The following is a 144,179-nucleotide window of genomic DNA, read 5'->3' as shown; positions in this document are numbered from 1 at the left end:
TATGGTTTTCATGAAAAACAAAACTCTTTATTAATTCAAACGAATTCATGAAATAACTACAATTAATTTATCAGTTTAGTTTTTCAAAAGTTTACATCCAAAATTGCAATGTAATCACCTCCGCTGCAACACAAAAGATTACTTCCTCCGTTCTCCGCAACTGATATTCTTTCATCTTACAAAAGGTTTTTTCAATTATCTTCCCATCACCAGTTCAGATTTCGACATGGGCTCCAAATGCACTCCTTTAAGTATTTTTATTTCGTAAATTACTTTTATTTTATAATTTTGTTATTTTATAACAACATTTTGGTAATTTATACTCTTTTGTTTAGTGACGGAAATATGTAGGGATCTACAATCCGGCTTGCTTTAGGGATCTCTAAGAACAAAATGTAACGAACGGGGAGGAGAGACTTTTTATGGAAAATACCATTTATGCTTAATTAATTTATTTTTAATTGTTTCTTTCCAAAAGTAGTTTCTTCTTTATTTTCAGATTCTTGTTCCTTTTCGTTTCGGACTTTTTTTCAAATTCCAAGAAGCGAGATTTGATTGATTTCATTCTATGTCAGATTTAGAACAGACAAGGGAACTTTTAAAATAGCAATGTGTGCAGTACGATTCTATTTTTAGCTCGATGGTTGGGACTTCATATAATACCAATTGTTTAGAAGTTTTAGTTGTTTGATATGCAGGAAATGTAAGACAACATCACGACGACAGTTCTAACAACTTTGGTCTGTTCCAGAAACTGGAAGAATCTACTTATTTTTACTACGATAACAATTTTTCCTTTATGTTATCGGAAAAAATAGTAAAAATTAGTAGATTTTTGCAGTACTGGAACATACCAAAATGAAAATTAACAGGTGTGTAAATAAAAACACAAACATCATCTCTATTGGATCGATGGAATGGGTACAAATGCTGATGAAAAGATCGGATCTTTCACGACTTCCTTTGCATTGGTTCAAATCCTAATGAAAAGATCGGATCTTCCACGACTTCCTTTGAACCAATGCAAAAGATGACATGAAATCACGTCATCGCAAAGAACCCCTTCCGTCAAATTTTGCTGGGTTCTTTTACTATCTGATGGATTTGAAAACGCAAAATAAACCAATTTGGTGGCATTAAAAATATATTTTTTTCATTGAAAGAAGAAGCTCCTCCTTGAAATTCAATCATTAATTTTAACTTTAAGTTAAGCGGAACGTTCTAAATCTGTTCGGTAAATCCGAAATATAACAATTAATTATTTTTTATTTTAAAACATTAAAATCAAAATTTTGTATAAAGAAAAATTTATCAAAAGGCTTTTGATCCGTGAAATTTTTTAACCGAAACGACCATATAAACACTTTGCTGTACCCTCAGCCTTTAGGCTAGAAAGGGTATATACACTTTGATACGACCAAAAATGTGCCTTATCAAAATAACGGTTTTAGACCCCAAGTATGTTTAGACGAAATTCGTTTCGGACAATTTAGTGTCGATTTAGCCATGTCCGTCCGTCTGTCGAACGGATCAACCGATTCCAACCAAATTTTGGGTATGGTAATATTTTGTCCAAGCTTAGTAACTCGTTCCGTTACCTGCCCCACAAAAGTTAAAAATTTTCCTGTAAAATGATGTGAACGATAACTCTCGAAGAGAGCAATTGATTTGGTCCAAACTTCGCACTTCGTATTATTCCTTCCAGATATACATCGGATTCGAATATGGACTATGTCGGTCCACTCCTTTCGGTACCCCCACATAGAATTCGGGTAAAGTGAAGTTTAAGAGCTCCTCTCGCATCGTTCTGAAATTTTGTTCATTAGATTGTCCTTGCGGCTCCCTTTATGACGGTATAATTTTTTTCTTGCTCAAGTTCATACTTCCTGAGATAGTGACTTGAAAGCTCCAAGAAACCCCGACGGCACCAACCGAAATGGCAAATCCGCAAGATAATTATCGCAGGGAGTTTCTGATTGGTGTAGACTTTGCACATCGTATTATTTCTTCCAGTCATGTATCAGGTAGGTACCTCCCACACAAAATTCGAAAAAAGTGAAGTTAAAGAGCTCCTCTCTCATCACTTTGATTCTTTTTTCTGTAGGTTGTTTTAGCGGCCTCATTTACAACGGTACAATTTTGTTTTCGGGAGTAAATCAATACTTCCTGAGTATTGATCCCAAACCCTGCCGGCACATACCCAGCAAAATTTGAAGGAAGGAGTTCTATGCGATGACGTGATTTCATGGCATCTTTTGTATTGATTTAAACGAAGTCGTGAAAGATCTGATGTTTTCATTAGCATTTCAACCAAGGAAGTCGTGAAAGATCTGATCTTTTCATCACCATTTGAACCACCATTTGATCGAGGCAATAGAGATGAATTTTGTGTTTTTATTTATGTATACACATTTTTCTAAATATATAAGATTAATTGTTTACAATAGGCTTGATATTGTCGGAGACTCAAAATCACAACCAACGTTGTTAAAACTCTCGTCGTAATGATAATGTCATTGCAAAGTGTTGGTGAAAATGACATGTCAAAGCATTGGTGTAAATGACATGCTTTGGATCCAATGAATAGCACGTTCAAAAATCCAAAAATGAACGTTCATGTAAAATTCATCGATGAAGATGCTAAAAAGATGACATGCCAGATCACTTGCACACATGATTCAATGGCATCTTTGGCATCGAATATTTTGCTGGGATACTATAATGGATATGATAACTCTAAAGCTTTTTCAAAAATGTCTTCCAAACTTAGTTTAGTGTAATTTATTGTTTCGAGTTCTTTATAAAGCAGTTTGATTATTAAAAATGTTTGGTATATGTCAATGATTTGTTTACTTAATTTAACATAATTTGTTTATGTACGTGAAATTGCCCAAAAACAAGTAAAAAAGTATTAGTCGGCTTTGCGGACAGAGATATACCCTCAGCCTTTGTGGATTGAAATAATTTGTTCCAAAAAAAAAAAAAAACTTATGTATTTAGGGGGATTGAAGCTCAAAAATTATCGGTGATATCGATATATAGGGCTTTTTTTTATCACACTAGCCTACGAAAAACTTAATATTGCTATAAACAGGGTCACTAGGAAAACCTTCGGTAAAAATGTCCAAAGGATCCTCGAACCACAAAAAATGTTGAACATTTTTGTGGGTGGTACCATAAGGATTGGACAGATATAGCCCAAATTTGAAAATAAACTATGTTTCGTCAATATTTAGAGATTCAAAGTTTGGACCAAATCGGATGCTCCGTCTATGACATATCGCGCGTTCTTATTTAGCGAACATTTTGAACTTTTGTGAGGGAGGTACCGGTATGAGTGGATCTATAAGCACCACCTTCGAATTTCATCTAATATTCGAAGAAATATTACGATATCCAAAGTGTGGACGAACGCAGTATTCGATTCGAGCTCTCCAGGCACTACATAGGGGGTTTTTTACAACTTTCGGACTGTTTTCTCAAGAAGTATGGACTTACCCCTGAAAAAAACTTTTACTGCCTTAATTGAGGCAGCAAATGCAAGTTATTTGAACAAAATTCAAAGTGATTCTGGTAGATATTTTAGGACGTGTAAAGTATGGACCAAATCGGTCACTCTCATCAGGAGTTATCGTGCGCACAATTTTTCTGAAAATTTTTGAATTTTTGTGGGGGAGGTACCTGGAGGAGTGGACCGATATGACTTATCTTCAAATTTAAACTAAGTTTGTATAAAATATTACGAAGACCAAATTATGTACCGAATTGGCAGATCCGTTCGAGAGTTATCTTGCGTTCCAACCACTACATACGGTGCCATAGGGCTTTTTTGTACCTGTCAGGCTATTTTCTCAGGAAGTATGGACTTGCCCTTGATGAAACGTACACCGTTATAAGGGGGGCAGTGAATACAAGTTGCTACAACAAAAATCAAAGCGATTCGCGAACAGGCCCTAAACTGAACTTTTTCGAAATTTTGTGTGGACCGATTGAGTTCATATTGGAACCTCATCTAAGTCTTGTAGAAATTCCACTATGTGCATAGTATGGACCAAATCGGTTACTTCCTTCAAGAGTTATCGTGCGCACAAATTTTCAGAACATTTCCGAACTTTTGTGGGGGAGGTACCGGAAGGAGTGGACCCATTTTCGAACTTAAACTAAGTTTGGACAAAATATTACGAAAGCCAAACTTTGGACCGAATCGGTTAATCCGTTCGAGAGTTATCGTGCGCTCCAGCCAGCCAGACAGACGGACGGACATGGCTAAATCAACTCCAAATTGTCTGAAAGACATTTTGTCCAAACATACTTGGGGTCTAAAACCATTATTTCGATGAGGCACATTTTGCCGTATGAAAGTGTATATACCCTCGTTATCATAACTGCTGATGGTATAAAGATCGATTATCATAATAATTCTCGCTAATGTATTTTTAATAACACTATGCAACACTGAAAATGCAAACAACTTCTAGTATGAATTTTTTGAATGTACATATTTAGACTATAAAAACCCTAGTAGGGTTTTGTTCTGTCAGATCCAGTTCGGATTTTATGGTCTCATCTAAACCGGGCTAAATCTACACTTTTTTGCCTTTATCAGGCCTTTATCTCAGAAACGAATAGGAATTTGGCCTTGCTGTCTTTAGCAATATTGTAGCCCTAAACTAGTAGAACTTATCTCTTGAAAAAAACACATAAGAAAAACTCCATCTAGGGCATCAAAATCCATAAAATATAGAACATTTTACATAATAGCTGAAATTCTGGTCAGTATCGGCTAAACTATTGGGAGTTGAACCAAGTAACCTTTTGCAAAAATCTTTCAAATAAAGTTCTCAACAATTCTTTAGAACATTCTGAAACTCTAAAATGCTTACTTTATGTTGTTTCAGCGGTATTTTGCATCATATCTTTTACAACACGTATTTCAAACACAGTTCACACCAACAGTTTATTCTCGCATTTCGGATTTCACTACATTATTGACATTTTTATTAAATCGTCGTTGAAAAATGTACTGAAAACAACGGCATAGAGGCATTTTACAACAATGACATGTTCTGAAGAGTTGTGTATTACATTCCAGGGAATATTTTTCCAAAAGGAAATATTCAGAAAAACTTAACGGTTTTGGAGATACCGTGCGAAATCTATAAAAATTGCGGAATTCTTGCATATTTTTTGAAATTTGAGGCAATAAATGTAGTTTTTCGAGTTCAGTATTTCTCCAAATATTTTATTCTTGTTCTTATCTACAAATTAGCTTCAGAGGTCAGAAGAAGATTCGTATTGGTTTCAGAGATATAGCCCCGAATTTCTTTAAAAACTCAATATTTAACCATGTTTAGATGGGGCCATAATATCCAAGCTGGATCTGACACAACAAAACACAACTAGGGTTTCTTGTCGTTGGGGTCTGTACTTTCAAAAAATCCTCATTTCGAATTGTTTGCACAAGATCACCTTAAAAATGTTGCACAGTGTAATTGTTCCACAAACATCCTAGACGGGACAAGGGAGAATTCTATATAAAGTAACTTAACTTATTGTATATAGGGTCCAATGTCACGGTGAGCCTTAACTAATTTTAAATGGAATGTGCTTACACCTCGGAAGTTTTTGCTGATTCTGAAACTACAATGCTCATAGATGAGAAATATCATGAAACAAAAAAAAAAAAAAAAAATCGCCGGAGGGATTTTAAAATAAATCGCGATTTAAGTTCGCATTTTTAGGGGTTCTTTAGGTTTTCACGATTTTGCTTGGAAACCGCGAGTTCTATGTAAATAGCACTAAAGCAAATGTTGTAGCAGAGAAAATTTTCCACAAGATTGACCTTTAGGATATTTTCGTAGGTTTTACCGTTTTTGAGGTATAGAGGTATAGAATGGTCTGCATGTATCGCCTCCTTATAACAATGGCATCACTGCAATTTTTTAAATTAAACGTATATGTCTTGAAAATGGTATAACCTAGGAAAAAAATAAATCATCCAATCTTGTAGAGAATTTTCACAGCTTCAACATTTTCTTTAGTCCCATTTTGATACGACTTGCGGTTTCCAAGCAAAATCGTGAAGACTTGAGATAAAAGCCTAAAATTTTGAATTGAACCTCTGTATCTCAAAAATGGTAAAACCTACGAAAAAACCTAAAGGACAGTCTTGTAGAGAATTTTCACAGCTACAACTTTTTCTTTAGACTCATTTCGATACGACTTGCGGTTTCCAAGCAAAATCGTGAAAACCAAATTGTGAATTTTGATCGCGATTTTTTTAAAAATCCCTCCGGCGATTTTGTCTTTTTTTTATTTTTCTCATCTATGAACATTGCTGTTTCAGAATCCGCAAAAACATCCCATGTGTAAGCCGTTTACATTAAAAATTAGTTACTGTACTTAGTTACTAGTACACTGTGCATGATATTGTTTTATAAGGGGGCGATACAGTCAGTGCATTGTCCCAATTTGAACTTCCATATCTTAAAAACGGTAAAATATACGAAAGTATCATAAAGGCCAATCTTGTGGAGAATTTTCTCTGCTACAACATTTGCTTTAGTGCCATTTACATTGAACTCGCGGTTTCCAAGCAAAATCGTGAAAACCTAAAGAACCCCTAAAAATGTGAACTTAAATCGCGATTTATTTTAAAATCCCTCCGGCGATTTTTTTTGTTTCATGATATTTCTCATCTATGAGCATTGTAGTTTCAGAATCAGCAAAAACTTCCGAGGTGTAAGCACCTACCATTTAAAATTAGTTAAGGCTCACCGTGATGTGCTTTAGAAGCGACAATATTTTACATCTTTGTCGTACAAATAACATTTCCTTGTTCACTAAATGTTGACGAAACATGTGACAACAAGTAAGAAAAGCGTTAAGTTCGGTCGGGCCGAACTTTTTATACCCTCCACCCCAAATTTCAGCCATTTCGGTGGATTAATGTGGCCACAACCTTCAAAATACCGAAATTCGGAAGGTACCGTTCTATGGGGGCTATATGATGGCGTGGACCTATACCTTCAAATTTCTGGGGGAAAGTTTTATACGCCTAAAGAAGACTAAATACCAAATTTCAGATATATCGGTGTGATAATGAGGCTAAAACGTTCAAAATATCGAAAATCGGGAGATATTGTATTATGGTGGCTATATCAACACGTGGACCTATATAAACATTTTATGGTAGAAATGTTTCTTAGCCTCTGGAAACACAAAATACAAAGTTACAACCGATTCTTTGGTCAAATGGGTCTAATACATTCAAAATATATTAAAATGACGCGTACTTTATAAGGGGTCTTATGTGGGGACTATACCAAAACGTGGACCTATATAACCCAACTTTGGTAGGAAAGTTTTCTGGCCTCTGAAGACACAAAATACCAAATTACAACCAATTCTGTGGTCAAATGGGTCTAATACATTCAAAATATATTAAAATGACGCGTACTTTATATGGGGCCTTATATGGGGGCTATACCAAAACGTGGACCTATATAACCCAACTTTGGTAGGAATATTTTTTGGCCTCTGGAGACACAAAGTACCAAATTACAACCAATTCGGTGGTAAAATGGGCCAAATATCTTAAAAATTCCTTAAAACGACGACGCGTCACGCGTCATTTTGTATGGGGGCTATACGAAAGCGTGGACCTACATATCCCGCTTTCAATACCAAAAGTCCTACGTAAATATAACATATTTTCCCAAAATTTCATCAACCTACGTCAATCCGTTCGGACGCTAGAGTGATTTCCACAGACGGACAGACGGACAGACGGACGGACATGGCTATATCGATGTAGAATTGCACGCTGATCAAGAATATATATACTTTGTGGGGTCTACAATGATTATTTCGAGTAGTTACAAACGTAGTGACAAACTTAATATACCCCCATCCTATGGTGGAGGGTATAAAAAAATCCTACCAAACATCTGACAAAAAATCCTACCAAAAACTCAAAAACATCATCTGGCAACCCCCTTTCTCTGCGTAGTATTCTGTACTTGTACACAATTTTAGCCCATACTTTCGTTGAAAAAAAGAAGAGCAAAAAATAAAACGAAATACGACACCAACCAACCAACCATCATCATTGTTCTCATTCGTTTATGTGGAATTCATTCGTGTTGTGCATTGTATTCTTTTTAGTAGTTCAAGTGCAAATTTTTGTTAAAACGGGTTTTACCCTCTATTAATTAATTAAAAGAATTTTATGCACCATTCAATACCAAACAGCAGCGTATAACGCCCACAGCCAATAGTTGTTTCTTATTACCAAAATTTTCTGCTAGCAACAACTAAATACTATGTAAGCCAACAAAAAAAAACAATATCATCGATAGGTATAAAAAAAGGAGTAAAATTTTCCACAAGTCCATTAGAATTTGTATTTGTAAAATGTGTTTTCATATACAACAATTGCATATGCATAAAATAATTTATATGTCTCTATACATATGTCTGTAAATGTTATACAGTATATGTGATTGTGTTCGTGAGTGTGTGTGTTTGTTTGTGTTATAAGGTCATTTCATATTTCTCGATATAGTTTGAACTTTTTTTCCCTTATGATTCATCTGGTGACAGTTACTAGCGTCATTATTCTGGCTATCATCAATTGAATAAAGTTTAGTTTTTTTTGCTTTTGTTCTTCCTTGTCTGTGATGTTGTCCAAAAATCTGTATAACAGAGTAGGATACTGTGATGTGCCAAGAAATAAAAAATACTACCTACCAAAAATATCCTCGAATTTTAGACTGTTTTAAGAGTAGTTTTCTATTTCGGACATTCATTTTAAATACAAATACCGGTGGCGATGGATCCAAAAACCGAAGAACATACGGAACATACGGAGGAAGAAAAGTTAGTTTTAAAATATTGTAATTTTATAATATAGTGGTGTATATTATAAAGTGTATAAAATATGAAATTATTCAAAGGAACTGTTCCCTAAGATTTTCATGAATATGGTGTAAAATCCAAATAAAAATATGCAAATCATTGCATGAAAACATACAGTGGATGTTATTCAAAGTGATGCAAGCTGATATAATATAGAAAACGTTAATAACGTTTTTAACTATTAATTAATCCTTGGACAAATTATACAAAAACTTTATAAAAAAATAAAAAATAACCTTTAGCAGTTTAACACTCCAACGTCCGTTAATACATATTATATTTTGTTATTGGTTAAATGTTTCGAAGGGATTGTTTGCCATCAAATTATATTATAGTTAAATGTGATTAAAAGGAGGTCCAGCCTTTCAATAACTTTTAATGGGGAATTTATGCCTTCAAAATCTATAAATGTGTTTCCTATTCCGTGTAAAATCCAACCTAAAATAATAGATATCTTGTAAAATGGCAAAAGAGACTATAATCGGACGGGCTAACATATGATAACCTACACCATTTTCCGCGGATGAAAATGCATTTTATGAAAAAATATGTTCCAGCAAAAATGACGTGCAAGTGCATTGGGAAAATTCTTAATCCCCAACAAGCAAAAACGGCGCACAGTGGCTCAGAAATCGATTTTCCTGACCAAAACTCCTATTTTTTGTTGTCACCGATTGTTAATTTCTATATGGGATTCGATAGTAAACATATTGAAACTAAGGAAAGCAAAAAATTAGATCAAAATATTGGGAGGTGTGGGCGTGGCGCACAATGTCGCGAGTTCATAATAACTCTGGCCAAAAATAGAAGGAGTTGTCGTAGGTGCATCAATTTTGGTACACGTACCTATTATTGACTTACAATCTTCAGGACAAAAATTTGGGTTGGTCGGTCCACGTTTTGATATAGCCCCCATAGAACCGTACCTCCTGATTTTCGGTATTTTGAATGTTTTAGACACAATGACCAACCGAAAGTATTCGGCAGAGATATCAAACATTCCAACAGAGAATTGTGGGCTTAGGTCCACGTTTTGATATAGCCCCCATACAACGGTACCTCCCGATTACTGGTATTTTGAAGATTTTAGCCTCATTATTACACCGAAATTGCTGAAATTTGGTATTTAGTTTTCGTAGGTGGCATTAAATAGTTAGAACTCGAAAACACTCATATTTTGATGCAAAACATAAAAAAACTCAATTTTTTTACTTTGACCTTGATTTGCTCCGCAACCGCTAGACCGAATTTGGTGGCTTTTAATGTATCGGTTTGATGTGTGAAAGTGTTATCTGTCGAACGAAAAAAGAATTATGAAAATATCTCTAGCCGTTCAAAAGTTACAGAGTTTTGACCAGGAAAAACAATTCTGAACCACATTGCTGCTATAAGATCGGACAGGCCAAACTTGTTATACCCTCCACCATGAGTTCGAGAGGGGGGCTATATCAAAACGTTGATCTATACCTACAAATTTCTGGCGGAAAGTTTTTATACCCTCAGCCTTTAGGCTAAAGAGGGTATTTACACTTTGATACGACCAAAAATGTGCCTCATCGAAATAATGGTTTTAGACCCCAAGTATGTTTGTACGATATCCGTTTCAGACAATTTTGAGTAGATCTAACAATGTCCGTCCGTCTGTCTGTCTGGCTGGTGCGCACGATAACTCTCGAACGGATCAATCGATTCGGTTCAAATTTTGGGTATCAAAATATTTTGTGCAGATTCGATTTAAGTTCGAAGATGGGCCATACAGGTCCACTCCTTCAGGTACCTCCCCCACAAATGTTCAAAAATTGTCGCAAAACTTGTGCGCGCCATAACTCTTGTAGGGAATAACCGATTTGGTCCATACTTTGCACATCGTGTAATTTCTACCAAACTTAGGTTCTAATATGGACTCAATCGGTCCACTCCTTCGGGTACCTCCCACACAAAATGTCAGAAAAGTTCAGTTTAGGACCTGGTCTCGAATCGCTTTGATTTTGTTTACGCAAGTTGTATTCGCTGTCCTCTATACGACGCTGTAAGTTTCATTAAGGGCAAGTCCATACTTCCTGAGAAAATAGCCTGAAAGTTACAAAAAACCCTATGACATCGTGTGTAGTGGTTGGAGCGCAAGATAACTCTCGAACGGATCTGCCGATTCGGTCCAAAATTTGGCTTTCGTAATATTTTGTACAAACTTAGTTCAAGTTCACAAATGGATTATATAGGTCCACTCCTTCCGGTACCTCCCCCACAAAAGTTCGAAATGTTCGGATAATTTGAGCGTACGATAACTCTTGAAGGGAGTAACCGACTTGGTCCATACTTTGCACATTATGAAATTTCTACCTGACTTAGATAAGGTTCCAATATGGACTCAATCGGTAAACTCCTTCGAGTACCTCCCACACAAAATTTCGGAAAAGTTCAGTTTAGGACCTGCTCTCGAATCGCCTTGGTTTTTGTTGTAACATCTTGTATTCACTGTCCCCTATATGAAGGTACAAGTTTCCTAAGGGGCAAGTCCATCCTTCCTGAAAAAATAGCCTGAAAGTTGAAAAACAAACCCTATGACACCATGTTTATGGATGGAAGCGCAAGACAATTCTCGAATGGAAATGCCGATTCCAGCCAAAATTTGCCCTTCGTAATATTGTTTCCAAACATAGTTTAAGTTCGTAGATAAGCCATATCGGTCCTCTCCTTCAGGTACCTACCCCACAAAAGTTCAAAAATATTCGGAAAAATTGTGCGAACGATAACTTTTGATGGGAGTGACCGATTTGGTCCATACTTTACACATTCTCATAATATCTACCAGATATAGATCAGGTTCGAATATGGACTATATTTGTCCACTCCATCCCGTACCTCCCACACAAAATTTTGGATAAGTTCACTTTAAGACCTGCTATTGAATTTTTGTTGAAGCAACTTGCATTCGCTGCCTCAATTACTTCTTAAGCAAACATCCCGAAGGGTATAAAAACCCCCTATGGCACCATATGTAGTGTCTGGAGATCCACTTCCATAATGGTCAATGTAGATCCATTCCTTTTAGTATCTCCTCCGCAAAACTTTTGATCTCTAATCCTAATGAACATTTTTGTTGGTTCAAATTCCCAACATTTTTAAAAACTCCTAAATACATACGTTTTTTGGAAAAAAAAAATTGTTTCAATATATACAGGCTGAGGGTATACTTGTTACTTGTTAAACTCAAAGAAGGTACGCTTCTATGGGGGATATAGGAAACGCGGACCAAAACTGATAATTGTCTTCTGGAATATTGTATAACCTCATGGAAGACTAAATAACAAAATTCAGTCTTTCGGTGGGATATTGACGTCACAACCTTCAAAATACCGAAAATCGGGAGATACCATTCCATGGGGGCTATATGAAGGCGTGGACCTATACTGACGAATTTCAGTCAGAAAGGCTTTTACCTCCAACCAAGATTTAATACCAAATTTCAGCCATTTCGGGGGGATATTGACGTCACAACCTTCAACATTCCGAAAATCGGGAGATACAATTCCATGGGAGCTATATGAAGGCGTGGACCTATACCGACAAAACTCTAAGAGAACGTTTTATACCCCCAACGAAGACTAAGTACCACATTTCAGTCATTTCGGTTTGATAATGAGGCTGAAACCTTCAAAATACCGAAAATCGGGTAGTACTGTTCTATGGAGGCTATACTAAGGCGTGGACGTGTACGGCAAGTGTCTGGGGGAAAATTTTATACCCCCAACAAAGACTAAATACCAAATTTCAGCCATTTCTGAGGATTATTGAGGCCACAATCTTCAAAATACCGAAAATCGGGTGGTACCGTTCTGTGGGGACTATATGAAGACCTATACCGACAAATTTCATGTGGAACGTTTAATACCCCAAATGAAAACCAAATACCAAATTTCAGCCATTTCGGTGGAATATTGAAGCAACAACCTCCAAAATACCGAAAAGAGGGAGGTACCGTTCTATGGGGGCTATATTAAGGCGTGGATCTATACCGAAAAATTTCATGTGGAACATTTAATACCCCCAACAAAGACTAAATACCGAATTTCAGTCATTTCTGTGGATTATTGAGGTTCTATGGGGGTATACTAACGCGTGGACATGTAGCGACAACTTTCTGGGCCACTACCTACAATGCACCGGAAATCAGGAGGTACGTTCTATCTGTATGCTGTGTCTTGATTTCAACAGACGAACGGACATGGTTATGTCGACTTAGAATTTTACCTTGATCAAGAATATATTATTGTGGATGGTATAAAAGGGATAAGACATCCGCATACATACATAGGTCATCACATACTAATTTATTATAGGTGTGTGTAATTGAGATGAAAGGACATCTGTAGTAGGATTCTCTAACGCATTGTTTTGGTTACCGACAAAAATCGGTAAAATTGAAATGATTATAATTTCGGTAATTAGCGAAAATTGTCGTTAAGTTAGCAACTAAAATAAAGTTGTCGCTAAGGCCTACCGATAGCAACAGTGTTGTCAACTTTTATTTCAACTTTTCATTCATAGTTTTTCGTTTTCATGTTACCGATTTTCGCCGGTAACTCAAAAAATGAGATACAGAATCGCACTACTGTTGGCGTAAACTTCACTTGGATAAATTCTATTTTACACCCTAAGACTTTAGCCTAACCAGGTTATACATTAGGCCGGGGCGATTTGTATGGAAGGAAAAAATGTTAACGGGCGCCTGGAGTTTCTGATTCCAGGGATCATAGTGAACAAAAAAGTCTACTAGACCATATGTCTACGGTGAAAATCGAGCCGCCGGATTTTGGGCTGAAGGTTTTTTTCAGGATTTTTTTTGGATATTTTTGCATATACCAGCCAAACCATTGAGATTTTCGATTCAACACGAAGCAATAGGCTGAACTAAGAGAAGTTTCCAGTCCTCTCTTTATGTTGCTTTTCGTTTCCAATTTATACTTACTTACTTAGCTGGCCCATTACAGAACATTTGTTCCATAAGCCGAACGAAGAAAAGATCTCCAACTCTCGATCTCGTCGATATTCATCGTCAACGCAGATTGGTACATAGATCTTTCGAAGAAATTTTTTCTCAAACACACCAAGCACTGCCTTGTCTGCTTGCGTAAGTACCCAGGCTTCTGAACCATACATCCGCACGGGTAGTATCAGTGTTTTGTATATCGTTGTTTTTTTGACGAGATGTGGCTTTATTTATAAACTGCTTACTCAGCCCGAAGTAGCATCTGTTGGCCAACTCTATTCTTCTTCGTATTTCACAACTGATGCTGTTGGTTGTGTTTACGGCGGTGCCGAGGTAGACGAAGTCCCTTACTACCTCAAAATTATAGGAACCAACGTCAACAGTTGGCCCGATCTCTATGGACGCATTGCGCGACGACGCCATTAACTTTGTCTTCTCGCCGTTTACCGCCAGACACACTTTAGAAGATTCCCTTTCGACTTTTTCAAAGGTATCAGTTACTTCCTTTACCGATCGACCTATGATGTCAATGTCATCGGCATAAGCAAGTAACATATTGTATTGTATTGTTTGTATATATTGTGTCACTTCTTTCACCTTCGCATCTCGTATAACCTTTTCCAGCTGAATGTTGAAAAGATCACACGAGAGGCCATAACCTTGTCTGAAACCTCTTTTGGTACCAAACCCTTCGGAGAAGTTCTTTGCAATTTTAACTGACGATCGAGTATCAGTTAATGTCATTCTACAAAGCCGGATGAGCTTTGCAGGAATACCAAATTCAAACATGACTTGGAATACCTTTGAACGTAGGGGGCTGTCGAAGGCTGCTTTGTAATCAACAAAAAGGTGGTAAGTGTCGATCTGCATCTCTTGGGTCTTCTCTAGGATTTGCCGCAGGGTAACTATCTGGCCAATGGTGGACTTTCCAGGTCTAAAGCCGCATCGTTATGGTCCAATTATTTAATTGACCATAGGCTTCAGTCGTTCGCATAATACCCCTGGCACTATCTTGTAGGCAATAGGGGAAGACGTATGCCCCTAAAGTTAGAGCATACAGTCTTATATCCTTTCTTGTGGTCGGGATACTCAGGTTTCAATCGTCGCGTACTCGTTCTTCCTGCCAGATGGTGCTAACTAGCTGATGCATACACCTTATCATAGTGAACAGCTTGGCTGGTAAGCCATCGGCTCATGCTGCCTTATTATTCTTTAGCCGGTTTATTGCTGTCTTTACCTCATCTTGGCTGGGCATACATTCAATACCAAGAGTTTGCAAAAATACTATTTCCATATCCTAAGCACACTATTTGTATCAGTTACCAAATTACATTGCTGGTCTCTACAGGAGGATGTACCTGTACCAAAGCCATCAGTTTGATGTTTTACTCTTTGGTAGAATTTTAAGACTTCATTCTGTCGATTTGTTCACACTCCTGCTTTTCCATCTCTCTCTCTTTTTCCTGCGGAAAAGACGTTTCTCCTCGCTCCTTTTCTCCAGCTACTTTTCAGTGAGCTAAGCGATGCTACTGATTGTAGAGTAGCGCTATATGCCGCGTTTTTCTCTTCGGTAACAGCACGGTTGGAACATGAGCGTAGATAAAGCTAATGTTGAAGAATTTTGCTTTTATCCGTATTGTAACAAATCTTTTATTCAATGGAGTGAAGCTGGAGACCAGATGTTTCAGCTTCCGACTAACTACAAATCCGCAGCCAAACTCATAAAATATTTGGAAAAAAGTGTCAAATATTTCTTTGCCACTATGTGACCAGGGACTCGATTCTGTTTCTATGATAATATGAAATGAAAACTTTTACAAAGGAGAAAGCTGTCAAATGATTATAAAGGAAAAAAATTATAAAGGAAATATTTTTCATTTCAAATGTTCATACAACAAGAATCCAGCCCCAGAAAGTATTATTCAAAGTCAAAAAAGAGAACAGCTGATTTTAGGAAAACAAAAATATATGTCGGCAAACATTTGACCAATGCGCATTCGAAATTAGCGTAATTTGAACACAAAATAAATAAAGGATCAACTACACTGTGCAACATTTTTAAGGTGATCTTGCGCAAACAATTCGAACTGAGGATTTTTTGAAAGTACAGACCCAAACGACAAGAAACCCTAGTTGGGTTATGTTGTGTCAGATCCAGCACGGATTTTATGGCCCCATCTAAACATGGTTAAATATTGAGTTTTTAAAGATATTCGGGGCTATATCTCTGAAACCAATGCGAATCTTCTTCTGACCTCTGAAGCAAATTTGTAGATAAAGACAAGAATTAAATATTTGGAGAAATAGTGAACTTAAAAAACTACATTTATTGCCTTAAATTTCAAAATATATGCAAAAATGCCACAATTGTTATACATTTAGCACCGTATCTCCAAAACCGTTAATTTTTTCTGAATATTTTCTTTTGAAAAAATATTCCGTGGAATGCAATACACAACTGTTCAGAACATGCCATTGTTGCAAAATGCATCTATCCCGTTGTTTTCAGTACATTTTTCAACGACGATTTAAGAAAAATGTCAATAATGTAGTGAAATCCGAAATGCGAGAATAAACTGTTGGTGTGAACTGTCTTTGAAATACGTGTTGTAAAAGATATGATGCAAAATACCGCTGAAACAATACGAAGTAAGCATTTTAGAGATTCAGAATGTTCTAAAGAATTGTTCAGAACTTTATTTAAAAGATTTTTGCAAAAGGTTACTTGGTTCAACTCCCAATAGTTTAGCCGATACTGACCAGAATTTCAGCAATTATGTGAAATTTTCTATATTTTAAAGATTTTGATGACCTAGATGGAGTTCTTCTTATGTCGTTTTTTCAAAAGATAAATTCTACTAGTTTAGGGCTACAATATTCCTAAAGACAGCAAGGCCAAATTCCTCTTCGTTTCTGAGATAAAGGCCCGATAAATGCAAAAAAGTGTAGATTAAGCCTGGTTTAGATGAGGCCATAAAATCCGAAATGGGTCTGACAGGACAAACCCCTACTAGGGTTTTTGTAGTCTAAATAAGTACTTTCAAAAAATGCATAGTAGAAGTTGTTTGCATTTTCAGTGTTGCATAGTGCTATTTGCCTAATGTCATCTTACATTTATCTGCACAAAATTAGATGTGCAAATAAAAGCGTATGCTCTTAGGGCATACGGAGAAGAAAACGAAACGTTACACTTTGTCCAGCTTTTGCAAATAACAGATTCCAGTTTAGGGAGCGACTCTATACTAGGTGCTAATCGGTTAATTGTAAAGTAGCTCAATCCATTAAGATATTTTTTTAAGGGCAAAGAATTCCTAAAATAAAAACTATACAGAATTTCCTTCTTCAAAGTTTCTTAGAAAACCTTATATTTATTCATATTCCAATTTAGTGATGTGCACACATTATTTACGCTGCACCGTTATAATTAATATTGAGTTGAGTATATAAGTTAAAGTGAACATAATAAAGCTAGCTTCAAAAGTACCACACTCTATCATTTGTATAATACCAATCGCCGACATACCTATACGAAGTAATGGTTTTCTAACAATTAGAGAATGTATTGCAAAAAAAGAAAGAAACATTGAAAAACTCTTAAACTAAAATAATTTATACACATTTATTTTCTTTTATTTTAAACAGTATTTTTTGTTAAATAAAAACACAAAAACAATGGGCAAGAAAGATAAGAAAAAGGAAGAGTAAGTTGTAACAAATAACATATGTTTACAATCAATACCCAACTAAAGTGGGTGGGTGCTTTGAGAAGTTTGTGTCCATTTGTAGAAAGGCTAAATAAAACAAAAAACATTCTCACTAAAAAAGAAAACAAAAACTAATATCATATCTATTTCACTGTGTAAACTGCGTATAATAAATGTATTGCAATATTAAATTCTATTTGCAACGTATTAATTTGTTATATTAATTAAATTGTGTTTTATTTATTTAGGGCGGACCCAGCACCAGCAGCCGATGCCCCTCCAGCTGATGCCCCACCAGCCGGTGAGGGAGGAGATGGCGAGATTGTTGGAGGACCACGCAATCCTCAACAGATTGCGGCACAAAAACGATTACAACAAACCCAGGCACAAGTCGATGAGGTTGGTATTTGTTTTGATAGAACTTTTAAAAGGATTTCAATTGAAATTTCTGACAAAGCAACATATTTTCGCTCATAATACCCCAGACAGACGGCAGCGTTAATTTACATTAACTGCCTTAATTCCAATTAATTCGTGAATTATGCACATTCTTAATGCACAAAATTAAAGTGAATTTAAACTGAATTTAGGTATTTCAATATGGCAACACTGTAGAAGAGAGCCCATATTCATGTAAGGGAGAGCGCATATTTATGCTCTGAGACACATGGAAAACAACAAATTGCAAGGCGAACAGCAAAAAACAGCTGCTTAATTGCAATCAGCTGTTTCGTAAATGCAGAAACTGTCGTCTGTCACGGTAAAATTAAATGCAGTTCTTAATCAACGCTCTTAGGGAGAATAAAGCATCAGGCCCTGACGAAATTCCATCAGAGGTATTGAAATTGATAGATGGTAATAATATATACATAACTAGTTGTCAAAACTCTTCAGCCATGTATATGATACTGGAAAATACCCCTTAGACTGACTTAAATCAAGGTTCATTACAATACCAAAAAAGAACAATGCCAAAAGATGCGAAGAATTTAGACTAATAAGCATTATGAGTCATGCATTAAAAATATTTCTACGCGTAATACATAGACGTACATATATGTATACTCCAAGTGCGAACTGTCAATGGGAGCCACTTAGTTCTGTTTTAAAGCTGGGTACACATTGTCAGTTTTGAATGACATATTTGTTGGTGCTTTCTAGTGTGGCCGTTCATTTTTGTCATTCCTCATGCAACCGCAAAATGTTTTGTGGTTGCTGGACGGTTTGACAGTTATCGATAATTGCAAAAAATCGTCATTCAAAACTGACAATGTGTACTGTACTTAAGGAAGGAATGGGTACAAGGGAAGCTCTACTAAGCATTCAGATATTAGTACAATAATGCCGCGATGTACATAAAGATGTCTATATTTGTTTCATTGACTATGAAAAGGCTTCTGATACGGTCCTTCATGATAAGCTAATTCATATCCTTACAACGATTGGAATAGACGATAAAGAAATACGAATACCAAATGGCATATGTTGACGTTGATGGTGAATTGACTGGAAAATTTTCAATTTCAAGAGGTGTCCGACAAGTCTGCATTCTCTCTCCGCTACTTTTCAATATATACTCCCAGGTGATATTTATGGAAGCCATCGAAGCGGAGAAAATCGGTATAAACATATACGGAACACTTATTAATAACATAAGATATGCAGACTATACTACGCTATTGGTTGGTATCATATCTGGTCTCCAGAAATTAATCAACAAACTTACATATCGTCGCCTGAAATGCCCAAAGACGTAACCCTCAACGTAACCCTTTGAGGGTTACGACTTTGGGCATTTCAGGTGACGATATGTAAGTGAAATTTATGGTCTTAAAATCAACACTATGAAGACTACATACATGGTAATAAGTCGGAACAACTTACCCAGCAACTTCTCTTTAAGCTTCACCAGCTTCACCCCAGTGAATGAAAGACTTGCTGCAATTCGAATAAAAGCTACATTCTTCAACATCAGCTTTATTTGCGCTCATGCTCCCACTGAAGAAAAGGACGAACAGACCAAAGATATATTTTACGAGCGCTTAGAAGAAACATATGACCGTTGCCCTCCCCTTGACATTAAAATCATGCTAGGCGATTTTAATGCCAAAATTTGAAAGGAGAATATCTTTGGCCCAACAGTCGGGAAATTCAGTCTCCACAGTGAAACATCTGACAATGGTATGAGGCTGATAGACTTTGCAGCTGCAAAAACATGGTATTTAGCAGTACCAGATTTAATAATCTCGATATTAGCTTTGTTCCTTTACTTTTTTAATGGTAAAAGTTGTAAAAGAGAAAAGTGTCAAAATTGCTGTCTCATGAAAATTTTTACCAGAAAAGTAAAGGAACGGAAAATGGTAGATCTGGTGGCAATGTCAAAAAGAAACATAAAAAATCAATTTTCGTCTTTTATTTCACAGTTTTTAATTTAGTTTTGTCAGCGTTCGACTTTTACATCTGTTTTTCGTTAATTTTTTTCTTTATTGTGAAATAATCTTCAAACAAAAGTCGAAAAATCAGCCTTTGGTAGAAGAGAAAGGCATATGTTCTCTGTCTCCTCTCTCACTCTCTTAAAAATTGCTGCCAGTTTTACCACTTTTTGGTTGCAGGTTAAAAATGGTAACAAATGGTAAAAATGGTAACCTCAGGTAAGTAAAGGAACACAGCTATTCATAAGGGCACCTGGCTGTCTCCAGATCAGAAAACAAGAAATCAAATTGATCATGTTGTGATAGATGGAAGACATTCATTGAGCGTGTTGGATGTACGATAGTTCCGAGGCGCATACATTGATTCGGACCATTACCTTGTTGCAGCAAAGGTACGTACCCGTCTAAACGTTGCAAATAAAGCACGAACAGACAACGCGGGAGTTGGACATCGATAGGCTGCAAACACAACAGATAGCCACAGCATATTCCACTCAACTAGCCCAATTGCTTAACGCGAGCACTCCTTGTCCCGATAACATAACAACACAATGGCAAAATATTGCCCACTCCATGCAAAATGCCGCAAAATCCATACTTGGATTCCAGAGACCTCCACAAAGGAATTCAAGGTATGACCAGGAGTGTCGTGCTGCTACCGAAATGAATAATGCGGCATATAGAGCTACTTTACAATCAGTAGTAACACGTAGCGCACGAGAGAGATATCGGGAGAAAAGGAGAAAGAGAAACGTCTTTTCCGAAAGAAAAAGAGAGAAATGGAAAAGCGGGAGTGTGAAAAAATCGAGATGTACAGGAGCCAGAATGAAGTCCGAAAATTCTACCAAAGAGTGAAACATCAAACAGATGGCTTTCGTACAGGCACATCCTCCTGTAGAGACCAGCAAGGTAATCTGGTAACAGATACAGATAGCGTGCTCAGGATATGGAAGGAACATTTCTCTAATCTGCTGGTATCCAATAGTAGCGAAGACGATGATAACACAGATCCAACCCCAGAATATGGTATAGAATCTATACCGAACGGCCAAGATGAGGTAAAAACAGCAATCAACCGGCTGAAGAATAATAAAGCAGCAGGAGACGATGGCTTACCAGCCGAGCTGTTTAAAACCGGAGGCGACACACTGATAAGGTGTATACATCAGCTAGTAAGCACCATCTGGCAGGAAGAACGCGTACCCGACGATTGGAACCTGAGCATCCTATGTCCCGTCCACAAGAAAGAAGATAAGACTGTATGCTCCAACTATAGGGGACATAAGTCTTCTCCCTATTGCCTATAAGATAGTGTCAGGGATATTGTGCGAACGACTAAAGCCAATGGTCAATGAAATAATTGGACCATACCAACGCGGCTTTAGACCTGGCAAGTCCACCATTGACCAGATATTTACCCTGTGGCAAATCCTAGAGAAGACCCAAGAGATGCAGATCGACACATATCACCTTTTTGTCGATTATAAAGCAGCATTCGACAGTCCCCTCCGATCAAAGGTATTCCATGCAATGTCTGAATTTGGTATCCTCGCAAAGCTCATCCGGCTTTGTAAGATGACTTTAACTGATACTAGCTGTGTTCCTTTACTTACCTGAGGTTACCATTTTTATCATTTGTTACCATTTTTAACCTGCAAAGCGTTCCTTAACCCCGAAAAGTGGCAAAACTGGAAGCAATTTTTAAGAGAGTGAGAGGGGAGAGAGAGCGAAAATGGCTTTCTCTTCTACCACAGGCTACCAGCAAAATTTCTGCAGGTAGAAAATGGCAGAACTGATTTTTCGACTTTTGTTTGACGAAAAACCGAAGAAAAAGTCGAACACTAACAAAACTCAATTAAAAACTGTGAAATAAAAGACGAAAATTGATTTTTTTATGTTTTTTTCTGACATTGCTGCCGGATCTACCATTTTTCCGTTCCTTTACTTTTCTGGTCAACATTTTCATGAGAGAGCAATTTTGAACAATTTTGACACTTTTCTCTTTTACCACTCTTACCATTAAAAAAGTAAAGGAACAAAGCTACTAGGTCATCAGTTAAAATTGGAAAGAACCTCTCCGAAGAACTTTGTACCAAAAGAGGTTTCAGACAAGGCGACAGCCTTTCGTGTGACCTATTCAACATTTTGCTGGAAAAGGTAATACGAGATGCAAATGTCAAAAGAAATGGCACAATTTACACCAATAGTCACATGTTACTTGCTTATGCTGATGACATAGACATCATGGGACGATCAGTAAAGGAAGTAACTGATACCTTTAGGAAGGTCGAAACAGAATCTGCGAAAGTGGGTCTGGCGGTAAACGGCGAAAATACCAAATTGATGGTGTCGACGCGCAAAGCGTCCATAGAGCTCGGACCAACTGTGTGGAAGTTGGTACCTACAATTTTGAGGTAGTTAAAGACTTCGTCTACCTCGACACTGCCATAAACACAATAAACAACATCAGTTGTGAAAAAAGAAGAAGAATTGTATGGGCCAACAGATGCTACTATGGTTTAAGTAAGCAATTTAAAAACAAAGCCACATCTCGTCAAACAAAAATAACACTATACAAAACGCTGATACTACCCGTGCTAATGTATGGCTCCGAAGCATGGGTACTTGCGCAAGCAGATAAGGCAGTGCTTGGTGTGTTTGAGAGGAAAATTCCTCGAAAGATCTACGGGCCTATTTGCGTTGATGGTGAATATCGACGTCGTATGAACCACGAACTATACAAAGACATGAATATAGGTTAACGTATCGAGATGCAACGATTGCGAATGAGCGATGATGAATCCGCTAAAAAGGCGTATGAATACATGCCTCATGGCGGTGCACGCAGAATCGGCAGGCCTAAGCTTCGATGGAGCATACAAGTGGATGAAGAAATGAAAAGGCGCGGTATTCCAAAAACTCAAGCGAAAAACAGAGAGCAATGGAGATCTTTTCTTAGTTCGGTTTATGGAACAAATGTTCCGTAATGGGCCAACTAAGTAAGTAAGTATAGAGATGGCAAGAGACGCCTTTTATAAATACTCAAAAATTCTAACCAGCCACCATATTGGTATCCAAACAAAACACAGATTTATCAAATGTTACATTTGGTCTGTTCTTGTGTATGGTGCAGAAACTTGGATTTTAAAAACAAGCGACCAGAAAAAACTCGAATCCTTCGAGGTATGGGTATACTGAAAAATACGATGGATAGACCGAATGAAAAATGACGAAGTTCTGAGGAAAATGAATGCGAATAGAGAGATAATAAGAACTATTAAAACCTGAAAAGTTTCAAATACCGAAAAGTGTCATATCTCGGAATAATAAATACAAAATACTGCAAAATGTTATTAGAGGAGAGATTGAAGGAAGACGAACAAGAGACATCTCCTGACTGAAAAATATCCAAAACTGGACTGGTATCCAAGATGAAAGAAGCCTTCTAAATGCTGCCAGAAATAGAGATCTTCAACTTATATGACATTTTCTATAATATACATAAGCTCACTCATTATTTAAATTTGTAACAAATATTGTATAATCGCATATATCCGAAAATCGGATGTGCAAATAAAGAAGAAAAATGCAAATGAATGCTGCCGTCTGTCTAGGGTATAAGAACCATGTACTTAAATTCCTATTAAAATATTCACATAAATATTTCTTTTACCCCTTTTAAGGTTGTTGATATTATGCGAACAAATGTTGAAAAGGTACTCGAAAGAGATCAAAAACTTTCGGAATTGGATGATCGTGCCGATGCCCTGCAACAGGGTGCATCACAGTTTGAACAACAGGCTGGTAAATTAAAACGAAAGTTCTGGTTGCAAAATTTAAAGGTAAAACGAAATTTGTGTTTCTGCTTTTTTTTTCAAAATGATTCAATTTATAACAAATAATTCCAACAATTACAGATGATGATTATAATGGGTGTTATTGGTCTCGTAATTGTGGGCATTATTGCAAGTAAGTATCATTTATATGAAATCTTTTTTAAGGAAATATTGAAGAGAGTGGATAAAAGGGATACATTTATATATGTATGTGCATATTTTCAAACGGCATATATTCATTGGTTATAAAATGTACATAAATATCCGAACCTGACAATTTTTCACTAATGTAAAAATCACAAAATCACCACCTATGCCTTACATTATTATTATTTTATTTTGATTTGTTTTTTTTTTTGTATTTTGTTTATTTTTTAGGTAATTTTATGTAGATAGTCATATTTATTGCATTTCCGTTTAAATTCATCGAGCATGGTATCAATCGGCTAGACTTAACGGTTACATTGATTTATTTCCGTAAAACGATTATGGAACACACCACCATAAAAATATAACCAAAAATTATTGTTATCATTTAACAGGTTCAGTATAATTTTTATTTGGTTTCTTCGTAAATTTTTTATATTTGTTTTTTGATTAATTTTGTCTGTGAAATTTAACTGGTAATATTTCTTCCTTCGAATTAATTTAAATATCACTGTGCAACAAACTGGAGCTCAAAGTCTGGGGGGTGGAAAATTCCTATTGGAGATGAAAGCCCTTGGTTAGTATATACAGAACCCCGAAGGACAGATTCGCCGTGAGTCGAACTTTCGCGATATGGCGTGATGAAGTTTTTGCTAGAGACCCTGTAAGCCATCAGAAATTAGCGTTATATCTTTGTTCACTGTTGCTTCAGCTTATTTTTGAGATGACATTTCTTCAGTCAAATCGAATGAGGATTATTTTCGTAGAGCACTTCGACTTTCTAACTCGCTTCCTTCAATGTCCTTTTCGTCCTTTATTTTAAGAGCCGCTATAAAAGTACCACAAGATGACGTTTTTCAGCTTCGAAATGTTCTGCAAAAATGTCGGCCAAAAAATTTTAAGTACGGCTCTCATTGACAACAAATCGATTTTGTCGAGTTTTCGTGGTCGTTTTGTGCATTTACACTGTTTTTGTTCAGAGAAAGACTATATTTTGTTTTTTGTATATTCGTCACAGAACATACAAAAACACAAAACACAGTTTTTTTCTGAGCAAACAGGAGTAAATGCACAAAACGCTACAAAATTGATTTGTTGTCAATGAGAGCCGTACCTAAAATTTTCTGGCCAACATTTTTGCAGAACATTTCGAAGCTGAAAAACTTCATCTTGTGGTACTTTTATAGCGGCTCTTAAAATAAAGGGCGAAAAGGACATTGAAGGAAGCGAGTTAGAAAGTCGAAGTGCTCTACGAAAATAATCCTCATTCGATTTGACTGAAGAAATGTCATCTCAAAAATAAGCTGAAGCAACAGTGAACAAAGATATAACGCTAATTTCTGATGGCTTACAGGGTCTCTAGCAAAAACTTCATCACGCCATATCGCGAAAGTTCGACTCACGGCGAATCTGTCCTTCGGGGTTCTGTATATACTCACCAAGGGCTTTGATCTCCAATTGGAATTTTCCACCCCCCAAAATTTCGGTTCACAGTGTATTATATCCACATAACGAGAACTCATAACCTGAGATAAAACAAAATAATTATTCGGATATTATGATATTTCATCGGCAGATTCATCCTCTTGGATGAAGAAAACTAGCGAAGGGTCAAATTGGTTAGGTTAGGTTGAAAAGACAGGTGATGCAAAATCACCACATGTCCGTGTGGACATACTCTCTAATGAGATTGTATAATTAGATTATAAGAATTTATTAGCCAAATTCCTGATTATTTTGTTGACGTTAGTCTAGGATTTCTGTCCTATTGACTTACTTACTTAGCTGGCCCATTACAGAACAATTGTTCCATATACCGAACTAAGAAATTCTCTCTTTTTTCGCGTCGCTTTCTGGACTACGGCGCCTTTATTATTTCTTCATCCACTTGTATGCTCCATCGAAGCTTAGGCCTGCCGATTCTGCGTGCACCGTCATGTGGCATGTATTCATACGCCTTTTTAGCGGGTTCATCATCGCTCATTCTTGTGATATGGCCTAGTCAACGCAATCGCTGCATTTCGATACGTTTAACTATATTCATGTCGTTGTATAGCAGATACAGCTGGTGGTTCATACGACGTCGATATTCACCGTCAACGCAAATCGGCCCGTATATCCTTCGAAGAATTTTCCTCTCAAACACACCAAGCACTGCCTTACCTGCTTGTGCAAGTACCCATGCTTCAGAACCATACATCAGCACGGGTAGTATCAGTGTTTTGTAAAGCGTTATTTTTGTTTGACGAGATGTGGCATTGTTTTTAAACTGCTTACTTAAGCCAAAGTAGCATCTGTTAGCCAATACAATTCTTCTTTTTATTTCACAACTGATGTCGTTAGTTGTGTTTACGGCGGTGCCGATGTAGACGAAGTCTATTACTACCTCAAAATTATAGGAACCAACGTCAACAGTTGGTCCGAGCTCTATGGATGCATTCCGCGTCGACACCATCAACTTAGTCTTCCCACCGTTTACCGCCAGACCCACTTTAGCAGATTCTCCTTCGACCTTCATAAAGGCATCTGATACTTCTTTTACTGATCGTCCCATGAAGTCTATATCATCAGCATAAGCAAGTAACATGTGGCTTTTGATGTAGATTGTGCCACTTCTTTTGACGTTTGCCTCTCGAATAACCATTTCCAGCAGGATGTTGAAGAGATCACACGAAAGGCTGTCTCCTTGCCTGAAACCTATTTTGGTACAAAACTCTTCGGAGAGGTTCTTTCCTATTTTAAATGAAGATCTTGTGCCAGTTAGAGTCTTTTTACAAAACCGAATGAGCTTTACGGGGATACCAAATTCAGACATTGCATGGAATACCTTTGCTCGGAGGGGACTGTCGAATGCTGCTTCATAATCGACAAAAAGGTGATATGTGTCGATCTGCATCTCGTGGGTCTTCTCCAGGATTTGCCGCAGGGTAAATATCTGGTCAATGGTGGACTTTCCAGGTCTAAAGCCGCATTGGTATGGTCCAATTTTCTCGTTGACTATAGGCTTTAGTCGTTCGCATAATATCCCTGACACGATCTTGTAGACAATGCCCCTATAGTTAGAGCATACAGTCTTATCTCCGTTCTTGTGGACGGGACATAGGATGCTCAGGTTCCAATCGTCGGGTACGCGTTCTTCCTGCTAGATGGTGCTAACTAACTGATGCATACACCTTATCAGCGCGTCGCCTTCGGTTTTAAACAGCTCGGCTGGTAAGCCATCGGCTCCTGCTTTTTTATTATTAATCAGTTGGTTGATTGCTGTTTTTACCTCATCTTGGCCGGGCGGTATACATTGTATACCATCTTCTGGGATTGGATCTGTGGTATCATCGTCTTCGCTACTTGGATAGCAGCAGATTGGAGAAAAAAACCCCTATGGCATCAAATGTAGTCGCTAGAGAGCACAATAACTCTCGAACTGATCAACCGATTTGGTCCAAAATTTGGGCTTTGTCATACGATGACCCACTGAAATGTCTAGTGGGCGCGGTGTCTATTGAAAAGATATCAAAATGAGATTCACTTCCATAACGAACTATGTCGGTCCATTCCTTTAAGTACCTTCTCCGCAACACATTTCAACTTTAATTCAAATCCACATTTTTATCGGCAAGTTCAAATGTCCAAAAAGGGACACAAATTTCTGTAAAGATCCTAAATACATTCGATCAGCCCGTAGATGAAAGTTTGAATTCACATAGGCTGAAGGTATATCTCTTACTTTTACTTTTTAGTTGCTTCCCTTCTCTTCACTACTCCAGAGGGATATATGTGCATTTTTTGCCCATGCCTTTAGCTCTAGACGCGACGCTTTTAAGGTCTTGGCGTTATTTAGACTCACTGTAGGTTGCTCCCTGGCTTGTTTTGCCAAGGAGTTTGCTATTTCATTACCCCTAATCCCTACATGCACTGATACCCATATAATGTTTACTGTGCCATGTTGGGAGTAGTTGTTTATAGACTTAATACATTCCAAGACAGTTCTAGATTTCACTGTCATGGTTGTTATAGCTGCAATGGTTGCTTTGCTGTCCGTAAGGATGTTTGCTGTGATAGGATTTGTGTGAGTGTCAAACCAGTTGAAATACTGTGTTATCGCCCGGATTTCCACCTGAAGAATCGTATTATATCGTATATTAAAACTTCACACAATGCTACTTCACTGGTTTCAGGTATACCGTCTGATACTGGTTTTGGTTAATAGATTCACCCGTTGTGACCTTTAGTATGTTTTGGTGGTCTTTACCGATCCACTCGCTCATCGACTTTAGCCTTGTACCTGCCATGACTGTCTCATACCTTACTGAATTTCTATTGGGTGTACAAACAAAATTGTTTCTAAAGTCCTTGTTGATTTGGTCCTCATTGCCCCGCTAATACTTAGACAACATGTTCTTTGGACTTTTTGCAATATGTTCACACTGCATTTTGTATGCTGTCCACCATACCTCAGCCGCATATGTTAGAATTGGTCTAATTACGCTTCTGTATAGCCACTGTGTCATCCTAGGATTAAAACCCCATTTTGAGCCTATTGCCCTTCTACATGTTGACCAACACCTTTGGACCTTGTTGGCCCTTTCTTGAATGTGGTCATTCCATTTATGTTTCCTATCCAGAATTACTCCCAGGTATTTAACTGTACGGGAAATATTTATTGTCTTATTTAGGAAAAGTGGTTCCTCGAAGTCTCCCACTTTCGTTTTCCTAGTGAATAGACATAGTTCCGTTTTGTTCCGGGTTAACGTTCAGACCTTTCGCTCCGGCCCAGTTGTATGTAATTTTGGGAGCCGTTTCTGCTCTCCTACAAAGTATGTTAGGATTCTTTCCCCTTAGAAGTGTTATAACGTCATCTGCGTAGTAGACTGGGTCAAATTCTTCTTCGGTTAAGGTCCTTAAGAGACTATTTATGGTAGTAAGCCACAAAAGAGGTGATAGTATCCTTCCCTGTGGCGTTCCTTGTCCGACTGTGTCTCTTATTTTGACGTCATATAGCCCGCAGCTTATCCCTCTATTCCTTAGCATGTGGTTTTTCCAGTTCCTTAGGGTCCTGTCTACATGAAACTCGCCTAAAGAGTGGATCAGCGTCTTGGTGCTGACGTTTTACTCTTTATCGTGGTGTCGACCGTCCGTTCCTTTGTCTTGAGTTAGAATGAAATTTATCGGGCGACAAGATTTTGGTATTGCGTAGCTTGCCTTGTCACGTCAAATAAGGAAAAAACTCAACATCAGTTATATCTGCAACCATGCCTCGGCTGAATTGAAGCAGCTAAAAAATAGGTTTAAACAGGGACTCTCGCAGGGTAGCTTTCACGGGCCATCAATGAGCAACACCTACACATTTGACCGAACTTGTTGCGGAGCAGTGAAAATAAAAGAAAAGAAAACCCAAAAAAAGGCAGTAATTTCTTTTTATAATAAAATTGGCGGTTTTATTATTATATTAGTCGAAGAACTAATATAGATTACCTTGTATTTACAATGGTGTTGCTTGGATGTTGTTGATGGACGAAGATCCATGGTTAAGAGGTAATCGGTTTTGAGGTAATCTGAATCGCCGTTGACGATGTCCTGAAAAATTTCCTCAAAATTTAGCAATTTTGGAACAATTTTCGCCGCAGCACGTTTCATGCCTAAAACATCCGTAAAAATTGATTGACATGAGTCGAAGGATATGCCAATTTCATCAGCAACCTCTCTGATCGTGATTCGACGATTATCTAAAATGGCCACTTTCTTAACCATGGGAAAGCTAATTGACAAGGATTCAGGGAATTCACTAACCAACACTTTAGAGAACTGATGTTCGGGTAGCAGAGAGGAATTTCGAAGACATCATCACTGCTGCACCGCTCGCCATATTCCAGGTAATCGAATACCTGAAATAAGACCTAGTTACCCAGCAGTGGCGGCGGCATTAGCGTGATGAGTGTCATGAACAATGACCCCAGAGTCAGAGAACTGACAGTAGAAGTCAATAGCGGAAAAAGTGGCTGAAGTGCTACAAAATTGTAACCGGTTGTAGTAAATTGTGGACAACGGTTAAGGCGCTATAGAACCCTAGTAGGAGGAATGATCGGACATATGTCATGTTTAACGGCATGGCTATGACAGATCCGAAGAGGTGCGCGGACTATTTTTGACCACAATTTATCGAACACCCCGATTGCGACCGGGCGAAGAGAAGTGTTTTACGTCGTTTGCGATCTCTTCCAGCCGAGGAGGAACCACCACAATTTACGATGGGTAATGTTGCAGATGTTGGACATGACGGAATTTCAATGGAGATGCTAAAACAGCTGGGTGACCCGGGAGTCAGAGAACTGACAGTGGAAGTCAATAGGATAGTCGGTGAACACAAGCGGCTGGCTACGGTTATAGTAAATTGTGGACAACGGTTAAGGCGCTATCGAATCCTAGTAGGAGAGATGATCGGACATCTGTCATGTGGCTATGACAGATCTGAAGAGGTGCGCGGGCTATATTTGCCGATAGCCACCCTAATATACACTTTCATACGGGCAAAATATGCTTCATCGAAATAACAGTTTTAGATCCCAAGTAAGTTTGGACGAAATCCGTTTCAGACAATTTGGCGTTAATTTAGCCATGTCCGTATGTCTGGCTGGCTGGCTAGAGCCCACGATAACTCTCGAACGAAACTGCCGATTCGGTCCAATATTTGGTTTTCGTAATATTTTGTCTAAACTTAGTTTAAGTTCGAAGATGGATTATATCGGTCCACTCATACAAAGTGAAATTTTTACCAGACTTAAATAAAGTTCCAATAAGGGCTCAATCGGTGCATTCCTTCGGGTATCTCCCACACAAAATTTCGGAAAAGTTCAATTTAGAAGCTGCTCTCTAATCGCTTTAATTTTTGTTTTAACAACTTGTATTCACTGTCCCCCATAAGAGGGTGTATGTTTCAACAGGGGCAAGTCGATACTTCCGGAGAAAATAGCCTGAAAGGTGAAAAAAACCTATGACATCGTGTGTAGTGGTTGGAGCGCAAGACAACACTCGAACGGATCTGCCGATCCGGTCCAAAATTTGGCCATCGTAATATTTAATCCAAAGTTAGTTTTAGTTCGAAGATAAGCCATATCAGTCCACTCCGTCAGGTACCTCCCCCACAAAAGTTCAAAAATGTTCGGAAAAATTGTTCGCACAATAACTCTTCAAGGGAGTGACCGATTTGGTCCATACTTTACATATACTAAATATCTGCCACCGAGCAAAAATTCCGATCCGTTAGTCATTACGTAAACCATTACAAAATAATGTAAACAAGCTTCTTTTCGCCTTACAAGTAATCTGAAAAGTAATGGGTTACTTCTTAAAAAAATTAAAAGGTAAACCTACTTACTTTACTCCTCACTAAGTAATGAGGACGGTGGTACAGTTTGTGTGTCCGTCTATAAATCCTAGGGTTGTGTGTTTAACGCTCACTGTCGGCACGCGAGTTTTTGTTAATTAAAAAAATAACAGTTCGTGGTGCACATGTGCACTGCACATTTAAGTTCTTAAGCAACCCTTAATATTCGTGTGCGGGGCACAGTGTTTAGTGTCTTTGGCTAGAAATCAGAGGGTTCGTGCGTTCAATATGGGCCGACAGCGAATTAAAGTAAACAAAGTAAGAAGTGTGATGAAATTAAAAACAAATTCTCTACATCAACTATTCTAAAAATATAATTTTTTTCACCTTACTTTTCAACTTCTAGTGGCCACAGAATAACTAGTTATTCTAGTGGTCATACAATAACTAGAAACTGAGTGCGACATGCCCTTGTAGAAATAAGGGGGTGTTTGAGTAGTTACGGCTGCTAAAAATCTCTTAGAAAACCCATGATTTTGGGAGGACTTTTTTTGCTGGGCAGATATAGATAGTCGAATATGGACTATTTTTGTCTACACCTTCGGGTACCTCCCACACAAAATTTCGAATAAGACCTGCTCTCGAATCACTTTGATTTCTGTGGAAGCAACTTGAAGCATTCACTGCCTCAATTACGACGGTAAAAGTTTTTTCAGGGGCAACACCGTACTTTTTGAGAAAACAGCCCGAAAGGTGTATAACACCCCTATGTATGTATATTAGGCCGGGGCGATTTGTGTGGAAGGAAAAAAGTGTTATCGGGCGCCTGGAGTTTCTGATTCTTGGGATTGTACTGAGCAAAAAAGTCAACTAGACCATATGTCTACGGTGAAAATCGAGCCCCCGGATTTTGACTTGAAGTTTTTTTTCAAGGATTTTTGGATATTTTGGCATATAACAACCAAACCACTGAGATTTTCGATCCAACACAAAGACAACAATTGTAGCCAAGACAATAATAAAGAACTCTCTAGTACATCGCAAAAGCATTGGAACGCTCCTTCAGGTAGTTATGGCCTCGAGAAGGTGCACATTTTTCGGAAAATATCGATAAACGACACTGTGCTACAAAATGGAACTCAAAGTCAGTGGGTGGAAAGTTTCTTTTGGAGATGAAAGCCCTTGGTGAGTGTACTGAGAACCCAAAAGGAAATTTTCACCTTAGGTCAAGTTTCCGAGATATTGCGTGATTAATGGTTTAATTTTGGCCCTTAATTTTTGATCAAATAGCTTTATATCTCTCTAAAGCGTTATTGTAGCTTCATTTTGACATTAAATGTCTTCAGTCAAATCGAATGGTGAATCTTTTTGTAGAATATTTCATCCCTCTAACTCAATTCCTTTCATGTCCTTTTCGTCCTTTATTTTTTGAACCATAGTAAAAGTACCAAAAGGCGAGATTTTACACCATCCAAATATTCTACAAAAATGTTGTTCAGAAGATTTTAGGTACGGTTCTCATTGATGACCAATCGATATTTCCCCGTTTTCATGGTTCTTTTTGACATTTTACCGGTTTTTGTTCAGAAAACTACGTTTTGTTTTTATGTATATTCATTATTGGTCTGTGGTGCTTCTGAAATACTTACCATAAATAGCTCTTGTAATGACGAACACGTTAATAACAAATTTTATTGGAGAACAGATCCGGTTATCTAAATTTTTGAACCGGATATTGTGATATTAAAACCGATTTTGGAACCGGTTTTAAGTAACTGATTAACCGAATATGTATATCATTAGAAAGCTAATAAAATGTACTCTAATGTATATTGCGGCTGCAGAGCACAATAATTCTCGAACTGATCAACCGATTTGATCCAAAATTTGGCCTTCATCAAATTTGGTACAAACTAAATTTCCGTTGAAGATGAGCAATACAAGTCCACAACTTAAGGTACTTCCCCTCAATATTTAAAAAATATCACTAAAATGATATGCACGATATCTCTTGAACGGGGCAACCAATTTGGTCCAAGCTGTGGATATTCTAGTATTTTGTCCAAATTTAGTGAAAATTCTAAAATGGCCCATATATGTCCTCTCCTTAGGGTACCTCTTCCACAAAAGTTCAACATTTGTGTCTAGGTGTAGTTTAGGGTATGTTCGAAAATCCTTTGGAAATGTATGACGATGCTGTTCGTTGTGGTCTTGTTTACAGCCATATTATGTTTTCGCAGACAAGTCCATGCTTCCTGATATACTGTTCCAAAAGTTATACGGTGACTAGACAGCGGAATCCTATGCAAATGCATAGATGGTTAGGATGGTCGTAGAGAAAATCTGATTAGACAGAAACTCGTTTTATCACAAAATAAAACGAATTAGGTCCAGAAATTTTTGCATATCGTGCATATCGTGCATATTTTTACATATTTTTACACATCTGCACAAAATGAGCATATGCACAAATATATTCAAGGATTTGTTGTATAAATATCCCATCGAATGGCTGAAATTTGGTATTAAGTCTTCGTTAGGGGTATGCAACTTTACAACTGAAATCTGTCCGTATAGGTCCATGTCTTCATATAGCCCCTATAGAACGGTACCTACCGATATTCGGTATTTTGAAAGTTGTAGCCTCAATATCCCACCAAAATGACTGAAAATTGGTATTTAGTCTTCGTTGGGGGTATAAAACATTCCACCTGAAATTTGTCGGCATAGGTCTACGTCTTCATATAGCCCCCATAGAACGGTACCTCCCGATTTTCGGTATTTTCAAGGTTGTGGCCTCAATATCCCACCGAAATGACTGAAATTTGGCATTTTGTCTTCATTGTGGGTATAAAACTTTCCACCTGAAATTTGTCGGTATAGGTCCACGTCTTCATATAGCCCCCATAGAATGGTACCTCCCGATTTTCGGTATTTTGAAGGTTGTAGCCTCAATACCACACCGAAATTACTGAAATTTGGCATTTTGTCTTCGTTGTGGGTATAAAACTTTCCACCTGAAATTTGTCGGTATAGGTCCACGTCTCATAGAACGGTACCTCCCGATCTCGGTATTTTGAAGGTTGTGGCCTCAATATCCCACCGAAATGACTGAAATTTGGCATTTTGTCTTCATTGTGGGTATAAAACTTTCCACCTGCAATTTGTCTGTATAGGTCCACGTCATCATATAGCCCCCATAGAATGGTACCTCCGGATTTCTGGTATTTTGCAGGTTGTGCCCTCAATATCCCTCCGAAATGGCTGAAATTTAGTGTTAAGTCTTCCTTGGGGGTAAAATGTTTTCACCTAAAATTTTTCGGTTTAGGTTCAGGTTCATAGAACGATACCTCCCGATTTTCGGTATTTTTGTGCCTATTATTGAAATATTTTTTGAATAAGAAAATATGAAAAATGCATAAATTTTGCATATGCAGAAAATTATGCATTTAGCAAAATTTTGCATATGTCATATGTTTCGATTGCAATGTAATCAGAAGCCGAAATATGCCCAGTCCCAAAATTTGACATGAATCGGAACAAAAATAGGGGTTGCATAAAATTCCGCTGTCTAACGATGACCTACTAAAATGACTAGTGGGGGCGATATCTATCGAAAATATATGACTCCCAAAATAAGATCCACTTCCATAATGGACTATGTCGGTCCATTCCATTATGTACCTCCTGCGCAACACTTTTAAACTTCAATCCTAATCCATATTTTTGTCGGCAAGCTCAAATGTCCAAAAAGGCCATAAAATTCTGAAAGTACCCTAAATATATTCGATCTGTCCGTAGATGAAAGTTGCAATTCACATAGGCTGAGTGTATACCTCTGTCAACAAAGCCAACTGAATTTTTATTTTACCTGTTCTCTATATGAACCTTATGCTGAAAAAATTAGAATTATCGCAGGTATAGACATATTTTTGTCGTGCCTTCCTATACAAGTGGGACCACTGTGCATTGTACCCAACTTAGATAATGTACTTTTTATAACCTCCCCCATGAAGTATTCTGAGCTGAAATTGAAATCGAACGGCACCCTTACATATTGTTTTTAACCACTGGGAATGTAGTTGGTAACATTAACCAGTTAAATCTCATTACTTGTTATTATATTATGTTTTTGTTTTTATGTATTACTCGTATGTAATTTTTATAGCCTGCGATTATGATTTTCCCCTAGGATAAACTGTTATTATTTATCTTCATAAAACATATAATTTTTTTACGAGGCATACATACAACACTTTTCTCATCTATTCGTTTTCTCAGATTAAAATCGAATAATATTGATATGAGTATTATGGTGCGTATAATGTACACATAGATTAATATTACACATACGTACCTAGTTCTACATTCATTTTTTTAATGGATTTCAGTAGATTTGATTCGAGACGCATTTGTGAAATAACAATTTATATCAAAAAAAGCTTATTTATGTTCAATCGTTTAAAATTATATTGAGAAATGTTCATTATTGTGAAAAAAGCTAGAGATACCATGTGTGGAACGAAATTGATTCAAAAATTTATTTTAAAATTGGATATACACAATGTTATTTATATTTTTTAAATGAATTTTACAGAGAAAGATGAGGAGCGTTAAATTATATCTACAAAAAATATATATTTAATAAGCAATCTTAAATATATAAATTCATAAATAATACAATAACTATAAGGTAACATAACTTATGAAAAAAAAAAAATAATAAATTTAAAGGTAGAGCTAAAGTAATAATATGTTCTAAGTAACAAAAGACAGTTCAATATGCTAATATGGTAATTAGCAATTGCAAGGACAATATTGGAAAACTAGATTTTTTAAATTTGTTTGTTTTTTTTAATTATTTATTTTTTATTTGTATTATTCTATTATTTTATCATTCAATAAGCGCTGCTTCCAAAATCCTTTACATAAATTTTAATGCACTATTTTCACACAATATTTGCACAATCCATTTTTGTTTAGACTCACTTTTTGGTGGCTCGTCATCGGCACCACCCCCACCACCAGCGGTGCCACAATATAATGAGCAATATGCACAACAATATTCAAAACATCACAACGGACAGTTTGAACATGGCGGTGCTGTTGCAATGGATTCAAATTCAATGCAACAACATCATCATGCTCGGTTCCAAGGAGATGAGCAAATGCCATCTGAGCCAGTTGGCGAAGCACCAGAAACTTTACAACAACAACATCAGTTGTCATCGGCAAATGAAAACGAAGAAATGCCATCGACACAAACCATTAACACTCACTCCACCCACACTGATACAAACCCTTCAGCACAAAATTAAAAGAAAAAGCAAAATGTTAAATTAAATTCAAAATTGTAAGCAAGCTGGTATTTAGAATTTCTTTTTCCTTTTCTTAAATGAGCTTTTAATATTTGGCTTTATTGGCGAAAAATAATAATACATACATATGCTTTAATTGTATTTTGTACATAATTTTAGTTTTGTTTACTTAATTTGTTATTGTTTTTATATTTAGTATTTATATACATATGTATCTGTGTGTATGTCAAAACTATCAGGCCTCAGTTACATATCTAGGGTTATGAATTTTACAGAATTTACGTTTGGTTTAAAATTTGTCGCTGTAAAATAAAGTATTGATATGAAATTACACATCACTCAAATTAAACATAGTTATGACAGTTTTAATATTAGCTACGAAAAAGTCGTACTTCCTGCAATTCGCACCATGAGGTCATAGGAACAATCTACACCACATGAGTGCTCTCTTAAAATGAACCATCAGTAGGTTCGCATTGAACAGAAAATAAAATAATATAATACATAATAATAATAATAATAATAATTATAATTATAATTCAATATATTATTTTTTTACTTTATTATATACATATGATAAAAATTATAAAAATAAAAAATGATAATATAATATATAAAATAAAATATATAAAATATTAAATATAAAATAAAATATATTAAATATTAAATATTAAATATTAAATATTAAATATTAAATATTAAATATTAAATATTAAATATTAAATATTAAATATTAAATATTAAATATTAAATATTAAATATTAAATATTAAATATTAAATATTAAATATTAAATATTAAATATTAAATATTAAATATTAAATATTAAATATTAAATATTAAATATTAAATATTAAATATTAAATATTAAATATTAAATATTAAATATTAAATATTAAATATTAAATATTAAATATTAAATATTAAATATTAAATATTAAATATTAAATATTAAATATTAAATATTAAATATTAAATATTAAATATTAAATATTAAATATTAAATATTAAATATTAAATATTAAATATTAAATATTAAATATTAAATATTAAATATTAAATATTAAATATTAAATATTAAATATTAAATATTAAATATTAAATATTAAATATTAAATATTAAATATTAAATATTAAATATTAAATATTAAATATTAAATATTAAATATTAAATATTAAATATTAAATATTAAATATTAAATATTAAATATTAAATATTAAATATTAAATATTAAATATTAAATATTAAATATTAAATATTAAATATTAAATATTAAATATTAAATATTAAATATTAAATATTAAATATTAAATATTAAATATTAAATATTAAATATTAAATATTAAATATTAAATATTAAATATTAAATATTAAATATTAAATATTAAATATTAAATATTAAATATTAAATATTAAATATTAAATATTAAATATTAAATATTAAATATTAAATATTAAATATTAAATATTAAATATTAAATATTAAATATTAAATATTAAATATTAAATATTAAATATTAAATATTAAATATTAAATATTAAATATTAAATATTAAATATTAAATATTAAATATTAAATATTAAATATTAAATATTAAATATTAAATATTAAATATTAAATATTAAATATTAAATATTAAATATTAAATATTAAATATTAAATATTAAATATTAAATATTAAATATTAAATATTAAATATTAAATATTAAATATTAAATATTAAATATTAAATATTAAATATTAAATATTAAATATTAAATATTAAATATTAAATATTAAATATTAAATATTAAATATTAAATATTAAATATTAAATATTAAATATTAAATATTAAATATTAAATATTAAATATTAAATATTAAATATTAAATATTAAATATTAAATATTAAATATTAAATATTAAATATTAAATATTAAATATTAAATATTAAATATTAAATATTAAATATTAAATATTAAATATTAAATATTAAATATTAAATATTAAATATTAAATATTAAATATTAAATATTAAATATTAAATATTAAATATTAAATATTAAATATTAAATATTAAATATTAAATATTAAATATTAAATATTAAATATTAAATATTAAATATTAAATATTAAATATTAAATATTAAATATTAAATATTAAATATTAAATATTAAATATTAAATATTAAATATTAAATATTAAATATTAAATATTAAATATTAAATATTAAATATTAAATATTAAATATTAAATATTAAATATTAAATATTAAATATTAAATATTAAATATTAAATATTAAATATTAAATATTAAATATTAAATATTAAATATTAAATATTAAATATTAAATATTAAATATTAAATATTAAATATTAAATATTAAATATTAAATATTAAATATTAAATATTAAATATTAAATATTAAATATTAAATATTAAATATTAAATATTAAATATTAAATATTAAATATTAAATATTAAATATTAAATATTAAATATTAAATATTAAATATTAAATATTAAATATTAAATATTAAATATTAAATATTAAATATTAAATATTAAATATTAAATATTAAATATTAAATATTAAATATTAAATATTAAATATTAAATATTAAATATTAAATATTAAATATTAAATATTAAATATTAAATATTAAATATTAAATATTAAATATTAAATATTAAATATTAAATATTAAATATTAAATATTAAATATTAAATATTAAATATTAAATATTAAATATTAAATATTAAATATTAAATATTAAATATTAAATATTAAATATTAAATATTAAATATTAAATATTAAATATTAAATATTAAATATTAAATATTAAATATTAAATATTAAATATTAAATATTAAATATTAAATATTAAATATTAAATATTAAATATTAAATATTAAATATTAAATATTAAATATTAAATATTAAATATTAAATATTAAATATTAAATATTAAATATTAAATATTAAATATTAAATATTAAATATTAAATATTAAATATTAAATATTAAATATTAAATATTAAATATTAAATATTAAATATTAAATATTAAATATTAAATATTAAATATTAAATATTAAATATTAAATATTAAATATTAAATATTAAATATTAAATATTAAATATTAAATATTAAATATTAAATATTAAATATTAAATATTAAATATTAAATATTAAATATTAAATATTAAATATTAAATATTAAATATTAAATATTAAATATTAAATATTAAATATTAAATATTAAATATTAAATATTAAATATTAAATATTAAATATTAAATATTAAATATTAAATATTAAATATTAAATATTAAATATTAAATATTAAATATTAAATATTAAATATTAAATATTAAATATTAAATATTAAATATTAAATATTAAATATTAAATATTAAATATTAAATATTAAATATTAAATATTAAATATTAAATATTAAATATTAAATATTAAATATTAAATATTAAATATTAAATATTAAATATTAAATATTAAATATTAAATATTAAATATTAAATATTAAATATTAAATATTAAATATTAAATATTAAATATTAAATATTAAATATTAAATATTAAATATTAAATATTAAATATTAAATATTAAATATTAAATATTAAATATTAAATATTAAATATTAAATATTAAATATTAAATATTAAATATTAAATATTAAATATTAAATATTAAATATTAAATATTAAATATTAAATATTAAATATTAAATATTAAATATTAAATATTAAATATTAAATATTAAATATTAAATATTAAATATTAAATATTAAATATTAAATATTAAATATTAAATATTAAATATTAAATATTAAATATTAATATTAAAACGCGAGGATTCTTGAATTGAAGTTTATTGATAAATTAATTGAAAAATGTGTATTACAAAATTATGTGTGTATCGTGCAAAGGAAAAAGTATACAATGACAAATTTTTCTTTCTACAACATATTCATACAAAAACCAAAGCCTTCTTTGTTTCATATAAGTAGTGGATTGCTTCGTTTCCACAACACCTCCCCTCGAAGTAAATACACTACTGTTGATATTGCTGGTTCATCAAACCCAAATTAGTTGAACAAAAGTTGTGTTTATTTCTATTGAGTCCTTTGGTCAGCACATCAGCAGGCATATCTTCAGTTGATAGATATTCAAGGGATATTCAAAATTCTGCTATGCTATTCATGCTATTCAAAATTCCTTTCAGATAAATTGCTTCTTTAGTTGCTTCAGCTATTGCAATATATTCTGCTTCGGTACTGGAGAGTGAAACCGTTCTTTGTTTATGAGCTTCCCAACTTATCGCTCCTCCAGCCAATATAAATGCATAACCAGAATACCAACGATGATCTGAAATGTTTCCACCCCAATCAGCATCAACAACGCCAAATAAATTTTCATTGGTTTTCTTAAACAGTAAACCGTAATCAAGCGTTCCTTTCAAATATCTCAGAATTCTTTTTACTGCTTTCCAGTGTTCTTCAGTATAGTTGGAATTAAACTGGCTCATGAAATTGACAGCATATGCAATATCGGGACGCGTTGTGACTGCTAAGTACATTAATGCACCTATTAATTTTTGATATGGATATCTGGACATTGCTTCTTCATATTTTTCAGATGGTACTGCTAGCTTACAATTTGCTTCAATAGGTGTTGAGGAGGGTTTACAATCTTTCATTCCAAAACGGTCAAGTACAAATTCAGCGTACTTACGTTGAGATAAAAATACTTCATGTGCTTCGAGATTTTGTTCAAAGTGTATACCCAGACACTGCTTAACTTCACCAATATCCTTCATATCAAACGATTTCGATAGTGACATCTTAATGGAGTTTATCCATTCTGGTTCGTTTGATGCCAACAATAAGTCGTCAACATATATAGATATCAACAAAAGCTTATTGCCTTCCCTCTTCGAGAATAAACATGGATCTTGAGCAGTTGGTTTCAGGCCTAATTCCTTTAATTTCTCGGTTAGTTTGTAGTACCACATAAGACCAGATTGACGTAAACCATATAAAGCTTTATTGAGTTTGCACACAGGGGTTTTCTTCATTCTCAAATCCTTTAGCCATTTACTAGCAGTATCTTTGACCTCTTTGCTGTATTTCCCGTTCTTTTTGGTCGATTGTCCTAATTTGATGCTCGCAAGTATTGACTCTAATTCATCTGGAACTTGCATAAAAACATTTTCATCTAAATCGCCATTTAGATACGCCGTCACAACATCCATTTGATGTATCACCAGATCGAATTCTGCAGCCAAAGCTGACAAAAGTCTAATCGACGATGATCTCGCAACAGGAGAATATGTTTCGTGAAAATCTTCACCAGGTCTCTGTGCATATCCTTTTGCTACTAATCGAGCTTTCTTCTTCCCATTTTCTTTGGTTCGGAACACCATTCGACTACCCACAGTAGCCCTTTCAGGAGGCTTTTCAACTATTTCCCAAGTATTATTTTTAATTTGGGACAAATATTCATCCTCTATAGCTTTCTTCCATTCTTTTGCATCTTGACTTTTCAAAGCTTCATCTATTGTCTTCGGATCATTTATAGTAGATAAGTATGCGTACTCACATTCTTCGAAGTTTTCCTCTTCGGTATTTTCAGATTGATCGCTGCTAACATCTTGAACTGTATAGAATATTTTTCTGGGTCTTCCCCGGTTTCCAAGTCTTTCAAGTTTCGGACGCCCTCTACCTCTTTTTTGAGTTGTCTCATTTTCTGAATGTTCAACCAAATTTTCAACTAACGTTTCATTTTCAGCATCACTATTTGATATACCTTCATTTAATGTTTCCGCTTCTCGCTCAGGTGACTTATCTTGACATTCAATCTCTATTTCATTGTGTATTTCGGATTCATAAAAGTCGTCGTAGGATTTTTCAAATCCACTTTCGTTAATAAATTTTACGTCTCTACTTATTAAGATTTCTCTTTTCCGTGGACACCACATACGGTAAGCTTTCGATTCAGAACAATAGCCCACAAAAACACACAATTCTGATCTGGACTCAAATTTAGATTTAGGCTTCTTGTTTAAAACGTAACCTTTGGAACCAAATACTTGCATATGTACCACAGAAGGTTTCATATTTGTCCACGTTTTGTATGGTATCTCATCCGTTGCTGACGTTACACATCGATTTCGAATATAACACGCTGTATTTATAGCTTCAGCCCAAAAAGATGGTGGCGAACCGACATGTTTCATCATACATCTTGCCATTTCTACAAGTGTTCTATTTTTACGTTCTGCCATACCATTTTGCTGTGGCGTATATGGAGTAGTTAGCCGACGTTTTATGCCACTTTTCTCTAAATATTTGTCGAATTCACGATTACAGTATTCTTTTCCGTTGTCCGATTGAAGGTTTTTTATTTTGCGACCTGTCAAGTTTTCAGCATATGTTTTATATTTCTGAAAAGCTGAGAATACTTCCGACTTGTGTTTTAAAAAGTATACTTCACACCACCGAGATTTTTCATCAATAAAAGTTACGAAGTATCTTGCACCGCCATTTGATTGGCATCTCATTGGCCCACATACGTCACTGTGAACTATTTCAAGTAAATCTTTGCATGTATTGTGTTCTTTCTTTGGAAATTTTCCCCGAGTTTGTTTTTCACTGATGCACACCTCGCATGTTGAAAGTTTGGAATCGTTTTTAAATTTTAAACCGTAAACTTTGTCACTATTTGCCATTTTCTTCAAATCTTTTTCATTTAAGTGACCCATTTTAAAATGCCATGCATCAATTTCATTTTTAGGTTCTGCAATATTTACAGAATTTTCAAGTTTTTCAATGTAATATAGGTTACCGATTCTTTTAGCAGTTAAAATCACCTTTTTGTTTGTATCAATTATAACTGCGTCGTTCTTACGAAATTTTACTTCATAACCGTTATCCGTTATTTTCGACACTGACAGTAAATTTGTTCTTAGATCCGGCACATAAAGAACGTCTTTTAGTTCCAAATTTGTCTCACAACCCCGTTTATTCACTGAGACATCCACTTTTCCGATTCCATTAATTTTTGTACAATTATTGTTTGCCAAGTTTAATGTCTGATCCAATGGCGACATATTTCTAAAATTTTCTTTACTGGCACTCATATGTGACGTACAACCACTATCTAAACACCATTTAGATTTAACATCGGGACACAAATAAACTGTTTCTTTTGTCATTAATGACACATTCGACTTTTTATATTCTTCCACTTTTTGTGTACTATGAAAATGTTTACTGTTTTTAGATCTACAATTCCTCGCGAAATGTCCGATTTTACCGCATTTAAAACAACCACTGTTTTGTTTATTTTTCATTTGTTTTTCTTTTGGTTGATGTTTTTTAGCATATAGCGCATTTGTTGTGTCACTATTTTCTTTAGATTTTCTTGATTCAGATTCTTCCAAAATTTTAACACGCAAAATTTCCGGTTTTGGTAGTTCATCGCGGGTTTCTAAAGCACACCGAAAAGTTTCGAACGAATCTGGGAGACTATACAACAGTAAAATCGCTAATAGCTCATCACCGATTTGAACACCGATTTCTTTTAGTTTTGCCACGGCATCGAAAAAATCATTTAAATGTTCACGGACTTTATCACTTTCACGCATTCGCGATAAAGCAACTCTTTTTAATAGTGTAGCCTTCCGCGCAGGCCCTTTCGATTGATACGTAGATTCCAATCTCAGCCAAATATTCCTTGCACTTTCACATTCTGCAATCAAACCCAATTCTGAGGGACTCATAGCCAACATTATGTCGGCCGCTGCCTTTTGGTCTTGCTTTTTCCAAGCTGCTGCTGCATTTGCATCCGTCGGACATACATCAGTTCCGTCGACATATGCCCACAAATCATTTTTCACCAAAATAGCACGCATTTGCAGTTTCCATGTGTCATAGTTCTCCGCGTTTAGCGGTTCAATACGTACCACACCAGCCATTTTTCAATTGGACACAAAATTTTCCGTTTTGCCTTCAAATTCTTAATTTTTCCTATCAAAAATTATCGCCGCTTATTGACTATTTGTTAATTCGCGGTTATTTTGCCTCTTCTGGGCCCATAACCTATTAAAACGCGAGGATTCTTGAATTGAAGTTTATTGATAAATTAATTGAAAAATGTGTATTACAAAATTATGTGTGTATCGTGCAAAGGAAAAAGTATACAATGACAAATTTTTCTTTCTACAACATATTCATACAAAAACCAAAGCCTTCTTTGTTTCATATAAGTAGTGGATTGCTTCGTTTCCACAACAATTAAATATTAAATATTAAATATTAAATATTAAATATTAAATATTAAATATTAAATATTAAATATTAAATATTAAATATTAAATATTAAATATTAAATATTAAATATTAAATATTAAATATTAAATATTAAATATTAAATATTAAATATTAAATATTAAATATTAAATATTAAATATTAAATATTAAATATTAAATATTAAATATTAAATATTAAATATTAAATATTAAATATTAAATATTAAATATTAAATATTAAATATTAAATATTAAATATTAAATATTAAATATTAAATATTAAATATTAAATATTAAATATTAAATATTAAATATTAAATATTAAATATTAAATATTAAATATTAAATATTAAATATTAAATATTAAATATTAAATATTAAATATTAAATATTAAATATTAAATATTAAATATTAAATATTAAATATTAAATATTAAATATTAAATATTAAATATTAAATATTAAATATTAAATATTAAATATTAAATATTAAATATTAAATATTAAATATTAAATATTAAATATTAAATATTAAATATTAAATATTAAATATTAAATATTAAATATTAAATATTAAATATTAAATATTAAATATTAAATATTAAATATTAAATATTAAATATTAAATATTAAATATTAAATATTAAATATTAAATATTAAATATTAAATATTAAATATTAAATATTAAATATTAAATATTAAATATTAAATATTAAATATTAAATATTAAATATTAAATATTAAATATTAAATATTAAATATTAAATATTAAATATTAAATATTAAATATTAAATATTAAATATTAAATATTAAATATTAAATATTAAATATTAAATATTAAATATTAAATATTAAATATTAAATATTAAATATTAAATATTAAATATTAAATATTAAATATTAAATATTAAATATTAAATATTAAATATTAAATATTAAATATTAAATATTAAATATTAAATATTAAATATTAAATATTAAATATTAAATATTAAATATTAAATATTAAATATTAAATATTAAATATTAAATATTAAATATTAAATATTAAATATTAAATATTAAATATTAAATATTAAATATTAAATATTAAATATTAAATATTAAATATTAAATATTAAATATTAAATATTAAATATTAAATATTAAATATTAAATATTAAATATTAAATATTAAATATTAAATATTAAATATTAAATATTAAATATTAAATATTAAATATTAAATATTAAATATTAAATATTAAATATTAAATATTAAATATTAAATATTAAATATTAAATATTAAATATTAAATATTAAATATTAAATATTAAATATTAAATATTAAATATTAAATATTAAATATTAAATATTAAATATTAAATATTAAATATTAAATATTAAATATTAAATATTAAATATTAAATATTAAATATTAAATATTAAATATTAAATATTAAATATTAAATATTAAATATTAAATATTAAATATTAAATATTAAATATTAAATATTAAATATTAAATATTAAATATTAAATATTAAATATTAAATATTAAATATTAAATATTAAATATTAAATATTAAATATTAAATATTAAATATTAAATATTAAATATTAAATATTAAATATTAAATATTAAATATTAAATATTAAATATTAAATATTAAATATTAAATATTAAATATTAAATATTAAATATTAAATATTAAATATTAAATATTAAATATTAAATATTAAATATTAAATATTAAATATTAAATATTAAATATTAAATATTAAATATTAAATATTAAATATTAAATATTAAATATTAAATATTAAATATTAAATATTAAATATTAAATATTAAATATTAAATATTAAATATTAAATATTAAATATTAAATATTAAATATTAAATATTAAATATTAAGTATTAAATATTAAATATTAAATATTAAATATTAAATTTTAGAAAATAACATATAAAATATAAATAATATATAAAATATATAATTTAAAATATAAATAATATATATTTAAAATGATATTTTATTCTATATACTTACATATTTAGTAAGCAGGTCTAGAGGAACAGACATTATTTTTAAGAAAATAACTGTGTAAAAATGTTGTTTTTAATATAAATGTGCTTTAAGCTATGGTAATGAAAATACCTTCGTATTATAATGCTATCAAAGAATATATAAAAATTGTATTGTGTCCTACAAAAGCTTACTAACTATGGGAATTTGTCCCCTTCTATGTCAATGTTCAAATTTTTTTTAAACAAAATCATTACATTTTTTACTAATTACAAATCTTTTTACTTTTTTTTTAAATTATTCAGATAAACTTGGTCTAATAGGCAGTGAGCCACAGCCCCAGTATCCACCACAATATTATATGCCACCACCACCACAACCACCACCACAGGCAGCAGCTGCTGGTACTGGTGGTGGTACATCTTCTTTGGTCGCAGATGATAATAAACAGCATGCAGCAGGCGGTGTATAAGAGAATTAGTTTTAAACAACAACAGCTGCGAAATTAACAAAAACAACTACTATTACAATTTAAAAGGAAACCAAAAACGACAAGAACTAAAACAGTGTTAAAATTGCTTAAACTCCCCCATAAACAAAGAAAACAAAAAAAAATCATCCAAATACTTTTCTTTTTCTAATTTCTCTCAGAAAAAAAAAACAATAACTACTTAAAAGTTTTAACACGTATTATTAACCAAACACAAACACTCATACATTCATCCATACACAGACAAATATAACCTCAATTTCAAATCCAAAGAACAAAAAAAAATACTTAACAAATAATGGTAAATAAATTGATTTATTAATAATAATAACAACAAAATACAATGCAAATAATACTATATAATAAAATAAAAAACATAATACAATTATCTTCAAATAAAACAACAACATCATGGAGTACATAATATAATAATATTACAACAATAAAAAAATAATACTAGCAAACACAAATGTATTTCAATAAAATCAATCTTATTGCATAAAACTAAACTAAAAGAAATCAACAAATTTTTCCAATAAAAATAATACTTACACAACTATTATAATAAACCAAAAAAAAGAGGAATCAGTCAAATAGAAATCCAAAAAAACAAAAACTTATTAACAACAATGGGAATTATTACATACATACTAACATATATAAATATATACCTATTGAGGAAAAACAAAAACAACAATTAATTACAAAAAAAAAAAACTACAAGGAAACGATAAAGAAGAACCACAACAGAAATAAAACAAAACAAAATATGGTGTATAAAATTATGCAAAAAAAGAAAATTATGAAATGATTAGATGATTATTATAAACAAAACAAACAAAAAAAAAATGGAAAAGAAGTAATTTATTTATGGTTGCATTATTTAATTTCAAATAAATAAAAATTATAACATACAAATAAAATAACATAACTATTGTTTTATTTATTATCAATAATTTTTTCAAGCAATGGCAGCTCTCTACGAAAATAAGGAGGAAATGGGCATTGGATGGAGGGCGGCGATCATGGGATAGCCTACACAACAATATCTATAAACATCGTATTCTAACACTTTCACACTTTCGTTCCTCAATAAGCGGACAAAAAATATCACATTTTGATAATTATTTTTTTCCAAATATTGCTGATATTTTGCGAAATTTGAGACCTTTTTCTCTTAAATTATATCAATTTTGATATATTTACTAAATATATAACTCCTTTCCATGTGTTGCTTTTATTTCCCAATTCATGTCATGATTTTTTATAAAACTTGCTTTTTATTTTGGGCCTTGGCTTTTCCGTTCTGCATGTACTGCCATATTTATATGTCTGGCTGGTACGCACGATAACTCTAGAACTGATTAACCGACTTGGTCCAATATTTGGCTTTCGCAATATTTTGTCCAAACTTAGTTGAAGTTCGAAGATGGGTTATATCGGCACACTCCCACCTGTACCTCCCCCACAAAATTTCAAATTTTTTCGCCAAAATTATAACAATTATAATTATATTAATAACCGATTTGGTCCTTTGCACAATGTAATATTTCTACCAGACATAGATAAATTTTGAATATGGACTAAATCGGTTCACTACTTCGGGTATCTCCCACACTAAATTTCGGAAAAGTAAAGGTTAAAACCTCCTCTCGAATCCTTTTAATTTTTATTGCAGCAACTTGTATTCGTTAACTCCATTACGATGGTGCAAGTTTTTTCAGGGGCAAGTCCATACTTCCTGAGAAAATAACCTGAAAGCTGTAAAACCCACTATGCCACCATGTGTTGTGGATGGAGCGCGCGGTAACTCTCGAACGGGTAAACCGATTCGATCCAAAGTTTGGCACTCGTAATATTTTGCCCACAGTTAAATCAAGTTCTAAGATGGGCCTTATCGGTCCACTCCTTTCCACTATTTCTACGAGACACATATCAGGTTAGAATATTGACAATATATGTATGTCCATATATACATTAGGCAATTTTTCTTGCGGCAATTGTCAGTTTGATGGAGAGAAAGGTGAGGCATATGGTAGCCCTTTGCCTCTCAACCCCCTCTCTCACAGATAAACTGACAATTGCCGCAAGGAATATTGCCTAATCTAAATATGGACTACGTCAACTCCTTCGGCTATTTCCCACACAAAATTTTGGAAAAATGCAGGTTAGGACTTCCTCTCGAATAGTTTTGATTTTTCTTCCAACAGGTTGCACTCAAGGCCCCTATTGCAATGGTACAATTTTTCAGCGGCAATTCCATACTTCTTGAGAAAATTACCCGAAAACTGTAAAAAAAATCACTACAGGTGTAGCACGTGTAATGGCTGGTGCGCACGATAACTTCCGAAACGAATACTGAGTTGGTCCGCCATTTGCATATCGTAATATTTCTTCGAATATCAGATGAAATTCGAAAATTTTGCTTATATGTCCACCGCTTTCGGTACCTCCCCCACAAAAGTTCGAAAATATCGGATAAAATGGTAAGCGCAATATCTCATAAACGGAACAATCAATTTGGTCAAAACTTTGGATATCGAAATATTTTGTCCAAACTTAGATTATGTTCAAAAGTAGGCCCTATCGGTCCATTCATTAGGGTACCACCCACACAAATGAGCAATATTTTTGTTTAAGTGCGGTTAAGGGTCTGTGCGAGAATCCTTTGGAAAATTTTACCAAAGGTACTCCTTGTAGCCATGTTTACAGCGATATAATGTTTTTCGTAGGCAAGTCCATGTTTCCTGACATAATGGTCCTATAGAGAGGAATGACTCCCAAAATGGGACACACTTCCAAAATGGACTATGTCGGTCCATTCCTTTAGGCACCTCCCCCGCAAACCTTTAGAGAGTTTTTAACCTAATCCTTATTTTGTCGGCAAGTTAATCAAATCTCAAAATGGGTAACGGATTTGTTCCAAAATGTTGCACATCGTGACATTAACATTCCAGACGTGGATCAGGTTTTAACATGGACTGTATCGGCCAACTCGTTCGAATACCTCCCACACATTTTTTTTGCAAAAGGGCTGGTTAATAGTGCGACGGTTTTTTTGGATTAAAATTAAAGTGGCGGACGTTGTTCCAAACATAGCACATAGTAATATTTATTTCAAACATACAGCAAACCCAAAGATGCACTTTATTGGACAACTTCTTTCGGTACCTCACTTACAAAAGATCAATATATTCAAACTTTAAAATTTGCGAAATATTTTCCATTGTATCGATTACAGCAGAGCTCCGATTTGCTCGTTTTTACTCGCGAGTGAAAAATACCTGCGAGTGGGAGTACTCGAAGAGTACTAGTTTTACAAAAATCTACTCTCCACTCTTTTGTTTTATTTGGGAGCACTCGCGAGTACTCTTGGTTTAAAAATAAGAGTGCGAGTGAAAATACTCAAAATAGAGAATGAGTTTGCTCGAAGAGTAAAATCAAGTGAAAAAATATGTTTTTGCTGTTTGTGTGTGTTGCGTGTGTAGTAGCGAACAAGTTTTGATGTGCCTGTGGACTGAATATGGAAAGAGCAAGTTGTTCGAAGGTCCAGAGGAGGTTGTTCTGAAGTTCGGAAGAGGGTGGTCGAAGGTCCAGAGGAGGTTGTTCCGAAGTTCGGAGGAGGGTGGTCGGAGGTCCAGAGGAGGTTGTTCCGAAGTTCGGAGAGGGTGGTGGTAAGTCCAGAGGAGGTTGTTCCGAAGTTCGGAGGAGGGTGGTCGGAGGTCCACAGGAGGTTGTTCCGAAGTTCGGAAGAGGGTGGTCGGAGAAATGGTCGCGATATAACTTCAGAACTAGGCTACCCAACACTGATGCTTCATTCGACAGAATCAGATAGTTAGTTCCACGTCGACATTTTCCTGGCTGTATAGCTGAGTCAACTGTGGCTAGACAGAAAGTCGAGATTTGGACCGGAACTCTGAAAAACCAATTTTTATTGGTATAAATGAAAACGTCAATGATATAAATAAGATCATTGATCATTATATCAAAGTAGGAAAAACATAGCGATGTCCGGATTATCGAGGTCAAAAAAAATATGTGATGTCCTGATTACATCCCAACGAAAAAATCCTTACTAAAAAATGGGTTTTATAATACTAAGCCATTATTTTCACAAGGGCATGTCGCACTGAATAACTATTTATTCTATAACCACTAGAATAACTAGTTATTCTATGTCCACTGGAAGTTGGAAAATAAGCTATAACCTAAAAAAAATTTTTCTATTTTTAGAACAGTTGAGGTGGAATTTGTTTTCGATTTCAACGCACTTTATATTTTTATTTTATTTCGCTGTTTGCTGGTTTTGAACACACAACTCTCTGATTTGTAGTCGGACACACACGCTCAATGCCACCGTACACATTACATAGTAATGAGTAAGATAAGTAGTTATTTTTGTTTACATTACTTTATAATGGGTTACATAATGGCTAACGGATCCGAATTTTCGCTGGGATAGTCTACAATGTAAAAAATTCTAGTGTCCGGATTATCGCGTTTCCGGATTAACGAGTGTACGGATTATCGAGACTATACTATATATATGAGTATTTCATGGGGTTACAAGTAATTATTTCAATGCGTTTGAAACGGAAAAACAAACTTAATATACCCTCCATACTATGGTAGAGACTATAAAAATGAAGGAATACCTTAAATATGTAAATATTTAGGAAGATTTTCCTCAGCATAAATTAATACATATGCACGTATGTATATATGTACATATATATCCAAACAAGTTTTCTTCTCGTATAACAGTAATTCTAAAAATAATCAATAAATTAAAATAATGTCTTGAGACATTTTACAATTGTTACGTTGCAAGTAAAACTGGCATGGCACCGTGTTTTGATTTACGTTATTTGAAAGTTGCGTAATTCTGAAAGGTATATTATCTCGAAATTAAAATAGGTTCATATATTTTTGGAACATTTTAATTTCAAAAGGTCATACAGGGCCAAGACTGAACGACGTGTCGAGCATATAAACGGCACAACTTATGCAAAAGTTTTACATTGGTAAACTACTCAGGAACTTATAATGAGAAGTTTAATCACCGTTGAAAAAATGTTGCCGTTCTTTTTCCTGGCCTTCCAATTCAGCCACTCATGCTAAGATGGCACATTTCCAATGGTCTACGCATGTAGAAAGAATTTTAACCTTTGACTATATGTGCAATGTACGTGACTTTACGTTCCTTAAGCAAGCCTAACACCATATCCATTACTTCTTACACTTTTAAATCCAATTTTTAATGTAAAACACTGTGCCATTATTGCACCTTTAACTACTTAGTATGTATGTGTATGTCATTATATCTAAAACCATGATAAGATGAAACCATCGGAGATAAACAAGTGGCGCCAAACATCAACCTGTCTGTCATCGTCGCCAACGCAATGTTTATATTTATTTGACTAATAAGAATTCTATGTTGATCAAGGTAAACCATAGAGGAGGAAATAATCGATTAATGAAAGATAACGCCAGCCTTAACACATGCATCAAACATTATCCTTTAGCTGTTCATCTGCGAGTACACACAGAGTAACCGAATAAATACATAGAACAAAAATTCATTTAGGCATTTTTAAACTTAAAGATTCCTTCTTTCCCTTGAAAATCGTCAACCCAGTTTTTTATGAAAGAAGTTTCCACATCTTTTAAAAGACATGCGCATAACTGCAATATGCTACCATCATATGTTGGACCATTTGTATACTACACAATGGGATGTTTTCAAACATAATTATGGAATATTTATTCAGATAATTAAAATATGTATTCATTATGAACAATCAGAGTAAAAACCCCATGGAAAGGCTCTTAAGGGGCACCCTTTTCCATGAAAAGGGTCTTAAATAGAACCCTTTTCCATGGAAAGGGTCTTGAAGCACACTTTTCCATGGAAAAGGTTTTAAGAAGCACCCTTTTCCGTGGAAAGGTTTTAAAGATGCAACCTTTCCCATGGGAACGGTCTTAGGAAGCACCATTTCCCAATGGAAAGGGTCTTAAAAAACGCCCTTTCCCATGGAAAGTCTTGAGAAGCACACTTTCGAAGACAACTTTCTCTTGGAAAGGGTCATAAGAAACCTACTTTCCCTTGGAAAGTATTAAGAAGCACCCTTTTCCTTGGAAAAAGTATTAAGAAGAACCCTTTCCCTTGGAAAGGGTATTAAGAAGCACCCTTTCCCAAGGAAAGTGTCTTAAGAAGCACCCTTTCCCAAGGAAAGTGTCTTAAGAAGCACCCTTTCCCATAGAAGGGGTCTTAAGAAGCACCATTTTCCATGGAAAGGGTCTTAAGAAGTGCCCTTTCCCATGGAAAGGGTATTAGGAAGCACCATTTCCCATGGAAAGGGTATTAGGAAGCACCATTTCCCATGGAAATGTTATTAAAAAGAACCCTTTTCCATAGAAAGGTTCTTAAGAAGCACCATTTCCAATAGAAAGGGTCTTAAGAAGCACCCTTTCACATGAAAAAGGGTCTTAAGAAGCACCCTTTCACATGAAAAGGGTCTTAAGAAGCACCCTTTCACATGAAAAGGGTCTTAAGAAGCACCATTTCCCATGGAAAGGGTATTAAGAAGCACCATTTCCCATGGAAAGGGTATTAGGAAGCACCATTTCCCATGGAAAGGGTATTAGGAAGCACCATTTCCCATGGAAAGGGTATTAGGAAGCACCATTTCCCATGGAAAGGGTATTAGGAAGCACCCTTTCCCATGGAAAGTGTATTAGGAAGCACCCTTTCCCATGGAAAGGGTATTAGGAAGCACCCTTTCCCATGGAAAGGGTATTAGGAAGCACCCTTTCCCATGGAAAGGGTATTAGGAAGCACCCTTTCCCATGGAAAGGGTATTAGGAAGCACCCTTTCCCATGGAAAGGGTATTAGGAAGCACCATTTTCCATGGAAAGGGTCTTAAGAAGTGTCCTTTCCCATGGAAAGGGTCTTAAGAAGTGTCCTTTCCCATGGAAAGGGTCTTAGGAAGCACCATTTCCCATGGAAATGTTATTAAAAAGAACCCTTTTCCATAGAAAGGTTCTTAAGAAGCACCATTTCCCATAGAAAGGGTCTTAAGAAGCACCCTTTCACATGAAAAGGGTCTTAAGAAGCACCATTTCCTATGGAAAGGGTCTTAGGAAGCATCCTCTTCCAATGAAAGGGTCTTAAGAAGCAAGCTTTCCCATGGAAAGGGTCTTAAGAAGCACCCTTTTCCATGGAAGGGGTCTTAGGAAGCACAATTTCCCATGGAAATGGTCTTAAGAAGCAACCTTTCCCATGGAAATGGTCTTAAAAAGCACCCTTTTCCATGGAAATGGTCTTAAGAAGCACCCTTTCGAAGGCATCTTTCCCTTGGAAAAGATCTAAAGAAGCCCACTTTCCCTTGGAAATTGTATTAAGCAGCATCCTTTCCCATGGAAAGGGTCTTAAGAAGCACCCTTTCCAAGGGAAAGTGTCTTATGAAGCACCCTTTCACATGGAAACGGTCTTAAGAACCACCCTTTCCCTCGCCAGACGTCATTATTACAATAAATGATCTGTCCTGACAACATGTCCTCAGATTTCCTTCTCATTATCTCCTCGACTTCATAGCCACTGAAGCCCTAAATTGAACAATCATCCAATAAGTGAACAGCTAATAAGGTCGTCAGATCCTTAAACTAGTTTTTAAACAAGCGTTATTTTATGTAACTTCATCTCGAAGTTATTACACATCTCATTACATACGCTATTTTCGCTTTTCATTCAAACAAAACCCATTGTGCCACATTGTTTTGTTTACATCTATCCAACGCACAATGTCAATTGGGATGTCGACAAGTAATCCTATAAAAAGCCATATTCCAAAATGTTCCAGCTTCAGTTGTAAACAACCATAGTTTGTTGTTTTCATTGCTGTTGGTGTGTGCCTGTTTTTTGGGATGTAAAAGACTTTTCCAGAATCAGTAGAATTCACGTGACAAAATAACAACAAAACGAATTGTTAAACTTTCATTTAAAACAAATAAAAAATATTAGATATTTTTGTGACAATAAGCATTGTTTAATAATAGTGTTGAAGTGTTTATGTTAAAGTACCCAACCTGTGTCGTTAAATTGGTAAGTAAATATTCAATAATTTGTCGTTCTAAGAATTTCTATGAATTTATTTCATTACGCTTCATTGCAACGTCAATGTGTCAGTATTAAAACGATGTTTTAATTAAACTGATGAAATATTGAAATTGATGAAGATTGTTTGCCTTCACATGTTGATTCTCTATCATTTAATTTTATCCTTTGTGATTTTTTGGTTGTTGATGGCAGCCGTTTAGTCGATAAATAGATGGAAGCATATATTATCCATAAGAACAACTTCAAAGCGCTCTAGCATCTCAAAATAATTAGTCCCACTGTATTTCCTGGGGTTTCATTAACTACCAGACTGAAAACTCAAAGAAATCTGCAAGGGTCCGCCATAACGAGCTATACGCGAAGTCTGACATTAAATAACTGCTATTAATCAACAAATATGTTTCTATTTTGTCTAAAATATATCATAGACAACCAGATACATTCGATAAAGCAATAAAATGTAAAATTTGTATTGCTTATTCCATAAATTTTACGGTAATCTTAATATTTCATTGGGTGTATGTACACTTTTTCCCTATCATTTTTTTAATTTTTATAGAATTTAACGTTATTCGGATTATGAAATTTATTTTTGTTGTATATAATATTGTTTATTAGGGATATGAAATAGAACTAAGTACTTGGATTTTCATAAAAACGCTTCCTTACCCTTAAAACTCGAGATTTATAGGGTGTATGTAGACTTTTTTGGTTGACTGTAGATGTTCAAATTCAATTCAATTCTGTATCGACCCCTTATAAAACAATGTCATGGCTGCAAATTCCCAACTTAAACTTATATATCTAGAAAATGGTGCAACCTAGGAAAAGTTACATAAGCCAGTCTTGTAGAGAATTTCCACAGCTTTAAGATTTTCTCAGGTTCCATATCGATAAGACTTGCCGTATTCAAGCAAAATCGCGAAACTCTAACAAAAAACCTAAAAATGTAACCTGAACTTCTTTATCTCAAAAATGGTATAACCTGGGAACAAATCAAAAAGGTCATTCCTCTAGAGAATTTTCACAGCTACAACATTTTCTTTACCACCATTTCGATAGGACTAGCGGTTTCCAAGCAAAATCGTGAAAACCTAAAAAACACCTAAAATGTGAATTTTGACCGCGATTTATTTAAAAATCCCTTCAGCGATTTTTTCTGGTTTTTGGATTTTTCTCATCTATGAGCATTGCTGTTTCAGAATTCACTAAAACTTTCCCTGTGTAAGCGCTTTTCATTAAAAGTTAGTTAAGGCGCACCCTTCATGACATTGTTTTATAAGGGGGCGATACAGTCAATGTATTGTCCCAATTTAAAATCTATATTTCAATAATTTTAAAACCTATGAAAATACCATACCCATTCTGATAGGACTTGCGGTTTCAAAGAAAAATCGTGAAAACATAAACAACCCCTAAAAATGTCAACTTAAATGCGGTTTATTTAAAAAGCGCTCCGGCGTTTTTTTCTTGATTTTTCTCATCTATGAACATTGTAGTTTCAGAATCTGCAAAAAATTCTCAGGTGCAAGCACCTTCCATTTTAAATTGTTTCATAAGCACCGTGTCATGTACATACTACTTTTCTACAATACGAGTTTTTAGACAAGCCGTTCGGATTCGGCGATAAGAAGTAGGCCACATACCATTGGGAGAAGTTTTCCAAGGATGTTTATGGAAAGTCGTTTCCACAATCACGATTGCGTTACAAAAATCAAACTAACTATACTGATTTCAGCGGAACCTTTCGAATTAAAGACTAAAAACCTCTCAATCACGGTATGCTATGGTTAGGTTAGGTTGAAAAGAGGGGCGCAAGTCGCCATATCGACACCTCCAAATAATAGTATGCTAAGTCTAAAAAGTGAGTTTTGCAGGAGAAGCTCTCAAAGTTTGGAAATTTTTTTGAACTTCAGTACTATGCTAAGTAAATATTTGTTTATAACTTCTGTTGGGATTGTCTGATCATTACCAATATTTGACAGAATTTAAGTTAAAGGACGTTAAATATAAAAATGTAAAGAACTTGAAAACATGCTAAGTCGACTTAGCATACTATTGTTTGGATGCGTCGATATGTCCAATGGACATACACTTAAGCCGGAATAGGCCTGTTGTGCGCTCTAGACTAATTGAAGAAAGGGTCTTATTTGGTCTCTTTATTATTTTAGTAATTCTGTGCCCTTAACAAAATCCCTTAACTGTTTAACATCTTTTACCGTTATCTGATTAAGTCCCGGTATGGTGTCGACCCCTAAAGACTGGGACCTGATATTTGCGAAAGCTGGGCATTGGCAAAGAAAGTGTTCCAACGTTTCGTCGTCCTTTCCGCATGCCCTGCATAAGTTGTTATCTGCGCATTTAATTTTATGCAGATGTGCTTGTAGGCCCAAGTGACCAGTAAGGATACCTGTTAGCCTACTAATGTCTGCCTTACCTAATAATAGTAAGTTTTTAGTTTTATCCTCGTTTGGGTCCCCCCAGAGAATCTTAGTGGTTTTCCCTATCTCCTTTCTATTCCATAGGGATGTATAGGCCTGTTTTTCCCAATTTTTTAACTCTATACGTGACGCATTTAGAGGCTTTACGCTAAGTTTATTGTTGCTAATTCCCTGCCATTTTTTGCCAGAGAATTTGCTCTTTCATTACCTTTAATCTCCGCATGGCCTGGTACCCATATAATGCGCACTGTTCCTTGCTGGGAATAATTGTTTATAGTATTTATGCAGTCCAGTACAGTTTTCGATTTTACTGTCTTGGATGTTATTGCATTGATTGCCATTTTACTGTCCGTAAGGACGTTAACGGTAGTTGGTCTCGAGTTAGCATTAAACCAGTTCAGACACTCTGTGATCGCCCTGACCTCCGCTTGAAGGACCGTATTGTGATCCGGCAACCGAAGAGAGATTTCGGTCTCTGGTTCTTCAATAAAAAGTCCCAGTCCCGTCCTCCCCCCTAACATCGAGCCGTCTGTATAACAGCAGTTTCCAGGAGGCTTTCTAGCCCAGTCTAGCCCAGTTATATGCAAGTTTTAGAGCCGATTCGGGCCTTCTGCATAACAAATTAGGGTTCTTTCCCCTCAGAAGTATTATAACGTCGTCTGCATAACAGACTGGTTCAAATCCCTCTTTGGTTAAAGTCCTCAGTAGGCTATTTATGGTAGTAATCCACAGGAGATGTGACAAAATCTCCCTCTGTGGCGTTCCCTGACCAACTTTATCCCGTTTCGTTACGTCGTGTAGCCCGCAAATTATCCATCTATTCCTTCGCATATTGCTTACACAGTTCCTAAGGGCCCGGTTCACATAAAAATTATCTAAGGATTGGATAAGGGTTTCAGTGCTGACGTTACTGAAAGCACCCTCGATGTCAATGCATACTGCCAGTGTATACATCTTCTTGTCGAAGGTGTTTTCGATGTGGTGTACTACCTCATGTAAAGCGGTGTCCACTGATCTGCCTTTAACGTATGCATGTTGTTTATATTTAAGCATATCGTTTGGGATCTTGCTCTTAATCATGGTATCGACCATACGTTCCATGGTTTTGAGTAAGAAAGAAGTTAGACTTATCGGGCGATAAGACTTAGGAATTGCGTAGCTAGCCTTTCCAGGTTTGGGGATAAACACTACCCTCGCATCCTGCCAGGCTTTAGGGGTATACGCAAATTTTAAGCATGCGTTGAAGATACCAGCTAATTTGGACGAAATATAGTCCACCTCCTTTTGGAGTAAGGCCGGAAAGACCTGGTCTGGTCCCGCTGCTTGAAAAGGTTTGAAACTGTTGATGGCATCTTTAACCATTGTTCCATCAATGTTTGGTGCTTTGTCCTTAGCATTTTCCCCAACTGCCGATATCCCTACATTTGCCGTAGTGCTCGGCGGGAAATGCGTATTCATCAAAAGCCCCAGCGTGTCCTCGATTGTTTCCATCTTATTTCCCATATCATTCACCATAATCTCGGTTTGTGTATGGGTTTTCTATAGAAACTTTTTATACCCTCCACCATAGTATGGAGGGTATATTAAGTTTGTTTTTCCGTTTGTAACGCATTGAAATACTCATTTGCGACCCTATAAAGTATATATATTCTTGATCAGGGTAAAATTCTAAGTCGATCTGAACACGTCCGTCCGTCCGTCCGTCCGTCTGTGGTAATCACTCTAGCATCCACAAAAATGGAGATAGGACGCTGAAATTTTGGGAAAATGCGTCTTTTGTTTGCAGGCAGGTCAAGTTCGATGATGGGCTATATCGGTCCACGTTTTGGTATAGCCCCCATATAACGGTACCCCCCGATTTGCGGTATTTTGACGTTTTTAGCTACATTTTTAGACCGATTTAGCTATAATTTGACATTTAGGGTTCTTAAGTATCAATAAACTTAAATAACAAAAGTTGTGGACATAGGTCCACGTTTTGGTATAGCCCCCATATAACGGTACCCCCCGATATACGGTATTTTGAAGTTTTTAGCTACATTATCAGACCGATCTAGCTATAATTTGGCATTTAGGGTTCTTAAGTGTTAAAAAACTTATATATTAGAAGTTGTGGACATAGGTCCACGTTTTGGTATAGCCCCCATATAACGGTACCCCCCGATTTGCGGTATTTTGACGTTTTTAGCTACATTTTCAGACCGATGTAGCTATAATTTGACATTAAGGGTTCTTAAATGTCAATAAACTTATATAACAAAAGTTGTGGACATAGGTCTACGTTTTGGTATAGCCCCCATATAACGGTACCCCCCGATTTACGGTATTTTGACGGTTTTAGCTACATTTTCAGACCGATTTGGCTATAATTTGACATTTAGGGTTCTTAAGTGTCAATAAACATATATATCAAAACTTGTGGACATAGGTCCACGTTTTTTTATAGCCCCCATATAACGGTACCCCCCGATTTGCGGTATTTTGACGTTTGTAGCTACATTTTCGGTATTTTGACGGGTTTAGCTACATTTTCAGACCGATTTAGCTATTATTTGACATTAAGGGTTCTTAAGTATCAATAAACTTATATAACAAAAGTTGTGGACATAGGTCCACGTTTTGGTATAGCCCCCATATAGGTCCATGTTCGGATATAGCTCCCATGTAACGATATCTCCCAATTTTCAGTAATTTGGCAATTTTAGCTACAATTTTTAACAGAACTAACTGTAATTTGATATTTGAATGTTGTAGTGGTCACAGTGGTTGTAGTAGCCCCAATATAACGATACTTCCCGATTTTCGGTACTTTGAGGATTTTACTTAAAATGTTTAACCGAACGTAGGTCCATGTTTTTGTATAGCCCCAAAACAAACCTCCCGATTTTCCGTACCTTAGCTTTATTTTTTGGACGAACTTTCTGTAATTTGAAATTTAAAAGTCAACAAAAATTCCGCAACAAAAATTGTTCATTTAAGTTCATATTTTCGTATAGCCCAGATACCTCCGAACTAGCTGTTAATAACATTTGAAGTTCCCACGTTATGTAACGATTTTCGATATTTTGAGGATTCTAGCTAAATTTTTTAACCGAATTAGGAGTTATTTGACATTAAAGGCTCCCATCAAAAACTGTCAACATAGGTCCATGTTTTATTATAACAGTACCTCCCAATTTCTAGCCCACCAAAAATTGTCAACAGTTAGATATAGGCACCATAAAAAAGGGCCTCCCGAATGAAGCATTTTATGTACATTATCTGACATTTTAACGTACTCACTTAAAGTTGGGGACAGGAATGAATATTTTATGGTGGAGGGTATGAAAAGTTCGGCCCGGCCGAACTTAATGCTTTTTTACTTGTTTATTTTAGATACATCACTTACACTGTCTACCTGTTCACAAAAGAGTTTCCAGGAATTGCGCTTTGCTGTTCTAGTCATTTTGTTGTATTCTTTAAGTTTTGTGTGATAGTTATCCCAGAATACAGCTAATTTTTTACGTCGAGCTCTGTTGTAAATCCTTCGGACCTCTTTGCCTTTGTTACGAATTTCTCCTGTCATCCAGGGTTTTTCGTAGGCAGATTTGCTCTCTCGAAGGGGACAACTTTCTTCGAATGACTTTACTAAGACCTCCGTTATAATTTTGACATTTCTGTCTAGATCTTCCGTGCTTGAGCATTCATAGTTATCGTGCCCTAGCCTTTCTTTTATTAGTTTTCCAAATTTAGTATAGCAATACTACCTGTTAAAACCAGGGTTTCGGAGTTGGAGTCGGAGTCTACGTTGCATTTCCGAACGCTGACAACATTTATTTTCATAGGAGACCTTGAATATTGTTGCAGAATGACTGCTATTTTCATTCAAAATTCGATAATAAATTGCCATAGTAACTCGTATCTATCATTCAAAAGTTTTACAGCCTGTTTCACTATGTCGAACGAAAATGAAAACGAACAAAAAACTACTTAACTCGTGTATGATTTTCAAATTTTGAAGTTGTTTCGAAGCAAACACAAAGTCAATATTACCATGAAAAGCAAAGTTTAGGCCCTTTTCGTTCACATTCATTTTCTTTCGACATAGCGAAACAGGCCCTAAGTTAAATCATTGTTATTTTTACATTTTTTCTACACCAGAGACACTCTAAAAAAAGAAAAAAAAAATAGTGGTATTTTGTTTAAAAAATCCATAAATACCACAAATATATAGAGTTTCTAAATGTACGAATACGAGTTTTGCCACCCACACAGGTGCCATCTATACCTAAATGACGGAATACATTAAAAATTTGTTTTGTTATTTTTAAATCTTTCTTCGTTGTAGTAATCCCCAATCAATTGTTTCATATTTGCATATATTCATTTTTTATGGGATGTACGAATATGAACTTTGCATACTGTACTTTGGAATAGTGTTTTCATTACACTTGTTTTAACTCAAAGGGAAAAATCGATGTCGGATATTTTATGCGGCACCCTCCTAAAATGTTTAGTTTTGTTAAAAATTAAGATTGCCAAAGTTTGAGCTCAATCGGAGTATGTTAACACGTACCACTGGGGCCACAAAGTTTCCATGGGCCCTTTATATAGCTAATATTAAAATCTGACCCGATTTTCAATTTTTTTTTTGTAGAATTACTTGTTTAGCCGCTACAAAGAACTGGTAAGATATTTTCATCTATTGGACAATTAAGATGGTCTGTAGAGTGATTTTGTGAAAATTCGACTTTGTTCCCATACAAATTTGTATAGGACCAAAGGCGAATTTTAAAGAAATCGCTCAACAAACCACATTTATTGTCCAATCCATGAAAACAGTTAACCAGTTCTTTGTAGTGTCTAAACAAGTAATTCTACAAAAAAAATTGAAAATCGGGTCAGATTTTAATATTAGCTATATAAAGGGCCCATGGAAAGTTTGAGGCCCCAGTGGCACGTGTTAACATACTCCCATTGAGCTCAAATTTTGGCAATCTTAATTTTTAACAAAACTAAACATTTTAGGAGGGTGCCGCATAAAAAAACCGACATCGGTTTTTTAAAACCACTCTATTTTCCATACTCCATATATTCTTGGGGAATATCTTCTAGAAGATTTACTAGCCATTTTATGGATTATTCACTGGTCTTCTCCTCTTGTTTTATATTAGAAATAATTTATGTCTTGTGTGAAAGGATCTATTGGACTTCTAAGAAAGACCTTGTAGTACTTTAAGAGATATCGTACTGAAACCCAAACTGAACTTGTATAGAAGTGACATTGATCCTACTAGACTTCATGCTGAATTTTTATGTATTTTGGTCTTTTGAAGGACTTTCGAAGACACAAGCTTCTTTTATGAGGAACTCTGTTTTTTTTTTAAATGGAAGATCATGTGGTCATGTATAAGAAAACCTACTTAACCTTTATCACTCTATGAAGCGACCTATTCGTATGCTATCCTGTTGTTCTTCGATGATGTAATGCCCATATCAGGATAAATTTGTCATTAGATTTATGCTGAGGAGGGAAAAATATTTAACAAATTACGAGCATTACCTCTATAGGATGGTGGGATGTCTATTTAATCATTTCCGATTTCTGTTTGGTCCAGCCGAACTTAAACGTTGGTTTTACTTGTATTCTTTTTGAGGTAGTAGACATGTCATTCCGTTTGTAACTCATCAAAATATTCGTCGACTATCGACGTGACTATCTGTCAATCTATCAATCTGTCTGTTGCTACAAATGTTTATATTACTCTTAAGACGTTTGGTATTTATAATGGGCTATGTCGGTCCACGTTTTGATATAATCCCAAAGAACGGTACAGCCTTTTTTTGTATTTTGAATGATTTTACCACATTATTGAACCAAAACGCCTTACATTTGTTATATAGTTTTCGCTAGGGGTATACAATACGATTTATTATAATTTTGAAGTTTTTTTTTTTTTTTTGTCAAATTACTCGGTGTACCATGAAAAACATATTCTGGCCCCGCAGCTTTTTAGAAAACCAAAAAAGGAAGACATTTGTCATGGAAAATATAATTTTTTAATTTTTTATTTTTGCCTTATTAAGGCGAAGGTCATTTATAGTGATATTTAATTAATTCTCTCGAAGGCAACGCTTAGGAACTAGTATATATATCGCACTTCATTAGATAAATGCATATGCGAAATTATGTCAGTTAATTGAAACTCCAACCTTTTCCTATAGTCCTGCTTGGTAATCCCATTTTTCAATGTTCACAAATACTATGGTAAGTTTTATTCCTACGTCATTAGTAATTGCTCTCCTATATCAGAAGATTTTTTTTTAAATTGTTTCACTATTTTGATCTTTAAGTACCTAGATTTGTTGCTTAAGAACTTTTTTGTAGTTAATTGTTTTCTTCAATATTGAAGGGTTTAGTATCTATGGACGGACAAGAACCCGAGAAAAAAGAATGACAAGTAGTAACAACGAAGACTAAATACCAAATTCCAGCCATTTCGGCTAAAACCTTCCGAAAATCAGGTGGTACCGTTCTATGCGGGCTATATCAAAACGTGGACCGATTTATTTCAATACCAAACATCCTAGGAGTAATAGAAACGTCTGCATCAAATTGTAAAGCTCTCAAAATTGCGAGCTGTATCTTGATTTCAATAGACGGACGGAAGGACGGACATGGTTATATCGACTTAGAATTTTATGCTGATCAAGAATATATATAAGGGCGAGTTGTATGGAAAGAAAAAACCTTACGGGCTCGTCGCGTTTCTGATTCCTGGGATTGTAGTGAGCAAAAAAGTCTACTAAAGCATATCGTCGGTGTCATGCTTAAGTGTTACATACGCCATTTTTGACTTTTTGTTTCCGAGATATCCACGCCTCGACGGGAAAGCATAAACTTTTTTCAGTTATGAAATTAATATTTTAAAAATTTACAAATTTAAAAACACATTCCAAAAATCAGAATTTTAATTTTTGATTTAGAAGTATTTGATTTATTGAGGCAAAGATGGAAATTTTTTTGTCACTTTGTTCCATGTGATTTACAATATTTCACATTTGTGTCACAAGTGCGGATATGGAACAAATCGACAAAAATTCTTTTTTTAAAAGAATCTCTATAACTTTTATATTTCAATACATATTCCTCTAAATTTTTGCAAACATATTCTATATACTATTATTAATATTTCAAGTTAAAAATATAAATATTTGCTTTAGTCTGCTCCACACAGTTGAGACGCAAAACAATAAAATGCGATTATCTCAAAACAGGCAAATGGCGTATGGAACACTTACGCATGACACCGACGGTATGTCTACGATGAAAATCGAGCCTCCCAATTTTTACTTGATTGGTTTGGATATTTTGGTTTTTTTTTTTGGATATTTTAGTATATAACAGCCAAACCATTGAGATTTCGATCCAACACCAACACATACAAAATTGTAGCCAAGACAAGAATTAATAACTCTCTAGTTCATCGCAAAAGCATTGGAACGCTACTTCTGGTAGTTTTGGCCGTAAGACCGAGCACATTTTTCGGAAAATATAGATAAATGTCACTGTACTATAAAAGTTGATCAGCAAAATATTCAATAGTTCTGATGCAACAATTCTATCGTGTTGGGATTATGCTGATGATACCTACCCAACAAACGGCTATAAAGTTATGCTGAGATTTCCAACCTTTCTTTTGTCACCTTGCGAAAATGTTATTTATTTTTAAAGTTTTGGATCTATTCATTAGGACCTTTTTATTATTTATTATTATTATTGCATTTGTATGTTCGCAACGTAAAGGTCGCCTTTTTTGCCCGATTCAGCTGAAAATTGGGTAATATAATTTTCTTGGCCATAGGAAGAACGCTATTGCAATATTTCATAAACGGAGCAACCGATTTCGTCCAAACTTTGGATCTCGAAATATTTTGTCCAAACTTAGTTTATGTTCAAAAGTGGACCCTATCGCTCTATTCCTTAGGCTACCACCCACACAAATTATCAACATTTATGTTTAAGTGCGGTTAAAGGTCTGTGCAAGAATCCTTTGGAAATTTTTACCGAAGATACTCCTAGTAGCCCGGTTTACAGCGATTAAGGTTTTTCGTGTGCAAGTCTATGTTTCTTTATACAATGGTGCTATCAATGACCCCCGAAATAAAACACACTTCCAAATGGGCTATGTCGGTCCATTCCTTTATGTACCTCCTCCGCAAAACTTTTGAGATTTTATCCTAATCCTGCCTTTGTCGGCAAGTTCAAATGCCCAAGATTCTGAAGACCCCCTTCATACATAAGGTCAGAGTTAAAAGAAAGTTTACACCTTACAACAAGTTTTTAATAGCATAATTACACCTGTATAATGATATGAAAATTGATAAAATAACCCAAAATTTTAAGAGTCAAAAGAAAGTTTACACTTTTGCCAGAAGTAAGATATTTTTTTAATTATTTAGCTTGACATGCCTTTATTTTGGCTTTTTAACTTATGTATTTGGATTCTATTCGAGTGTCTAAATAATAAGTCCACAAGTATTTTGGTGAAATACGTAATTTTTGCAAATTTCTGGAGAAAGAAGTAGCCATTTCTTGGAAACTATAACATATATTGTGTTCATTGTTTTTTTTTTATTACGTAGGTTGGGTTGTGGCCTTTTATAAATTACCGTAGCGTTTACACAACATGAGCTCTTTTATTTTTCACCAGATACTAAATTTTATGAAATTCCAAATTTAGTGGAATAGAACTTTTGTGGAACAACATTATGCCCGAGAGTGTCCTCTTTCATTCTATATATAATTTTGTACCCGTTCCGTTCGTTTAACACTTTTTTTTAATTTTTTTTTTTTTTTTGAAATTACATTTTCCATACCTTTTCCCATATAAATTATATCCACGGTACCCTTGAACCAACTTTAAATGGAAGGTGGTTACACCCGGGAAGTTTTTGCGGATTTTGAAACTAGAATGTTCATAGATGAGAAAAATAAAAAATCGCCGGAGCGCTTTTTTAAGAAATCGCGATAAAAGTTCACACTTTTAGAGTTTTTATACCCTCAGCATTTATGCTAACGAGGGTATATACACTTTCATACGGGCAAAATGTGCCTCATCGAAATAATGGTTTTAGACCCCAAGTATGTTTGGACGAAATGTGTTTCAGACAATTTGAAGTCGATTGAGCAATGTCCTTCCGTCAGTCTGTCTGTCTGGCTGGTGCGCACGATAACTCTCGAACGGATGAACTGATTCGGTTCAAATTTTGGTTTTCGTAATATTTTGCCCAAACTTAGTTTAAGTTCGAAGATGGGCTATATCGGTCCACTCCTTCCGGTACCTCCCCCACAAAAGTTCGAAAATGTTCGGAAAATTTGTGCGCACGGTAACTTTTGAAGGGAGTAACCGATTTGGTTACTTAATTAATTGTTCCACAAACATCCCATAAGGGAAGTATCCCTTGTCCCTTATGGGATGTTTGTGGAACAATTAACCGATTTGGTCCTTACTTTGCCCATCGTAAAATGTGTACCAGACTTCAATAATGTTTCAATACAGACTCAATCGACCCACTCCTTCGGGTACCTCCCCCACAAAAGTTCAAACATACTGTAACTCTTGAAGGGAGTGGCCGAATTAGTCCATACTTTACACATCCTAATATATATACTAGATATAGATCAGGTTCAAATATGGACTATATTTGTCCAATCCATCCGGTACCTCCCACACAAAATTTCGAATAAGTTCACTTTAAGACCTGCTATCGAATCACTTTGATTTTTATTAAAGCAACTTGCATTCACTGCCTCAATTACGATGATAAACGTTTTTTCAGGGACAAGTCCATACTTCTTGACCAAACATCCCGAAGGGTGTAAAAACACCCTATGGCACCATACATACGAGTATGTAGTGGCTGAAGATCCACTTCCATAATTTTCAATGTAGATCCATTCATTTTAATATCTCCTCCGCAAAACTTTTGATCTCTAATCCTAATGAACATTTTTGTCGGTTCAAATTCCCAAAATTTCTTTGGAAAAGCCGAAAAGTGAGTGTGATTCTCATTCATATGGGAATACTAGACACTTAAAGAGTTCGGGTTTTCGCTAAAAAAGGCATCATTTCAAAAACTGAGAAGCCAATTGATAATTCCCTTCGCCGGGATGAAATTATGATATTGGTAGCGATCAGTAAAATTTTGCAACACTGTCAGTTCGTTTTGAAAAACATTACTCTCTGTAATAGAGGGTAATAAATGAAGTTGAGCCAATGGGGGAATACTCCACTCAAACAATCGACAATGAGATTGAACTTCAACAAAAAACAAAACAAACAAAAAACAGCCGAGGCACGGGCGAATTGGAGCTTTGTTAAAAACAAAAAAACAAAATTCCAATAAACAACCTCACAGGCAACTGTGTTGGTGTTCTTTTTCAACTCACAGAATTCGAAGAATTCTTAGTTGATACGTGCTGACATGTTGCAAAATATTTTGATTTTGGTGTTTCTTTGGAAAAGCCGAAAAGTGAGTGTGATTCTCATTCATATGGGAATACTAGACACTTAAAGAGTTCGGGTTTTCGCTAAAAAAGGCATCATTTCAAAAACTGAGAAGCCAATTTATAATTCCCTTCGCCGGGATGAAATCATGATATTGGTAGCGATCAGTAAAATTTTGCAACACTGTCAGTTCGTTTTGAAAAACATTACTCTCTGTAATAGAGGGTAATAAATGAAGTTGAGCCAATGGGGGAATACTCCACTCAAACAATCGACAATTTTTAAAAACCCCTAAATACATATATTTTTTGGGAAAAAATTGTTTCAATATATACAGGCTGAGGGTATTTCTCTGTCGGCAAAGCCGACTGATTCTTTTTTACTTGTTTTTTAGGTTTTTGCTTGAAAACCGCAAGTCCAATCGAAATGGAATTTGAGAATTGGGACAATTCACTGACTGTATCGCCTCCTTATAAAACAATGTCATGTACGGTGCGCCTTAAATAACTTTAAATAAAACACGAAGTTTTTGCCGATTCTGAAACAGCATTGTTCATAAATGAGAAAAATCCAAAAACAAGAATAAATCGCTGGAGGGATTTTTAAATAAATCACATTTGTTTAAAAAGCGCTCCGGCGATTTTTTTTTTATGATTTTTCTCATCTATGAACATTGTAGTTCCAGAATCCGCAAAAAACTTCCCAGGTGTAAGCTCTTTTCATTTAAAGTTGGTCCAAGAGCACCGTGTAACTTTTTTACACGATTTGACATTTTTAATATATGAGTTTTTATAAGAGTTATACCCCGGTTAGACTTAACCGGATTAACCCAGTGGGTTTCGATTTAAAATGTAAATTCCATAGCGCAAACGTCAAATAAATCCTCTCAAAGTGGGTTAACCCGGCAAAAAACTCTAGTGTAACCGTACTATTATATGAGTTTTATAAAAACCCAATTGATTGATCTTTTTTAAATAGTTAGAACATGTGAAAAACTCAAAAACACTCATATTTTGTTGAATATATGGAAAAAACTTAAATTTTTAACCTTCACACACAAAGAGATATTGTTGGAATATTCATATTCAAGAACAAAATAGTGTATTTTAAAAATCTTAAAATATATATTGTTGTTTCAACCATATATTTTTTATTAGGGAACATGATGACACAAAATATATTGTTGTGCCAACAATACACATTTTAAGAATTTTAAAATACACTATTTTGTTCTTAGAATATGATTGTTCCAACAATATTTTTTCTCTGCGTGTTGACCTTGAATTTCTCTGCGAACATACACAATTATGAAAATATCTTTATCCATTCAAAAGTTACAGATTTTTGACCAGGAAAACACGATTCTAAAACACTATGCGGTGGCAAAATACCCCTCAGCGTAAAGTTGGCTATATTTCCTGAGTATTCCAGGCACGTACAACTTCTCTATAAGTGGGTCCCATATCATTAAACTCATATGAATCGTCCTGCACTCATTGGTATGAGAGAAGTCTGCCGCATCCCTTCGGCGACTTGTGTGGGAACACATATACAGAGACTGTCACTGAAAATCATGCAACCTGAAATAAAAAATGTAAACGTTGATAACTTGGAAAGGAGTTGAGATTTTTCAACAATTCAAAAAACAATTTTGTAGGCTGAAAAGTTGTCTTTAAGATGTCATACAACAATTTTCCGTTTACTGTATCGTTCTACTAAAATTTTACAGGAAAACAAAAAATGGGTATTTTTAATTGAGCATTGACAGTGATGTACCACAATAATCGATTAATTTTCGCTTTTAATGTGATTTTAGTAATCAGAATGGTGGAATAATTAGTTCCCTATCGTTTTCAGTAGTTTTGTCATTTATTGCGACAGAAAGAATGATGTTCCGACGTGATTTTTGCATGGTCGTAGTTAGTGTCCCTTTGTAGAGAATTTGGCTAGAAATTGTTAGTTTCTGAATATGTTTTCCAACAAATGACTATGAAAAATCACTGAATACCAATTTTCAGTGACAGTCACTGTAAATATTACACTGTGCAATATTTTCGAAACAATTGTGTGCAAACAACTTCTAATGCGGATTTTATAAAAGTACAGACCCAGTCGACAAAAACCATATTTGGGTTTTGTGTTGTTATATCGGGTTTAGATTTTATGGCCTCGTCTAAACATGGCTAAATATTGATTTTTTGCAGCGAATTGAGGCATTATCTCCGAAACCAATTCGAATCTTGTTTAAAACTCCGAAGCAAACTTGTAGATAAGAGAATGACGAAAATATTTGAAGAAATAATCAACTCGAAAAACTGCATTTATTGCCTCAAAATGCATTATTATGTATATTTCGCACAATATCTCCAAAACTGTTACATATTGTTAGCATATTTTTCAAATACAATTCGATAAATATATCAACAATGCATTGAAATCCCAAATATGAACTGCTGAACACATTATTTGGAAAATTTTTGCGAAAGGTTAGTTGGTTCGACTCCCAATAAATAGTTCAGCTGCTACTGACTAGAGTTCCAGAAATTATGTAGACATTCATATATTTTATCGATTTTCACCCGCTAGATGCTGTTTGTTCTCGTTCAACTGTTCGACACATAAGTTCTACTACTTTAGGGCTATAATATTGCTGAAAACCACAAAGCAAAATTCTTATTAGTTTTTGAGATAAGGCCTCGGACAATGGAAAAAGGGTCGTTTTAGCCCGGTTTAGATGAAGCTGTAAAATCCAAACCCGATCTAACAATGCAAAACCCAACTAGGGTTTTTATAGTCTTAATGAGTACTTTCAGAAAATGCCCATTATGAGTTGTTTGCATTTTCAGTGGTGCATAGTGTTATTCAAACACAGAACTATATGTGCTAATTAAAAATGTCAAATGTACAATAAACGCGTATGTGAATGTATGTATGCAATTTCAAGAACAATTTCCCTTTGGATGGTTAAAAACAATCCCCACAATTATGGCCACTTTCATGTGTGAAATTTGTTCTATTTATAACTTCTATCAACTAGTATCAATAAAACCATCTTCATGATACGATTTATTACTAAAATTGGCCAAAAAAATTGATCAAAAAGCATACAGTTCATAAGACTCTTTTTGATAAACTTTTTTGGCCAATTTTAATAATAAGCGTTAAATTCTCTTGGATTGACTATAAAATAGTTGTCATCGCTAATCACAAATCCATGTGCAAAAGAACATTGTCAATTATTACAATTCGTAGCAAATTTTGTTGTATTAATTTTGCAAAAACTATTCATTTTCTATTTCGGAATAGTTTATCAAGTAAATACATTCTATATACACAGAAGGTACGTAAAGTTACAAAGTAAATGTAGGTACACACACAAATCATTATCATACAAACAATGTAAACAGGCATACTACCCCTACTTGGCATTGTCTGTATATCAAAGAGTAGATATTATCACTTATCACTCAGTGCTGGCTAACAAAGGGAATGAACGAACCAACCAACCAGCCAGTCACCACCACCCTCTAATAAAAAGGACAGCTGAGCGTGCCGCAAAAAATGCACCACCGGTTTACATTCACCACCACCCTCTTTTTGGTAAATAAGAAAAAAAGCTACAAAAATAAATCTGTTAGAAAATTGGAAAACTGAAAATAACTTGTTTTTGGGGGAAAGGTATTAACCCTCTGTGTGATGGCAACTAACTTTAGTGGTGGTGTAGGTGAATAACAAATGAGAAAAATTCGTCATTAAGCACCACACATGACCAAGAGAACTGAAATTGTATCAGCGAGAGACCGGACTCAGTTGTGAAAATTTACAGAGAATAACAAATGCGTTACAAAGTGGATGAAAACAAATCGCCCTTATAGGGTATTGAAACTTTTCTATATCGCAGTGCAAAAAAATAACAAAAACAACCCTTAAGACTGCACAGTTGCACAGTGGTAAGGATTACATTACAACAAAAAAAAAACACTACAAAAGTTTAATACTTTGTTTAATAGAATTTGGAATCATACCTATTTGTATCTGGACAAGAGAACTAAAACTGTTTTTCACATGTTATTGCATATCCGATATTTTGAAAACAATACCTATTACAAATTTCGATTTTTTCCTAAATGCAGTTTTCCCTAATTGGTTTGTTCGAACTAAAGACTGCAAAGCAAAGCGAAAACTGGTTTCGGTTATTTAAAAAAAACATTTAACTGCTGCTTCCGTAACCTCTATTGATGATGAGAGGATTAGCGCCTCAAGTATTTTTTCTACTAATGACAAAAGTGAGATCGGCCTGAATGATTCACCTTTGCCAAGTTTCAGTAACTGGACCACCCTGTCCATTTTCCAGGCTTCGGGAACTTTTAGGATGACTTACGATAGTTTGAGGATCTTGCTTAGATACTCGACTTCTCATTAATCCAGCTGTTTACCACCATTGAAATTCCCTCAGGATTGCGCATAAAATAAATCTGCAACATCAAACACCATAAATTTAGGTGGTTTCTCCTCGGCTGAAAGAGATCGCAAATGTTGTCCATAACCGACCTACAAAGGTCTTCTGCTGTCTATAGAAGACCTCCTGTCTGTAGAAGACATGCAAATGTCTTCTGTTGGGTTTAGAAGGCCTCCAAAGGTCTCCAGTTGCCTTTAAAAGACCCCCATAGGACTTCTGTTGGGTTTAGAAGACATCCAAAGGTCTTTTTTCGCTTTAGAAGACCTCCAAAGGTCTTCTGTTGTCTTTTGAAGCCCTCAAAAGGTCTTCTGTTGTCCATAACAAACCCCCAAAGGTCTTCTGCTGTCTATAGAAGACCTCCAAAAGTCTTCAGTTGCCTTTAGAAGACCCTCAAAGGACTTTTGTTGTTTTTAGAAGACATACAAAGGTCTTTTTTTGGCTTTAGAAGACCTCCAAAGGTCTTCTGTTGTCTTCAGAAGCACTCAAAAAACCCCAAAGGTCTTCTGCTGTCTATAGAAGTCTTCCAACGGTCTTCGGTTGTCTTAAGAAGACATCCAAAGGTCTTCAGTTGCAATTAGAAGACCTCCAAAGGTCTTCTGTTGCCTTCAGAAGCCCTAAGAAGTTATTCTGTTATCCATAACAGACCCCAAAGTTGTTCTACTGTCTATAGAAGACCTCCAAAGGTCTTCGGTTGTCTTTAGAAGCCCTCAAAAGGTCTTCTGTTATTCATAACAGACACCCATAACAGGTCTTCTGCTGCTTATAGAAAACCTCCAAAGGTTTTCGGTTGTTTTTAAAAGACATCCAAAGGTCGTCTGTCGGCTCTAGAAAGCCTCCAAAGTTGTCTTTAGAAGACCTCAAGAGGTTTTGTGTTGCCTATAAATGACCTCAAGAGATCTTATGTTATCTTTAGAAGACCTCCGAAGTTATTCTGTTGTCTTAAGAAGACCTTAAAACGTCTACTGTTGTCTTTAGAAGACCTCAAGAGGTGTTGTGTTGTCTATAAAAACCTCAAGAGATCTTCTGTTGTCTATAAAAGACATCCAAAGGTCTTCTGTTGCCTCTACACCATTTTCAACTGTAATTCAGAAAATACCACTTGTAATTCAGACATTTTATTTGAAATTCAGATGTTTTATTTGTAATTCAGACATTATATTTGTAATTCAGATATTCCGTTTCAAATTCAGAATACTCCATTTGAATTTCAGATTTTCCATTTGAAATTCAGAAATTCCATTTGAAATTCAGAATATTGCAATTGAAATTCAGATATTCCATTTGAAATTCGGAATTTCCATTTGATATTCAGAATTTTTCTATTGAAATTCCGAATTTCCATTTGAAATTCAGGAATTCCATTTAAAATTCAGATATTCCATTTTAAATTCAGAACACGTCAATTGAAATTCAGATTTTTCATTTGAAATTCAGAAATTCCATTTGAAATTCAGAATACATCATTTGAAATTCAGAAGTTTTCAATTGAAATTCAGAAATATTCAATTGACATTAAAAAAATAATCTATTACACATATCTTTAATAATGTATTGAGGTTTATTTACATTAACAAGAAAAACAGCTAACGACTAAAGTGATGATAGGATTGTAAATAAATTATATACAACGCATATAATCAATATACTACGTAAATACATAGTGTTACAAGTTAAAAACAAATGTAAAATAATCTATCGTCCCACAGGTATATCTTTCAGAGATAGGGCTTCTTTGTGGAATGTTGAGGAGTGTTGAATGGCTCGACTGCAGTCGCCGACACTAATATTTAACAAAGCTTCGTCTATTACAGATTCCAAATATTGCAAGCTCTGCTGACCGATGTTTGGTGGTGTCACTGTTGGAATGGTCAAATTCCCTTTAACATAAGTTTTTATTTTACCCCATATAATTTCGATTGGGTTTAATTGAGGAGAATAAGGCGCTAATCGTAAAAGAGACGCGGGGGAATGCAAAAATATTTCCTCCAATCTATTGTAACATAGAGCGTTATCCACAACAAGAACGAGTTCCGACAATTGGTTCCCCATTTCCACCCATTTTAACAAAACCGACTGGACCCACTCTTTTGCATCGTTTCCTCTCCACGGCGTCGATCCATTTTTATTATGCCGCACGCGCCTATTGCTCCAATGAGATCAACATTTGGATCTCTGAACGTTGGGAGAATTTGCACTGCCCTAGTACCAGTGCGAGACCATCCGTTGCTCCTTTTGCAAAAAGGTTGAAATTGCTTTCGCCCATAAAAATTACCTGCTTTCCCTCTCGTATATATTCATTTAGTTTTTGCACATATTCTGACCGTTTTTGTTTATTTTGCGGAGAGTTTATTGCCTCAGGTTTAATTGAAAAAACTTTTCCATGGATGGTATTCGAAATTGTAGAAATCTGGGCTATCTTTTGAAAGGTATTGAATATTTTTTCCTTGATTGTATTTAGGGTTATACATGGGTTATCTTCAACCCATTTCATTATTTCATCGACTTCTGCTCCTGATAGTATATGTGGTTTTTTACCACCACGTGGTTTTGGCTCTTCGAATTCCCGGTTAACCCAAGTAAATGCTGTTTTATATGGTATTAAAAGAGATGCTGCAAGCTCTTTCCAATCACCTCCTCTGTTTGCCTTCTCAATTATTCGTACTCTATCTTGCTCCGATTGTCTCTGATATGTTCTCCTTTGCACTATTTCTATTCCTATGATTTAATATGAAATATTATATATTTTTCTTATTAATATTTTTGAAAAATCTGTTACCCTCAACTGATCCTCGGCATAATGGACATGTCTTTTCAATGTTTTCCATACATTTGTTATAGAAACAAATGTCTACATGGCATTATCATTTCTACATACATCACCTCTTGTCATCTTAGAAACGCAGATAGAGCACAGATTTCTTTTGATTCCATTTTGCACAATCACACGTGGAACAATAAATTTAATATGTGGTTAAGCTGAATGTAAATATTTAATTCTGTCCAATCGTATAGGATACAAACATTCGAAGGCTAAAATCCTATGAAACTACAATGCTCATAGATGAGAAATATCATGAAACAAAAAAAAATCGCCGGAGGGATTTTAAAGTAAATCGCGATTTAAGTTCACATTTTTAGGGGTTCTTTAGGTTTTCACGATTTTGCTTGGAAACCGCGAGTTCTATGTAAATGGCACTAAAGCAAATGTTGTAGCAGAGAAAATTCTCCACAAGATTGGCCTTTATGATATTTTCGTATATTTTACCGTTTTTATGATATGGAAGTTCAAATTGGGACAATGCACTGACTGTATCGCCCCCTTATAAAACAATGTCATGAAGGGTGCGCCTTAACTAACTTTTGATGAAAACCGCTTACACAGGGGAAGTTTTTGTGAATTCTGAAACAACAATGTTCATAGATGAGAAAAATCCAAAAACAAGAAAAAATCGCTGTAAGGATTTTTAAATAAATCGCGGTCAAAATTCACATTTTTAGGTGTATTTTAGGTTTGCACGATTTTGCTTGGAAACCGCAAGTCCAATCGAAATGGAGCTAAAGGAAATGTTATAGCTGTGAAAATTCTCTACAGGATTGACGTTTATCATTTGTTCCCAGCCTGTACCATTTTTGAGATAAGGAAGCTCAGTTTACATATTTAAGTTTTTTTTTAAGGTTTCGCGATTTTGCTTGAATACGGTAAGTTTTATCGATATGAGACCTGAGAAAATCTTAAAGCTGTGAAAATTCTCTGCAAGACTGGCTTGAGTAACTTATCCTAAGTTGTACCATTTTTTTTAGATTTCAAAGTTTAAGTTGGGAATTTGTAGTCATGACATTGTTTTATAAGGGGGCCATACAGAATTGAATTGAATTTGAATTGTCCCAATTTGAAGATCTATATCTCAAAAACGGTAAAACCGACGAGAATACCCTAAAGGTAAATCTTGTAGAGAATTTTCATAGCTATTATATTTTCTTAAGTCCCATTTTGATAGGACTAAACAACCCCTAAACATGTCAACTTAAATCGCGATTTATTTTAAAATCCCTCCGGCGATTTTTTTTGTTTCATGATATTTCTCATCTATGAGCATTGTAGTTTCAGAATCAGCAAAAACTTCCGAGGTGTAAGCACCTTCCATTTAAACTTAGTTAAGGCTCACCGTGTTGTTTTATAAGGGGGCGATACAGTCAGTGCATTGTCTCAAAAATGGTAAAAACTACGAAAATACCATAAAAAAATCTTGTAGAGAATTTTCACTGCTACAAAATTTTCTTTAGTCCCATTTTGACAGGACTTGCGGTTTCTAAGCAAAATCGTGAAAACCTAAGCAACCCCTAAAATGACATCTTAAATCGCGATTTATTTTTTGTTTTTTGATTTTTCTCATCTATAAACATTGTAGTTTCAGAATCCGCAAAAACTTCCGAGGTGTAAGCACCTTCCATTTAAAATTGTTTCAAGAGCACCGTGTGTCTATAGAAGACCTCCAAAGGTCTTCGGTTGCCTTTAGAAGCCCTCAAAAGGTCTTCTGTTGTCCATAATATACACCCAAAGGGGTTCTGCTGTCTATAGAAAACCTCCAAAGGTCTTCGGTTGTCTTTAGAAGACATCCAAAGGTCTTCTGTCGGCTTTAGAAAGCCTCAAAATGTCTTCAGTTGCCCTTAGAAGACCTCCAAAGTCCTCTGTGTTCTTTAGAAGACCTCCAAAGGGTTTCTGTCATCATTTTTGGCATGTACATTTTGGAATATATGTACTCTATTTTCATTCAAAAATATTGGTTACCGTAACTATATCGGAAAACCTCCCTCACAAAGATGTTCAAAATGTTTTCTTAGGTGCAGCCATGCCACAAAAACTCATCTGAAATCCATTGGATTTCATTTGACGTTTAAGCAATGGAATTGACAGTTGAAATCGAGTGGATTTCGGAAATGTAAACTCAATATTATTTAATAAAGTCGTGGAAGTCACTGTACATTATTGAATATTGTGGAAACAAATCTGGAGGGACACTAAATATTGGGGTATATATATTTGTAATGTGGATTTGAACGAACACTTCAGGTTCCCATTCAATGGTCTAAATAATAAAAAAGACGTGATATACTACGTACTTTGTCTAAGGCCATGTTTATATTATAGCCTTTTCAGGGTTAACCTTCTTAATGAGGATTTATTTGACGTATACGCAAAGGAATTGACATTTGAAACCCAGTGGGTTTGTTAAATCCGGTTATATATAAACATACTATAAGACGGTGTACAACTTTTATCAAATAGGTACATATTTTTAATAAATAATAAAACAAACCTGACGAAGTAGGGCAGTGAATATTTGCAACCCTTTTGTTTGAATAATAGAAACAAAAACATTTGTGAAATTGTTACCACCAAAATCCTTGGAACCACAGTGCCCAAGTTACAATGTGTATACGTGTTTTCATGTTGGCTATCCCATAAAAAAAGAGAGTTGATTTGTAGGACTAAAATACGTTAAAGGCCATATTATTACCATAATCTTCCTCACCACCACCACCACTAGCAACACAGCACTAACGCAAATCCTCCCCGATTAAGGGTGGTTTTTGCACTACTCTCTGTTTAATTCGCATGACCGGTCTGCTGCTGGTGGTCGATAAGGCTACAACGACGATGACAACAGCCAATGCTTGAGCCAACAGCCGGTTACCGAGCACAGTTGAACAGCGGCATTCGGAGCGTACGGATCATAAAAATCTAGTTTGGCGGAAGCGGCAATTCTTCTTTAAATAATTTCAATTCAATTCTCCCTCACTTCTCATTTCTTATAACACCCCAAAAATTTAGACATTTTGAATAAAAAAATACCAACAACAACAACTGCAGAAACCAAAGAACTTCTCAGCCATACATTGTGTATGTATCCAGTGGAGGTAACGCGGCGACGAGTCACACATACGTGGTTACATCCATAAAAAATAATAAAAACAAGAACAAAAAGCGAAAAGGCAACAACAAATTTCAAATTTGTGCAATTCTACGACGACGACGGCAAAGTACTCACCAATCAACCAACCAGCCCACCAACCAACAAGGAGGTAGGTGTGTGTGTTTTTCACAGAGATTTGTGGCAGAAATAGTCCAGCAGTGGGAAATTATCCAATCCGGTTCTGTTTCCTGTACCACAGAATTTCTGAAGTCAGAAGTGAAACAACAAATTTCGGGTGTTAAGTTGTAACCGATTTTGGAATTTTTTCTTGAGGCCAAATTTTGACTCCTTTGTGAGTAATAAAATCATTAAAAGTGGAATCCCCAAAGGCAGAAAACTCTTCTTCGGACGCCCAAACAGCAGCCAACAACTCAGGGTCGGCTGAATCTCCTGTCCAAGCGACTACACCGAAAACGTTGGCAAATAAGACGGCAACGGCCTCCGGCGGCAACAACCGAAGACCTAAAATGCCCGAGAACTGCGTCAAGTGCAAAAAGACCATCAACGCCAAGGAGGGCATTACCTGTGCCTGCCAAAAGAAGTTCCATCGCAGCTGTGTCAACATCGATGACACTCTGTATGAGGCCATACAAAAGAACCCCATGATTGTGTTCAGCTGTGACGATTGTCGCCAGCAATCGCCCAAAGCCATGGCCACCAAATTGCAGGCCATGGAGGATAAGCTGAACAAGTTGGTGAATGGGGTCAACCAGATACAGGGTCGTATGTATCAGCAATACTTCCAAATGGGACCGAACGCCAACAATGCCAACAACGACGTTAAAAAGCAGACAAACAGTCTGATTGTGGTGGGCAATAACTGCAATTCGGATCGTTTGCAGGTCGTGTGCGACTACGGTCGATGGGTGCAGGTGGGTAAATTCGCCACCTCCACCTCAGAGGAAGACATCATTGAGCATTTGGCCGAGGAGTTGAAAATGAACAAGAATTTGGTGAAGTGTACCAAATTGGTGAAAAATGATGCCAATTTGGCTGCCTTGTCCTATTGTAAGTTCAAAATTTCCATACCGGATTATCGCTTCAATGAACTGTTCAACGAGGCTATTTGGCCCAGTGGTGTAATGGTCTCACCATTTACACCACGTTCCCAATTGAATCAAAATCGCATTTAAGGGAAGGAAGAAGAAGACAATTTTGTGAAATTTTTCAAAAATAATTAAAAGAAAAAAATTTAAAATGAAAAAGACGAAGCAAACGATGTCCAGTTGAGAAGATGGAGGGAGGTATAAAAGAATGGTGGATGATGTGCAATACAAAGCTGATTGAAGGAAATGTAAAAAAAAAAACTTTGTGGAGATGGAGAAATGGTTGCAGATACAGAGACATGAGACATGGAACATCTGGAAAAGGAGCAGAGGAAATTGGTGTTTTGTTTTGTTACTTAGGGGTGTTTATCTTTGCACAATGGGGGTGGCAGCCATGAAAGGGAAAAAAAAGAACAAAAGTGTGTATCTCATAACAAAGAGAATGAGAGTATGGTAATAGAGAGAAATAGAAACAGTATTGAAGAAAATGTCTTTTGCAAAGTGTTGGATACCGACAAAATAAGGAAGAAAAATCCCCTAACACAGACACCACCAAATTGAGTGAAATGAACCAACCAAACAATTGACACAAAGTAGGAGCAGCAACATTTATCAATGTTCGAGAACAGTTTTACCTTTTTTCCTCTTTATTTATCAAAAAAATGTAACCCATTTGTCAGGGCTTTGTATTGCATATACATACATATACTTTTATATATTACATACATATATATCTATATATTTCAAAAGTTTTCACATTTTTGCAATTGAAAACCAAATGTAATTGAGAATTTGCTTAAAACAAGAAACTAATAAATTTTCAAAATAATTCAAAAAAGCTTAAAATGAACAAAACAACAACAACAAATTATTGTATTTCACATAAAGAGAATATATTACCAAAAAAAAGAAGAAAGAAAGTAAAACAAAAACCAACAGCAGATAAACAAAACTCAAGAGATATACTTTAAAATATTTTAGAAATTTATAACAGAAAACTCACAATAACTATTAACTAATATTTGAGAACTACTCTATGAAGAGAAAGAAGGCAAACCAAAAAAAAAATCCCCACAAAAGTATAAAATATTAGAAATTTGAATTACACACATACATACATATATGTCGTAAAATTATTACAACCGTATAACTTAACAAGAACCCAACATTTTTAAAAGTAACGCAAGAAATCTCCTCCAACCCCTCATTAAATAAAATACAATTTTTACTGTAGTTGAAGCCAAGTCAGCCGACGGCCTTTAAGTCTCTCCCTGCCTTAAAGGGTTACTTTCAAATTTGCCAAAAGAAAATTTCGAATATAACCAAAATGGAAGGCAAGAGGAAGGCAAAAAGGAGCGGAAGGACCGGCACACATATATAACATTATAATGATGCAAAATAATGACTTTAAAGACATACATACATATTTAAACGTATATTATACTATTTCTATTTCAAATATTTCCAAAGATTAACTTTTAAGTACATTCCCCCCCACAAAGGTGGAAAGTAAATTTATAACAAAACCAAAAACAAATTATATATTGCATAAATGTATGGACAACGTAAATGTATGTATTTTGAAATTGTATTATTACTAATTACAACCACATATTTATATGTTTAATAGTATTCTTATTTGTATTCTCAATTATATTTATTATATGTATACATATGTATTTCTTCTAAAAAAAAAAAAACAAATTCACACACTTAAATCCAATTCCTTCTATTGAAATAACAAATTGGATAAAATTTTTCTATTTATTTTTTAAAAAAATAAAAATTTTATTTATTTTCAAAACAAAACCAAAACCATCTTTGAGATTTATTTTCATTTTTTTTAACAAACAAAAAACCCCAAACTTCTAATTTATTTCAAAATATCACCATAAAAATATAACAAAGAAAAACTTTAATTCACAACAAGTAAGAAATTGTCGTATTAGAAATGAAATCTTAACAAAAAAACTATTAACAATTTATTGTACTTTTAAAACAATTATCCATAACAAAAATGTAGTTTGAAGCAAATTTTTTCCAAAATGCTTGTCGTCGTAAACGATTTTAGAGATTTTCAAAAATATTAAAGAAAAACAAGAAAAATAACAAACAAATAAAGGAATGGAAAATACCAATCAAACAGCCATAATAAAAAATAAATAAAGCAAAATCAACGTGCAATTAATTAATTGTTCGTATAAAGGGTTTTAACTCGAGTCATTTAACGATTTCCAACTTCCCAATATGGATATGCCAATTTTCAGATTTTTTCCTTTATACGCAAACAAACAAATATTTAATTACTTTCCACTTTTCCATTAAATGTATTTCTTTATTCTCCTTTTCGTATGAATGTAATTTTACAACACGCAATAAAAAATATTCACAAAAACCAAAACCGACAAGAGAACAACAATTAACGTATTTAGTATACAACACTAGAAGGGAATGATAAACAATGAGAAAGAAAAAGCAAACAAAGTAATTGCATGCATGTATTTATATCAAATTTTTAAAGAAACCAAACAAAATAAACTTTCATGAAATAAAACACCATAAATGGATGTGAGTGTTTTAATGGGTAATGGAGGCAGTAGCAGGTCACAGGGAGTGTAATGGTTAGTATGCCCATCTGGCACCCAAATGTCAATACGCAATGGAATTGACATTTGAAATCCAGTGGATTTCGTAAAACCCCAGAGTAAGAGACCTGACATTGAAAGTCACTACGCTAGTCGGAGAATTTAAACGAAGTGCTGTATCACTGGAATCTGTGGTAAAACTGTGAACAACCGATTGCGACCGAGTGAAGAGAATAGTAATACGTAATTTGCGATCTCTTTCAGTCTAGAACAGCAGAGTCCATAACTTGACATTAGACACTCTAATTGTTGCCAAAACTTCAAAAATTGGCAGGGTGGCTTCAGTAGCGGCAGCTAGGCAAGGATGTTAGGAAATCATATTCGACTTTTGTACAAATATATTGATGGCAGTCGATAGAAAACATTCCTGTTAGTAGGTTTTTGAATTTGGTACTGATACGTCAAGTAGTTTTGTCTATATGAGGGTTCAAATTCGATAATTGTTGGCAATGTGCATTTTCCTCCATATTTTCCCAAAATTAACAATATTTATTATCTTCAAATCTTATTATATAAAAGAGCTTAGTGATAAGTGAGTGAGGCTGAAACTACCCAGCAAACTAAATGTCTGATGTTCGACATATCTGAACAATTTCGGAAGCAAAATCGTTCATAATTCGTTGCGATTTCTATACGATTTTTCGTAGGGGAATTCGTTCAGATTTCTTTCCGATTTCGGAGAGAATGACGGAAACAAATTTCCCTTCGAATATACCGGTGTTTTTCTTCCGATTTCGGTACGGATTCGGAGCGAAATGTTGGAAACAAATTTCCCTTCGAATAACAAGCACCTTTTGTATGTATCTAACAACAAGGGGTTGGTTTCATTTTAGTTTGTAAAATTCACATATACAATTTTTAAATATTTTAAATATAAATGCAATATACAATAATTCAAGCTAGTGCTGATAGACTCAACATATTCGTACACACGGTTTACATTGTTCTACTATAACTACAAAATGATAACAGCAGTGAAAATCATTAGAAACGTTTGAAATTACAATCCTCCAATCAAAAATATAAGGAAAAATTGATCAATAAACATGTAAAAAAGCGTTAAGTTCGGACGGGCCGAACTTTTCATACCTTCTACCACGAACTGTATTGAAGTGAATAGGAACAATTAGTTTAATTTCGTTTTATTACAGGAATAGTAGATATATCTCAACACTTTTCTTTTTTTTCCAAACATGAACCAACTGATACTAAATACCAAATATCAGCCTTTTTTGAGGAATATTGAGGCCACAACCTTCAAAACACTGAAAATCGGGAGGTAAGTTCTTTGGGGGCTATATAAAAGCGTGGACATATACCAACAAATTTCATATGGAACGTTTAGTACCCCAAATGAAGACCAAATACCAAATTTCAGCCATTGCGTTGTGATAATGATGCTAAAACCTTCAAAATACCGAAAATCGGGAGATATCATCCTATGGGGGCTATATCAAAACGTGGACCTATATAAACATTTTATGGTAGAAATGTTTCTTAGCCTCTGGAAACACAAAATACAAAGTTACAACCGATTCTGTGGTCAAATGAGACTAATACATTCAAAATATCTTAAAGTGACCCGTACAATACATGGGGCGTTATATGGGGCGTTTGGTAGAAATGTTTTTTAGACACAAAATACCAAATTACAACCAATTCGGTGGTAAAATGGGACAAATATCTTAAAAATTCCTTAAAACGACGACGAGTCACGCGTCACTTTGAATGGGGGCTACACGAAAACGTCCTACGTACATATAATAGATTCTACCAAAATTTCATCCACCTACTTCAATCCTTTCGGATGCTAGAGTGATTTGAACAGACGGACGGACATGGCTACACGCAGAGAAAAAATATTTTTCACTTTTGTTGGAACAAAAATATCTGTTTTGGTTCCAAAAATGTATTTGTTTTGTTCAAACATTGTAATCCAGATCCAAAAATACCATCTTTTGTTCCAAACATAGAAAACAAAAACAAATTTCGAATTTCCACAATATTGTAAAAATCGTTAACAATACCGATTGTAGGAACTATCATAATCTAATTTTGTTTACAAAAAGTATTGTCAACCCAGAAAACCAGCCCAGAAATTTTTGATTTGAGTGTATATACTTCTCATATAAACTTTTCACATAACTTGGATATAAATGTCGCGTATAATATTCCAATCATTGATGAACACAATACATGGTTTGCTGCATTTGCTAATAACAAAGACAAACAAAAAGCCACAAGCACCCACCACAACATAAGGAATAATAAGACACCATAACAAACTCCGGTATAACACCAAACCTCAAAGCACAATGAAGACAGAAGAATGAAACAAAACAGAAACAAATAAAACAAGAGTCTCATTGTTGGTATACATCAGCCAAGATCATCCATATACGTTAACGTGACTACATGATACGTGTACTCACAATGAGAATAACAATCAGTCGTCGTTGAGCAGCCGACAAGTAAACATGTGCATGGATGTACGCATAATTTTAGTGGGGTCACTGAACAAAACCGCACACACCCGCCACATGTTTACTGGTCGCAGTTCTAACAACCAATGAATGCTGATACAAACTTTCTTGAGATTCTCTCACTACTTTACTCCCTTTTTTATTTTGAGCATCAATGGTATACATACACACAAAAACAAAGATAAAGGCATCATGTCATACAAACAAAACTCACCATAATTGTTTTTTTCAACACGGCATCGAATAGCGAGAGAAAAGAAAAAATTGTCGAAGAAAAGAGAGAACTATTGTCCAGTTGACAAAAACTATTTTTGGATTTAACAAAACCCAATTGTTGGAAACACAATACTACATTTGGAATTTAACAATATCTTTACAATACATATTTTGCTCTTCGAATATTGTTGGATTCATCATATTTTTTTCTCTGCGTGTATATCGATGTAGAATTGCACGCTGATCAAGAATATATATAGTTTGGGTGGGTTCTACAATGATTATTTCGAGTAGTTACAAACGGAATGACAAACTTAATATACCCCCATCTTATGGTGGAGGGTATAAAGAGACGTCAGAGAAAAATTTTCCCTTCGAATTTCATATCGTACGACATTATTCCAAAATCGCTCAGAAATCTTTACGAAGATTCGGAAGGTACCTCCGATTTTCATACGACATTATTCCAAAATCGTTCACAAATCTGTACGAAAATTCGGAAGTAATTATCTTCACTTATTTTTACAACAAGTAAGAAAGGCGTTAAGTTCGGCCGGGCCGAACTTGTTATACCCTCCACCACAAGTAGTATTGAAGTAAAATGGAATAGTTTCCTTTGGTGTATGAAGAAGACTTAATACTAAATATCAGCAATTTCGGTAAAACAATGTGAGGCCCCGTTCTATGGGGGCTATTTCTATACCGACAAATTTCTGATGGAAAGTTTTTAGACTCAAAGAAGACTAAATACCAAATTTCCTATATTTCGGTAAGAGAATGTGGCTAAAACTTAAAAAATACCGAAAATCAAGAAGTACGCTTCTATGGGGATATAGGAAGACGTGGACCTATACAGATAATACTCTTCTGGAATATTTTGAAAGACTAAATAACGAAATTCAGCCATTTCGGTGGGATATTGACGTCACAATCTTCAGTATTACGAAAACCGGGAGGTACCGTTCTAAGGGGGCTATATCGAAACGTGGACCCATACCGGTGAATTTTAGTCGGAAATGGGGCAATATGAAGGCGTGGAGCTATACCGAAAAATTTAAAGGGGAAGTTTGAGTACCCCCAAAAAAGTGTAAATACCAAATTTCAGCCATTTCGGTGGAATATTGGGGCCACAACGTTCAAAATACCTAAAATCGGGAGGTACCGTTATAAGCAGGGTTTCGGAGTCGAGGTATTTTTGGGTCGACTCCGACTCCGACTCCAGACCAATTTTTTTCACGACTCCGACTCCGAGTGTAAATTCCTATACCGCTAAACGTTAATAAAAAATGCAAAAGTTTTTAACTTTTTCGTATATTTGGGCCCATATAGGCTAATCTATTGGTTTTTCCTAACATATTCTTTAGAAAAGACATCCGTTCGAATATAATACTTAACTACAGAACATAAATATGAAGTAAAATTCATATCTATATTGTTTCTACTGAATCTTACATTCTTACAATATTCTGGGAGGAACTTTTCTTCGTGAGAAAATAGCTCTTGCGCCAGACATTGAAAATATAACATGAACATTTTTTAACTTTTAGGAGAGAGAGAGAGGAGGTGAAGGAGATAGCTTTCTTCCTTCTTACCCATAAGATCAAAACATTTTCATGAAAATGTTCATAGTCTGGCACAAGAATATGTGAAAATAAAAGGACAATACAAATTATAAAGATTACATGCAGTAAATATTATAAGCAATTCATGACCAGGTTTTAAAATGGATATAAGCAGTTTAGAATTCTTCTTCTATCCCCAGACATGACTTCTATTTTATGTCACAGTGCAATCAGTAAGATTTCCCATAGCGACCACAATGTCCTTCATAGGTGTCCAACAGGTCCTTTAATAAAAAAAACAAGGATGACATCTAACGAAAGACAAGATCAGTAGACTTTTGTGAGAAGACCAGTATATGTATCTTCTGACAGAAGACTTATATAAAAGACGTTAAATGTCCTATTATAATTCGATTGTCAAAGAACATAACTATTGCTTGCAACAAAAATAAAGGATCAACTGGACCAAAAATATTCTGGACAAACAATTTGTAATCAAAATATAGAAGAAAAGACTAGACTTCAAATGACAGTAAATATCCTGTGAATCGTTCTCTGAATTTGTTTGGTATACCGTTTGCTCTCCTTTAAAATAAATAATGATTTTTGAAAAAAATTGGTGTCCCGAATTTAATATTATATTTTTTTATATTGTAGAAAAAATTGCCCGGAGTCGGAGACGAGTTATTTTTTTCGACTCAGACTCCGACTCCATCAAAATTGCTTGACTCCGACTCGTAGACTCCGAATCCCTGGTTATAAGGGGGCTATATGAAGGCATGAAACGATTCCAACAAAGTTCTGGGGGACAGTTTTGTACCACCAACGTAGACTAAGTACCAAATTTAAGCCATTTCGGTGTGATAATGAAGCCAGAACCTTCAAAATACCGAAAATCGGGAGGTAACGTTCTATGGGTGCTATATGAAGGCGTGGACCGATACCGATAAAATGTTGGGGCAAGTTTTATACCCCTAATAAAGACTACGAACCAAATTTCAGCCATTCCGGTAGGATAATGAAGCTAAAACCTTAAAAATACCGAAAATCGGACCGATATATCCCAAAACGTGGACCGATATATCCCATTTTCAAAACCAACCATCCTGCAAGTAATAAAAACTTCTGTACCAAATATTGACTCTCTATCTTTAAAATTGCGAGCTGTATCTTGATTTCAACAGACAGACAGATGGACGGATACCCTTATGGTGGAGGGTATAAAAATGTCAAAAATTTGTTAAACCGACTGTCTGTGAAAAAATAATGGACAGCTAGGAGACAGCCGACAAATGTATGTATGTGTTAGTAAATCAGAGTTGTATTTGAAGACAAACTGTCTGGTGTAAACGCCTAGTCAAGATTGCTGTTGGAGTATAGGATTGAGGTAAGTTTTTTTTTAAATTCGGACTTAAAGGTACGAAAAGTACTAAATGGTACTAGATTTGGTACAATTAAGATTTGGGCGAACGGATAGAACTGGAAACCTGAAATTTGAAATTTATGTTATGCCTTGTTCATACTGACGGTAATTCGCTCTATATTTGTTGTTCGAGCCCAAATTATGTATTAATTACTTCATTTTCCATACAAAATTCTGAGAGCGTTCAATTTAAATTCCTCTCTGAACGACGATACAATATGGCCCATCTCTAACAAATGAGAGAATTTATCGAAATAAATTAATTATGACAGTAAAAATACAAAATTTAAAAATTTATTAAAAACCCTAAAATTTTTAGAAAAACTGCAAAACATGAATGAAAAGTTAACGGTTTAACGACTATTATACTTTCAAATCATTGCAAATGTTGTCTTCCTTTTATTGCAGTTGCATTTCTTGTCCATCGTTTCAAATCCGCGTACAAATCTAGAAACAAAAATCAAATGCCTGCCTGAAAGTCTGTATACCAAAAAGTCATTTTGGCAGGTCTCTCTCGTTAATTTTGAAAATAGAAAAATTAAAAAATGTACTGAAACACCAAAATTGTGAGAAAAAATAGAAAACATGAATGAAAATAATATAATTTAGAATTGACAAGTAGGAAAAGCCTTAAGTTCGGTCGGGCCGAACTTTTTATACCCTCCAACACAAATTTCAGCCATTTCGATGGATTAATGTGGCCACAACCTTCAAAATACCGAAAATCGGAAGGTACCGTTCTCTGGGGGCTATATGATGGCGTGGACCTATACCTACAAATTTCTGGGGGAAAGTTATATTCCCCCAACGAAGACTTAATACCAAATTTCAGCCATTGCGTTGTGATAATGATGCTAAAACCTTCAAAATACCGAAAATCGGGAGATATCGTCCTATGGGGGCTATGAACCTATATAAACATTTTATGGTAGAAATATTTCTTAGCCTCTGGAAACACAAAATACAAAGTTACAACCGATTCTGTTGTCAAATGGGACTAATACATTCAAAATATTTAAAAATGACGCGAACTTTATATGGGACGTTATATGGGGGCTATACAGTGTTGCCGAATTTGCTGATTTATCGTCATTTTGACGTTTTTTTGGCCCAAAATTGAAAAATGACGATTTGACGATTTTATGGTCCAAAATGACGATTTTTCACGTAAGCCAGAAATTCATGAAATAAAAGACGATAACTACATTATGAACAAAGTTTCACGAAAGATACTGAGGATAGCAATGTTCCAAACTTGATTTTTGAGTTTTTTTATGTTTTATAGCAATTTCCGGACGGATTAGCTATATTTAGGCACATCCATATCCGGGAAACAGGTATTTTCATAGTTTTTGCATGAGCTGAAAATTTTCGTTTAGTTTTGTTAATGGATGAAAATCTTCCTTAAAAAGTTTTCGAGATAAACTATTAATTATACATATTTTGTTATAAAAAATATGAGTCAAGCTTTATTAACTTCCTACAAATGCCCTCTTTAAGCTATCAGCCAGTTTGAATGACAATTTTTGTCGATTTCCGACTGCCCAACAACCAAAATATACGAGTACGGACAAACATGGACGGTCACACTATCAAGCAAGCGATATTTGAGCTAAACTGCCATTTAAAATGGCAATGTGTACCCAGCTTTACCATGCTGCATTACTGCAAACTCGATAACCATAGGAAAACTATCATTTCTGAGAGCAGTTTTTATAGCAGTATTTAAGTGATATTGGGTTAGATTTATTGCTATGGGTTGTATATTATATGTTGTCAGTCTCATTCACAAATATATGAGAGAAAAATCGCATTAAACGGTAACCAAACCGAGTTTTGGACCATGTTGACGATTTTTTGACGATTTTTCAAATATTGCTGACGATTTGACGATTTTTTTGACGATTTCCGATGAAAAACTGTCGGCAACGCTGGGGCTATACCAAAACGTGGACCTATATAAACCAACCTTGGTAGGAATGTTTTTTGGCCTCTGGAGACACAAAATACCAAATTACAACCAATACGGTGGTAAAATGGGACAAATATCTTAAAAATTCCTTAAAACGACGACGTGTCATTTTGTATGGGGGCTATACGAAAGCGTGGACCTACATAGCCCGCTTTCAATACCAAAAGTCCTACGTACATATAATAGATTTTTCTAAAATTTCATCCACCTACGTCAATCCGTTCGGACGCTAGAATGATTTCCACGGACGGACGGACATGGCTATATCGATGTAGAATTGCTAGAGATGGACAGTGGGTAAATACCCGGTAAATTGGGTAAATACCGGGTAAATACCTATTTGTGGGTATTTACTATATTGAATAGCCAATACAACATCTTACACTCTATTTATGGGTTTAGGTTGTGAAATCAAAATGTCATAGTTTTATAATACTTTAAACAAGTGGGTAAATACTTGGGTAAATACCCGAGTATTTACCCAAATGTTGGGTAAAAACTCTTTATCTGCCGAACAACTTAACGTAGGCTGACGAAATTTGGCTCAAAACTTGCTTAAATCAATAGAAAACGTGGACTTACGTCGACAATATTTTGCAAGGATATTTTATACATATTGAGGACTCACTGTGCCAAATTACAGCCAATTTGGTTGTATAATGTGGCAATAGGTGAAAAATACCTTAAATCGGGAGTTACGGCTATATGGGGGCTATATCAAAACATGGACCCAGAAACTCCATTTTCAATACCTTTAATACTATTGATATAAGAAAGTTTTGAGCCAAATTTCGTCAGCCTACTTCAATTGGTTTGGCAGATAAGGAGTTTTTTCCCTATATTTGGGTAAATATTCGGGTATTTACTAGTGTTGGGCAATCTCGTTCATTGAGCGGATCGATCTTTTTCATTCCGTTCACCAAAAAGATCCGGGTTCTTCACTTCGTTCGTTGGCTCTTTTTCGTTCAACGAAACGATATGAGCCATGTGTGCTTGTGTGAGTTTGTCTGTATGCAAAAAATGGTGGAGGTTACTGTTTTGAATATGAATAAAGGAAGCATAAAGAAACAGAGGAGCTAAAAGAACTAGATGAACCATATGAGCCATTGATTTACTGAACGATTGTAGCTAACTGAATCTTTGATTGTTTTGTGTGTGCAAATTTGTGAGTTGAGTGCGTGAGTGTGTTTGTAAAACTAATTATATTCTTAAGTTTTACATAATATCATAACAACTCTATCTAATTATAACGTTTGTAAATGAAAGACTCAATAAATGAAATCTTAAATCCTTGTAAAACTAAAGGTGATGGCTCTGCTGCTAATTTTGTAAGCAGCAATGACTATCAGGGATCTAAATGAACGATATAAAAGAATGTGCTGGATACGGATCCGTTCGTTCTTTTCACGGAGTCATTCCTTTGAACCGGTTCGTTCATGAACGACACAAGTCTAGTATTTACCCAAGTATTTACCCACTTGTTTAAAGTATTGTTAAACTATCCATTTTGAAACGATTTGACAACCTTAACCCAGAAATAGGGTGTAAGATGTTGTATTGGCGATTCAATATAGTTAATCAAGAATATATATACATAGTTTGTGGGGTCTACAATGATTATCTCGAGTAGTTACAAACGGAATGACAAACTTAATATACCCCCATCCTATGGCGAAGGGTATAAAAAATACAATTTTGGAGTTTTTGTTTTTATTGACTAACAACCACCACCAAACCAAGCAGAGACAAATGCTGCTGCTTTTTATACCCTCCACCATAGTATGGGTATATTAAGTTTGTTTTTCCGTTTGTAACGCATTGAAATACTCATTTGCGACCCTATAAAGTATATATATTCTTGATCAGGGTAAAATTCTAAGTCGATCTGAGCACGTCCGTCCGTCTGTGGTAATCACTCTAGCATCCACAAAAATGGAGATAGGACTCTGAAATTTTGGGAAAATGCGTCTTTTGTTTGCAGGCAGGTCAAGTTCGATGATGGGCTATATCGGTCCACGTTTTGGTATAGCCCCCATATAACGGTACCCGCGGATTTACGGTATTTTGACGTTTTTAGCTACATTTTCAGACCGATTTGGCTATAATATGACATTTAGGGTTCTTAAGTGCCAATAAACATATATAACAAAACTTGTGGACATAGGCCCACGTTTTGGTATAGCCCCCATATAACGGTACCCCCCGATTTGCGGTATTTTGACGTTTTTAGCTACATTGTTAGACCGATTTAGCTATAATTGGACATTTAGGGTTCTTAAGTATCAATAAACTTATATAACAAAAGTTGTGGACATAGGTCCACGTTTTGGTATAGCCCCCATATAACGGTACCCCCCGATTTGCGGTATTTTGACGTTTTTAGCTACATTATCAGACCGATGTAGCTATAATTTGAAATTTAGGGTTCATAAGTGTTAATAAACTTATATATTAGAAGTTGTGGGCATAGGTCCACGTTTTGGTATAACCCCATATAACGGTACCCCCCGATTTGCGGTATTTTGACGTTTTTAGCTACATTTTCAGACCGATGTAGCTATAATTTGACATTTAGGGTTCTTAAATGTCAATAAACTTACATAACAAAAGTTGTGGACATAGGTCCACGTTTTAGTATAGTCCCCATATAACGGTACCCCCCGATTTACGGTATTTTGACGGTTTTAGCTACATTTTCAGACCGACTTAGCTATATTTTGACATTTAGGGTTCTTAAGTGCCATTAAACTTATTTAACAAAACTTGTGGACATAGGTCCACGTTTTGGTATAGCCCACATATAACGGTACCCCCCAATTTGCGGTATTTTGACGTTTGTAGCTACATTTCCAGACCGATTTAGCTATAATTTGACATTTAGGGTTCTTAAGTGTCAATAAACTTATATAACAAAATTTGTGGACATAGGGCCACGATTTGGTATAGCCCCCATATAACGGTAGCCCCCGATTTACGGTATTTTGACGTTTTTAGGTACATTTTCAGACCGATGTAGCTATAATTTGACATTTAGGGTTCTTAAATGTCAATAAACTTATATAACAAAAGTTGTGGACATAGGTCCACGTTTTGGTATAGCCCCCATATAACGGTACCCCCCGATTTACGGTATTTTGATAATTTTACCAACAAATTTTAACCGAATTATCTGTAATTTGAGCATTTGACATTTGAAATTCTTAGTGGTCACCACACCTCTCCGCCAAAAATTGTCAAGAAAGCCCCCATATAACGGTACCTCCCGATTTTCAGTAAGTTGATGATTTTAACTACAATATTAAACCGAACTAGCAGCAATTTGACATTTGAAGTTTTTAGTGGTCACAACACCTCTCCATAAAAAATTGTCAACATAGGTCCATGTTCGGATATAGCTCCCATATAACGGTATTTTCAGTAATTGGTAATTTTAGCTAAAATTTTTAACCGAATTAACTGTAATTTGACATTTGAAGGTTGTAGTGGTCACCACACATCTGCATCAACAATTTTCAACATAGCCCCAATATAACGATACTTCCCGATTTTCGGTACTTTGAGGATTTTACTTAAAATGTTTAACCGAACGTAGGTCCATGTTTTGGTATAGCCCCAAAACAAACCTCCCGATTTTCCGTACCTTAGCATTATTTTTTGGACGAACTTTCTGTAATTTGAAATTTAAAAGCCAACAAAAATTGTTCATTTAAGTTCATATTTACGTATAGCCCACATAACTCCGAACTAGCTGTTAATGATATTTGAAGTTCCCACGTTATGTACCGATTTTCGGCATTTTGAGGATTCTAGCTACAATTTTTAACCGAATTAGGAGTTATTTGACATTAAAGGCTCCCATCAAAACTGTCAACCTAGGTCCATGTTTTATTATAACCCCTATATATCGGTACCTCCCAATTTCTAGCCCACCAAAAATTGTCAACGTACATAGTTAGATATAGGCACCATAAAAAATGGCCTACCGAATGAAACATTTTATGTACATTATCTGACATTTTAACGTACCCACTTAAAGTTGGGGCAGGAATGACAACTTATTATTTCATTTTAGTTCAGAATATTTTATGGTGGAGGGTATGAAAAGTTCGGCCCGGCCGAACTTAACGCTTTTTTACTTGTTATTTATTAATTCTTTTATTTTGTAATATTGTAACTTACCGTTTCTTCTAAAGATTTTCACTGTAATTGCTATCGTCTTGTAAGCATAGCAGAACTATATGAATCATTTGTACATACATCCTGAGTCTATCAGCGCTAGGTTGAGATATTAGATGTTGCCTTTATATTAAAGAAATTACAAATTGGTAGTTGCGAAGTATTTGACTATACGAACTTTGTTTTTTGTCAGTTAACTAACAACAATTGTTGCGACAGCGGTAGTTGTGTGTGTGGTTTGTTGAAAAAGTCTCAATGTTATTGTGAGACGATGGTGGGGGTTGTGTTGTGGTTTGTTGATACATTGTCAATGTGATGGTGATATGATGAGACCGATGAAAATGTAGGGAAAGCCCAGCAAATCAATCGTACCGACATCGTAACGAAATTGGAACAATGCACACAGCTCTTTATTATAAACCAGCATTCCGCAGCTGCGAGAGCCCTGTTGTTACTCACTTTGACCAAAATCCTCTCCACCCATAAAAAACATAAAAAATATATTGGTACCCAAACATATTAAATTGAGATATGTTACAAAATGTTGCAAACATATAATTGTTTGGACACAAACAACTTATGTTTGGATCCAAACATATATTTTTTTCAATCAGTCCCAAACTAATATTTGTTTGGATCCAAACATATTTCTAACATATAGGGGGTTATCATGAATGAAATTTCCCCGTGAATTTCGTCTTTCCGCCGTTGCAACTTAAGGGAGAAAGTGAAACAATTCACGGGGAATTGCCGTTCATGATAACCCCCATATTTTTCTGCGTGTACAAGAGCGAAGTGAAGAAGGCTAAGGCTTTTCAATGAGTCTATAGGAGGAGTTAATGAAGCTGCCAGGTTTCGCAAGTTTCTATCCAAGGATCCTAAATCCATGGGTAACATCAAGCGGGAAAACGGCACATCGACAAACTTCGGCTTAGAAACTCTGAATCTGTTGTCAGAAGTGCACTTTCCGGGATATATTGACTTTCAGCCTTATAAGTATCCTGGACCGGATAGCTTTGCACCGGCTATGCTGCAAAACGTGGCAGAACCGGTGCTGGTAATCTTAAAGTGATTTATAGGGCCTGTTTGCATCTATCGTACATACCTAATTAATGGAAGAAGGTAACGGTGACTTATATCCCCAAGGCTGGGAAGCCAATTCATATATTATCTAAAGACTACAGGCCTTTTAGTCTTTCTTCCTTTCTCCTAAGAACTTTGGAAAGATTACTTGACTATAAAATTAAGTCTCAATTAGATCCTATAATAATAAGCAAATCACATCACGCCTACATCAGTAGATACTGTCTTACGCGAGGTGGTTGGGCATATTGAGAGAAATATGGAAAGTTCGGGCTTTACGCTTGCAGCCTTCCTCGCCATAGATGGGGCTTTCAACAGTGTAAGGCTTGAATCCATCCATAATGCACTCAACAACGCAGGAATTTCCTCTATTCTTGTTCGGTGGGTTGATGAGATGCTGAAAAACAGAATCATCAACTCCCATCTAGGCGAGAGGAGTTCTCTCACACCTTCTTTGGCTCTCGGTAATAAATGAAATTCTTGTGAACTTCAACCGTCTAAGAACAAAGGTGGTAGCTTATGCTGACGATGTTGTTGTACTCATTAGCGGCAAGTTCGTGCCTACCCTATCGGACCTGATGCAGGACTGGCGACAATGGACTACGAGTCAACCCAACTAAGACGGAACTAGTACTTTACTCCAAGAAGCGCAAACTTCCCGAATTTCAGCTGGATGGAGTCACCTTATGACTATCTTTGGAAGCCAAATACCTCGGTGCAATCCTAGACCACAGCCTAAGCTGGAAAAAGAACATTGAAGAGAGGCTACAGAATGGTCTTATGACACTCTATTCCTGCAAGAACTCCATTGGCAAAAGTTGGGGCCTCAGACCAAAGGTCATACACAGGTTGTATGTAACAGTGGTTCTACCCATACTAACCAATGGTGGACTTGTCTGGTGGCACACTCTCGGAAATAGTGCGCTTTTGTCCAAACTATCAGATGTGCAAAAATCCTCATCTCTTCTCATTTATGGCGCTATCAGAAGCACACCTCAGGCCGTTTAGAATATGGTTCTTGATCTCCAACCTCTGGATATCCTGACTCATTTACAGGCGGCAAGGACGGCTTTTAGACTTCGAGAGACAGGGGTGTGGCAATGCTCACACCTCGGACAGGCAAAGGTTTTAAACCCATTTTATGAACTACCTGATTTCGGTGGACGTAACAGTTATAGTACTTTGGTGATAAATCCACCACACACTGCCCAAAAAATTGGTCATCTGTAAATACAACTACTCCGAATCCGTTCCTACTCGAAATCCGATCCGACTTTCACAAATTGTTGTAGGATTGTTGTTTTTAGCTACAACAATGAGGTGGTAGAGTTTTTTCATCGATTGGACCATAATTGAGGCCTTTAGAGCATTTTCGTGAAAATGCTCCTTTGGCCCTATACAAATTACTATGGAAACAAAGTTCTCTCGTGTGGCATGGGTTAACATTAACCGATTGTCATAAAATTTCATAGGTAGGTACCTGACGCCAGGATCGTACAATCATCCGCATACGTTACGATCTCAATGCCGTCTGGAGCGGGCGGAAAGGTAGAGGTTAAACAGTTCCGGAGACACCAACCCTCCTTGGGAAAATCCCTGTTTTACTCTACGGGGCTTGGATTTCTTGTTCCTGAATTCCACATACGACTGGCGACCACACATATAGTTGATTATCCAACGTTGTAGACTTGGCCGGAGGGTTGTCTGCTCGATGTCCTCGAACAGCGTGGAGTGCTTGACAGTATCAAAGGCTTTTGATAAGTCAAGCGTCACCATCACTGTTTTATCACACGGCTGCTCCTGGTTGAGTCCTCGACAATGCTTATGATCGGCAACTTGATAGCTATTTCTAATGCTGGGGAGGACTAAGGCCTCAAGGGTCAGTAGCGGGACCACCCTGCCCATTTTCCAGACTTCGGGAACAATAAGGATGGCTAGCGACAGGTTGAGAACATTAGTGAGATACTCCACTTCCGGCTCATCCAGCTGTTTCAACATTACCATGGAAATTCGGTCAGGGCCCAACGCTTTGGATGATTTAGCGTTCCTGATGACATTCGCAACATCATCCATTGTAAACTGTGGTGGTTCATCATCGGCAGGAAGAGATCTAACACTCTGCTTTTCGCCCTGTCACTCTCGGGGTGCTCAACAAACTGTCGATTGATGTAACTTGCACACCTCTTCGGGTCAGTCAACGTAACATCGCCAAACGTGACTGAGGTCCTGTCATCCCTTCTTCCGGGGTTCGAGAGTGACTTAGCCGTTGCAAACACTTTACTTATACCGGCTCCAATGTTGCAACTCTTCAGATGATTTAATCACTTGTTCCGCTTATGTTCGCCGACCAGCCTGTTAACTTCCAGTGTCAGCTTCCTGACTCTGGGGTCGTCGGGGTTGGGTCGAAGAAGCTCATCACGCTCATTTGCTAATCCCGTCGCCTCTGATGGGAAATTTGGTCTTACTTCAGGTATTCTACCAGCAGGTATATGGCGAGCGGCTGCAGCATTGATGTCTCGAAACGTCCTATCCGCTACCCGAACATCAGAAGGATTGCGCAATTCTCTGAAGCGGTGATTGGTGAACTCTTTGAAACTCGGCCAATCAGCGTTCACATGATTGACGAATGGCGGCGTTCATAGGTAATGAAATCGGGTGGTCTGCTGATAGAGACAATTATGGGGAGATGGTCTGATCCAAGGGAAATTACGGGTTGCCAGTTAACGTCATTTGTCAGTCCAGGTGACACGATGGTTATGGCTGGCAAACTGTGACACTCTCCTCTAATTCTGGTAGGTGCGTCCTCATTGACCGCGCAAAACGTAGAACTATCATTCTGCTCAGCCAGGGCTATACCCCTCTGGTCGTTTCCGAGGGCCGAATGCCACATCTCATGATGGGCATTAAAGTCCCACAGGACCAGACGATTATGACCTTTGTAACGTGACCGGTACAAACGTTCCACCTAACTATACGCCCGCCTAATTTTTTTTCATTTATTAATATCTCCTCCACAACAAACCGCAATTCCCTTATCTTCATATTTAATAAATCTATTAAGATAATTTAATTCATAAAATAAAACCATTCCACCCAGCTAAACCCTTTTTTATCAATAATAACTAGTAATATAAAACCAATACTGGTTTTATTCCATTTTACATATTGTTTCCCTAGTTCACTTAAAAATATTCTTTAACACTACCCATCCTAATATACGTTTTACCCTCGGTACCTGGACAAAACTAACAAAACTACACACAAGACACCACACTGGTGCCAACCAACAACAAACATAAAGCGGTTGCCTATTCGTCAACACTACCCACCCCAACATACGTTTGGCATCAAAGGCAAACATACATACGCACACCACACATCACTCTTGTTGACAACACATTTTAATTTCGCACCACCATTCATACTGCAGTCAACATGTTAACATTGATTCTGGTGCATTTTTTGACAACTCGCGCCACATGTGCTTCGCATTCACTTTGCAAACGCATATATATATGATGTTCAGAATTTCACCATTGAGTTTGTCGAGAACCAGAGTTAGTACAAGTGAAGTGATGTGTGGCTTGACCGCAGTCGTAGTAGCCTGTAAGTAACGAGTGTACTTGACCTTATCGTAGCCGGCTACCTGCTCTTTGCCAGCTCCCCCGCTCTTTGCCAGCTCAACCGCTCTTTGCCAGCTCAAACGCTCTTTGCCAGCTCACCCGCTCTTTGCCAGCTCCCCCGCTCTTTGCCAGCTCAACCGCTCTTTGCCAGCTCCCCCGCTCTTTGCCAGCTCCCCCGCTCTTTGCCAGCTCAACCGCTCTTTGCCAGCTCACCCGCTCTTTGCCAGCTCCCCCGCTCTTTGCCAGCTCAACCGCTCTTTGCCAGCTCCCCCGCTCTTTGCCAGCTCCCCCGCTCTTTGCCAGCTCCCCCGCTCTTTGCCAGCTCAACCGCTCTTTGCCAGCTCACCCGCTCGTTGCCAGCTCAACCGCTCTTTGCCAGCTCAATCGCTCTTTGCCAGCTCAAACGCTCTTTGCCAGCTCAACCGCTCTTTGCCAGCTCACCCGCTCTTTGCCAGCTCAACCGCTCTTTGCCAGCTCAACCGCTCTTTGCCAGCTCCCCCCGCTCTTTGCCAGCTCCCCCGCTCTTTGCCAGCTCACCCGCTCTTTGCTAGCTCCCCCGCTACTCGCCCGCATCCAGCTCACCGCTCCGCTTCGCCAACGCTTGTAGCCAGCTACCCGCTCGCCGTACAACGCTCATAGCCCGCTACTCGCCCGCAACCAGCTCACCGCTCCGCTTCGTCAACGCTTGTAGCCAGCTACCCGCTCGCCGTACAACGCTCGTAGCCCGCTACTCGCCCGCATCCAGCTCACCGCTCCGCTTCGTCAACGCTTGTAGCCAGCTACCCGATCGCCGTACAACGCTCATAGCCCGCTACTCGCCCGCAACCAGCTCACCGCTCCGCTTCGTCAACGCTTGTAGCCAGCTACCCGCTCGCCGTACAACGCTCGTAGCCCGCTACTCGCCCGCATCCAGCTCACCGCTCCGCTTCGTCAACGCTTGTAGCCAGCTACCCGCTCGCCGTACAACGCTCATAGCCCGCTACTCGCCCGCAACCAGCTCACCGCTCCGCTTCGTCAACGCTTGTAGCCAGCTACCCGCTCGCCGTACAACGCTCGTAGCCCGCTACTCGCCCGCATCCAGCTCACCGCTCCGCTTCGTCAACGCTTGCAGCCAGCTACCCGCTCGCCGTACAACGCTCATAGCCCGCTACTCGCCAGCATCCAGCTCACCGCTCCGCTTCGTCAACGCTTGTAGCCAGCTACCCGCTCGCCGTACAACGCTCGTAGCCCGCTACTCGCCCGCATCCAGTTCACCGCTCCGCCTAGTCAACGCTTGTAGCCAGCTACCCGCTCGCCGTACAACGCTCGTAGCCCGCTACTCGCTCGCATCCAGTTCACCGCTCCGCCTCGTCAACGCTTGTAGCTAGCTACCCGCTTGCCGCACAACGCTCGTAGTCCGCTACGCGCTCGCATCCCGCTCACCGCTCCGTCCGGCCAACGCTCTTAGCCAGCTACTCGCTCACCAGTCAACGCTCGTAGCCGGCCCGTGATCAATTCCCCGCTCAATGCTTGTATCTAGCTACTCGCCCGTAGCCATCTCGTTGCTCGCATCCCGCTCATCGCTCAGCAGCGCTCAACGCTCGTAGCCAGCTACTCGCTCGCCATTCAGCGCTCGTAACCAGTTATCATCTCATTGGAAGACGCTCGTATTAAACCAGAACCAGACTAGTCAACGGCCCAGTGTGACTCCCAGCGTACCCGTATACCAAAGCAGAGGAACCCAGGGTCCGATCTTCCACCAGATTTGTCCAATTACATATATATAATCATATAGCTATCTGAATAACATATACATATCCAACCAAATCTGAAATTCCACTAACGTACTATTCATTATATTAACACCCAAGAGTTAAATAAAGAATTGAACTTATAAAACTCGTGTTATCACTTAAGGTTTGTGGGTCCTTGAGTTGACCCTGGAGACGACTGAGCTTACCTCAGCCTTAGACAAAACCACTCGTTATATATGGCGCCCGAGCAGGGACCCGACGAAGACACGAATTGCGGAAAAAATTCAATCACCGCCAGCGAAGATCCGTCGAGGTCCATGAATAGTAGTAGTGGAAAGTTGGAAACAGAGGACTACCTAACACCTGAGTCTCTTAGTTGGATATATCTCCTCCGGAAGGACAAGTTAATCGAAAGGTGCAAAACCGCAGGAATAAGTACCGAAGGGTTGACCGTAGAATATCTCCGGAAGCAGCTCAGTAAACATATCAGAGAAAAACGAACCCGAGCATCTGCCGAGAATCTGCTCCTGGAGCTAGAGAAGGAAGTAAAAGCCTCGACCTCTGAGTTCTATACCGAAACCACGATTGAAGTTCCAGTGCAGAACCACCCTAAGCCAGCCATGCCCACCGACATCGACATTATGAACCTCGTCCACAGGTGGTCACTGAAGTATACGGGGGAACAGGACCTGACCGACTTCCTGGAGCGTCTCGAGGAATTGGCGGAGTGTCACTCCATCGATCCGGACCGTCTCCTTCCATCTCTACTCACCATACTGGAAGGCAACGCACTCAAGTGGTATCGGGTCAAACGTGTCGAAATCAAAACATGGGAAGATTTCCGGGCAGAGGCGGAAAAGTTTTTCCTCCCCAAGCGGTACCTAAGCCAGATCGAGCAGAACTTTTACAACCGCAAACAGCACCCTCGAGAAAGAGCTAAGGACTATATACTGACGATGCTGACGAACTCTCGGCGACATCCTCAACTCCGAAATATGAACCACCTAGACCGGATATATGATGGCCTACGTCCGGAATATCGTCATTACGTGCGGCGTCATGATTTCAAGACCCTCGATAACCTGATAGAGCTAACCGATGAATACGAACTACTGAAACGAGATGAAGCCCGTCTTGAGAGACCACACACCTCTCATATGTTACACCCCACCGACGTTCCATACTCCCGGGAAACCCACTGTTGGCGGTGTAAAGGTCCGGGTCATACTCGTGGGAGATGTCACGAAACGCCCATCCTGTTTTGTTCTTATTGTGGCCAGGAAGGTGTATTCACCCGTGATTGTGGATGTAACCTGGGGTGGACCAATGGAAGGATCTCAGCGGTGTCTGGGCCGATCAGTAGATATTTTATCCCCGTGTATGTTGAGGGAGTCGAAGTCCAAGCCCTCGTGGACACAGGTGCCTCCCTTAGTTATATCGACGAAGCCATGAGGTGTTTCCTTCACTCAAAAGGAGTACCTAGGGGAACGGCTAGGAGGAAAATTCAGATGGCTGACCAACGGGTCGAGGATTGTGAATCTGGAATGGACCTATGGGTGGAGTATAAAGGCAAATCAACTCTGTTATCGGTAACCGTCATCCCAACCTTAGCCGAAAGTATGATACTGGGAATGGATTTCCTCGTTAACCGGAATTGCAGGCTAAGCATAGATGGGGAAGTCGTTATCCGCTCCCTTGTCGAACCGACCGTGGACTACGTGCACACCATAACCCCCCGGTCATTCCTCACCGAGTCTCAAGAAGCCGAGTTAAATGTGTTGATATCACGTTATACCGCCACATTTTCACAGAGTGAGGGTAGGTGTCTGGTGGCCAAACACACCATCAAATTGAAGCACAACGAACCCATCAAACAGCGATATTTCCCACGCAATCCGGCTATGATGAGCGTGATAAACGAGGAGATCGACAAACTCCTGGCCCAAGATAAAATTGAACCATCCCGAAGCCCCTATAGCTCTCCCATTGTCCTGGCGAGAAAGAAGCAAGGGGGCTGGAGAATGTGCATCGACTACCGGAAGTTGAATGAAGCCAGCGAGCCCGACGCCTATCCTTTACCGCAGATTAACCCCATACTGGACCAGCTACGAGAAGCCAAGTTTATATCCACGCTCGACCTGAAAAACGGATATTGGCAAATACCCTTGGACGAAGCTTCGAGGCCTTGCACGGCATTTACGGTCCCCGGTAGGGGCCTATTTCAGTGGAAAGTCATGCCTTTTGGGCTGCACTCCGCACCCGCTACGTTCCAGAGGGCCTTGGATCAGATCGTGGGATCAGACCTTCACCCCTTGGTGTTCGTGTATTTAGATGACATAATCGTCCTGGGACGAACCTTCCCCGAACACCTGAAGACGCTGGAAGTCATATTCGAGAGGTTAAAGAACGCTGGGATGCAACTGAACGTGGAGAAATGTGAATTCGTCCAAAAATCCATCAAGTATCTGGGCCACGTCGTTACCCCTGAAGGAATTAGGACCGACCCCGACAAGGTCGAAGCGGTACGAAAGATTCCTCCCCCCACTAATCTTAAAGAGTTGCGACGATTCCTTGGGATGGCCTCGTGGTACCGACGGTTCATCCCTAATTTCTCGAAGCTTACCAACCCATTGAACCGCCTGCTAAAGAAATCGGTCCGGTGGGAGTGGGGTACCAATGAATCCGAAGCATTCGAAAACCTGAAGAGTATACTAACCGAAGCCCCTGTCCTGGTATGCCCAGATTTCGACCGTCCTTTCTATCTACAGACCGATGCGAGCCGCGAAGGTCTCGGGGTAGTTCTTTTCCAGCGCCACTCCGAACACGAAGCCGTTATCGCCTACGCCAGCCGTTCCCTAACCGACCTGGAGAGAAAATATTCGACCACCGAGCAGGAGTGTCTAGCGATCCTATGGGGGATTCGGAAGATGCGGCCTTACCTGGAAGGTTATCGATTTACGGTCATCACCGACCATCACTCTCTAAAGTGGCTGCACTCCCTACAGAACCCCTCAGGACGGTTAGCAAGATGGGCGCTCGAACTACAACAGTTTGACTTCAGTATCGAGCATAGGAAAGGGAGTCTCAACGTCGTGGCTGATGCACTATCCAGGGCTCCGCTCCCATCTGTAGAAGAGTGCTTCGCGATTTCCTCGGTGCCAACCGACTGGTACAAGAAAATGGCGGGCAAAGTGGCCGACAGGAGCCAAAAGTGTCCGGATCTACAGATGGTCGACGGACATCTATATAAGCATTTTCCCCGTAAGAACGCGTATGACCCACGGGCCGAGTGGAAGCAATGCGTTCCTCCAGAGATGCGCTCTACCATCCTTCGCGACCACCACGATGCCCCTCACGCCGGACACCTGGGGGTATTCAAAACATTAAAAAGGATCCAAGAAAATTATTATTGGCCAGGGATGTCAAGGGATGTTCGACGATACGTACGGAATTGTGAAACCTGCGCAAAATACAAAGTAGAACAAAAAGCGCCCTACGGACACATGCACACGATGCAGTGCGCTTCACCCTGGGAACTCGTATGCGCGGATTTTGTAGGACCTCTTCCTCGGTCCAAACTTGGTAACACATCGTTACTGGTTCTCGTGGATAAATTCAGTCGATGGGTGGAACTGATACCCACTAGACGCGCCACAGCCAAGGATGTCGTCAAGGCGCTAAAGGAACGGATCGTATACAGATTCGGTTGCCCAAAAGTCCTACTGACCGATAACGGTGTCCAATTTATGAGCCGTGAACTTAAGTCTTTCCTGGAAGCCCACCACATCGAACATCGCACAACGGCCGTCTACGCTCCCCACGAGAATCCCACCGAACGCGTAAACCGAGTGGTAAAGACTATGATTTCCCAAAATACCGGATCTGACCACAGGCTATGGGATCAACGCCTCCCGGAAATCTCTTTCGCGATAAATACCGCAGTCAGCGAAGCCTCCAAATACTCGCCGGCCGAAATAATTTTCGGCCATAATCCAGTCTTCCCAAAGGCAACACCGTTACCCTACATCACTCAACCTAGGAGCAACAAAATGTACCGAGAGCTCTGGGAGAAAGCAAAGCAGAACAGTGGACAGGCAAGCCGTACCCAACAGCGGTACTACAATCTCCGACGAAGGAAGTGGTCACCGGCGGTCGGAAGTAAGGTTTGGGTGAGAGAAAGACAAATCTCTTCCGCAGCTGAGAAATTCAATCAGAAGCTTGCCCCTAAGTATTCTGGTCCATATGTGATATCCTCCATAATCCACCAGAATATCCTCGAAGTGAAGGATCACAATGGCAAATACAAAAGAGTGAATATCCAGGATCTGAAACCATACCATAATTCACCGCACTCTGAAAAACCGCAACATTAACGTACAGCACAATGTGCTCCACACCATACCAAAACTAGCAACAACCATAAAAAAAAAAAAAAATATAACTCCCTCACCAACCAGATCTCCAAATACAGGCGGCGAAAAAAAAAACAAGGAAAATTGCCCTTAGTAGCAACAAAATCCGTGAGAACCCAACAGTCAGATGTCGGCAATAAATGAGCAGAATTGTCACTCGACCCGCCAAACAGAGAAACCGAAATTCATAAACTTCCCCCAACCAGCCAACGTCGATACTCAATACATGCCTTGCGAGCGAAAGTGCATACTTACATAACCGCTACTAACCAACACCACCACCCGTTTACCCCCGATCACCAAACTCGCACACAAATCCCACTCAATTCGACCATAACCGTACACAGTAAATCAAACAACCGAGTGAAGGAGAGAGATACGGAGAGGAAGAGTGCAAGTGGGAGATACCTAATTCCACTCACCCAATCAAACCATCTCACTCGAGCACACACGCTCAAAACGAGACAAAAAAAAGGCAGGAATACCGTTATCCCTGAATAAGAGGTTACATGGTCGATCGTTTTACAAAATAAATTCAGTCGAGCGGTAGCTGTGTACAAAGATGGAACGTATCCCAACTAAGCCACGGAAGGTAGCTCCTACACCCAAGCGTCCGAAGCCGTACGTGCCTCCAATGGAAGCCAGGACAGGTAGCGTCTCGGACCGTCTGATCCGATTAAGAGACAATCCGGACTGTCCTGCGCCAGGCCCTTCTTCCCAACGACGGATCAGTTGCGGCATCCCTCCGCCCTCAGCCGTCCCAACTCCCCAGCGGTCTGTGCAACACCACCCTCCAACGGATGGCAGGCCCCGGATCATCTCAGACCGAGTTATCCAGATGAGAGATAGTCCCGAATCACCGCCGCCAACGCGCCCTCATCAACAGCAGGTCAATATGAACAACCCGGGAGTCCCGTCAGCTAACCAGATTTCCCAGGTGGAGGTGTTAAGAGGAATGCCATCCCTTGACGAACAAGCTGGACCTTCAAACCGGCCACCGGCACGGCCACAGGATGTTAATGGACAGCCGCAAGCATTTAGCGGTGCTCAGGGCATGCCGCAACAAGAAATTCGGGCTCCTAACCAACCACCAATGCCACCATCCGCAGGAAACCCGCAGCCCGGAGCCCTGGCCTATCTGAACGCCCCGACTCGGGAACAGGAGATTGCGCAGTGGCTAAGCACCTTGCGCATCCAAAGGCCACCTGGACAGAGGCATCAGACAGTGATGCGGTTTGAGAACCGGCCACCAGTTAAGGTGACATACTTGAAGTCAGGCCGGGCCCGGTTACAATGTGGAGGTGTTTCGACCCTCGTCCCCGTGCTACATAAGAATGATCCACGGAACCGCCCTGGACGCCGCACCTAGGCCCATCATCTTATCTCTTGTATTTTAACGCAAACTGTAGAACAGTATTATTTAATTTTGAAGCTGTAGAACAGCCTGATCCTTATTTTGTATTCTAATACTTTAGTCTCAAGCTGTAGGACAGCCATATTCGTATATAGTCAAGATTTGTAAAAAGTAGATAATAATATACTTTGGAAAAAAAAAACATAATAATAATAGACACAGGGAAAAAAAAATAAAAAAAAAAAAAAATATATATATATATAAAAAAAAAAAAAAAAAATCAAATACAAAAAAAAAATTAATAAAAAAAAAGAAATACAAAAAAAAAGAAAAAAATAAAATAAAAAAAATAATAAAAAAAAAAAAAAAACAAAAAAAATAAAATACAAAAAAAAAAATTAATAAATTAAAAGAAATACAAAAAAAAAAAAAACAAAAAAAAAATACTAAAAAAAAAAAGGAGACGAAAACAACTAGAAAAAAAACACTGAATTCGAAAAAAAAATAATGCCTATCCAAGCTGTAGGACAGCCTTTGCCACAATCAAAAAAAAAAAAAAAATAAATAAATAAATAAATAAATAACTTGTTGACATGAGCTCTTCTATGAAGGGTAAAATTCACCTATAATTTAGGTGGTGCGGGCCAATAGGCCGAAACTCAGTCAACCAAAATAAACTATTCCATGGATTAAATAAATATGAAATATGAGTATATGAACAACAAAGAAGTAATGAACAGATCTTTTTTTTCTTTTCTTTTTCTTTTTTTTTTTGAAGTAAGGGGAGAGTTGTAACGTGACCGGTACAAACGTTCCACCTAACTATACGCCCGCCTAATTTTTTTTCATTTATTAATATCTCCTCCACAACAAACCGCAATTCCCTTATCTTCATATTTAATAAATCTATTAAGATAATTTAATTCATAAAATAAAACCATTCCACCCAGCTAAACCCTTTTTTATCAATAATAACTAGTAATATAAAACCAATACTGGTTTTATTCCATTTTACATATTGTTTCCCTAGTTCACTTAAAAATATTCTTTAACACTACCCATCCTAATATACGTTTTACCCTCGGTACCTGGACAAAACTAACAAAACTACACACAAGACACCACACTGGTGCCAACCAACAACAAACATAAAGCGGTTGCCTATTCGTCAACACTACCCACCCCAACATACGTTTGGCATCAAAGGCAAACATACATACGCACACCACACATCACTCTTGTTGACAACACATTTTAATTTCGCACCACCATTCATACTGCAGTCAACATGTTAACATTGATTCTGGTGCATTTTTTGACAACTCGCGCCACATGTGCTTCGCATTCACTTTGCAAACGCATATATATATGATGTTCAGAATTTCACCATTGAGTTTGTCGAGAACCAGAGTTAGTACAAGTGAAGTGATGTGTGGCTTGACCGCAGTCGTAGTAGCCTGTAAGTAACGAGTGTACTTGACCTTATCGTAGCCGGCTACCTGCTCTTTGCCAGCTCCCCCGCTCTTTGCCAGCTCAACCGCTCTTTGCCAGCTCAAACGCTCTTTGCCAGCTCACCCGCTCTTTGCCAGCTCCCCCGCTCTTTGCCAGCTCAACCGCTCTTTGCCAGCTCCCCCGCTCTTTGCCAGCTCCCCCGCTCTTTGCCAGCTCAACCGCTCTTTGCCAGCTCACCCGCTCTTTGCCAGCTCCCCCGCTCTTTGCCAGCTCAACCGCTCTTTGCCAGCTCCCCCGCTCTTTGCCAGCTCCCCCGCTCTTTGCCAGCTCCCCCGCTCTTTGCCAGCTCAACCGCTCTTTGCCAGCTCACCCGCTCGTTGCCAGCTCAACCGCTCTTTGCCAGCTCAATCGCTCTTTGCCAGCTCAAACGCTCTTTGCCAGCTCAACCGCTCTTTGCCAGCTCACCCGCTCTTTGCCAGCTCAACCGCTCTTTGCCAGCTCAACCGCTCTTTGCCAGCTCCCCCCGCTCTTTGCCAGCTCCCCCGCTCTTTGCCAGCTCACCCGCTCTTTGCTAGCTCCCCCGCTACTCGCCCGCATCCAGCTCACCGCTCCGCTTCGCCAACGCTTGTAGCCAGCTACCCGCTCGCCGTACAACGCTCATAGCCCGCTACTCGCCCGCAACCAGCTCACCGCTCCGCTTCGTCAACGCTTGTAGCCAGCTACCCGCTCGCCGTACAACGCTCGTAGCCCGCTACTCGCCCGCATCCAGCTCACCGCTCCGCTTCGTCAACGCTTGTAGCCAGCTACCCGATCGCCGTACAACGCTCATAGCCCGCTACTCGCCCGCAACCAGCTCACCGCTCCGCTTCGTCAACGCTTGTAGCCAGCTACCCGCTCGCCGTACAACGCTCGTAGCCCGCTACTCGCCCGCATCCAGCTCACCGCTCCGCTTCGTCAACGCTTGTAGCCAGCTACCCGCTCGCCGTACAACGCTCATAGCCCGCTACTCGCCCGCAACCAGCTCACCGCTCCGCTTCGTCAACGCTTGTAGCCAGCTACCCGCTCGCCGTACAACGCTCGTAGCCCGCTACTCGCCCGCATCCAGCTCACCGCTCCGCTTCGTCAACGCTTGCAGCCAGCTACCCGCTCGCCGTACAACGCTCATAGCCCGCTACTCGCCAGCATCCAGCTCACCGCTCCGCTTCGTCAACGCTTGTAGCCAGCTACCCGCTCGCCGTACAACGCTCGTAGCCCGCTACTCGCCCGCATCCAGTTCACCGCTCCGCCTAGTCAACGCTTGTAGCCAGCTACCCGCTCGCCGTACAACGCTCGTAGCCCGCTACTCGCTCGCATCCAGTTCACCGCTCCGCCTCGTCAACGCTTGTAGCTAGCTACCCGCTTGCCGCACAACGCTCGTAGTCCGCTACGCGCTCGCATCCCGCTCACCGCTCCGTCCGGCCAACGCTCTTAGCCAGCTACTCGCTCACCAGTCAACGCTCGTAGCCGGCCCGTGATCAATTCCCCGCTCAATGCTTGTATCTAGCTACTCGCCCGTAGCCATCTCGTTGCTCGCATCCCGCTCATCGCTCAGCAGCGCTCAACGCTCGTAGCCAGCTACTCGCTCGCCATTCAGCGCTCGTAACCAGTTATCATCTCATTGGAAGACGCTCGTATTAAACCAGAACCAGACTAGTCAACGGCCCAGTGTGACTCCCAGCGTACCCGTATACCAAAGCAGAGGAACCCAGGGTCCGATCTTCCACCAGATTTGTCCAATTACATATATATAATCATATAGCTATCTGAATAACATATACATATCCAACCAAATCTGAAATTCCACTAACGTACTATTCATTATATTAACACCCAAGAGTTAAATAAAGAATTGAACTTATAAAACTCGTGTTATCACTTAAGGTTTGTGGGTCCTTGAGTTGACCCTGGAGACGACTGAGCTTACCTCAGCCTTAGACAAAACCACTCGTTATACCTTCCAAAAGCGGGCTACTGTCAGGCTTATAATCTGAGATATCTCGACAGTTCCACACCTGACTGCTACCCCCATACATTTCATGTACTTGTCGTTAGAGGCAGGCTCAAGCGAAATATGACTGTATTGAACAGACTGGTCACGGTGCTCTTGCATCAAATTTAAATGGAAGGTGCTTACACCTGGGAAGTTTTTGCGGAATCTGAAACTACAATGTTCATAGATGAGTAAAATCAAAAAACAAAAAAAAAATCGCGGGAGCGCTTTATAAATAAATCGCGATTTAAGTTGAAATTTTTAGGGGTTGTTTAGGTTTTTGCGATTTTGCTTGGAAACCGCAAGTCCTATCAAAAAGGGATTAAAGTAAATGTTGTAGCTATCAAAATTCTCTACAAGATTGACATTAATGATATTTTCGTAGGTTTTACAACTTTTGAGATATAGAAGTTGAAATTGGGACAATTCAAATTCAATTCAATTCTGTATCGTCTCCTTATAAAACAATGTCATGACTGAAATTTCCCAACTTAAACTCATATATCTAAAAAATGGTACATGCTAGGAAAAATTACATAAGCCAGTCTTGTAGATAATTTTCACAGCTATAATATTTTCTCAGGTCCCATGCAGATAAGACTTGCCGTATTCAAGCAAAATCGCGAAACCCTAACAAAAAAAACCTAAATATGTAAACTGAGCTTCTTTATCTCAAAAATGGTACAGCCTGAGAAGATATCATAAATATCAATCATGTAGAGAATTTCCACAGCTACAACATTTTCTTTAGCTCCATTTCGATTGGACTTGCGGTTTCCAAGCAAAATCGTGAAAACCTAAAAAACGCCTGAATTTTGACAGCGATTTATTTAAAAATCCCTACAGCGATTTTTTCTTGTTTTGGAACATTGCTGTTTCAGAATTCACAAAAACTTCCCCTGTGTAAGCGGTTTTCATTAAAAGTTAATTAAGGCGCACCCTTCATGACATTGTGTTATAAGGGGGCGATACAGTCAGTGCATTGTTCCAATTTGAACTTCAATATCTCAAAAGTGGTAAAACCTACGAAAATACCGTAAAGGTCAATCTTGTAGAGAATTTTCATAGCTACAACATTTTCTTCAGTTTCACTTTGATAGGAATTGCGGTTTCTAAGCAAAATTGTGAAAACCTAAACAACCCCTAAAAATGTCAACTTGAATCGCGATTTATTTAAGAAGCGCTCCGGCGATTTTTTTTTTGTTTTTTGATTTTTCTCATCTATGAACATTTGAGTTTCAGAATCCGCAAAAACTTCCCAGGTGTAAGCAACTTCCATTTAAATTTGATTCAAGAGCACCGTGTGGTGCAAATGGAAAGCTATTCCCCCACCTCCACATCTGGTGCGATCCTTTCTTATTACGTTGTAAGCATCACAACGTACTGAGCTGTGGTCGTTCAGCATGGTTTCCTGCACCGCCGCGACCTTGATCTTTCGATTCATAAATTCCACTATTTCATCGATCCTACCTCGGAGCCCATTGCAATTAAATTGCAAAAAGGATGCATTTTCTGGGATTGGAACAACAACGGCTGGTGTTAAATGCTGCGCGTGCGGCTGCTGTTGGGGGTTTTGTGGGGGAGTTTCGTAATCTGACGACGACGACTCACTGGGGGCTGTGTTCGCCCTAGTCCCTATCGTAGTCCCTCGCGTGGGCAAGTCCAGAGCAACCCCTTAAATGCACCCACTCCTGACATCTATTGCATCTCACCGAAGATTGGATTGGTGAAGATGCAGATTTGACAAACCGAGCACAAAAATATTGGTCCTGGGTTTTCCTCCGTCCCGGCACGGACCAAAAGAATCCGGAGAAGACATTCCGGGATATGCTGCTTCCAGCACAGAAAAACGAAACAAATACAAACACATGTACACTGAGGTGGCAGCCGCAGGCTAGAACTCGGATGTTGAGTGGTCCCGAGTCAATCCGGTACAGAGAACCCGCTACCGTGGGATTGATGTTAAAAAAAAGTGGGACCTATCGGCGTACCACTACAAATGTTCAACATTTTGGTTTAAGGGCGTTTAAGGATATGTTCGAGGATTCTTTGGAATTTTTTACCGAAGTTACTCCTAGTGTTCCTATTTACAGTGATATGTTTTTCGTGGGTTTAAATTATATGGTGACCAAATGAAATGACTGGTCCACAATGGACTATATCGGCCCATTCCTTTAGGTATTTCCCCCGCAAAACTTTTGAGCTTTAATCCAAATCCATATTTTTGTCATACGCCCAAAATTCTGAAAACCCTCTAAATATGTACATACGTTTTTTTAAAAAGAAGTGTTTCAATTCATACAGGCTGAGGGTTTATCTTTGTCGGCCAAGCCGACTGATACTTTTTTATTTGTAGATATTTATAACTGTTTAGAAATCATTCTTCTACCATTTCAGATTAGAATATGGACAATATGGATGGTGAAACGTTGCCAAAAAACCAAAAGACTTCCAATAAAATTATAGAAAAATCAGAGGAAAAACAAGTTAGCAATAACACCATTCTAACAAAACATTGTGAAGATCCGGTTGCTGAAGAAGGATCTGATGAAAATCAAACAAAACCTAGCCACAACCCTGAAATAAACCATTCCGATGAGCCTAAAACTGTTGAAAACTCTGAAGAAAATCTAAAACAACCTAAAAAGGAAGTTGCAACAACAACCAAATGTGGAGAATCTGCTGCTAATCCTAACATTAAATATAAAACCAAAACGATAACAGTTAACAATAAAAATGGCAGCACTCTCGAAAAAATATTCAAATATTTAACTGATTATGAACTTGAGACTTTCAAAACATATGATAATTTTACAAAATGGTTACAACGACCCGTAGATGCTGCAACATTGGGAGTATTTCGTATGTTATATGGTAAGTGAATCGGGTTAGAAGGGAATGCAGATCAGAATTTACTTATAACTAGTTACCTTTTTTTGTGGATTTAGGTGCGGCAATGTTAATTGACATGGCAGAGGAACGAGGGGGCTCAAATTTAGATGTTCGATTCGGTGAACCACTGCATTGTCATTTCCCCTTGTTCGACGCCATACAGGTGTTTAGTTTTCCCATTATGGGTTGCATCTATTTGGGCATGTGGCTGGGAGCCATTGGCATTATGTTGGGTTATCGTTTTCGCCTTAGCTGTTTGGCCTTTATTTTGCCATATTGGTATATTTTCCTACTGGACAAACCGGCATGGAATAATCACAGTTATCTATTTGGTTTAGTGGGTACTATGCTGCTCTTTAGCCAAGCAAATCGTTATTGGTAAGAATTAACGTGTGCTTGATATCAATTTGTTGTAATATATGTATGTGCATAATTAATGGCATTTTGTTTTTTTCAGTTCCTTGGATAAATACCTCAATCCCTCAATGCCATCCACCGTACCATATTGGAATTATTTTCTCATCAAATTTCAATTTTTCCTACTCTACATGTATGCTGGTCTAAAGAAACTTACCGCTGAATGGCTGTCAGGTTATGCCATGTCTTCGCTCAGTCGCCACTGGGTATTGAGTCCATTTCGTTGGGTACTCTCCGAGGATCTGGCCGATTTGTTGATTGTCCACTGGTTTACGGCAATATTCGATTTTAGTATTGCATTCTTCATGACATGCAGCAAGACGAGACTTTTCGCCACACCATTTATGGTCAGTTTTCATTTGATGAATTCTCGTTTGTTTATAATTGGTAAGTGATTGCGGATTGTTGTTTGAATAATATTTGAAAATTTTATTTTGAAACAATATTTGACACCCAATGTAAATAACTAAAAAAATAAATAATAAATAATTAAAGAGAAAGTGATCGTTGTAGCTGCTAATACACGTTATTTGTACGCCCTCCACTATAGTATGATCGATCTAGCCATGTCCGTCTGTTGTAATCACTCCAGAGTGCGCAATAATTAAGCTAGAACGATATATTTTTGCACTCGTTTGTATTTTTGATTAGCAGGTTAAGTTCCAATATGGGCTATATCGGTCCACGTTTTGGTATAACCCCCATATAACAGTACCTCCCCATTTTCTGTATTTTGAGGATTTTAGCGTCCATTTCTAAGCGAACTAGCTGTAATTTGACATTTGAGTTTCACAGTGGCCAAGAAATTTCTCAATCAAAAATTGTTAACATAGGTAAATGTTTTGGGGTAGGTCCAACATAACATTACCTTTCGATTTTAAGTATTTTGAGGCTTTTAGGTTTGATCGGACTACCTGTAATTCGGCATTTGAAGTTCTCAGTGGTCACAAAACTTGTCCACCAAACATTGTCGACATAGGTCCATGTTTTGGCAAAAGACCTATATAACGGTACCACCGGATTTCAGTTATTTTGAGGATTTTGGCTACATTTTTGACCGAAATACCAGTAATTTGTGATTTAAAATTCCCATGGCATAGACCTCCCGGTACTAGGTATTTTTAGAATTTTAGATACATTTTTAACCGAACTACCGGTAATTTAACATTTGAGGTTCCCAAAACAAAAACTAAAAACTTCTCCACCAAAAACTGTCAACATAGGTCCATGTTTTGATATAGCCCTCATACAATGATATCAGCCGATTTGCGTTTTTTTTAAGTTTTAGCCACATTATCCAACTTGAGGACCGAGATAGTGGTGACATGCGCGCAAAATTTACATAAGCTATCGAATGTGACCTAGGACTTTGAGGTAATTAGTGGTCGAAATTATTGACCCAGTGAACTTTAGGTCCAAAGCGCTTTGGATGGTTTTACTCCTCGGATAATATCAGCAACATCACGCATCGTGGTTGTTGCATCCTATGAAAGAGAGATCACCCCGTCGCTTTGCTATTCAAACCAGCTTGATTTGCTTGTTGATCTATGGGATGGCTCTCATGGCAAAACCCGAGCAAGTACTGCAACGAAAGCATGTGTTTGTTTTGTTGTACTGGAAGAATCTTTGCCCCCTCATGTAGATGGTCCACTGGAGCTACGCGGAGGCACCCTGTTGCTGTTCTCAGGAAGGCATTCTGACAAGTTTAAATATTTTTCCATCGTGTGCCATATAGACTCGCGGACCAAACAGGCGCCGCATAGCTTCGCATAGCTTACCACCGATCGACCTATCGCGTTATATGTGGTTTCTTTATATGCGACATGCTCGGACTTAGAGAACATGTTGTCGAATGTGACCCTTATAATTTTGAGGTAGTTTGTGGTCGGAACTCTGCTACAATCGACCATGACATTCAACTCTGTTCTCACCTCTGTCGTTCATGTGGGGAATATAGTGGTCGTAGATTTAGTGGTGTGTATCTGCATATTCCTCACGTGGAAAAGGTGGTAAGATCAGTCAAATAGCAGTTCAGCTATTGACAAATGTCATCAAGGAAAATATCTAATGCAAAATCGTGCAATCGTCCGCATATGTTACAATCTCAATGAAGTCTGTAGAGGGCGGAATACAGGAGAGGTAGAGATTAAACAGTTCCGGAGATATCAACTTGGGGAACTCTCTGTTTCACTCTACGGGGCTTGGACTTCTTGTTCCTGAATTCTTTGTACGACTGGCGTCCACACATATAAATGATTATCCAACGTTTCAAGCTTGTCTGGCCCTGTGACTCCCGGTGTGTTCGACAAACTGTCGATTGAAATAACTTGCGCACATCTTTGGGCCAGTCATTGTAACATTGCCAAACGTGACTGAGGTCCTATCTTCTTTCTTTCCAGGGTTCGAGAGTGACTTAATCGTTACCCACAATTCATTTATTCAGGCTCCAATGTTGCATCTTTTCAGATGATTTAACCACTTGTTCCGCTTATTCTCACCGACCAACCTATTAACTTCCAGTGTCAGCTCCCTGACAGTGGGATCACTGGGATTGACTCGACGAACCTCATTATGCTCATTTGCTAATCCCGTCGCCTCTGCTGGAAAGTTTTGTCTCAAGCGAGCGGCCGCAGCAGTGATTATGTCTCGTAACGTCCTTTCCGCTACTTGGCGAAAGTGCGGCTCAGAGGTGATGAAATCGGAAGGTCTGCTGATGGACACAATTATGGGGAGATGGTCTGATCCAAGAAAAATGATGGGTTGCCGGGTGACGTCATTTGTCTGACCAGGTGACACAATGGTTATGTCTGGCGAACTGTGACACTCTTCGCTAATTCTGGTAGGGGAGTCCTCATTCACCGTGCAAAATGTAGAGATATCAATTTGTTTCCAGATCTGACTACTACCCCCATACATTCCATGTATTAGGGTCAAGCTCAAGCGAGATAGGTCTGTATTGAACAGACTAGTGCAATAGGAAAGCTAATCCCCCACCTCCATTTCTGGTGGGACCCTTCTTCAGTACGTTGTAACCATCACAGCGCTGTAAGCTGCAGTTGTTGTTGTTGTAACCCCTACAGGTAAAGTTGTATCGGTGGAGAAAAAAAGAAAAGAGAAGAAAATTCGAAATTAGTAGATAGGCATCTAAGTATCCACGTTAAGCCCTAGAAAGCGGGCCGCTAAGACTGGATGTGTCCACAATGACTCCGGTGTCAGGTCCGTCGGGTTTGCATGACATGCAAAGAGGTGTCGTGTGATGTGTGGTGATTGGCCACATGTTGGGCATGTATCTGTTATCTCAGGATTCAGGACGGAGAGATAACTGTTGAGGTACCTAGAGATGCCAGACCGAAGTTGGGATAATATCGATCTGGTCTCCCAAGGTAGTGTCCTCTCATCTTCATTTACGGGTGGAGGGTCCCCCACCTAACACAACACTGCTTGTGTAGGATGAGATATGGTCCTCTACCACTCTTGTGTGAGCTTGCCTCAGTGCTGTTTGAATGTCATCGTTTGTTGGGTTTGTGGGGATTTGGGGAAAGTTTGGAAGTTCTTTACGGTCCTCACAGCAGTTGGATCTATATTCCGGGACCGACGCAAGGTCCAAGGACTGATACATCCCCAATACAGGAATCAAAGCTGCGGTTGTTGTTGAGCTTGGGTTTCTGCACCGCCACGACCATGATATTATTCCGACACTTCCTCGATCTTACCTCGGAGCCCACTGCAATTAAATTGCAAAAAGTATGCATTTTCTGGGATTGGAATAACAACAGCTATTGTTAAATGCTGCATGTGCGGTTTCTGTTGGGAGAACAGTGGGGGTGTTTCGTAATCTGACAACTACGACTCGCTCAAGGCTGCGTTCACGCAGCATGCAGCAACATAGTCCCTTCGTGGTCCCTCCTATGGACAGGAAACAACCCCTTAAATACACCCTCTCCTGACATCTACTACATATCACAAGGTTAGATCTGGGTGAAGATGCGGATGTGACAAACCGAGCACCAATGTATTGGTCCTGAATTTTCCTATTTATCCTGCTCCCCACACAGAAAAACGATACAAATACAAACATATATACACTGGTGGTTCCCATTTATGAAAATAATTTGAAATTCATCGAGATATGCTGCTGAACCGAGATATTTACACATGACCATTGATCTGCCGTCCGGTCCTTAGGATTTAGATGGGTTGGCCTTGTTGATTACTGCGTTAACCTCATCTGTGGTGAATCGGGGATCCTTATTTTTAATCTTCATCTGAGGACCGATCTTTTGGCCCCGTTCTGCTCTGTTGGATGCACGATAAATTGTTTGCATAATCTAAACGCGTATTTTTTGGCATCATAAATGTCAGCGCCGAAGATACTTATTGCTATATTGTCCTTCCTAATGATGGCTCTTGACAGACTTTTAGTGGTTGAGCAAAGTTTGTGTGAACCATCATGTTTTCTCTGCAGTGCTGGTTTACAATGGCAGCTATCTCCTCAGTTAGTGTTGGTAAGAGAGGATCATCTGGAATATCATCCAATGACAGATAAATGTGAGGCTATATTATAGTAATGTCTACTTCGGACTTCGCGATGAATAAGATAACTTCGATGGTTATGTGGTGTGATATGGTGCAGATTCATTTATACGATGATCACCACTATCCGCTTTCGTGTAAAGGCGATTCAGAGCGAATCGAATGCTTCGTATCCCGAAATTAAGGTTTCCTTCGTGTTTCCTTAAATACACCTCCCCAAGGTTTTGAACTACAGTATGTTTAGAGCTAATTTTCAATATCATTATTTTTTCGAATCTTGTGTAAAGTGTTATTTATGGTAATCAAAATGCTAAATTTAAAAACTTGTCTATATTAATGTATAATGATATAATTAATAATTGTTTTATTCCCTCTCCAACAGGTATGTTTCCATGGGTTTGTCTGGCACAGGTGCCAATGTTTTATGGTTTCGATTGGCCGCGAAAACTAAACAGAGAAAACATTTACAAAATATACAAGAGACTTACTAAAAAGGACACTTGTCACCGTGACAAACAAGAACCAGAAACTGAAACTAAGAACATCAATGAAACTAAGAACCAAGAAGTCCAAGAAATTATCGATAAAAATGATAATACCCTATTATACTGCAAAGGTTGTCAAAAACAACTCAAGTTATCCAATAACTACAGTAAAAAGGAATATTTCCAAACATTTGTTATTATCCTTTACTGTGCATTACAACTGTTCCTGCCGTATTCACATTTCATTACACAGGGTTACAATAATTGGACTAACGGGTTATATGGCTATTCCTGGGATATGATGGTACATTCCTACAACACCATACTGACCACAATAAAGGTGGTGGATAATTCAAATAATAAGACACACTATTTAAATCCATATGCATTTACGGAATATGATCGTTGGATGAAATATGCCGATATGGCACAACAGTATGCCCAGTGTATAAAACGTAATATTGATTATGAACATAAGCGTAATCCGCTCGGCAGTCCTTTAAGTTCTACAAATATTTCAATATATGTTGATGTTTGGTGTTCCATGAATGGTCGTTTTCAACAACGTGTCTTTGATCCAAGAGTTGATCTATTAACAGCAGAATGGTCACCTTTTAAGCGCACACCGTGGTCTTTACCATTGCTAACAGAATTGAATCATATGCGACCACGTCTACGTACCATTGCTGATGATGTTCTATCATGGAATAATTATTCAGATGTTATGTTTGTTGCAGATTTTCCAGGATTGACATTGGATCATTTTATATCGCCAGATCTTACAAATGTTTCATTGACCATATTGGAGGGCCATGTCCGCTACAAAAGTGATGATGATAATGAATCATATTTTCTAACAGCGGGTAAAAGTATTGGCTTACCAGCTGGTGTTATGCATCATATAACTACGCTGGGTTTGAAACCATCCTGTTATCTCTATACCTATGTTAACAAGACAATGGAACAGGAAAATATTATACTTGAAAATACACATAAGGAAAAACCGCTATTACCATTGTGGCAAGAGTTTATGACACGAATTGATAACTATAAACGTTTTCTACAACATATGGGTAATTGTGTATTGTATTTGTTATATGGTGTACCGATTCCAATGAAAATAAGGGAAAAGGATTGAATTGATTAATTAATGTGAAATTCAAAAGATAAATGAACTATGTGTTTGACTGGGTATATAAGGAAGAGCCTATTATTTATTAGAAAATGTCCAACATAACCTCAAATGTTATTTTTTCAAAATTAGTATTAACCTCAAATGTTCATGGAAATCGTCGCTAAAACAAGTTTTTAGACATTTTAATTAAACCATCATATACTCTAGATATTCAATATTTTATAGAATTATTATAAATATTGTGTATTTTTTTTTTTAATTTGATAAAAATCAGTGCCACAAACAAATTTAAGTACTTACATTTCCGAAAATATATTTTTTAATTTATATATAAATATACCCGTTACGTTTTTATAAGAAATTGAGTGATATGTAGTGTTTTGAAAATTTATGTATGCATTTTATAACATTTACAATAAAGTGAAATAACAAAAAATTGTTGATTTATTTTTGGTTTTATTTTCATTTATGGTAGGGAGGTTTCTTTTCCAGATTTTTTTTGTATATTACATACATACATGTACTTAACAGGTAACATTTTATTATTTTCTTATCTAGGAATTCAATGGTTTCTATAATCTTAAAATATCTTTAAATTTTTCATATCGTCTTATGGTCATCGTTGGTTTAATTAAAACTCTATTTTACAAATGAAATAAATCATATGAAACAAAAACACTTAATACTAATTGAAAAACATTTTGCATAACATTTGCTACTAAAATCGTATAGGTAGTGTTGACATATACAAATTTTCATTAAAATCAAAACTGTTGTGTTTGTGTTTCCCACAGACGAGCATATAGACCATTTTTCTTAAGCAGTTCAGCATGAGTACCACGTTCACCAACACGACCATTTTCCAAAACTAAAATCTCATCAGCATCCATTACTGTGGACAAACGATGAGCTATACATATACTGGTACGACCTTTTGTGGCTCTCGCTAGGGCTTGTAAAATGTTCTATACAGCACATCATGTAACAAATGCATAAATGTTAGTAAGTATATCTAAATAGATTATTTTGAACTTACATGTTCTGTTATTGAGTCCAAACTACTGGTAGCTTCATCAAATATTAATATTGGTGAATTTTTCAATATCGCTCTGGCAATGGCAACACGTTGTTTTTCACCTCCGGAAAGTTTCAAACCACGTTCACCCACTTGTGTTTGATATTTTTTGGGCCAACCCATAATGTTATCGTGTAAATCGGCCATGCGTGCAGCATTTTCAACATCTTCTTGGCTCTTATTCAAATTGCCATAGTGTATATTGTGTTGTATTGTATCATGGAATAGTACAGAGTCCTGGAAAATATCGTAATTCATCAATGATTAATGTTATGTAATTGGCATAAACTTCTACTAGGTCGATTGTCCTTCTGCTTTACCCTTGTGGGTTTAAGTTGGGCTTAGAAGCAGACCACTCTTCACCAATTAATCACCTATACGAATCTCGCTCAGAAGATGATTTTTCCCAGCCAGTGGATGTGCCTACAGATTGTCCTTCTACCTTACCCTTGTCTTTCGCGTTTGAGTTTGGCTTAGAAGCAGACCCCTCTTCACCAATTAATCAGCTTTACGAATCTCACTCAGAAGATGATTTTTCTCACGTGGACGTGCCTACAGATCGACCTTTTGTTTTACCCTCGCCTTTCGGAATTGAGTTGGGTTTAGAAGTAGGCCCCTCGGTAATTGCTCACCTTTAGGAATCTCGATCGTTTTGAGGGTAGAATCTTAGGCTTTAGTTATGCCTTTCGTGCCTTCAGTAGTGCGATTCTCTAACACATGTTTTGAGTTACCGACAATTGACGGTAAAATTAAAATGCTTATAATTTCGTTAATTACCGATGTTTTTCGGTAAATTAGCGACGAATAAAAAGAAGTCGCAACGTTCTACCGATAGCAAGAGTGTTGTCAACTTTAATTTGAACTTTTCATTCATAATTTTGAGTTTTAATTTTACCGATTTTTGGCGGTAACTCAAAAAATGTGTTAGAGAATCGCATTACAGAAGAAAGCAGTCGTAAAGTTCTAGCGATAGCAACAGCGTTGCCAACTATTATTTGAACATTTAAACTCATCATTTTGCGTTTTAATTTTACTGATATTGGTCGGTAACTCAAAAAATGATTTAGAAAATCGCACTACAAATTGTCCTTCTGCTTTACCCCCATCTTTCAGATTTGAGTTGGGCTTAGAAGCGGACCCTTCGTCAATTTATCACCTTTACGAATTTCCCTCAGAAGATGATTTTTCTCCGCCTGTGGACGTGCCTTTTGCTTTGCCCTTGCCTTTCGGGATTGAGTTGGGCTTAGAAGAAGATCACATCGCCACTTTTACGGATTTTGATCGGTTTAGGGGTAGGTTCTTTGGCTTTCTTCATACCTTTCAGGTTTGGGTTCGGCTTCGAAACAGAACTAGACTTCGCTACGTTGCTCGTCGTCAAAGCTTCCCCAGAGGCTTTGTCTTGGGGAACTACATGTTCTGGGAAAAAGATCTTATACAAGTGAAGCTCACGTCGAAGTTTTCTATCAACATGTGCCGAAGTGGGACCAGCTCCAATTGGATTTGCCTCCTTTTTCCACATTATCCTCAACTTCGTAAAATTGGCCGGAATCACCGTTGCGTTCAGTTCGTCGTTGAGTGGCTTGTTCTGGAACAAGCCTTTTCATTTGGTCGAGGAGTTCCCTACTTTGTTTTTCTAAACTATCCTCAATTGTATTAAGGGTCCAAACTGGGCTCTATTATTGTTCAAAGTGATCGCCGGGTCCTCATCTCTTCTATCATTAATTTCTAATGCGTTGTACTAGCAAGCATAGCTGTAGGCGTAAAGCCATCCACACCTAATTCAGTCGCACCAACGCTTGGCGCAGGTTATTTAGGGACGGCGTCGTAACTTTTTCATTTAATTTTTCTCCCCCGAACTATCCTGAACCATTTTTCATCTACGGATGATCTAAAGGATCCACAGTATACAGAGGTGAGTATAGCAAGCAAACCTTAGAGAAAGCCCTCTGCTAGATTCTGCTGCTCTGTCAGAGATTGCTCTCAGACAATTCTGATTCAGCACGTCACCTTCCCCGCGCCCAGTAGGAGAATGGCATCACAATGACCACACGGAGGTGGCACCTCAAGGAATAGACCGAAATAGACTGGAACTGGATCTTATTATGGGAGTATTTCTTCTTTCGATAATTATCGTGCCGAATTGTCATTTTAGTTAGTCTATTGGAGCTTTTGGGTCATTATATCAGGAATCATGGACTTGCCATTCAGGGCTTTGGTAAGCTTGTGAGGATTGCTCCGTTGACCTAACTCTCTTCAATCCTCATCTTGGAACTGGATCTTATTATGGGAGTATTTCTTCTTTCGATAGTTATCGTGCCGAACTGTCATTTTAGTTAGTCTATTAGAGCATTTGGGTCATTATATCAGGAATCAGGGACTTGCCACTCAGGACTTTGGTAAGCTTGTGAGGATAACTCCGGATAACTCAGCCTTTTGATAGCAGGCAGCGGAGGTAGGGGGATTAAAGTCCTGACTCGAGTTGGGTCTCTTCGCCTTCAGGTGTGGTTGCTCCGTTGACCTAACTCTCTTCAATCCTTCAAACTCAATGATAATTGCAGCGTCTTTCAGGCAGAGATTTTTGCAATCAGGAAAGCAGCGGGGATGGTCAAAGAACTTGGGAGCAGCCTTATAGAACCGGTGACTATTTTTGTCGATAGTCAAGCGGCCCTTGAGGCCCTCAAGTCGAGGACCATAAATTCAAAAGCTATCCTCGACTGCAAAACCGCTCTGCTTGAAGTACGTGATATCGTTGGCCTTTTCTGGGTTCCAGGACACAGTGATATAGAGGGAAACGAAGAGGCGGATGAACTAGCAAGGGGTGGATCTCAGTCGACTGACTAACCAGTTGAGTCATCTATCAGACCACCAAGGTGCTACTAAATCCGGAACCTTCGCGGTTTCTTTCTTGAGAAGGCAGGGCAAAGATGGCACAGGGAACCTGGTTGTAAGGTATCCAACGCAATCTGGCCTAGCTACTCTCAATATAGAACCAATTCTCTCTTCTCACTTAACAAGTTAGGGATAAAGACCACTGTAGGACTTATTACGGGTCATAACATGGTCAGGTTCCTAACTTCTAGATGGGACAACAATAGTGTAGACTATTGTAGACTATGTCAAGACCCCGAAGAAACAGAGACGGTCGAACATCTACTGTGTAGGTGCCCCTCGCTACTCACGAGGAGACATCGATTCTTCGGTAGACATGAGATAAATACTCTGACTTTCTTCCCCGACATAGATCCCATCTACATTTATCAATTTGCCAAAAATCTTAATTGGCTTGGCAAACAAAACTAATCAACCACTTTTCTATTCTTCTTCACACAGGGGGATAGAAACCGGCTCAGCTTAAACCACATCCATACTACATCACCTCCACTGCATCAACACATCTTCAACTACATCAACACATCCTCAACTACAGCTACCACACACCCACATCCATATCTTCAACTTCAGCAGCCACACACCCACATCCATAACTAAATCACATCTATAAAACCAAAACTCTTTTTTCATCAGAATCAGCAATAGACAAACCACCGCATACCATCCACCATATACACCAGCACTCATCACCATCACAACCTGAACAACCAATACTTCAAACTCTACAATAGACCTACCACAACACTCAACTTTTTTCTATGGATGATCACAATGGACCTCAAGGTATCCGAGTGAAGTAGCTGCCAACAACGGTAGCTGCGCGTCCTATAACCTAACCTAACCTAACTCTCTTCATCTTGTTCTTTGGAGGGTTGGTTTTGGTTGAAACCACACGCCCAGATGTAGATATAGGGTCTGATTCAGTCTTCCCAGCCTTCTGCATTCTTGGTTTATATTGGGGCTAATGCATCTTCTTTGACTTCATATTTTTTAACTATGAGGGTGTCCTGTTGATGTGGTGACTGAGCCTCGTTTTGAAGAAGGCGTTAATGTCAAAAGAATGAATCATTCACGGATTCAGCGAAATTAACATCTCTTACGATGTGAGCTTTATAGGCTATTGGTGCTGACGTTGAACACAACTTGGCCTCTGCGGATATTAAGATGAGAGTGAGTTTGTTAAGATCAGAATTTACCTCGGACAAGTGAGGGTATCTTCTGCACTCTCTCATCGAGATGGACGAAGATTCCCTCCCGACGAACATCTTGAGATAGTGCATCGACCTAAGGTAAGCCCTCTTAGCCTTAACCAACCTATTTACGACACTAATTGAGGCTGTGGAAACATTGTCGGCCAATTCCGTATTCAAAGTTGCTTCCTCATTTATGTTCTACATCGGAAGGCTAGTACTATCGGCTTCGGTCGATGGACATTCCTTCTGGTTTCACGAAGATCTTGGTCACATATCGGAAGGCTAGTACTATCGGCTTCGGTCGATGGACATTCCTTCTGGTTTCACGAAGATCTTGGCCACATATTTTCAGCAGTTTCTAAACTGTCCTCGACCTCAGAGAACCACTAGGCTGAGACTCAGTCCCACCGTTTTCTTAGGAAGGGCTATCAATTGTCTGCTTTGCCCAGCCTAACTATTCTTCAAAATATCGACATGGGGTACCCCAGCCCGCCTACCCCCGAATGTACTACCGTCTACCGTAGACTGGATCCCTCTGGTCCTGTTTTTATCATTATTATCCGTGGGTGTTTCTTCTATTCCTACCTTTCTTGGAAAACTCCTTGTTTAACCGTACTAAGCTTTGATTTCTTGCTTTTGAACTATTTGCACAGCTGACAAAAGGTGACCAGAGGTCGGATGCTCTTTGTCCACAAATAGTGTGGCGGAATTAAGAATGTGAAGGACTTTTAATAGGTCAAGAGCCACCAACACTCAATCTTGAAATCGGTCGGTTTGATTAATATTTACTTGGTTTTATGGGTGTCATCCCAATTAGCTTGTGGTGAATAAGACTCCCACCCAAAGGATTTTCATAATGTAGAGAGAGAGGTGGAACAGTACAAAAGAGAGTCGCTAGTGCAACAATCCTATCAGACAAGATTGAATACCATTCACACTGACGCAGTCACTGATATTACAACAAACAACTACATATCGCTCATTTACTCAAAGAGTGGCATAACTCAAAAAATGCGTTTTCTAAGTTAGTATTTTCTATTTTTTCTAAGACTTCTACTTTCTCTTGTGGTAAATTTTCATGCTCATATCTCTAAAACTCAACGAGTTACATCTCATTTACTACGAGTTTGTCATAATTAAACAACTTGATTTTTTGAGTTTATTAAGCATTAAACACTTGAAATCATGCTTGATTTTGTACAGACATTCAGCACTGATATCTGGCCAGCTGTTTGTAAAATATGGTCCAAGTTATTTTATTTTTTGTGAAATATGGTCTGTTTCTCTTATCACCAAATTAAAACGCATTTTTGTTGAAACTGGATTTTTTAGATGTGTCACTCTTTGAGTAAATAAGCAATATCATGTGAATGTTGCCGTCGGGTTATATCCCCAACTATCGCAGCAGAAGAACTTTAACCTCAATTCATATGGACAAACCCTTGAGTTGTGTACGAGTTCCTCACTTTTATTTATTAATTAATACACATATACACAATTACATTTTATGCCAACAAAAACTCACCTGTGGCACTACGGCTATCGATTTCCTTAAACTTTCAATGTCCACTTTACTAATATCCTGGCCACCAATTAATATTTTACCCGAATTCGGTTCGAAAAAGCGGAATAACAATCGAACCATTGATGATTTGCCCGAACCAGAGCCACCAACAAAGGCAATATTTTTTCCAGCGGGTATTACAAAAGACAAATCCTTGAATATAGGTTTGCCTGGTTCATATTCAAAGTTGACATTTTGGAATTCAATTGAAGCATCTTCAGGACCCAAAAGCAGTGGTGGGGCATTAACGGGAGCATGAACACGACTATCCACATTCATTAGCGTAAACATAGCTTGCATATCCAGCAACGCTTGACGTACTTCACGATAAACACTGCCCAGAAAACCCAATGGTATACTCAATTGAAAGAGTAATCCATTGACCATGACTAAATCACCAACAGTCATATTACCTTTGGCTATTTCATTGGCAGCCAAAACCATAATAATGCTAAGGGCAGTACTGAAAATAGCATTTTGACCAAAGTTGAGAACAGCTAAACTTGAGCTGGTTTTTAAACTGGCCGATTCGTATTTTTTCAAAACTTCATCATAGCGGGCAGCCTCGAATTTTTCATTATTAAAATATTTAACAGTCTCATAATTAATGAGTGAATCTACAGCCTTATTGCCAGCCTCATTTTCGGCTTGATTCATATAAACACGGAACTTGGTACGCCATTGTGTAACGGATAAGGTGTAGGCGGCATAAACACCAACACAACCCATTGATACACCGGCAAATGCTAAACCACACTATAAATAGAAAATTTAAATTAAGTGCAAGTTTGGACAAGTAATGGAATGGTGTGTTGTTACCTTTAAACCCAATATACTGGACACCAAGGCCAGTTCAAATATGGTGGGAACTATATTGAATACCATGGCAGTTAAAACAAAATTAATGCCTCTAGAACCACGATCGATAGTCTAAAAGAAAAGCATGTATGCATAAATTACAAAAACATTTTATTATGTCCTTTATACCCCACCTTAGACAATGCACCAGTCTGCTTATTTAAATGGAATGCCAAATCTAAATTATGTAAATGTAAAAATACATTGGTTGCAATTTTACGAATAGAGTGATGGGCAACCTTGGCAAATACAGCATTACGCAGTTCATTGAAACCAGCTGCACTGGCACGGGCAATACCATCTGGAGAAATAAAATATAAACACTTATTACCAAATAAAATTAATTTGAATGCAATCAAACACATACATCCTATCAACATGGCAGTGGCAGTTGTTAGTATAGTATCGGCAGGTGTATCCATTGTTAGACTTCCCATTGCATCAACAGCTCCCTTAAACAAAAACGGCACACACACAGTTAAGACTTTGGAACCAGCTAATAAACCCAAAGATATGCCAACTCTGTTTTAAATAGATATATTGAACATTTAATTTGATTATTATTTTAATTTATGTTTTTCTTCATACTAACCTTTTCCTCACTAGGGCATCATCTTTGGGCCATATATAGGCCATCATTGCTCTTATCATATCTTTGGATGTCACTTCAGGTGCATCTAATTTTCCTAGATTACTACCCCCATTACCACCACCTCCTAGATGAACGTGACATTGTCGTAACGGTTGCAGTTGTTGTTGTAACGTTTGTATATGTTGGGCTGGACCTGCAGGGATTTACTAAATTGAACAAAGTAGGATCCCCACAGGGCAACACAACATACAAGCATATCTTTATACACATACATTCGTACAAACGGAAAATTAATTGTTGTTTTCTTTGGTTATGTTTTTAAACCAAATCAAACAAATATTGTTAAAGATATTTACAAACAAACAAAGCAATGGAAAAGAAAAAAATATTAAACAAATGAATAAAACCTCCACCATTTGAATTTATTTTATTATTATTATTATTTTTTTTTTGCATACAGTACATATTTACAGATTTATATTCGATTCAAATGATTTGTTAAGAAATAAATATTGGAAAAACATCTCGACTTCAAATGGTGGAGGTACAAATAAATTATGTTAGTTTTGTTATTAAAAATCATGATATAATAAAAATAAAAATTGGTTTTATAACAGGAAAATAATTGTATACTACAGACAGGAGGTAAATAAGTCATGTATAAACAAATTAACGGTTCAAGCAGAGATATGGGTTTATTAATAGAATTTCAAAAGAACTGAACTTCTTCCCAAATGATTATGAAAAAATGAAGTCAAAAGGAAGAATACGAGTTTGTGACAGTCTAAGGATAAATAATGGGAAATTACAATTAAATGAAAACAAAAAGAACGATGCAATGTTGAAAATAAGTCAAGTTGATTGTAACACGAAAAAATTAACCGCAGCGTGATGAAAAATAAAAATAAGAAGACGTGTGTCCCGGAGTTTTGCCCCATCACTTCCACTTCTTCTAAACCGCCAAGAATTTTGGTGGAAGTAAAGTTGTAGTTCTCGTTTTAAATACAAAAAATCCATTAAACCTTATCTTCAAGGTTAAATTTCCCTTAACATTTTTTTCTCGGGTTTTGGTCTAAAGATATCAAATCGATCATTCAAGCAAGCAGTCGACTGTAAAAATATACCTTAGATCTCAAAAAAACAACTTTCTGGAACATACAAACCCCGTAGAAGAGTTTCTTTAAGGTCAAAATAGCAAAACAAATGCGATTGTCATCCTTTTTATCTGTTTTGGTACATATTGCTCTTTTACTCAAAGAGTGACACATCTTAAAAAATACCAATTAGAGGTTTTAAGTTGGCGATTGAAATTTGACTTCCCAACTTAAAAAGATTATTACGTAAAAAATAAAATAACTACTTGCGCCAAAAAAATGCAAAAAACTTGCCAGATATCAGTGCTAACACTGCGTTTACACATGACAGGACAGTTCAGTACATGTATTAATTGTCTAAAACCCAAAACTTGCCTGTGTGGCGTAGGCGTCCAGACAACTGCAAAAATAGTTTTAAAATTATGAATGAAAATCGTCGATTTTTTTCGTTCACTTATTTCGTTTTTGTTCATCGTCACCTGAAATGCCCAAAGACGTAACCCTCAAAGGGTTAAGTTGAGGCTTACGTCTTATTTTTACAAAAATGTCAAGTATTTGTTAACCCGACTGTGTGCGAAAAAATGATGGACAGCTGGAAGACAGCCGACAAATGTATGCATGTTTTAGTAATTCAGAGTTGTATTTGAAGACAAATTGTCTGGTGTAAACGCCTAGTAAAATTCAGTGCAAGTTCAAGGATGATTTGAAGTGTTTTAGTGCTTCATAAGTAGACAGCGGAATCCTATGCAAATGCATATATGGTTAGGATGTTCGTAGAGAAAGTTTGATTAGACAGAAACTCGTTTTATCACAAAATAAAACGAATTAGACCCAGAAATTTCTGCACACTTTACATATTTGTATAAAATGAGCATATGCAAAAATACATACAAGGATTTGTGGTCTAAATATCCTACGGAAATGGTTAAAATTTGGTATTAAGTCTTCGTTAGGGGTATGAAACTTTGTCTTCATGTATCCCCCATAGAACGGTACCTCACGATTTACGGTATTTTGAAGGTTGTAGCCTCAATATCCCACCGAAATGACTGAAATTTGGCGTTTTGTCTTCGTTGTGGGTATGAAACGTTCCACCTGAAATTTGTCGGTATAGGTCCACGTTTTCATATAGCCCCCATGGAATGGTACTTCCCGATTTCCGATACTTTGAAGGTTTTGGCCTCAATATTCCGCCGAAATGGCTGAAATTTGGTATTAAGTCTTCCTTGGGGGTATAAAACTTTCCACCTGAAATTTGCCGGTATAGGTCCACGTCTTCATATAGCCCCCATAGAACGGTACCTCCCGATTGCCGATATTTTGAAGGTTTCGAACTCAATATCCCGCCGAAATAGCTGAAATTTGGTCTTCCTTGGAGGTAAAAAACTTTCCAACTAAAATTTGTGGGCTTAGGTTTAACCCTTTATATAGGTATAGAAGGTTGTGGCTGTGGTTATACATTTCTCTATTTTTTTGACTTGCCTGAAGAGAATTTTAAACAGAAAAATTTTACACACAAGCATTTTTGTAACTATTATTAGCTGTGTCTTTTTACGTGACTGCTAAACCTAAATAACGACGGGACGTACACAAATATTTCACCAACCTACCAAAACAACGCTCTCTGAGCGTCCGTGTTACCCAAATACGTTGAGACCCAAATCACATTTAAAACACAAAATCCGCGACCAAAACTTACTTAAATGTTTTCATTCGTAAAACAAATAATTTGCCTTTGCAATGAATTGTATTTCATGTTTTGTTGGGCTTTTGTTTTTAAAATACAAAACACACACATACAAACAATAAGGTTCTGTCAAAGTTAAACTTTTTCAACATACAAATAGTATACGCTCGACGTATTTCGGTAGTTCTCATAAGAATACATGTGTTCTACTTTTTTCACCACATACGCCCTGGATATACGTCCGTATATAGGTATGGGCCTGATAATTTGTAATAATTATTACTAATGTTGCAAATTTTGACAGTTGTATAAAGGAAAAGTTGCTAAAAAAGTGTTTCAGCAACATTTAGTAATTACGAAGACAAACCTAATATTGAAATATTTGTTGCATAAGAAAATATGTAAAACTAGCGGACCCGGCGAACTTCGTCTCGCTATTACGGAATACAATTTCATACAAAAACTCAATTTTCGATTTTTCCAATTTTCCGACATTTCCAGAGAGATTTTCCAAAATTTTCTTCCGTAAAGACCTTCTCCTCGAAAATACGAATAACTGACAAAAAATTTTACAGAAATCGGCCTAGCCGTTCTCATTTTATGAATTACTATACATTTTTTACACCATTTTTATATATATATAGATGTATAAATTTTTCATACATATGTCATATGTTTTGATTGCAATTTAGTCAGAAGTCAAAAATATGACCAGTCCCAAAATTTCACCTGAATCGGACCAAAAATAGGGATTGCATAAAATTCCGCTGTCTATTCATAAATTAAAAAACCTTTTTGTTGAATTATGTCAAACCCGTAGTAAATGAGCTGTAACTCGTTGAGTTTTTGAGATATCAACAAGAAAATTTGACACGAAATAAATTAGAAGTAGTAAAAAAATAGTAATTGCTAACTTATAAAACATATTTTTAAGTTATGCCACTCTTTGAGTAAATTAGCGATATATACTAAACCACTCAAAATTAAAAAAATATCCGAAATTACTGAGGAACTCACTGCCATTTATGACACCGGAGCAGCCAAGATCATCCATATATGTATGTACGTTACCGTGACTGCAACAACAACATATGTTCTCTTTATTCTCATCTGTCGTGGTTTAGCAAAGGAAAGACTCGCTCAGAGAGACTAATGCACAAAATATTTTGAGCACCACCGCACCGGCGACCACCTGTTCTCTCGTCAAGGAAGTGAATAAGGAAACACTGCAGCGGGATTTCTCGTACCAGATTGTCCTGACACCATACAGCCAAATTATGAATATCAACTCCACGTGAGTTTTTTTTTTCAATTTTTCCTTTAAGTTGAAACGACAAAAAGACAAAACTCACGGGGTGTTCACATTCATAATCACTCTGATAGTGTTTCGGCCAGCGGGCCGAAGCATCAAATCTATGCTTCTACGTAGGTATCTATGCTGCTACAACAACAACATAAGGCGGTAAATAACTTAAGATTGCGCACCCGGAAAAAATTGTGGTGAAGGCTAAGAAGTTGGAAAATTTAGAACTTACGTCATCGATACTGTCACCAGATGAAACTTTGGTGCTGCATGTGACCCCACCGAAATTTCGGCTGATGGATGAGGGATATTAGAAAGGTACATATTAAATAAAATATTAATTTTGGGGAACTTGTTTTTTTTTGGCCTCGGAATTCAAGTAATGTTTGCCTACCATTTAGGTATTTCGCAATCCAACGTTTGACATCATTAGAAAGAGTTGTTGTTGCTGTAACACCATATTTATTATATGTTTGTAAGTTCCTTCTTACAGCTTAATCTGGCTCCAATTCTAGAAATGCGGCTGCTTCAATGGTTTGTAGCCACAAAGGTACTGTAGTTGTTGTTGTAGTAGCATAGGCTTTTTGCTAGGTTGGCAGATGCTGGTCCAAATACTTTTGGTTTCGGGTCAATCCGGTGCAATAGAACCCGCTGCCGTGGGATTGAAGGTACTCGAGTTAATTGAGTAGGTTTGTCAGAGCAGGTGAAAAGGTACAGTGTGTGGTGCGGGACTGTGCTGCATGCTGGGCAAATGTTTTGCTCGGCCTTATCGATCCTTGTCTGGCTTTATAAATTGATAGTGCCAAGACCTTTGTCAAGCAACTCAAACCTACTGTTCCCAACTTCTTCAACATTACCATGGATATGCCGTCTGGACAAACGACTTTGGATGGTTTGGACTTGGAGATAATTCTCTCAACTTCATTGGATGTGAAGGAGACGGGGTACAAATCACGCTTAAGTGACTTGTATCTTCGGAATACAGGTCGTCTTGACCTGTTTTCAAAGGATGAATGCTCACTAATTAGCGGTAGAAATGTGTTGCAAACTTATTGGCATCTGAAAAGCAAGGCCGACTTCAGAAACGTCATAAAACCGAGTTGTTTTAGTTACTGCTCGTGCATAGTAAAAGTATTTTAAGATGCACACCATTGGAAAATCTACCTAATGCATCAGTTTTCTACCTCAAGCTTATTTTGTGCGTATTTGCGTTTAAATGCGCATCAGTGACGTTTTGGAGTTCAATACTCCGCATTAATTCGTATCACTGCGATATGGAATATGATGCTTAAGACATTTAATACAAAGCAACTGACGTTTCGGGAGTCAGCCGGAATCTCTGAAGGCTATAGTAGGAAGAGTTTTTTTTATTATTTAATTGTGCAGTGGTCGAGATGCTGTAGCCACTTGGAACACCTGAGAACGAGAACAAGGTTCTCTATTTTCGCGTTCAATTGCACAATTCTTTCGTCAGCTGGGTCGTTGGCACGCACATGTTCACGCTGTTGTGCCAAACGTAAAGCTCTGGATGGATAATTTGTCCTCATGAAAGAAATTTGGCCCGCTGAAATGTAGCGCTTTGCCGCCTTGAGGATTATTTCTCGGAATATCATCTCACCATTTCTGAAACATGAGGGTGACAGCAAGTGGCGTAAGAAGTCGTCAATAAAATTCGTGAAGCCAAGCCAGTTGGCCTTATTATAGTTCACGAATGTGAATCGGTCGGGTTCTACGAAACTGCTAGGTTTCTCCACCGTAAACCGATTCGGGATGTATTCAGAATTTAGTGCGGCCTTCGTTTACTAGGATGCAAATGGAAGAAGCGAGGGATTGACAATGGAAATGTCCAGAGAGCATCGAACATTCCAGTGCAGGATTTCTCGTTGGTGGAAGCGAAGTTGAATTCGTCTATCTTTGCTCTGTCAAATTATGGTGAATTTCATTTAGATCAGGTACCTCAAAATCTTCCCTTTCCGAATTTACAGTGATTATAACCGAAGACTGACTTGGACATGTCCAGGTAGGCCAACTTTCAAATAGACAGATGCTTTACAGTTTTTAAACTTCGTCAAAATATATCAGTCCTCGAAAATGCAACTGAATACATCAAAAATAAAAATGATACATATTTGATTTTTACCTGCTTTATAAATTCGTAATTCTGACGTTTTGAAGTACATAGCTTCGCATTTGTTAAGTATTGCGGCGTTATGAAATACAATACTTAAGACATGTTCGGGCATTTGCAAAGCATCTGACGATACGTAAGTCAGCCGTATTATCGTTGTCAATATTTGAGTTGCCGAGAGTCTTCTTCAATTGAAGAAATAGTTGGCTGTTTTAGAAAATGTTTGTTATTAGTATGTATTCATGTCGTGGCATAGCCTTCCTTTGTCATGACAAGAACTCGAAAATTAAGTCTATTCTCTTTGAGGCGTCCAAGTATCAACGATTCTTCGTTATGATACAGTTGGTACCTTATTACAAGCCCAAGCACATCGTTGGACACGTGGTCGCCTAACTGAAAGACAGAGACATTAAGATAAAAATTTATTGTCTGTATTACCCAATGGTGCCACTTACATGGGAAGAACAAAATTGTGCCAACAAGAACGACTGGAAATACACGAAAATCTTAAAATTGTCCTGAATGGGACCTTGAAAAAACTTTTAAAGCTTCACGAATAGAGTCCATTTGGGGTCCATATAAACACTTTTAAAAGCTAAACATCAATTGTGTTCTTGACGTAAACTTAAACATTTTCATAAAGTCCACATCAATTGGTATATACTGTCCTTCACGAGAGCCCATACAAAAGGTTTGTATTCCGATCTTGTAAAATGTACGATATGACTTAATGATATGAACAAACGTGATATAACAAAATAATAGAAAGGAAATCTTACAAAATGCTAAGCAGCAAATGAACAAAAATATATAGACAAGGGATTCGAAATCAAAGACAAACATATAGCTTACGCTTTCTACAAACCCATTGCATTATACTTAGAGAGATTTTGAAAAGGGGTCGCTAAACCAAATCGTTTTTTGTCATATTCAATACAAAAGTAATATTGAAGTAGATAGAAAAAGTAAAGAGTGGCAGACACAGGATACAATATATATATATAACACAGCCTTTCGCTAAATAACTTCCACACGCTGTAACTAGGTAATATTGCTGCTGTTACATGTATGCTATATAATTACCTTGAGGCGCCTTCTTTACAAAAACACCACCAAGTAATTTACTACCAGGTGTAGGAGTAAATGGTGTTATCTTCTTTTTGTGTGGGTCTTTTTCGGAAGTGCCATCGTCCACCTTGGTAACAGTCGTGCGGGAGCTAAGCAGCTATAAAGAAAATAAAAACCAACAATTTAAATAAAACACTGATTTTTTCGCTTTGATTTAGAAAAACATAAAAATTTACTTTATTTAAAATCTACACTTAAAAACTAAAATTCCATTGTATTTATACAATTTAGTAAATATTCATGACATTCATGCAAGTATGACTTAGCCACTAAACCAGATTTCGATAGTTTTTGTATTGAATCCAAAGATTTTATGAACATTTCGTACTCCTGAAGTTTAAATTTCAACAAAAGTTTAACCTCTTCGTTGACATTATCTAAATTATCTACTGAACCAAATGCAACTTGATTCAAAATATTTGGAAAATGACTTTCTTCTTTGAAAAGTAATTGTAAGACGACATGTAAATTATGTGATATTCCCTCCGAACGATGTACAAACATTTGATCACACAAATTGTGTTCTCTTATGAATTTAAATTTGTTTTTATGAAATATTCGTCCTTTTAGCGATTTCTCGTTATGCAAAAAATTCTCAATATCGTTGAGAGAAAATTCAAAATAATCATGGCGATTTGATGGCAAAAAGAAACCATATTCACATAAAAGCTTTAGATTTGTCAAGGCTCCATAACTTATGAAAATTTGTTGTAAGGGAAGAATTTTGGAATTTTCACAATCATCCAGTGTTAAAATGAATTCCAGTTCTTTCGTTTTACTGTTGCGCATTAAATCAGCCTGGGTTTGAACTTTATCTGAATGATTAAACAAGTCGAGAAATGGGGCCAAAGCTAAATTACAATCTTCTGTTATAAAATTTTGAAAAAATGATTTTTCAGGTTTTAATTGTTTACCAAAAACATAAACACTACGTGTATTCACAACAAAATACGCCCAGCGAAATTGTTGTAATGGATATTTTTCTTCAAAATTTTGGATATTTAAAACTAATTTTAAATTACTGTAAGCCATTTTGATAAGGCGATTTTGTTCCACAGTTCTTTCCAATATATTTTCGGGTAAACATTGTAACTCCGAAATGGGACAAAAGTAGGGAGTTGTAAAATAAGTTGGCAAAGATTTTAAATATGCCTGATATTTTGAATTCTCCTCCAAATCTTTTTGATATAAAATATAAAATGTCATTAATGATTGAAATGAAATTTTATGATCTTTATCGAACTTTGTTTCATCGAATATCTCTTTAAAATTATCATCATTCTCCAAAGTTTTTATACTTAAGAGTGCATCACTTGGCAAGCGTATTAATTCTGAGCCTATTTCTAATGTCTGGGATTTAGAACACAAACCACGTCCGCTTATAGGGAAATTTCTAGCGGTTAATTGCGTTTCATTCCTCCAACCCAAAGAACATAAATATTTATACAAATCTGGTAGGAATCGGTCATCTTTAACTTGATTTTGTTCCTTAGCTAGCTTTTGTCGTTGTTTACGCGAACGATAAGTACGACCCATTTTTGATTGTTTTTAAAGAAATTCTCTTAAATTAAACACCACTGTTGAAACAAGTACCGCTTTGCAGTTATTTTGGGAATACTTTTAAGACTGTCTTTTCAGCCGAAATTTAAAATGTCTGCAAAGATAACAAGATGAAGGGAATTTAAAGTCAGTGTTTTTGGCACATACAAGTACTTAGTAGCAATTTCAAATAAAAAATGCAAAGCTTTTAGTAGAGTTGTGTAGCAAACTTCTTGAACAGTTACCATGAACAAATTTAAATCTTATAGCAACTGTGGAAATGTTTGCAAATCATCAATCCATTCACGATGATGTATTTTTTGTTTATTATTCGAAAAATGATGAACATCATACTAAGTATTTATGACTTAGTCTGAACAATTCTTTTCGATTTGTTAGATAAATTAGATTATAATTATCTTATATATATAACTTCTTGAAAGTATCACAAAAGCCACCTGATTGATATCCAGTAAAGTGGAAGTGATTCAATGATTTCACTTATTCTTTAGCATGAGATCAAATGAAGACGTTAAAGACATCAGACGGCTTTGCCGACAGTTAAATACTCTCAACCTTAGAATGTACAAAAAATAATAATAACAAGAGTGATATTGGAAGTATAGGGTGTTTTTTTAAGCTAGATAGAACTTTAAATTGTAAAAAGTAACACAAAAAATTAAATTTTAATGAAACTTTTTTTTATTTGTTTCAGTATACTCTGACAAATCATCGTGAATAGGCTCACGCTTGAACAACGCTACGAAATTATCCAAATTTACTTTGAAAATCAGTCGTCGATTCGCGCAACTCCTAGACCACATCGTCATTTGTATGGCGTACATAATCGTCCATCTGAACAAGCGCAATTTTGGCTTAACGGGTTTGTTAATAAGCAAAATTGCCGCATATGGAGTGAGACCAATCCACAAGAGACCCTACAGACTCCATTACATCCAGAAAAATGCACCGTATGGTGCGGTTTTCACGCTGGTGGCATCATCGTACCTTATTTCTTCAAAAATGAGGCCGGAGCTCGCGTTACGGTCAATGGAGATCGTTACCGCACCATGATCAATGATTTTTTGTTTGAAAATATGGATGACATTGATCCGGAGGAGATGTGGTTTCAACAGGATGACGCTACGTGCCATACGGCGAACGCAACCATCGACTTATTGAAATCAAAATTTGGCGATAAGTTGATTTCGAGAAGTGGACCTGTCAATTGGCCTCCAAGGTCGTGCGATTTGACACCTCTCGATTATTTCCTGTGGGGCTACGTGAAGTCACTGGTTTATGCTGATAAACCAGCAACAATTGATGCACTTCGTCAAGAACAGCCGCGGTGCCCATATGCCCGAAATCATTTTCAAATGTTAATGCCACGTATCGATCTTTCGAATAAAAAAAATTTTGATTACAATTTAATTTTTTGTGTTATTTTTTACAATTTCAAGTTCTATCGGGCTTAAAAAAACACACGTTATAATGAAATCGTTTTTTAGTTTCTTTGGTTATTTTTTATTTTTAAAGATTAAATCTATTCTAAAATCTTTATTTACATAAATTACACTATGATACAAAAGTTGACGAAAGTACCTATGGTTTCATTGGGTCACATATCGTTGTTCACTATCAAAATTTTGTATGAAAATTAAATAATTAAATTGTAGTTGAGTGTCGAACGACGTATAGACATCGAATGACTGTCGGTATGAACATGGCATAAGGCTAAGTAAAAATTTTTGATAGCTAGGATAATTTGCCTAAAACACTAAAAATATTCAAATCAGAAGTTAGGGCGGAACAAATTTCCTTTACCGACCCTTCGCAGAAAAAATCAAAAAATTTTGTTTTAAATCGCAAGTATTCTTAAGTAGCCGGCCTTCGGCCGGGGATTTAAGACTTTCTCCTATGGACAGGAGCGAATTTCGGCTACGCGAACAAACTTTTTTTTAAATCGTAATTTTTTTCCCAAGTAAACAAGGGAATTTTCGGAACTTCGGAGGCCTATATCTCGGTAAGTATACATTTCCCCAACAAAAGAAATACATTGTTGGAATCGGCATGAAAAGCACTATCTGTGGTAATTTTTTTATAATTTTCTGCGGTGGGTCGGTAAAGGAAAGATATGCCGTTAGGGCTGCAGGAATGTTGTATACCACAATGAACCACAATGAAGACTTAAGGCCAAATTTCAGCCATGAGGTTTAAATTTTTTTTCCTTGGTCAAGCCTCTTACTTCGTCAAAAAATTGTGACTAACAAAATATAACTGCAACCTCTAGCATGACTATGTTTACACTACACACAATTATATTATGGAAGCTCTGTATATACTAGGCTGTAACTATGTTATCTGAACACGTACATCGATCAGCATAGTTGGCATCAATGGAATGGTCAAGAGTTCGTCTATTAAATATAACTTAAGGGGGAATAAAGATTTATTCATTATACTAAAAATTTTATAAATGTTCACACAAAAGTGTTGGTCCATTTCAGCCGCTAAATATTATCTGATCATCATGTTAAATTGCTAGCTTCTTCTCTGTCGTAAACCCAAACCTTACTTAAAATGTTCCATCGATCAGACCATAGTTGAGACCTACAGAGCCGCTATAAAATCGGATACAAATTTTGGTTTTTGGTCCATGCCTGTAGTTCAATTAAAATTTTTAATGGACCGAAACACATCTGAAAATCACGGGGGTATACGACGAATATTACGACGAATATTTATGTAGACTATAGGACTCTTCCCATCTGAAACCCCCCTCAACAACCAAAGTTTCGTGAGGATCGGATCAAAATTTCGACCAGTAGCGTGATTACAAAAATGGAAAAATGGGATGTATTACTGACTATTGCGATATTTTCGTCGTTTGACCACCTACGCCAACCTACTTTCCATTGTTGTAAAGATGAAGTTTTCTTTTGGAATACTCTTAACAGAAGCGGAGATATTCGCATTAGAATAAAACCTTGTCTTTTTCTCCACATGTTTTTTGCCCATTGCGACACCTGAATATGATCCGACCATCACCAAAAAATACATCACGATCCAATAAAATTGCGACCTGTAGCGTGATTACAAAGTTTTAATGGACCGACGGACGGACACACATAGCCCAGATCGACTCAGCTCGTCGATACATTAATTTTTGTATATATAAGTACATGCCTACGACGATTATTTCGATGCGTTACAAACTTTTTGGCCAAAACCAACTTATAATATAAAAACACTCCATTCTATTTTGCAAGAATGCCAGGTGGTGGTTTTTGAATCAATCGGGCCATTATTGGGAGATTTCTAAAGACTTTAGTGCAGGAGGTGTATGAAGGAGTGAACCTAAATATAAGACTTTTAGGGAACCATATCTCAGGTAGAAATGGCTTTCCCTACAAAAAATGATAATGTAATCATGATCACCACCACTACTCTATTAAAATTTCGACACGCTCTGAGATTTGATCTTAAACTGGATTAAAGCGCAAGGGCGTTGAACTTTTGTGGAGAAGGTACATGAAGGTATGAACCCGACTATGTTGAACTGAATCTAATTTTGTGAATCATTTCTTTCGGTAGTTATCGTTGGCCACGTACGATTTTTTGAGCTTTGGGACAATTAAGCGAAATTTCGAACTTTTTTGAAACTTGATGTACATAGGTTTGGAAGGAATTTTGTGATGTGCAAATTTCGACCAAAACGGATTCTCTACGCAAGTTATTGTAAACATGAGTAATTTTATTTGAAGTCGGTCGATTTTTTTAGAATATAAGCCATTATCTCAGGAATTATAGACTTGCCACCGGAAAAGAAAGATATCGTAGTAATGGGAACCGCGAGGACAATCTACTGCAAAACACATTAAAAACAACACGCGACACTTAAACTGCACTTTTGTGAAAGGTTTTGAAATTTCATGTCGCAGATACCCGAATTAATGACCAATATAGTCCTTACTCGAAATTGATCTATGTCTGGAAGAAATATTACGAGACCTAAATTATTTACCATATTGGTTGATCCGTTCGACAGTTATCATGTACACGAAACTACCAAGCCTGCACGTCTGAACCTGATTTTGGACAAACATACTTGGGGGTCTAAACAATTATATATAAGGCACATAAATGACCTTTTTCGTCTTTAAGTTAACCCACACGTCCAAAGAATGAAGTGTGTCACACATCAGGTTCTCTAGAGGAATGTGATCAACTGGAATTGTATTCTCCCATGGCCAACGGGTGTTTGATACATGATAATTTAATTGGTTCTTGATGTGTTACGATCATTCTAGACCACCACCTTACTAACACAATTTCCGCAACATTTAATAAATAATAACAAACTTTCAGTATTACGAAATATTTTCTATCAGATGTTTGTCTTTCACACAATAAAATCTCAACGAGATTGGCAGATTGGCCTTGAAATATAGGGAAAAAAACAACACGTATTGGTTTGCATGATTGTGCGTACACTCAACGACGTCCATTTAGCCACTTACCAAATTTGCTGCCACACGATGATGCTGACCGGTAATAGCATTGAATTTGCAGAGTGGATAACGTCCCAAAGTACTGTATCCTCTATGGCTATTAAGTTGATGTTTACTGCAAATTCTCGCTAAGTGGACAAGTCCAGCCGCCATAATTTGATCCAAAACAAAATATCAAAAAAAGTCTGTGTCTGTCTTCGCCAGCAAAATTCTGTTTTTCTACTTTCTTCTCTGTCAAAACAGATTGACAGATATTGACGTTTTTTAGGTAGAGAAAAAATATGGCAACTTTATCATAGTACAAAGTTCATACAAAAAGTCCCGACGCCGTTTTCTGCTATAATTTTTCAGTGATACCATTGGCCTGTTCCCGTACTTTATAAAGTGGTAAAAGTTGTAAAAGTCGTAAACGATTTTCATATACATTTTGTGTACGGGAAGAAAATGAAATGTTATGACCCATTTACATCAAACAGTGTTTAGAAAAAAAACGCCAATTAAAGCTCTGTTCCAGAACTAAAAAGTTTTTACCACTTTTACACATTTTTCGTTCCGGTAAACAAAATTTATATGAAAATCGTTTACGACTTTTACAACTTTTACGACTTTTACCACTTTAAAAAGTACGGGAACAGACCATAAATGTAATTAGAAATTAGATTTAGCATTACTCCGCGGATGGACTATAATATTTTTAGGATAAATACCCTATTGAACTTCTCGACATTTGTTTGTGGTACAACTCTCGTTTAAGTGTTACTCCAGTATGGCTTAGGCCCATACCTATATTCAGAAATTGGTCACTGAGTCCTAAATGACTTTCAGAAGATAGAAAATATGCACTTGCATTACAAAAAAAGTAAGGATAAAGCCTTTCATGGCCTTGTAACACATCACAAACCATCGGCTTATTTACGTAACCAAAAATCTAGTTCAAGTTTCGCCTTGATGTACCTTCAAAACTTGATGTACATTAGAAACTTGGTGAAATTGAGTTAGTCCCAATTTACATTAGGCGAGTTTACTTGCGGCAATTGTCAGTTTGTTGGTGAGAGAGGGTGTTGAGAGGCAAAGGGTTACCATATCCCTCACCTCTCTCTCCATCAAACTGACAATTGCCGCAAGGAAAATTGCCTAATGTAAATATGGACTTAGTTTTGAATGCCTAAGCAGGAAAATCAGTATACCACCATACCTTTCTGTGTACTCTAACACCAAAAGTACAAAGCAGCTTCTAGGAGACATGTATTTATCAATGATTTATGATGTGTTACAAGGCCATGAAAGGCTTTACCCAGCAAAATTAAATGGAAGTGATTCCATGTGAAATTATGATTTCACTGGTTCTTTTGAATGAGTGCGAAAGCAGTCGTGAAAGATCCGATCTTTTTCATCGAATTTTCATGAGTGCAATTGAAGTCGTGAAAGGTCCGATCTTTTTCATCGAATTTTCATGGGTGCAATTGAAGTCGTGAAAGGTCCGATCTTTTTCATCGAATTTTCATGGGTGCAATTGAAGTCGTGAAAGGTCCGATCTTTTTCATCGAATTTTCATGAGTGCAATTGAAGTCGTGAAAGATCCGATCTTTTTCATCGAATTTTCATGAGTGAAATTGAAGTGGTGAAAGATCCGATCTTTGTCATAATATTGTCATGAGTTCAAATAAATTGATAACCCAGCAAAATTAAATGGAAGTGATTCCATGTGAAATCATGATTTCACTGGTTCTTTTGCACGAGTGCAAAAGGAGTCGTGAAAGATCCGATCCTTTTCATCGAATTTTCATGAGTGCAATTGAAATCGTGAAAGATTCGATCTTTTTCATCGAATTTTCATGAGTGCAATTGAAGTCGTGAAAGATCCGATCTTTTTCATCGAATTTTCATGAGTGCAATTGAAGTCGTGAAAGATCCGATCTTTTTCATCGAATTTTCATGAGTGAAATTGAAGTGGTGAAAGATCCGATCTTTGTCATAATATTGTCATGAGTTGAAATAAATTGATAAGTACCCGCACAATAAATTATCAAATACTCATGTACCCGAATAATTGTGTACTTGCAAAAGTAATTGTTAAAATGAAAATAAAAGTCAGATGAAAGTGATCGATAGTGGCAAAATTTATATATTTTAATTAAAAATACAATGTAAATTTATATAAAACAAAAGAAAAAGTATATTGTGTTTGGAAACTTGTTTCGTTTTGTGGATATTAAAAAGAAGTATGAAAAAGACCACGAGCTCCACCAGCACCGATATAGTAAAACATATCGAGCTGCAATTATTGGGTTGGCTGGGCCATGTCAACAGGATGGATAAAGATGCCACCGGTATATAATTACGAGCCATATGACGTTACTCCACCCGAGGGAAGAACAAAACACCAATGGAAAGATCAAATTCAATATGATATCACAAAACATGGCATCCAAAGTTAGAGAAGCAAAGTAGAAGATCGGTAAAATAAGTATAAAAGAGACCATAACATGGTAATTATTACAGGATAATTTTTTTTTTTTTGAAATAACATAACAGAATTCAAATTTATACTACATTTCCCAAATGATGAGCTTGGTTAATTTATCGAATATTGGAAAAACGGAACCCCAAGTTGAAAGAAATATCTTGCAGCCATCGGAAGAGATAAATATGATATTGCAGATTAATATAATATATAATTTTGAAAATTACATATAAAATAAAGAAAAATAGCATCTGACGATACAAATCATCTGTGCATTGTATTCTTATTAATTCAACAAATTACATAATTGTATTGCAAATTTTATTTCTGATTGGGGAAAATTCGGATCCAAAGCATTGGTGCAAGAAGCCATGACAATGAACTGGTGCAAGAAACCATGACAATGAACTGGAGCAAGATGCTATGACAATGAACTGGTGCAAGAAGCCATGGCAATGAACTGGTGAAAAATGTCATGACAATGAACTGGTGCAAAATGCCATGAC

General features: G+C 36.4%; 5 protein-coding genes across 20 annotated transcripts in view; 3 read left to right on the top strand and 2 right to left on the bottom strand.

Moving 5' to 3' along the window:
* Positions 1-48,412, top strand: part of nSyb (neuronal Synaptobrevin) — a 58,086-nt gene extending 9,674 nt beyond the window's left edge. For 3 of the 15 annotated variants that reach the window (XR_012412800.1, XR_012412801.1, XR_012412802.1), the window contains exons 3-8: positions 17,552-17,610; positions 17,862-18,012; positions 23,729-23,887; positions 23,963-24,014; positions 35,947-36,042; positions 47,302-48,412. Coding sequence is in view for 8 of the 15 variants with exons in the window: in XM_073985853.1 (XP_073841954.1) it covers positions 8,834-8,880; positions 17,862-18,012; positions 23,729-23,887; positions 23,963-24,014; positions 47,302-47,468 (576 nt within the window). In the remaining 7 variants the exon portion in view is untranslated. Of the gene's footprint in view, positions 1-8,048; positions 8,327-8,585; positions 8,881-17,551; positions 17,611-17,861; positions 18,013-23,728; positions 23,888-23,962; positions 24,015-35,946; positions 36,043-47,301 lie in introns of those variants that run through there. The other 12 variants (XM_073985857.1, XM_073985858.1, XM_073985859.1 and 9 more) reach the window with 8 other exon arrangements.
* A 6,938-nt stretch (positions 48,413-55,350) lies between these two features.
* On the top strand, positions 55,351-119,685 carry GC (gamma-glutamyl carboxylase). Its single transcript, XM_073985847.1, has 5 exons — positions 55,351-55,594; positions 112,581-113,057; positions 113,132-113,453; positions 113,533-113,879; positions 118,408-119,685. Exons 2-5 carry the CDS (start codon positions 112,589-112,591, stop codon positions 119,646-119,648), a joined length of 2,379 nt encoding a protein of 792 aa, XP_073841948.1. The 5' UTR covers positions 55,351-55,594; positions 112,581-112,588; the 3' UTR covers positions 119,649-119,685.
* LOC141403447 (uncharacterized) lies at positions 78,629-82,583 on the top strand. Its single transcript, XM_073985852.1, has one exon. The coding sequence runs from the start codon at positions 79,442-79,444 to the stop codon at positions 80,105-80,107; it is 666 nt and encodes a 221-aa protein (XP_073841953.1). The 5' UTR covers positions 78,629-79,441; the 3' UTR covers positions 80,108-82,583.
* A 396-nt stretch (positions 119,686-120,081) lies between the features above and the next one.
* Positions 120,082-141,495, bottom strand: ABCB7 (ATP binding cassette subfamily B member 7). 2 transcript variants are annotated; one of them, XM_073985848.1, is made up of 9 exons: positions 141,219-141,495; positions 135,115-135,256; positions 127,820-128,012; positions 127,595-127,749; positions 127,362-127,528; positions 127,189-127,299; positions 126,331-127,125; positions 120,682-120,957; positions 120,082-120,610 (listed from the first exon to the last, which is right to left on the bottom strand). In XM_073985848.1, exons 1-9 carry the CDS (start codon positions 141,360-141,362, stop codon positions 120,410-120,412), a joined length of 2,184 nt encoding a protein of 727 aa, XP_073841949.1. In that variant the 5' UTR covers positions 141,363-141,495; the 3' UTR covers positions 120,082-120,409. The 2 variants fall into 2 exon arrangements, with proteins under 2 accessions (XP_073841949.1, XP_073841950.1); XM_073985849.1 differs by having other exon boundaries at positions 127,820-127,943.
* Positions 135,305-141,356, bottom strand: LOC141403446 (SET domain-containing protein 4). The gene is made up of 2 exons (XM_073985850.1): positions 141,219-141,356; positions 135,305-136,813 (listed from the first exon to the last, which is right to left on the bottom strand). Exon 2 carries the CDS (start codon positions 136,693-136,695, stop codon positions 135,361-135,363), a length of 1,335 nt encoding a protein of 444 aa, XP_073841951.1. The 5' UTR covers positions 136,696-136,813; positions 141,219-141,356; the 3' UTR covers positions 135,305-135,360.
* Positions 141,496-144,179: the final 2,684 nt, after the last annotated feature.

The sequence above is a fragment of the Musca autumnalis genome, unplaced genomic scaffold (assembly GCF_047663935.1).
Source record: "Musca autumnalis isolate F117 unplaced genomic scaffold, ASM4766393v1 scaffold_4, whole genome shotgun sequence".
Lineage (NCBI taxonomy): Eukaryota > Metazoa > Arthropoda > Insecta > Diptera > Muscidae > Musca > Musca autumnalis.
This window is presented reverse-complemented; position numbering and strand designations above follow the sequence as displayed.

Excerpts from the sequence above, each read along its gene's own strand:
- LOC141403447 (XM_073985852.1), top strand. The coding sequence starts at position 79,442 with ATGCCCGAGAACTGCGTCAAGTGCAAAAAGACCATCAACGCCAAGGAG.
- GC (XM_073985847.1), top strand. The coding sequence starts at position 112,589 with ATGGACAATATGGATGGTGAAACGTTGCCAAAAAACCAAAAGACTTCC. Across the intron at positions 113,058-113,131 it reads AGTATTTCGTATGTTATATG|GTGCGGCAATGTTAATTGAC; the intron begins GTAAGTGAATCG and ends TTGTGGATTTAG. Across the intron at positions 113,880-118,407 it reads TTCTCGTTTGTTTATAATTG|GTATGTTTCCATGGGTTTGT; the intron begins GTAAGTGATTGC and ends CCTCTCCAACAG.
- LOC141403446 (XM_073985850.1), bottom strand. The coding sequence starts at position 136,695 with ATGGGTCGTACTTATCGTTCGCGTAAACAACGACAAAAGCTAGCTAAG.
- ABCB7 (XM_073985848.1), bottom strand. The coding sequence starts at position 141,362 with ATGGCGGCTGGACTTGTCCACTTAGCGAGAATTTGCAGTAAACATCAA. Across the intron at positions 135,257-141,218 it reads ATCGTGTGGCAGCAAATTTG|CTGCTTAGCTCCCGCACGAC; the intron begins GTAAGTGGCTAA and ends TTTTCTTTATAG. Across the intron at positions 120,958-126,330 it reads CGATAGCCGTAGTGCCACAG|GACTCTGTACTATTCCATGA; the intron begins GTGAGTTTTTGT and ends GATATTTTCCAG.